The sequence below is a fragment of the Pleurodeles waltl genome, chromosome 6, assembly GCF_031143425.1.
Source record: "Pleurodeles waltl isolate 20211129_DDA chromosome 6, aPleWal1.hap1.20221129, whole genome shotgun sequence".
NCBI classification, from domain to species: Eukaryota; Metazoa; Chordata; class Amphibia; order Caudata; family Salamandridae; genus Pleurodeles; species Pleurodeles waltl.
This window is the reverse complement of record NC_090445.1, coordinates 71,348,492-71,492,670: the sequence shown is the minus strand read 5'-3', so window position 1 is coordinate 71,492,670 and position 144,179 is coordinate 71,348,492. Positions and strand designations below refer to the sequence as shown.

General features: G+C 44.6%; 1 protein-coding gene across 2 annotated transcripts; it reads left to right on the top strand.

The window, feature by feature from the left end:
* Window positions 1-54,048: 54,048 nt before the first annotated feature.
* Window positions 54,049-129,310, top strand: LOC138299213 (carbohydrate sulfotransferase 5-like). 2 transcript variants are annotated; one of them, XM_069237333.1, is made up of 3 exons: window positions 54,072-54,523; window positions 121,897-121,956; window positions 126,666-129,310. In XM_069237333.1, the coding sequence occupies exon 3, from the start codon at window positions 126,679-126,681 to the stop codon at window positions 127,828-127,830; it is 1,152 nt and encodes a 383-aa protein (XP_069093434.1). In that variant the 5' UTR covers window positions 54,072-54,523; window positions 121,897-121,956; window positions 126,666-126,678; the 3' UTR covers window positions 127,831-129,310. The 2 variants fall into 2 exon arrangements, with proteins under 2 accessions (XP_069093436.1, XP_069093434.1); XM_069237335.1 differs by lacking the exon at window positions 121,897-121,956 and having other exon boundaries at window positions 54,049-54,523.
* The last annotated feature ends 14,869 nt before the right edge of the window (window positions 129,311-144,179 follow it).

Sequence of the window (144,179 nt, the reverse complement as noted above, 5' to 3'; positions counted from 1 at the left end):
TGCCTCCACTGTGTCCCCCTCCTCCACGTCCTCCTCTTCCCTACCTGTCTCGTCTCCACTCACACCTGCATGCACTACATCTACAGCCACTACCTCCATCACCAGCACACCCATCACCACACACCGCTCGCGTGCACTTACCACCCCCACTACCATTCACACACCCCCTGTGTCCTCTACCAGTGTGTCTGTGAGCCCTCCTCCCAAAGTACACAAACGCAGGCACACACCCACCCAACAGCCATCCAACTCACAATAGCCTCCAGCCCAAGCACCTTCACCCAAATTCAGCAGACGTACACCTCCTACAGCCACTACCTCTTCCTCCACTCCCAAACCCACTCCATCTACCTGTCCCAGTATGTGTAAAAAAACTTTTCCTGGATAATATTGACCTCTTCCCTACAACTTCCCCCCCCCCGTCCTTCCCTTAGGGTCAGGCTTTCCAGGTCCCAATCCAGCACCTCAACCACCACATCACCAGGCACAGTGGTGCCAGCAACTGCGGGATATTGGAGTGCACCAACCAACAGGGCTGCCAGTGTGCCATGGAGCGAGGCCAAGGACATTCCGCCACCTGCAAAAGTTTAAAAGATGCCCACATCCCGGAGGGAGAAGCAGAAAGCACCTGCCACCAAGGGCTCAGGGAAAACGAAAGGAGATGGTGGCAAGACAGCAACACCACCATCCAAGGTGGGGAAGGGCCAGAAAATAAAGGTCAGGTCAGGAGAGGGCATGGTGGCACCGACAATTGGACCAGTGTCACATCTTCAGCCCACGCCGACACCAACCTGTACGGCGGAGAAGACCGTCACCTGCACCGCCACCAGCACTGCTGTCATTGAGCCCGCCACCAGCACCGCTGTCATTGAGCCCGCCACCAGCACCGCAGTCACTGAGCCCGCCACCAGCACTGCAGTCACTGAGCCCGCCACCAGCACCACAGTCACTGAGGCTGCCGAAAGCAACGATGCCACAGAGGCTGCCACAAGCACCGCCACCACAGAGCCCGCCGCCAGCCACAGAGCCCGCCACAAGCACCGCCGGCAGCCACGATGCCACAGAGGCTGCCGCAAGCACCGCCGCCACAGAGCCTGACGCCAGCACCGCCGCCACAGAGCCCGACGCCAGCACCGCCGCCACAGAGCCCGCCGCCAGCACCGATGCCACAGAGGCCGCCGCCAGCACCGCCGCAACTGGCCCCGTCACAAGCACTGCCAGCGGCCCCGCGACATCCTGAGCCTGTGGCACCACTGCAGACATGACTGCCATCCCCAGTGGTCAGTCGTCCGAGGCTGGTGGTCAGTTCCAGGAGCCTGGCCAGCTTCCATGATGCACGACTTTCAGTGGAGAAAGGCATCCACTACCTCAGACCTTGGCAGGATGAAGCACTCTGGGGAGAAAGCCCCCTCCAGAACCAGTGGAGTATCACATCCACTACCTCAGTCCTTGGCAGGATGAAGCACTCTGGGCACAAAGCCCCCTCCAGAACCAGTGGAGACTGTTATCCACTTGAGAGACTGTGGTTTTGCACTCCCCAGGATAAAGCAGTGGCCAGCCCACCCACTGGAGAGACTGTGGCTTTGCACTCCCCAGGATAAAGCAGTGGGCAACCCACCCACTGGAGAGACTTGAGAGACTGTGGCTTTGCAATCCCCAGGATGCAGCAGTGGGCAAACCACCCACTCGAGATACTTGAGAGACTGTGGCTTTGCACTCCCCAGGATAAAGCAGTGGGCAAACCACCCACTGGAGAGACTTGAGAGACTGTGGCTTTGCACTCCCCAGGATAAAGCAGTGGGCAAACCACCCACTGGAGAGACTTTGGCTCTGCACTCCCCAGGATACATCAATGGGCATGGAGCCCCCTCGTGGAGCAGTGGCGTTGTGCATTCATCAGGCTGAGGAGCCCCCCCCCCTCCCCATCCCCCTGAGGTGCCTGTTTCATTTTGATCTGATGCCCCTGCAGTGTTCTCTCCGTTTGAAGTCTGGTGTCATGTGTGGGCCTCGCCCATGCCTTTAGGGACTCTGATCCACGGACGATGTTCGAGTAATATCCGGACTTGTGTAGTTGGTGTACATATTTGTATTTACTGAATTTTGAAATTTCACTATCTGATTTTTATTGATTACATTAGTTCACATGAATTCCTTTTGTCCTTGCGTTACTGAAGGGGGTGTATATGTAATTTTGCTGCATGTATTTGTGAGTATGGTGTTGGGGGTGAGGGTGGGGGTGGGGGTGTTGCGTGTGTGTGTCACTCTTTTTTCCCTCCCCCCTCCCCTGTGTTGTAGGTGCAGTACTCACTGTGGTAGTCGCTGCCGTCTTTGGTGCTCCTGATAAAGGAGCAGGAATACCATCACATGGAGTATCTGGAGTTCTGGCTCCATGGTGTCCTGGTTCCTCATGGGGTGTGGAGAGGTGAGTGTTTTCCCTTCCAAGTCCTGTTTCCGCCATGTTTTTGTTCGCATTGGTTCCGCCCCGGAAAAGGTGGCAGATTGCCGGGTTGTGATAGGGTGGGCAGTACTTTGTCTTCTGCCTGTCTGTTGGCAGTGACCGCCGCGCTGTTTGTTCGTACCGCTGTGGCGGTTGGAGTGTTAAAGTGGCAGTCTATATTGGCGGTTTCCGCCATGGTCGTGATTCCATTTTTTTTCTGCCGGCCTGTTGGTGGTATTACTGCCGCTTTTCCACCGACCGCCAGGGTTGTAATGAGGGCCAAAGTCAGTAGAGAGGATAAATGATGTGAGGGGGTGTGGTTCTGATTAAAGGCCTACGGAGTTTGGGTCTTTTGAACCTCTGCGACCTGGGTGAGGTGGGTACACATCAGACCCCCACTTTTGTAGGGAGGGGTTTCAGAACAACAATTGATTACATTTTTGTGTCCCCTCCTTTAAAGAACATGCTCAAGGATGGTGAAGTAGTAGTGCAGCATTTCAGTGACCACAATCCCCTGAGGATTTCTTTTAATTTCCCTGACACAATGCGGGAATCAGTGCGGGGAGGGCCAGTCTCGGTGAGACCTAAAGACCAGGGTAGACGACTCCGCTGGAAACAAGTTAATATTCGGTAATTAACAGAGAGGGTAGTGGGCAAAAATTTAAACATGTTCTTAGGAACTCTCCTGGCTGATTCTCCCAGCCCAGGGGAAGTCATGGATGCTATAACCAAAGAAAATAGAGCATTTAAAGAACGTATGACTGCAGCTGCCCAGCCTCTGTGTAAGGTACAGGGGGGTTGGTTCACCAAGCCCTGTTATGAGGCCAAGCAATCTCTGAGGAAGGCCTTAAATGAAAAACCAAGAGATAAAACACTTGTAAGAGATGCGAGGGCCCACTATAAATCAGTCCTGAGAAACAGAAAGCAAAAACTTAAAGAGCAGGCCTGAGAGGAGCTGGCAAGGGCAGCATTACTTAAGAATCCCGGGCTGTTCTGGAAGGTGGTCAACAAGGGCTCTATTGAGATGGAAACTTCTGAGGGTTTGGGTAGCAACATCATCCCTGAGACCTGGGTTGCCCACTTTTGTGGAATTTTCTCTGGGTGCCCTATAGGAGACCTAAGGGGCGATCAGCGGGGACACCCCTCAGATTTAGCTATTAGGTTTAACCTAGAAGAGGTAAAGGAGGCGCTGCAATGCAGTGCTAGCCACAAAGCCCCGGGTCCCGATACTATTCCAATGGACTTATACAAATATTGTCCACAGCTGTGGGCACCCATTTTGCTTAATTTCCTCAATGCAGTGGTTAGCGTAGGAATTCCAGCTACTTGGAGAACGGCATGTATGGTTCCCACGTATAAAAAGGGCAATCCTATTGACCCGAAGTCGCATCGCCCGATCTCACCACTCGATTCCTCAGCAAAAATTCTGGGTCGGATCATCCTAAAATGTATTGAGGAATGGCTGCTTGGAAATACAATCTTGTGTAGGGTTCAGTACGGCTTCAGGGAAGGGTTAGGTACCCTAGAGCAGTGCTTAAATCTGCTTATGCTGATTGGCAAGTATACACAAGCCATGAGGGGCACCCTGTACCTTACCTTTATGGACTTAAGTTGCGCCTTTGATAAGGTTAATCGCAGCAAGCTCTGGGATAGGCTTACCCAGATGGGCATAGATTCTCACATTGTGGAGCTGCTCCGTTATCTCCATTCAGGTACTAATGCAACTCTAACAGATTTCTTTGCGTCATTTATTTGACCGCCCCCTAATGGGGGGATGCACCCTTTGCATATATTATGCCTGGTGCAGGCATAATGTAGCGCAAAAGGTTACAAAAAGTGGCGCCTCTTTGTATATATGGTGCAGCATTTTTGGCCTTCTAACACCCCATTAGTGTAAAAAAATGACACTAATGTGCTGTTAGAGTGGCACTAGGGGCTCTTAAATATACCCCTATGGCAGTGCCTAATTTGTGTTTGCTGTTTCCGATGCAGAGCACAGGCACCTATTTTTGAGGGCCAGTGCTAATTTTTCCTGCCTCAAGCATTTACTGTGAGAAAAAGACACATATAGGAAAGACGGAGGAAGAGAAAAACGAAAAAGCGTCACAATGGGAAAAAGCATAAATCAGCAAGAGTGAGCTGAAGAGGCAGGGAGTGCCTGTAAATGGATTGAAGAGGACAGAGATGGCTTCAGGTTCACGCTGCCTCTGTATTCCGTGTTCACACATTTAATTGCAGCAGCCGTGAGTTTAAGAGGAGTGCTTAGGGCACCGGCACTTTTTTATTTATAAATTAAGCACTGCCCTAAGGGTCATATTTGAAAAAAGTGGCACTTCACATAGTGCTGCGCCACTTTTCTTGTGCCCTTTAGTACCCCCCTAATGCCACTATGTGTGCGTCATATTTAAAGTACGCCGCACCATGGCAGTAGTTTGGAGAGTAGCGTCAGAATGTTTTATGCTAATCCAGCGCTTTGCAGGATTAGCATCAAAAATGTAGATGCTAATCCTGCTAAACACCCAGAGGCCCACTGTAACCAATGGAAGCCTCCTTTTAATGCCTGCTTTGAGCAGGCATTAAAAGTGCTGGAAAAAAATGACGCAAAGATATCTGTCAGATTTCTTTGTACCATTGTTTTGGCCCTGCCCTAATGGGGGGATCCCCCCTTTGCATACATTATGCCTGGCACAGGCATAATGTAGCGCAAAAGGTTACAAAGTGGCGCAATGCATGCATTGTGCCACTTTGTAAATATGGCGCAGCGTTTTTGGCCTTCTAACGCCTCATTAGCATAAAGAAAATTACACTAGTGTAGCGTTAGAATGGCACTAGGGGCTCTTAAGTATGCAGGCACATTTGAAAAAAGTGGCGCTGCACAAAGTGCTGCATCACTTTTCTTGCACCCCTTAGCACTCTTCTTTCGCCACCATGTTTGCGCTGCACTTAAAATATGGCGAAACATGGCGGTAGTTAGGGGACCAGTGTCAGAATTTTTTACATTAGTCCGGCACTTTGCAGATTAGCGTAAAAAATGTTGATGCTAATCCTGCAAAGCACACAGAGGCCCATTGTAACCAACAGACCCCTCCTTTTAACGCCTGCTCTGAGCAGGAGTTAAAAGTGCCAGAAAAAAAACGGTAAAAGAAATCTGTCAGATTTCTTTGCGCCATTTTTTGGCCCTCCCTAACGGGGGAATGCGACCTTTTAATAAATGATGTCTGGCGCAAGCATAATGTAACACAAATGGATACAAAGTGGCGCAATGCATACATTGCTCCACTTTGTAAATATGGCATGGCGTTTGTGGCCTTCTAACGCCACATTAGCATAAAAAAATTACACTAATGTGGTGTTAGAAGGGCGCTAGGGGCTCTTAAATATGCCCCTATATTTTATGTGGCTAGCTGAGTGGATTAGTAAAGCCAGCCTTTACAAGTGCTTTAAAACACATGAATGTATGTGAAAGGGGAGCGATGGAGAGATGAGGGGCACATTTGCCAGGTGATAGTGAGTGAAACAGAGGAGGAGGTCATGGGTTAGGGGCGCCACAATAAACTGTCCCACAGGGCGCCACCAGTCCTAAAGCCGGTCCTGGACCTGTGAGACCATGTTGTGAGGTCTGCACTGCTAACAGTCACCTGATTCCTATTACATTATCTGTCGTCACCACTTGGTGCCAGGGGAAGCATTGTCTTGACTGTCTCTGGTTTTGCTAGTGGTCAGTTCCTGGTCCAGTAGGAACCACGGCACTGTAAAAATCCAACCCTGTCTAGTGGTTGTCAAGATAGGGAACTTAAAATTAATTTTGTGCCAAGTACAGGCATTCTGGAGGATGAGCAGCAAAACCAGCTCTAGACTTTCACAAAGCCATCAGTGAGTAGAGGACTGTTGTGAGGTGTGCCCTGACTGTAGGCAGCGGGCATTGGATGTTGCCTCCATCAACTCGCTTAAGGTCATCGTGTTTGCCATGCTAGGTGCAGGCTCTCCTCTCCCTTTTGGGAGGGTTCTTGGGCATGGGATTGAAAGGTTGCATATCAAGTATCTTAAAACCTCCTAAAAATCACAACCCTTTGAACAGGTACAGGAATCTGTGTAAAGTAGACACCAAGGGAAACATTCTCATTTGAAGCGTAGCAACCTGTTCTGGTGGCGTCAAGAGAGGGGCAGAGATTGTGCTTTTGCTACTAAGTGCCTGTTTTCGCAATCATTTATTGAGAACTGTTCCCATTCAAGGCATTGGTCTTTATGTGCAGCACAGGATTTGTGCTTGCAAAGTCAGTGAAGTTATGTTTTCAAGATGTCAAGAACTTAGCGTGAACACCTCCACAGACCTCTTAGGCACGAACTAAAATAGGGGGCATTCTAGCGCATAGCGAATAAGCCTTATAATACCTTTTGGACTCTCCATAAGAAGGATCTAGAACTATCATGTTTTCTTTCTATTTTTTATGTGTAGTTGTGAGAAGGTAGCCTCTTTCTAGCCTTGTTACCCCCACTTTTGGCCTGTTTGTGAGTGTATGTCAGGGTGTTTGTCACTGTTTTCACTGTCTCACTGGGATCCTGATAGCCAGGCCTCAGTGCTCATAGTGAAAACACTATGTTTTCAGTATGGTTGTTATGTGTCACTGGGATCCTGCTGGTCAGGACCCCAGTGCTCATAGGTTTGTGGCCTATATGTATGTGTCACTGGGACCCTGTCACACAGGGCCCCAGTGCTCATAGGTGTGCATGTATATGTTCCCTGTGTGGTGCCTAACTGTCTCACTGAGGCTCTGCTAACCAGAACCTCAGTGGTTATGCTCTCTCATTACTTTCAAATTGTCACTAACAGGCTAGTGACCATTTTTACCAATTTACATTGGCTTACTGGAACACCCTTATAATTCCCTAGTATATGGTACTGAGGTACCCAGGGTATTGGGGTTCCAGGAGATCCCTATGGGCTGCAGCATTTCTTTTGCCACCCATAGGGAGCTCTGACAATTCTTACACAGGCATGCCACTGCAGCCTGAGTGAAATAACGTCCACGTTATTTCACAACCATTTTACACTGCACTTAAGTAACTTATAAGTCACCTATATGTCTAACCTTTACCTGGTAAAGGTTAGGTGCAAAGTTACTTAGTGTGAGGGCACCCTGGCACTAGCCAAGGTGCCCCCACATTGTTCAGAGCCAATTCACTGAACTTTGTGAGTGCGGGGACACCATTACATGCGTGCACTACATTTAGGTCACTACCTATATGTAGCTTCACCATGGTAACTCCGAATATGGCCATGTAACATGTCTATGATCATGGAATTGCCCCCTCTATGCCATCCTGGCATTGTTGGTACAATTCCATGATCCCAGTGGTCTGTAGCACAGACCCTGGTACTGCCAGACTGCCCTTCCTGGGGTTTCACTGCAGCTGCTGCTGCTGCCAACCCCTCAGACAGGCAGCTGCCCTCCTGGGGTCCAGCCAGGCCTGGCCCAGGATGGCAGAACAAAGAACTTCCTCTGAGAGAGGGTGTGACACCCTCTCCCTTTGGAAAATGGTGTGAAGGCAGGGGAGGAGTAGCCTCCCCCAGCCTCTGGAAATGCTTTGTTGGGCACAGATGTGCCCAATTCTGCATAAGCCAGTCTACACCGGTTCAGGGACCCCTTAGCCCCTGCTCTGGCGCGAAACTGGACAAAGGAAAGGGGAGTGACCACTCCCCTGACCTGCACCTCCCCTGGGAGGTGTCCAGAGCTCCTCCAGTGTGCTCCAGACCTCTGCCATCTTGGAAACAGAGGTGCTGCTGGCACACTGGACTGCTCTGAGTGGCCAGTGCCACCAGGTGACGTCAGAGACTCCTGCTGATAGGCTCCTTCAGGTGTTAGTAGCCTTTCCTCTCTCCTAGGTAGCCAAACCCTCTTTTCTGGCTATTTAGGGTCTCTGTCTCTGGGGAAACTTTAGATAACGAATGCATGAGCTCAGCCGAGTTCCTCTGCATCTCCCTCTTCACCTTCTGATAAGGAAACGACCGCTGACCGCGCTGGAAGCCTGCAAACCTGCAACATAGTAGCAAAGACGACTACTGCAACTCTGTAACGCTGATCCTGCCGCCTTCTCAACTGTTTTCCTGCTTGTGCATGCTGTGGGGGTAGTCTGCCTCCTCTCTGCACCAGAAGCTCTGAAGAAATCTCCCGTGGGTCGACGGAATCTTCCCCCTGCAACCGCAGGCACCAAAAAGCTGCATTACCGGTCCCTTGGGTCTCCTCTCAGCACGACGAGTGAGGTCCCTCGAATCCAGCGACATCGTCCAAGTGACCCCCACAGTCCAGTGACTCTTCAGCCCAAGTTTGGTGGAGGTAAGTCCTTGCCTCACCTCGCTGGGCTGCATTGCTGGGAACCGCGACTTTGCAAGCTACTCCGGCCCCTGTGCACTTCCGGCGGAAATCCTTCGTGCACAGCCAAGCCTGTGTCCACGGCACTCTAACCTGCATTGCACGACTTTCTAAGTTGGTCTCCGGCGACGTGGGACTCCTTTGTGCAACTTCGGCGAGCACCGTTTCACGCATCCTCGTAGTGCCTGTTTCTGGCACTTCTCCGGGTGCTACCTGCTTCAGTGAGGGCTCTTTGTCTTGCTCGACGTCCCCTCTCTCTGCAGGTCCAATTTGCGACCTCCTGGTCCCTCCTGGGCCCCAGCAGCGTCCAAAAACGCCAAACGCACGATTTGCGTGTAGCAAGGCTTGTTGGCGTCCATCCGGCGGGAAAACACTTCTGCACGACTCTCCAAGGCGTGGGGGATCCATCCTCCAAAGGGGAAGTCTCTAGCCCTTGTCGTTCCTGCAGTATTCACAGTTCTTCAGCCTAGTAAGAGCTTCTTTGCACCAACCGCTGGCATTTCTTGGGCATCTGCCCATCTCCGAGTTGCTTGTGACTTTTGGACTTGGTCCCCTTGTTCCACAGGTACCCTCAGTCAGGAATCCATCGTTGTTGCATTGCTGATTTGTGTTTTCCTTGCATTTTCCCTCTAACACGACTATTCTGTCCTTAGGGGAACTTTAGTGCACTTTGCACTCACTTTTCAGGGTCTTGGGGAGGGTTATTTTTCTAACTCTCACTATTTTCTAATAGTCCCAGCGACCCTCTACAAGGTCACATAGGTTTGGGGTCCATTCGTGGTTCGCATTCCACTTCTGGAGTATATGGTTTGTGTTGCCCCTATCCCTATGTTTCCCCATTGCATCCTATTGTAACTATACATTGTTTGCACTGTTTTCTAAGACTATACTGCATATTTTTGCTATTGTGTATATATATCTTGTGTATATTTCTTATCCTCTCACTGAGGGTACACTCTAAGATACTTTGGCATATTGTCATAAAAATAAAGTACCTTTATTTTTAGTATAACTGTGTATTGTGTTTTCTTATGATATTGTGCATATGACACTAAGTGGTACTGTAGTAGCTTCACACGTCTCCTAGTTCAGCCTAAGCTGCTCTGCTAAGCTACCATTATCTATCAGCCTAAGCTGCTAGACACCCTATACACTAATAAGGGATAACTGGGCCTGGTGCAAGGTGCAAGTACCCCTTGGTACTCACTACAAGCCAGTCCAGCCTCCTACAGTAGTATTGAGTTGTATGTTTACTACAGTACTTTCTTTTTTCAAAGTGAAGACTTGACTGGATATTCAACTGTTATACAGTATTATGGTGTTTGCTTTGTTCTGAGTGCCTGACCTTCGTCATCTCCTTGAGTAAGCCTTAGACCCCTCTACCTTGCTATCCTGAGGGCCAAGAGCTAAATGGGAGTAATTGGTAATCCAGTTTGTAATTTAATAGTATGTTGGTCCTAGGATGTCGGTGGTTAATGATGCCAATTGTCAGACTTAGGGCCCAGTAACCTCGATTGACCTCGAACCACTGGACCAGGGCTCACAAGTAATCAAAGAGTACCAGCTGTGTGGAACAAGTGGATTGACGTCATTGATCTTCCAAAGATACAAAGAATAGTATAATCTTTTTGAATAATATATTTCAATTTCTAAAGCTCTAAAGGATCAGGCGAAGATAGGAAGGAAAAGATCCAGTACCAATACCTATGTTCCCTTTGGCACGCTATAGACTTCGGTTGAAAATGTGCTGCCTACACTTATAACGGCTTGTCATTAGCCGGGATAAAAGATTTTGAAGTGAACTGTTACCTTGTTTTATTATTGTATCATTCCACAAAAGTATGACACTTGAGAGGTATCTGAGGCATCTAATGTCCATAAGCTTTAGAGGACTGCCCAGCTACACAGCAAATATGAGTCTACAGAATGTGTAGACAATCTCCACTACAAGACACTGCAGTGCAACAAGAGCCAAAAGTAACTGTCTGACGTCTGCACACACTGCAGTACAGTAGCAAAACCACAGTTCTGCGATCTACAGTTTAAAGGGAGAAGTTCAGCATACCACGTATCAAAGTTGGAAGGTTTTGATGCACCTGCTACAAAATGTCTACCAGATCGTCCAGCCTACCCATGGATCTACCACCTAAAGAAGTAAGAGCCACATGTACAAAACAGTTTTTGGTTGCATATGCTCTGTTTCTGAATTTGCAATAGAAAAATTCCTTTTAGCATTATGCTTACCTCATTTTGAGAATTTATATCTTCTTACCGTCTCCCAAAATGGGTTTTGAAAAGACTATGGGCCTGATTTAGAGTTTGGTGGAGGACTTACTCCGTCACAACGGCGGTGAATATCCTGTCTGCCGAAATATAAATCCCATAGGATATAACGGGATTTATATTTCGGCAGACAGGATATCTATCACCATTGTGACAGAGTAACCCCTCCGCTAAACTCTAAACCAGGCCCTATGTTTGGAAAGGGCATTTTGTATGCATCCCTTCAAATAGCAATTCCTATCCGTATGTATCATGGTTTATTACCAAAGTGGTAGTTGCAAATTATTAAAAATCATTAAAGAGTTACAGACTCGCACTTTGTGTGGTAACTCATTCACAAAAGGGAAGTGATGCCTTCAGGAACCTTTACCCTTTCTGAATGTTAAATAAACGGTTTGCTTGGGAGTAGGCAAACCACCGCAAACTCTCAATGACCTCAAAGTCAACTTTTCTTTTCAAATGCAGCCAATCTGCTTTAAGGAAGTTGGGCTGCATTTAAAAAAAGATTACTTTACTGAAAAGCAAACACAGACATGGAGACTTGCTGACTAACCAGGCCACCATCCCTGTAATGGCATCAATCTTAGTGACTCACAATCTTCAACCTTCTTCATAAGTATTGATGAGACAGTCTGGATTCCAACCCCACTACAATTCGCATTTTTAAGCATCGACCGATTAATAAAGAGGTAAATTCATAAAAATTACCACCAGTGTTTTCCAACGCGTAAATAGTACGTCTGGTCCCTAGTGCCCATGCCAAGCTTGGAAAACAAAACAATCCTTTGTGGCTTTCTTTTAGTAATGCCCAGTGCAGTGAAGTCCCACATCCACTGGAGTCCAAAAGTGCATTAGCCTCAGTGGGGGCAATAGGTAGTCAGGATGCTCACTATAAAACCTCGTAGGTTACTGCCAGTTCAGTAGCCTTCCCCTTTGTGAAAGTGGGTGCAAACATTTTTAAGAGCAGGCAGTGGTCCCACGGATCACTGCCTACTCTTAAAAAATGAAAGGAAAAGTTTAAATTTTTGTTTTTGAAATGCAGCCCATTTTCCTTTAAGGAAAACGGGCTGCATCTTAAACAAGCATTTTCAATGCAACGGGTCTCGCATTAGCTTGAGTTAGAGCTATTAGCGTTGTAAAGAAGAAACAAAACGCAGTGTGATCGCACTATGTAAAATGCAGCACGATCGCTGCAACAGATAAAGTAGTCCAGACACCATGCCTAAAACATCAAGCCTCGTTATGTTTTTAGTAGTTTACTGGTGCTGTGTAGGTGGGCTAAACACCAGAAAAGGCATGTCGCATGTATGCCTTGCACCATTGAAAGCAAGCGGTTTTTAAAAGGCAAGCCCACGAACCAATGTAAGTGACTGACGTAACATGGGTGTGGTTTGAAGCCCAGAGAGATTACAGAATGAGACGGAGCGCTTTGTGCTCGCCCATAAAAAATTGCTTTATTGAAAAAGCAGTCACAGACATAGTGGTCTGCTGACCCCAGAAGGCCACCACCCATGTGACTTTTGCCGTTTCCCAATGGGTCGCAAATTGCGACCTGCCTCATGAAAATTGATGAGGCAGGTCCATTTGCGACCCACTGGGAATGGCAAACAGTGTCATACACGCTGTTGTACATCGCTGTTTGCAATTTCCTAATAGCGAATCGCTAAAATTCGCTATTAGGAAACCGCATACTCGCAATTACCTACATCTGGACTAACTTTGTACTATACACCAAAAAATAAAAGCAGAATTAAGAGGACAGTTAATGATTCAGTTGGATGGTACCAATGCTACACCTAGTTCCAAGTTTTGCTCAGTACACTGCAATAGGCTTGAATGCTCTGCTGGGAGAGAAACTCATCAAAACGTTATGCGGCGGCCCGGGGTGAGTCTCCCGTGCAGGAAAAACTCAAGGTATGTCAGAAAGTATAACCCAAGAGCAAGACAAAACATTGCTATGTACCAGGGGGTTTTAACTGTACAGTGAGTGGCCTAAATGAATGAAAGCGTTCTCGCTAGTTATGTGTTTCTATGACTTAGTGAGGTTTATGTTTCCCTACTATTGCAGAGTGTAAATATGGCATTTACACCCTGGCATAAGAGGCGATGTAACATGTAAATGTGTTCCCCAGTATCCAGACAAGTATATTTGTTGTTGAACTGGAGTGCTGCATGTAAATAAAGTTTCCGAGAACTTGAGAACCAGGTGGGGACACCAAGTAAATATGATTATTATGCTGTATCTCCCAATAATAAATATGTACACCGGACCCGGAATGTGGGCATACCCCAGCCAGTGCTTAGTTTGTTAAAACAAAACTGAGTGTAGGGCTCCTGAGGAGGCCACTGCAGCTTGCACGACCCATTGCCCCTGCCAGCACTGCCCATGTCAGTACCAACACAAATACTAACTATCACACTCCTACAAGTATGACAATTTGGACTATTGCAGGCCGCCCAGATGTACAAGAATGACCTGGGCAGCAAGTATTATGAACTTTTAATGTATGTTAAATTAATAAACACTCTGATGGTGTGCCCACCTCAACTTTAGACAAACAGCACCACCAGCTGGTGGACAGTCATAGGTACTGGTGTTGAGACACTGGCTCAAATTAAACACGGGTTACTGCCAACAGAGAAATGATGAGACGAAGGATGTCACAAACTAAGGAAAGAAGGGCCATAGTTTTGTAAGTGTTCTCCCACATGCCTACATTGACCAAAGACCTTACGCAATTGCTGGCAATCTGAGAACATTTGGTCTTGTGAAGGAGAAGGCAGTAGGGATGAAAAAATACTGGCGTGGTGGTAGGTCAGTGGCCGGTGCAGTGCGCTTCCTCTTAGCACAGCCTCTTAGGCGCCACTCTTCAGGAAGGCATATAGGTACTGGGCTGAAAAATGGCACAAATGTCCGTTATCTGCAGAAATCTAGGCTTTGGGCAGCGATTCTCACAGCAGCCTTCAAAGCTGCTGAGCCTTTGCTCTTGAGCTGATAAGGCAGGTTCTTCACAGGCAGGGAAGCGTACCTTCTATTTGCAGCAACGCAGGCCTTTCCCTCTGTCCTTTGAGTCTGGTCCTGACTCGTGCAAACATATCCAATCTTCATATCCATCTACCCTTCTATTCTGGGTATTTGAAAGTTACAAGTGTTCACTCTTTAAGGAAGGTCATTTGTCCCTGGTGCAGGTGCAGTTCCTTTTCTGGCTAGGTGCAAAGCTTCTGCTGAAAGTCAAAGCTGCAACTGTTGTTCAGGCACACATCCACCTTTTTCTGGCTCGAAGGGCCACCTTATACCACAGCACCGAGTATTTGAGGAGACACAACAAGCTATCCAGAAGGTGTGTAGTACTTCAGTACTTATGGGGTAATTGGTAACTGTCAAAATCCGTTTCAGAGGGCCTCTGGGCAAAGAGGCACCACTAGCTCCATCTGTGAGGTTGAGGCCTTTTACTCCATATTTTTTTTTCAAACAAATGTTATTGAATTTTGCAACAGTATTCTAGCAACAGTTACACAGATAGTCGATAAGTGGTCTATACAGCTGTCCATGTTGCTATATGCTAACTCACATAACACCATCTTGTGCTGCAATACCCATAAGTACAGTTATGACTTAAGTGTTGTACAATGGTGTGTTCTGGTACTCTCATGTAAGTGCGTGGTCGTGTCGTGACAAAGGCCATTGGTGGTGTGTCCATGGCATGGCACATGTGCTAGTCAGCGGTGGTGTTTAGTGATGAGGGGCATTTGGTGGGGCCCCGGGGGTGCTCTCCGGAGATTGTTGGCCAGTGTCCTTCAGGCAGTCTACCAGCTGCTCCCAGGCCCTAACTAATTCATAAGAACCCCTGACCCACCTAGCTTCCTGCATCAGCACCGCCCCTTCGTATCTTACCCATCTTTTTAATTCATTTTTCCAGCAATGGGTTTTTGGACTCCCTGGGGTTTTCTAGTTCCTAGTTATCTCTCTTTTTGCTAAGACATATGCCAGGTCCTGAAATCTGCTTGTGGCTTTATTCTTCGAGGTATGTGGGAACCGGTGTATGAGGCAATCTCCGGGGGTAGAGGGCACGCCCTGTGATGTGATGTCGACTAGTAATGTGGTCATCTCTTCCCAATAGTCCGCCTGGGTTGGGCAAGTCCAAAGCATGTGCAGTAACTCGCTATTATCTTCTCCGCATTGTGGCCAGTCGCATCAGCAACATGAAAGTATTTATGAAGGCAGCCAGGAGTGAGATCGGCCCTGTGCAACATGTAAAAATTAATTAGTTCAAATCGGGCATTTCTGGACACTTTTGGTGTCCTCTCTAGTATTGACTCCCAGTCCCTCTCTGGTATGGGAATTCAAAGATCCTCCTCCCACTTAGTTAGCAGGGTCCCAAGGGACTGTAAAGTGCCAGTCTGTATTGCCCTGTCTAGACACGTCACTGCCTTAAAAGTGCCTGGTGATAGTACCACATAGCGGCAAGCCACATGAGGTTGCGGTTTGAGTTGCCCGATTTGCCAGCGTTTCCGTAATGTCAGGGTTACTGCTCGAAGTAAGAGGAAATGTTCTTGTGGGAGTCTGAACTTCTGCTGAAACTCATCAAATGGGAGGAGCCCCCCCATCTCTATATGAGTCTCCCACCCTCGTTGCACCCACTTCAAACCACTCCACTATGCCCCCCCCATGCCCCCCCCATTCCACTCCGTGAGGTAGAGATGTCAGCATAGTCATAGGTATGTCAGGAGAGTAAGGGATTTTTGTACACGTTTCTTGGAGGCATCTATTCCAACATTTTTGTAGAACCTGTAACTCTTGGGTGTCTGTGGTCACAGGGCAGTTGGTTTTCAGTAAGACTCCCATTGAGGCCTTTTACTCCTGATGTCCTGGACTGCTATGGGCTCTGAGCAACTGGACCAAGTGCCCCTTCTACACTTGAATGTCAGTGATAGTGCGGTCTAGCAGTCCACGGGTTCTTCGGGAGGAGGTAGGCGTTGGGCGAACACAAGCTCATAACTCAAAACATACTGTCGCAATAAATGATTGTCCAGTTCTCAGTTGAAATAGGTTTTTTTCGGTGTGATACCCCATGAAACATATGACAATTCAAAAATACAGACAATTTATACAACAATTATGCAATGTGCAATGCAATGTGCAAATCATGCAAGTAAAGAGAAATTCTGATGAGTTAAATAATATTAAAAACAAGATTTAAAAAGATCAGGATTGTCCAGTCAAATACTTGCTTTTATGTAAAAAGTAGTATTTATATATGACTACAAAGTATTACACGGCACACCACAAATAATATACACAGTCTTCATGAGGCAGGCACTTTGTTTTTTTACTCATTTTATTGTGCATTTTGTCAGTTACAAATCGCAATGTACAACTCAGCTTGCAAGCTGGATACATAGCACGTAATCTGTTGGGTCGCAACCTAGTATATCCAAATCAGCAAGTGGAGAGATAGGTGGTTACAAGCAAGTGGAACAGCAATCTAGGTAGCTTGTGAGAAGGCAATACACAGGAATACATGAACACTAATAAAGAAATAAACAACTATTACAACAACAGTGGTTGAAACCAGCCCGCGCCTGCCTTTGTTAGGAGAGTTAACCATTTAATACCTTTCTCGGCATAGTGGTGCGTGTGAAAAGGATGAACCACTGTGCCTCCGCTTTATGGAAGCTACAAGTGCTTGTGTCTAGCCGTCAGTGAGTAATCGCAGGTTCCCCACTGGGGGGTGAGGTCTGATTCGTGTATGTTAGCGTGTAACTCCGCCAGGAGTCTCTCCTGACTGGTTGCTGTTGGGCATTTGCACAGGCCTTTAGTGTCCTTGCAGTGGAGTGCCCTGTTCTCAGTATGTACCCATGCTTCCATGGTGAGGGCCCAACCCGCAAGAGTGGAGGGCAGTGAGTGACTTCAACCTGTGTGTAATTTGGAACTTGGCTAGAAGAAGAGCCAGATCTATAAATTGCATCTGTGCCTTGGTCTTCTTAGTATGGCATATCAGACCCAGCAGGCATACCGCTCAGGAATAGTGTGGTAAAGCCTGTACAGCTTGTCAGATGGGTTGTTATATCTTGTCAGTACTGGGAGAGTGATAGGCATGACCAAAACATGTGTGAAAGGTCAGGGTCTGGTGCATGGATGTGGGGGCAGGCAGCGTCAGTGCGGTGGGAATAGCGGTTGAGCTTTTGGGGGTTGAGGTAGGCCCTGTGTAGTACGCAATATTGTATTAGTCTAAAACGTGCTTACTGCATACCATTGCAGGTATGCCAGGATATGTTGCTATTCCTTGTCAGTGTGGTGTCAGCCTAAATCAGAGTCCCAGCTGCATCGCGGCTAGGGATATTGCAGCGTGAGCGCACAGAGAGCCGGCTATCCACTGCGTCAGGTGTCGTCCCTATCCCATAACATGCATGCATTGAATTGTGAGATGAATGTCTGGTTCCTGCTGTATGCCTCCCCTATTGTGACCTCACTGATCTAATGTCAGTGATGAGTTCCTCCATGGAGAGAAGCGCACCATCATGATATAAATCGCCTAGTGTATATCCCCTTTTTGTGCCTGTGACCCAGATCTAGCAACAAGGTTGTTACGTCACCTCACTGCATGCCAAGAAGCGGAAAGCATGGGGCAAAAGGTGGTATCAATCTGGTAAGGAAAAGGCTCCTCTTAAAACAGAGATAAGCCACCTGTAACATGAGTGATTAGGGTAGCGGAAACCTTTGTATGTGGGTATAATAAGTATATTGTACCAGATAAATCCCATGGGGAGAGGCTGTTGGTGTATCCTCTAGTTGACGGCCCGCCAGTCACCTGGCCACCCACTTTTGTTGGGAGGCCAGGAAGTAATGATCGACATTTGCCACACCCAGGCCGCCCTGGTTTGCTGGAGGTAGAGTTTAGTAAGGATCACACTGCGACCAAAGCATGCCAAATAAAATCTCTGGTTAGTTACGCAAGGGACCAGAAAAATGGTTTGGTAACATATAGAGGCAAGTTGGCAAAGTACTTATAAACTGTCCCATCATGACTCTGGCTGTTGGGCTGGTATTTAACAGCTTGCCAATCGATAAAGTGTGTACCAAACCCGTAGCAAGGGAGCCCTTCTAATACGTAGTTCCACTCTGGTGTGTCAAAGGCCTTTTCTAGGTCAAGTGGCAGACAGCCTGAATGTGACCACGCAGTTGGGCATATTTAAGAATTCAGAAACAACAGCATAGATTTAGAGAGGGTGCACCAGCTGTGGGACCAGAGGAGCTAGCCTGTCAGACAGTATTTTTACTAGTATCTTATAGTCTGTGTTAAGGAATGCGAACGGCCTGAAGGAAGACAACTCCTCCAGATCCCTGCCTGGCTTGGGTAGTGATATAAGGAGGTCCTTGTGTAGTGTGGTGAGTATTGGCCAGAGTCTCATCACAGAGTGTCTTCACTCTAGGGGCCAATTGTGTAGTGTGTGTTTTGTAGAATTCAAGTGGTAACCCGTCTGGTCCAGGGGTCATGCCCGAGGCAAGGCCACAGATGACTTCCTGGACCTCATGTAGTGTAATATCATCAATGAGTTCCTCTCTGGTCTGGTGTAACACAAGGGAGGACTACACGGGCCAGAAAGGATTCGATGTCTTCTACTGTGGCTATAGACTTCGACTTGTATTGGGAGGTGTAGTAACGTGTGAACACCTCATGTTTGATCATCTGTGAGTATATGTGAGTATCAGGCCCTGAACGTACATAGTGTGTTGTGCCGTGGCTGCTCCGGACATATCAGCCAGACAAGCAGCGCCCCTGTCTCATCAGAGTTGGAGTGCGTCTTTTCAGTGTGGGCTGCATACGTAAGGCAGCCCGGTTGCAACAATAGTTCTGCATGTTTACTCTGTGCAAGCCCAGCTGCTCCTCACCTGCTAAGGACATCTGGGCCCACCTCTCGAGTTGGAGCAATGTTTGTTCCACCCTCAAGACTTCCTTGTCTATCTGATGACGCATTTTCAGGACGTTCCCTAGTCAGTGAACCCTAATGGCTACCTTAAAGGTGTCCCACTCAATTAGGCATGAGGAGGCAGTCTCTGTGTTGATATTGAAGTATTCGGATATGCAACTGACGAGGGAAGCCCTGAATGTTGGGTCTTTTAGTATGGTTCTCTGAAGGTGCATGTGGGGATGGAGGAAGGCCCCAAATAGTTGGTATGTGTGATGTGGAGTATTATATCCGCTGTAGTTACGAGGTGGTCTATTCATACGTGTAAGTCGTGAGAGTAATGTAGACTCTTGTGTGTTGCATCTGCACCAGATATCAGTTAAATGCCATTGTTTTAACCAACTTGCCACTGCCTGAGCTACTGAGGTGGTTCTGCCATGTGGGGGAGAGTCGGGAAGGACCTGTCCAGTTCTACATTACTTAACTATTGAGGTCACCTATATCACCTATGAGAGACTGCTCCATTGCGAAAGAGCTCTGGGCAGTGTGTGCAAAAATGCCACCTGTTCAGAGTTGGGAGGGTAGACTGCACCAATCAGCAGCCAGCGGCCTTCTAATCAGCCCTCAATAAAAAATATGGCTGTCATCAGGGTCCACCACAGTGTTTTCTGCAATAAACAGAACCCCATCTTGAATCCATATCAAGATCCCTCAAGCATAAGTGGAGTAATTGGTGGCTTCTGCAGGTAAGCAGCCTCCAATTGCGTGAGGTGGGACTCCTGAAGAAAGCCTATTTGTGTCTTTTTGTGGCACATGTAAGAGTATACTGCATACCTGCAGGAAGAAGTGTGCATCTCTCGGACATTAAGACGTTGGTGTTGGTTGACATGGCAGTTGTGGATGAAGTGGCCCCTGGTGTATGCCCAGCATGCAGGACCAGGTAGCTACAGGGAGGGGTATTTCAGACAGGTGCAGGCTATAACTTTAATCAAAAACAATACATCAGAAAACATAAAGGACTATAGGGATCAGATCTGCGACCGCATCCTGCCCAAATTTCTAAACTTCATGTGCCAGAATGTGAGACATGGCAGATGGGTAGTGAACATGACGTGCGGCGTGTTGGTGCAACAATCCCTGATGTATTACAACTCTGCCTGTTCCTGTGTCCCTGGCCACCCCCCACATAGGAGACTGCAGGGTAGGGCGCTTTCCCCAAGAGAGCGGGCCGCATGGGCATCTGCCTCCCCGGGAGGGCTATCAGTCTGCTAACTATCCACAAGTTGTTGGGGGTTCTGCCATAGTAGAAAGCAGACGTAAGTCATGGCGTGTCACAGCAATAGCTCCCTCCACTAGGAAGACAGTCCCTCGGATCCTCAGAAGAAAAATGTTACATGATTTGGCACAGCAACAAAGCCTGTCATTTGAACTTTGTGTGTGGGCTGCAAGCGTGAAGTCAGTTAAAGGGTATCATTTGCAGTTATAATGGGTGGCGTGCCGAAACACAGAGGTGGTAGGATAGATGATGCAGAGCCCTCATCACTGGTGGATTTAATATCATCATCTTCTGCGTCTGATGGAAGAACAGGGTCACGAATACCACTGCTGCCTGCAGTGCACTCCTTCCCTCCAGTACAAGCTGTTCTAAGTGAGGGGATCAGGGTGGTTGAGAGGCACTCCGCACTCGCTGCTTCCTGCGTCAAGCTGGCTTTGCACACTAGGGTCATGGATTTGTAAAATGAATTATTTGCAACCATCACCACACATAGAATAAAACATTGTGCACAATTCTCGTTAAACTAATAAGTGGAAAACACTTCAAAACAATACTTTTATTAAAGTAAACTGCCCAGGTGTCCATTCCCTGAGCTGGATAAAGTTCTGAGGGAAATCAGTAAAGCTGGACCTTGTCCAGGGGTATGGAAGTCTCGAAAACAGTTAGGGCCACATGCACAAAAAGTTTAAATAGTGAGTCCCTAGATTAATACATCGTTATTTCAAATGTATGAGACTTTTTTGAGTTTATGTTGCCATTCCCAGATGGTCGCAAATAGACCTATCTCATAAATCTGAATGTGGTAAGACTTGGTTTGCGACCCATTGGAATCGCTAACATCACAGGGATGGTGGCCATCTAGAGGTCAGCATACGGCAATGTCTGTGATTGCTCTTACATAAAGCAATCTTTTTTTAGGTTGAGCATAGCAGCGCACAAGTGCTGCTTTTCCGACGTGTTGATATGCATCTGGGCTTTTAAAAACACACACCTCAAGCCCATCACTACCACTAGTTTGTGGGCTTGCCCTCCAAAAATCCTTTAATGACATCAGTAAATGGTTTACGTTTGTCCCTCCTTGGGGAGGTTTTGTTACCGCCTTGGCCATCGCCCCTGTTAAATGGCTAATTGCACTTTTGCCAAAAAGTCTGACTGCAAGCGAACTTCTTTTTCCTTTTGCATGTCTCTTCACTCTAACGCTCATGGTGGCCATGGCGTTGTGAATCTTCCGCTTGTGTGAAACTGTTTTACTTTTCATTTTCAATTTATGTAGCAAGAAAAGTCTGGTTAGGAGTTTACAACGCTAATAATTCTAATTTGAGCAAATGCGAGACCCATTGCTTTGCAAATGCTTGTTTTTAAATGCAGCCTGTTTTCCCTAATGGAAAACGGGATGTGCTTGGAAAAAAAAGAAAAGTTTTCTTTTCATTTTTCAAAAGCAGGCAGTGGTCCTTAGGACCACTGCCTGCTCTTAAAAAATGCTTTTACAAACATTCACAAAATAGGGAAGGGGTCCCTTTGGGACCCTTTCCAAATTGCGAATGGGTTACCACCAATTTGAAATTGTTGGTAAAATGTGATGTTTTGCGACCGCTGTTTGGTTGCAAAACATTCATACATACCACTGAGATTCGGTATTAGGAAGGGATGCCCTCAACACACCCCTTCCTAATACTGAATCGCAAACCCAAATTGTGAGTTGGGAACAGGTTATAGAATCGCTATTTGGCTTCAGTAAATATCAAAGGGCCACATGTACGATCGCAAAATTTTGCGGGTTCCTAATTTCAACTTTTTGCGAATTGCAATTAGGAACTCACAAAATGCGATGTACTACAGTGTGTTTAACACTGTTGGTGATTCCTAAATGGGTCGCAAGGGACCTGCCTCATCAATATTCATGAGGCAGGTTGCAATTTGCAACCAGTTGGGAATGGCCCGCACTCACAGGGATGGTGACCTGCTGGGGTCAGCAGACCACCACGTCTGTGATTGGTTTTTGAATAAAGCTATTTAAAGGAAAACGGAATAAATTACAAAAACAAAAATTAAAAGTTTTATTTTCATTTTTTAAGAGCAGGCAGTAGTCCGTGGGACCACTACCTGCTATCAAAAAATGTTACCACCCACATTTACAAATGGGAAGGGGTCCATTGGGAACCCCTTCCCGTTTGCAAATGGGTTACCACCTCCTTCATGAAGTCAGTTAAAGATTAATGTTCTGCAACCGCATTCTGGTCGCAAAACATTCATACCTGGCTATGCAACTCGCTATTAGGAATGGACACCCTTTACACACCCCTTCCTAATACCGACTCGCAAACCCTATTTTGTTATTCAGTGGTTGGTTACTGAATCGCAAAATAGGGTTGGTACACGACAAAAGGCCTTTTAGCATTCGCAAACGGCCCAATTCACTGTTTACGAATGCTAAATACTTTTGTACATGTGGCTCCAAATACCTTTTTGTGTTTGCAAATGGGTTGATTCTTTGAATCGTCCCGTTTGCGTGCACAAAAAGGCTTAGTGCATGCAGCAACGATTGTGCAGGGTTTGATATGCATAGCATTATTTTCTAATGTGCTTTCACATACCTCAAAACCGGGACATGTATTCATTTTAATGAAAACTGTCCGGGTTCCAGGACAGACCCTGAAAAACAGACTGTCTGAGCAAATCCAGGATGTCTGGTCAACCTCTCCATAGCCCAAATGGATTAAGTATCCTTAATTAGTTTTTGTGTATTAAGGTTATGTACTCAGTATGAGAACTGTAAATATGTGCAGTGTTTTCGATGGACATAGGGTTTAGCGTAGCCTCCTACTATCTGGAGAGTGTGTTTCCGGTCCTGAGCTCTCATGTGACATCCTGATAGGTTCTGGGAGCTGGGGTTTCTTATCTTCAATGTATGACGGAAGGTTCCCCACTAAAGGTTGCAAAAATATGTCAACAAATTCTGATATCCTTTCAGTAGGAACCCCGATCCTAGAGAAAGACCGATAGTATCGGGGATCGAGGGACCTTCCGTCATACATTAAAGATACACAACATTTACTAAGTATGCTTGGAGACATGAACTGGGAATCAAATATGGTAATGGTGACACTAGATGTGGTGGCCTTGTATACTAGTATTAGACATGAATCGGGAATTCAGGCAGTAAAACATATGTTGTACAGAAGCTCAGCAAGTTTGTTGGAGCATACCGAAATGTTAATAGAGATGATGGACCTTATTCTCAATCATAATTATTTTCTTTTTAATAAAGAATGGCATAGACAAAAACAAGGAGTGGCAATGGGATCGAGATTCTTTCCCTCGTACGCTAACTCATTCATGGGTTGGTTTGAAAAGAGTTGGATTTGGGGACAAGGAGTGGCAGAGGGGCACACATACATCCTTTACTGGGGAAGATGCATAGATGACTGTTTTATGATTTGGACAAGGGGGTCTGGAAAAACTGAAGAGATTTTGTGATTATTTGAACAGTAATGTGGTGAATATAAGATTTACATATCAATACAGTTTGACACGTATAGAGTTCTTAGATGTAGAACTCTATATAGAGAATAATAAGATAGAGAGTAAACTATATCGGAAACCGACATCCTGTAATTCAATACTGCATGCTACGAGTGCACATCCGACATTGCCAGATAGAAGCCATACCATTTGAAGAAATGCTAAGAGCGAGACGGAACTGCAGTTGAGATAAGGACTTTGTTGAATGCATCCAAGACATGGGAAGACGCTTTATAGCGAGAGGATATAAGGTAGAGCAAGTGAAGAAGTCATTGAGCAAGGCAATTTGGATACCCCGACAACAAACCTTAGGGACAAAAACTATGATCAAAGATAGAGAAGAGAAAATCAGAATAATATTAGGCTATACAGAAAACTCTGCCTTACTAATGAAAACTATGAGACAACACTGGGATATTCTATTACAAGATCAGACAGTAAGGAATTATATTAGGTTAAAACCAAAGGCATCTTATTGTAAAGGGAAAACGTTGAATAATATCCTATGTCCCAGTTATCCTATTAGAAGAATAGAAATGAATTGGTTAGACATCCATAATAAAGGTTTCTACAAATGTGGAAGTTGCGGAATGTGCAAATGGACATGGCAAACGAAAAAAGATTGTTATGGCTTTGGAGAGAACAAATATACGATTCAGACATACATCAATTGTAACACAGCATATGTAATATATATGTTGGTTTGCAAGTGTGAACGAATATATGTAGGTAGGACGATTCATCCTCTTAGAATCAGAATCGCAGAACACTGGAGGGCTATTAGATGGTGACCGGTATCCTATTGCCATGCATATGAAAACGTGTACTGCACAAAATGTACATAAGGAATTTTAAAAAATGTTTGGTTTTGAACACGTAGGGATGAACCACCGAGGAGGTAATAGAGAACTAGCACTGAGGAGAAAAGAATCTATTTTGGATTATGCGTTTGAGAGCAGTGGAATGTGAATTGAACTCAGATTACGAATTTGAGTACTTCTTGGGTGAGAGATGAAAGGAGAGTAATCTAGATATGAATATGGAAGTTTTACTATAACAAATGTATGATATTCCTGTATTTGGAAAATTAAGCAATGTACTTATGAGTGAAATTTTTATATATGATATTAATACATATGATAAGATATATGTAAAGACTATTCAGAAAAACCAACATAAAGTACATTTCGATGTGGAATCCGTGTTGTGCAGTTAAACCTAGGTAACTTAGAAATAGACATTGAGAGGATTATATTAACGGTATTACTTCTATATAATAACAACAGGAGGGATTATGACCCTAGATTTGTGCTACTAGAAGATGGGTTTAGTATAATAACGTCTAATCAATAAATACAGAGAGAATTAGATCTAGTAAACAAGGTACACACAAGTCGTATTTTGCCATCAATATGTAAAAGATATGGAACATATATACCATTCGACACTGAGGAGTCGTTTACAAGCAATGGTATTATTAGATACTATAAGGAAGTTATAATAATTATAAGACACTGGTTTACGTAGTAGTATATTAAGCACTTCCTGTGCTATCTCTACTTCTAGTATCAGTGGTTACATGAATAAGAAAATAAAAAACGGACTCCGAGAGTTTACACACTCGTGATGATATAACAACATAGAGTCCCCTTTCTATGGATAGAAAGGGAATATATTTAAATGACAAGACTGAAAACGGACTCCGTTTGGGAGCCATATAGCGTACTCGCGGTCCAAACGGTAACATACCATAAAATACAGGTGAGTGAGAGAATTACGAATAACAGAGAATGGGAGAGCTAAAAATGGAATAGTTATCCCGTGAGGGATGCGCTGACAATAACTGAGTGCCTATTTACATTTAGGATACACTTTGACTTCTTGAACGGGAAGCCTCCATAGAATACAGGGACAAGCTATATAATAGAGGTGAGTGAGAGGGCTATGAGCAACTGAGGAGTGGGAAAGTCGAGGGCAATAACTATCCCACAAGGGGTACACTTACAATAAATACTGTCTAATTTTGTTTAGGATACGTTTAAACTTTTTGGACGGGAAGCCTTAGTTTAACAATAACTATACTTCTAAGAATAGTAAAATAAAAGGAGCAGATTGATAATCACAAATAAGATACTACGGATGAAATAACATCAAATGAGGAATCCCAGAGAGGAAAGGTAATAATTAAAGATAGGTAGAGGGGTTGGTTGTACAACACGGATTCTACATGAATGTTTATAGTAGATCCCCAAATTTGGGATTGTAAGCTTACTTATAATTGCATGCAGCCTACACCAGGGTGAGATAGCTCAAATACATAATAGTAGTTTTGATAAGATAAATATGGGATCGAAATATCACATGTGGTTGGACTGAGGCAATACACATTGAAATAGTTAAATGTTTGTCTCCACCTAATGTACATATAGTGACTCATTTTATTACACAATACTGGTTGGTGGCACATAGAAATAATAATTATTTTGGAAATTATACTAAAGAATATACATTATGTATTGTTTACAACCGTAATAAGCCCTGAAGAAGTCGTGGGGCGACACACCCCAGATGAAACACGTGTTGGCTTGGCTGGAGTGACACCAATAAGAAGAAATAAAGAAGAAACTTTGAATCTGTTGGGACTGAGTTTATTGTATCTATAATATATTTCAGAAGACGTGTGCTTATATTTCACATATATAAGGTTAACAATCTTAGGATTGTCAAATTTACAAGGATTTTAAGGGGAGGGACCTTGCTGGGCACCGTCGGGTGTAAATAAGATTTGACTCAAACGACAATATGCTTTGCAAAGGTGTGCACCATTTCTCCACTTTACCACCCCATTTTTGTTAGGATTAGAGTGGCATAGAGAGCAGTGGCATGGAGTGGAGTGGTGCAGAGTGGAGAAGAGTGGCGTAGAATAGATTGTTTTGCAGTAGAGTGAAGTGTAGAGTGGAGTGGTGCAGGTACAGTGCAGTTGAGTAGAGTGGCATAGAGTGTAATAGTGTAAGGTAAAGTGGTGCAGAGTAGACTAGAGTGATGAACAGTGGATTGGCGTAGAATGCAGGGGCATAGAGTTGAGGGTTACAGAGTAAAGTGCGTTGGCATAGTGTGTATTAGCATAGAGTGAAGTGGCGCAGAGTGCAGTGTTGCAGAGTGGTGTAGAGTACAGTGGTCTAGACTAGAGTTATGCAGAGTATATTCGTGGGGCCTAAACTGGAGCAGTGTAGACTGGAACGGTGTAGAGTGCAGTGGTGTCGAGAAGAGTGGCAAAGAGTGTATTGGCATAAAATAGACTGATACAGGGTAGAGTAGAGAAGCACAGCATGAAATGACATAGAGTGCAGCAGCATAGAGTGGAGTGGTGCAGGTTGCAGTGGATTGGAGTGGTGTAAAGTGGACTGGTGCAGAGTACAGTGCAGTGGTGTGGAGTAGTACAGAGTAAAGTGGAGTGTTCATGGTGTTGTAGCACACTTCCATTACAGACAACCCATTTTCAACTGAAATGACAATTACATTGGCACAGACATACAGTTTTACTAATAAAGCTATACAATGTACAGAAAACAATATGTGGAAAATGCATCACCTAGTTTAATGATTCATTCTGATCATATTAAAGTATTTGTTACTAACACACTTCAGAAATATCTATAAAAGTGCTTCATTCGAGCATTCATAATTCTAATATATTCTGAAATACTTACACAGTTCATTTAAATGTTGTTGTGTGCTAGAAAAAACTCTTTCCTACCCCAAGCATTCAGCAAGATTATTAACATAATTCCTCTCACTTTGAAGTCAGAGAAAGAAAAGTAAACAAGCACCCTTGGAAGACAAAGCCTGACTTTTGACCTCGGTCTTTGAATGCACAGCAAATGTAGCAAGATATGATTTAAAGGCCTGTTAAAAGAAAGCAAGTTTGTGGAAGAATACAGAAAACACGGTTTAGGGAATGGGTGGGACTAACTGAACCTGGAGAGCCTAAAGCAAATAAAGTAAGCAAATGGAAAGCTTACAAATCCAATGGTAATCAAAGACCAGAGTGCATTCCTGGGTAAACTTTGTGGAAGTGTTGCTCAAATGTGGGCTTACCGTAAACAAGCGAAAGATAAGAGAGGATTGGTTATTAAACGCAGCAGCCAGGAGAGCAGTACAGAGTCGGGTCTGATGGCTATCTCTCAAAGTTAGAGTTCTGAGCGCCATTATATACAATTCTCAAAAGACAATTCTATGCATTCTTTGGAGAAAGGAATCCTGGCCAAGTCACGGTGTCGTAAATCTGACCATCGGATAAATTTTACAGGTGGGTCTCAACCTTGCCTGGATATTTTGCGGCACAGTGGGTAACATGTTCAGATGTCCGGCATGGGAAGGGTGTGATCACTGCGAATTGTGTGGGTTGTGTTCTGATTGGCTAATTGTTCCTAACTTCATGTGACATATAACTTTTTTGGTGTTTTGGGAACTCGCACCTCTCTGACCAAATGTGTTTTATTGGGGGTCAATCTCCTACGACTATTGTGGTGTTGCTGCCTATTTGGGGTGGGGGTGGGGTATCAATCTGGGTTTTTCCTGTTTGCACGTTTGTCTACGGGCTACGTGTCACCCCCACCTGTGATCTGTCACTCAGCTGCTTCAGGCCTAGGTCACAGGACTTGCCTGGCCAGGTATTTCTGACTCAGGGTTGATGAAAAGGTCACATTGGGTGGAATTGAGAACAGTGATGCAAGTTCATTGTTATGCGCACACATATCGTGGCATACATTGACATTGTTTTTATCAATATCAACAAAAAATCCCTATGATGTCTTTAAAAAACCAGATAGCTGCGCTGTCTGGTAGGCTACAACCTAAAAATTGGATTAAGGGAACCACAGATATTAATTTAATTTCAAGAGTTTGTACATCAATAAAAATGGAAAAAGTGTATTAGGTGCATTACCTCAAGCAACCAAATGACACTTTTGTACCAAAAATAAAAAAAACTCTGATAAGTTATCAATAGTGATTTTCAGAGGCTGGTGGGCAGCAGAAGGGTCAGTTACCATTCAATCTTCAGTTCGAGCTTCAATTGTTAGAGGGACTTTTCTATCCGTTTCCTGACCAAGAGTCCCAGTTTCATGAAGATTTAGGGATGCCACTCCTGGGCTCTTTTACAACTCCCTCATACCGAAGGAAGGTGCCTAGGGTCCAGATCTCTCTTCAGCCAGGTTTCCCACAGAGTCCATTGCAGTCTCCTCTCAGCTGGCCAGCTGGATTTCTTACACTGGAATGAGCTCTTCTTCAGTCCTTGTGTCGCTGAAGCAGCACAGGGAGCAACCAACTGACCCGTGGAGAACACATCCAGTGTTTAAGTACAATTGAAGTGCAGGTCACACCTCAGTCTTATTCACAGACAGACAACATAGAGCAATCAGACTTCTTTTATTTTGGTCTCTCCAAAGTTCCATAGTGTTCAAATGATCTGGTAGTAAGGTTCCATTTTTATCCAGCACATTAGCCAATCGGTCCTTTTGTTGGGCCCTTCCTCACATCTGTGGTCACCTCGTCTGAGCTTTCTGTCTGAAAGTAAGGACTGGGTCAAGTGATTGATGATAATTCCTGAGGCAATATCTGGAGAACTCCCATAGTGAACCATTTCACTTGTACAGCACATCCTGTCTTGCTTGGCTGCAAACTATCTCAGAGACTTGTGTCCAACATGGTAGAAGGCAGGCTCCATTTCCAGAGCCCTCAGTTCCCTCCTGGGTTCAGCCCTGAGTAAACAAGGAAATACAAATCTCTTCCTGACCTCAGAACAGGTTTCTCTCCTGAGAACAGAGAGAAATGTCAGAGAGGCCTACCCTGCCTAAAGGCTTCTGTTAACTAAGCCTCCTTTTTTCATTGTCCTGTCAAAAGCAAAGCCTCAGCCTGGGTCTTTTGTTTTGCTAGCTCTTCCTGTCCACAGAAGAGGCACATCCCCAGATATGTAATCAGCATTTACCCTTCTTCAGCCTTCCTGCCTGCAGAAGCCGTTCCATTGTTCTACTAGAAGAAGAGGTCTTCTCTGATGGAGAGAGACCTAGCAGAACAGAATTATTTAATAAAGGTGCTACCAGCTGGCACAAAGTATGGTTTTGGAAATGTACCAATCTAATGTAGTAATTAAAATTCTACCTTCGCCATTAATCTAGATTTTGATAAACATTGAACAGAGACTTTGTATCACGTTTTTACCATTTTAGATGGCTAAAATTGCAAAAATTAACCATTATGCACAAACACGCCTCTCCATAGAAAAATGAAGCTTTAAAATGGTACAGCACAAGTAGTACAGTACTTATTCATTTTAGAGAAACATTTTCCTAATTTTTACCATGTCCTCTTTTGCACTTTAATCTTTAAATCCCTTGGCTCCAGTGGCAGTTAGGGGTGACTTATCTAATGTATAAAAATAGTTCTTTCTCCATGCAAGCAGCTTTCTCTGACGTGTTACTGCAGTGTTTTAGCCTGCAGCCAGCAAGCCTACAATTCTACATGTACACTGTAGCACATGTGACACTCAACTTCCACACCACTGGTGCACTTCCTGCACCAACTAACTTTGGCCTTTGTGAAACGTAAAAATAAGCCAAGTGGGTGTAGGCAATGATATACAAGAGTGATTCAGATGATGAGTTCATAAATCAGATCTTGATGAATCGTCCACCTCCTTATCATTCAGTTGAGACAGGAACAAGTGGAGCAGCATAAAATGTAACTCTGAATGTGCCAATGGCCCCAGTTGCACAGACCCCGAATCAGATGATGCCAAGTACGCCTGCAAATCCGGTGACACAGATTCCTCAAATCAAAAACACAAAAGAAAAGGTTCAGAGTGGAGCTCAGCACAAAGGACATAATTAATAGGAGATCTCCTGTAATGGAAACACATATTAAAGAATGGATTACAAATATTCAGAAACGGGGAGTCATAGATAAGTGGGAAGGCAGATGGGCGAAGAACCAAGATCAGAAAAAAGGCAAAGCCAAATGTGCCTCAGGCAGGAGCAAATCAAGCTGAGGACAATGTAAAACTTTTACCCATGAGAGAAATAACAGGTGGAGGTGATTATGTACTCTGAAGTAGGAGTGATATTTTGTCATGCACAAATGATTATCCGAGGTTAAGAGAGAAACCAGTGGAGTGGTACAAGCAGACAAAAAATGCCTGTTGAAGGATTTGAACATTGTGGTACCGACTGATTTGCAGACTGAGTGCAAAGTTAATGTTGATTGGCCTGATTGTGAACCTCAAAGAGATCCAGTTACGAGTGCACCATCTGAAAATGTGATGAAAAAGTTTTACAAGGTAATTGAGTTTTTGAAAAACAAAGTGTCGCTGAAAGATATTAATTGGCAGAAAATTGACAGAACAGGTCAGGAGTCAAAGGGTCGATTCATGTTCACTATAAAAGATTGCTGCAAGCTTTCAAACAGAATAGTGGCATGGTATCAGCTCCTTGGAAGTGTACACATTTGACAGATAAGCCACCAAAAAATGAGCCAGGCCCAGCCAAAACCTAACTAAATAAAATCTCTGGTGCTGCGGCACCTATACTAAGTATGACTCAACTTTAGGGGTTGTACAAAGAGGAAGGTAGGCCACCCCCAATGCCTTACCTCGTTCATTGATCCACCTTTCTTCGCTTATCCAGCTTGCTAGCTCACTCTTGACCACTGAACTGACCTGTTTGTTTAGGTCCCTGGGTTCATAAATAGCTCAGATCTATTAATGATACCAAGAGATTGCTTCACAAACATGAACCATTACACTTATGTGCCCCATCAAGATTTTAAAAGTCTAAAATCAAAGACTGGGTCAGCACAGCTTCGGGCCTAATCCACACTGAGAGCCACAGTGATATTGGGGCCAACCTTACTGTATTTTCCAAAAATGGCAGACCTCATTCTTCGTGAAGTATAGTGGCAGGAATACCACCGGGAAGTGACCCCATTAGGACCTGGGGCTTTGTTCGGGGGAGACCTGTTGATAGTATTTACTCTTGGAGATGTAATTTTGGCTAACTCATCACTATCTCCCAGGCAGGAAACATCAATAGAGCATCCTGAGGATTCGCCCCATTAAAGTCATATAGCTTTGTAAAATGGTATATCAAGACATTCTCTAGAACAGAAACCTCTGTCCCAGTGTTGGAGTTAGGAGAAAAAAAAGGGATGTTAACCACCTTCCAAAACTCGGATTCATCTTTTACCCGAATGGCATGAGCCAATTTCTCTCATCTCTAATTTCACTTTTCCTCGTCCCGATAGCTTCTTTATAAACTGATCTGCATTTCCTTACTTCTACTTGGCTCCTAGGGTTGCTTTTCAAAGCCCACAAAAGATCACCATTGGCATGTGAGCAAGCCTTGTTTAATCAACTGACAGGGTTCTGTGGACGGCATCTTATAGTTGAGATGGGTATACCTTAACCAGTGCACATATATCCAAAAAGGCACCAAGCACCAATACTGGATTGGGGTTAGTACTTAAGCAAAGGTCAAACTTGTCCCTGTTTGTTCTTTACCAGTTGCACCAGGAAATCCTCAGGATAAACATTCTGCCATTTTCTTCGCACGTTCTTATTTCTTATATATTCAACAGGGCACTCCATCTTTTCACCACAGGACTTCACAAGGCCGACGTTAAGGCTAAGCACCAACCAGTTGTGATCACTCAAGACTACTATCAAGAACCTGGGAATCAACAACATTACTAACCCATGAGGTAGATATTGAAACAAAGTCAATTACAGATCCTCTGACCTTCCCTGTATATGTTGCCTGATACAGAGCATGATTTGATGACAAGTCAATGCCAAAAATTAGATCATATATCCTCAACAATCTGTTTAACTTTACACCACACAGATTGTGCACAAAGTGCAAGAAGTTAGAAAATTCATTGTCAGGTACCACACACATCCTATCATCCCCAATAGCACAAGGGTTGAGGTTAAAAATCACCCCCCTCACCCACCCCCAAGACAACTATAGGGTCACTCTACAAGGCTACCACCATATCTTCTAGGGTGTGTGTGAGAGAATCTACAAATTGGACATTGCTCTTAACAAAGTTATTATGACAGAAGTTACCAAGCAACATTAAGGGGCATCCTTCCATTGACAATGCAATCAACTAAAAAAAAAAAGGAGAATCAGCCCGGACTTTGACTACTTTTGCCAACAGGGAGGTACTAATAAGTAGTAAGAGTCCCCCACTACAGCGACCTGCAGGAGACAGTGTCGCTGGAAATGAAATGGACAGGAAGCCATTTATATAAACATTCGTTTTTGCAAGCAGATTATGCTGATTGGATATCAGGAACTCCCAGTTTCTGTCTGTCTCTTTACCTCTGATACCCGCAATACTTCAAAAGAGTACATTCAGATGAGATGTAAGGCCCCCATTAGTATCTGCAGCAGAACATCCTCTGGCTGGCCTACATGAATGATTCCCTTCTCCTTGCCCTTCCGTCAAAGTCATAACAAGAGTTTCCCTCCCAACCTCCTTATCTGTCAACAGGGTACTAAAATGGCCACTAGGAGTAACATCACCTATATGGGAGTCTGCCTTGTCCTCACCACCGTCCCTATCTTTACTTCTGATGCTTGGGAGAACAGTCCCATCCCCCTGGAAGTCAATCAACCTACTTTAATGAGGCATAACGATTGTGAGTTGGCAGGACAAAATTAATGTTTCTAGGTGCATGGGCCCTTTCAAACCATCATCATCATTTTGTGTTCATGTTTGTGCAAAGATTGAAGGCAGGCATTAGGGAGATGATTCAGCAACACCTCATTTGCTGGCAAAATAAATTGATTGATGAAATCCTCGATACGGCAAGTATTGTAGTGATGAATTCGAATTGAAATAGAAAAAGTTAAAAGTGAAGATAATGGTGATGCAGACAGTTAGTCAAAGCCTGCAGATGATGGTGTATATTGGTGGAATGCATAGAGTCCCACAGAAAGTGCAAATGTTGTACAGCCAAAGACAGAGGACGTGGTGTTCATGTAGATCAGAGTGGAGGTGTCGTTGATATTCAGGATTTGAAGAGAACTAATCTAAGCCATGCTTGTGGAAATTTTGGACATTGGCGGAGGGAGTGTCCCTTTAATATTCTGAATAGTTTCTTGGTTATTGCCTATAAAGGAACTCTCTTAATTCAGATATGGGAGGACCAGGATCGGTTTTCTGGGGGGGTCTTCCAACTGATATTGTAGTTCCTCATTCTTATCCCACAGTTCCAATAGTTTTCGTCAATAAGAATAGAGTTCCTCTTCCCAGGAGTCACGAGTTTGTTTGAGTGAGTCCACTTGTTGACCTAAAGTACCTATCTTTCTTTTGAGTGCTTTCAGCTTTGGAGGCTATGTCTTGTTTAAGGGTTGCAAAATGTTTTCTGAGGACTCCAACGAGGTGTTCTAAAAAGGACCACATTACTGGGGCATCATCACCGGTCGGCCCAGCCGTCTCGTCCTCGCGACCCAAGGCAGTGAAGGCATCTTTTGGCGAGTCCACCTTCACTGGAGTTTTGATTAACAATTCTTTAAAGGTGTTGCCCTTCTTGGTGCTGCGATATGAGGCCATTGAGGAGTGAGGTAGTCCGCCTGAGACGTCAAGGGTTTTGCAGATAAGGACGACAAGGCATATGGCAATTCTCTCACTGTTCCGTAGGTAGAAAGGCACAGTTACTCTTTAGACATCTTCAGCCATCACGGAAGCCTCGTTTTAGTCTCTTGATGGTGAGAAAGGATCTTGGTTTGCTGCTTATTTCATTACCCCTTGTGGTGCATGGCACACAGAGCCTTCTTCAAGTTTGGCAATCCCTCACCCAGAGCAGGCGGGTTTTGATATTAGAGATGGCAGAAGCAGGGGGGTTCAGCCAACCAGGTCTGCGTGCAGGGCGAATCTGCAGGGGAGCAATCAGGTCATTCCCAGTACCAAGTCGAGCATAGATTGGGCTGCGCAAGTTCCTCACCTTAAACGCTTCCATGTCACACCACTGTACCTCAGTCCATCCGGTTGCCCCCCAGTATCAGACAGTTATACACAGTGCCAATCTATCGCACTGTTCATCACACTGGCTCTTAGGTCTGTTCCTGATGTAATCAGCCGGTCGGGCAGGTAACAGTCTCATCTGTTAAATATCCTCTGTTTCAGTGAGGCAGTAGTGGCTAGCTGTCTCTGTTCAGGCATCACCAAGTCTCCTTTCAGATGTCACCAGGCCTCCATGCAAACCCCAGGCAGGCTCATCTGAGGTCAGGTCCTGCAGCCTTCCAGCTGATTCCCAATTCAGGCACTGGCACCCTCCATCTGTGGTTATTGGGAGGGGTAAGCCACGCTCCACTCACCTCATCAGGCAACTTGCAGCTTGCTGGGTTTAGTTTCAAGCCGCACGCTGCCTACCTTCCCCCGTATGTATTCAGGCGGGTTATGTAGGTCACCACAGGTAGCTCAGTGGTCTGCTGCCTCAGGGGGGCAATGTCCTTTGGCTCATTCTCGAACACTGCTATCCACTGCCACTGTGCTCATGCTACGTCGCGTTGAAGCTGATGTCTAGCTTCCAATGCTAACAGGCCGACTGGGAGACGTCTAGTTTTGGGCCTGGAGTGCCCGCGATATTGTAAATGCAGCCCTTGCTCTGTCAGGCCACGCGTCTAGTATCTTCCACCATTGAGGTCGAGGGCCTCTCACCATTTGATCCTAACTTTAGGAGAGGTGTGCAGACAGGTCTGGTCCTAAAAAGGCCCTGGGAGAGACCGGATCTTCACCAATGCAGGGTACATGAAGGTGAGCTCCTGAAGGATGCTCCTACTAGGGCTCCATCTTAGACAAGCCCACTTCTACAAGTCTTTTATTGTGCTGGCTGACTGTCTCTACCAGCCTGCCACCACAGATGAGTTTCTGACCCCCTTTATGTTAGAGTCAGAGTTCTCTGGGGTTTGGAAGCAGTGCCTGCTCGGGAGAAGGTGTTATGACCTCCTCCAGCAGGATGGCTAGTAAATCTGCATACCAAGGCCAGAGGCTTCAAATCCTCTACCTCCTTTGATATGTGACCCTCGGCTTCCTCCAAATATGGAGAACGGCATTCCTTGCCCTGAGGCCCATTTGGCACCAGGACAGATGGGAAAGTAACTATGCAGTAGGCGTGTTGCACCACCAGGCTAGACACACCTCTTATGTGAACTGCCTGATGTACTCCACGAAAGAAGGTTTCCACCATCTTATTTTTGGTGGAATAAGTAACGCTTGGAGCGGATTATGCCCACCCACACAGGATGTGGTCATGTATGGGGTGTAGTCAACACAGGGGTAAATAGCCCATTGGCTACTGCCCTACATTCCCCTTAAAGGCCCTAAATTCAGTATTTAGGAGCCCCCCCCCAGACACCAGAAACTTAGATTAGTCTGACAACAAGAGTAGGGACAAAGAAAAGCCAACCAACATAAGAACTGTGGACTAGCTATGCACTTTGTCAGGATAGGAGCAGGCAGGGTTTGGCACCAGTTGCAAAGACACCTCCATTTTGTGAACCTCTGTGCATCTCCCCTGTGTCCTGATACAGCTCAGTGTTCAAGGATTGCAAAAAGACCTAGGTAAGGAGCCCTGAGATTTTTCTGGGTAAATAGTATTATTTGTTCATAAGTGTTTTTTTCAGCTACCTGTGTCTGTTTTACTGTGGACTCTGTGTTTCAGGCAGCCTTGCCTCTTTTAAAGTGGTGTTTTTTTTTTTATTCGTTTTTGCCGTGACTGTGTGAATTGCTTTGTTAGTTTGTGCACCCCTCCCCCCCCTTTTTCTCTTCTAAGTAAAAAGGCTACATACATCTTGCAGAGTGTATTTTTATGAGACTGTTTTAATCTGTTTCTGTGATTTAAATAGTGCTTAAAAACTGTCTGCCCCCCCTGTATTTTTGCCTTTAAAAAAAGCCTGATTTTAGAGTACGCGCCCAGCACTATTCCAGTGTTTGTTTCTTAAACAATCTCTCCCTTCCCTGGAAAGTAGACTCTGCTAGCTTGGAAGTGTGGATTCAGCCTGTCTGTATCCAAGGAGATTCTGAATAGAGCAGCAGTTGCCTTTCCCCCTGACCACAGGGACTGGACTTAGCTGATTGGCTCCCTGAGTCCTTGCTGCACCCGAGACCCGCCCCCCACACCTGCTCTGGCCCCTTAAGTTTGTGGAGGGAAGCCCAAGACAGCCACCTCCATTTTGTGAGCCTCTGTGCATCTCCCCTGTGTCCTGATACAGACCAGTGTTCAAGGATTGCAAAAAGACCTAGGTAAGGAGCCCTGAGATTTTTCTGGGTAAATAGTATTATTTGTTCAAAAGTGTTTGTTTCAGCTACCTGTGTCTGTTTTACTGTGGACTCTCTGTGTTTCAGGCAGCCTGGCCTCTTTTAAAGTGGTGTTTTTTTTTTATTCGTTTTTGCCGTGACTGTGTGAATTGCCTTGCTAGTTTGTGCCCCGCCCCCTCCCTTTTTCTCTTATAAGTAAAAAGGCTACATACTTGAAGAGTGTGTTTTTAGGAGACTGTTTTAATCTGTTTCTGTGATTTAAATTGTGCTTAAAAACTGTCTGCCCCCTGTATTTTTGCCTTTAAAAAAGCCCGATTTTAGAGTGCACGCCTAGCACTATTCCAGTGTTTGTTTCTTAAACAATGTCTCCCTTACCTGGAAAGTAGATTCTGCTAGCTTGGAAGTGTGGATTCAGCCTGTCTGTATCCAAGGAGATTATGAATAGAGCAGCAGTTGCCTTTCCCTCTGACCACAGGGACTGGACTTCAGTTAACTTGCTCCTTATATAAGTTCCTATTTGTTGTTGCATATGTTGTTGTGATAGGTTGTTGGGAGATGGTCTTTCATTGGTTGCTGGCTCCAGGGCTGGGGTTATGATTGGTGGATAGGGCTAGGAATCTGATTGGCTGTTGGTTCTAGGGCTGAGATTCTGATTGGCTGTTGGTTCTAGAGCTGAGATTGGTGGATAGGGCTGAGATTCTGATTGGTTGCTGGTTTTAGGGCTGGGGCTGTGATTAGTGGTCAGGAATAGGGCTATGATTGGTGATTAGGGCTGGGTCTCCCATTAGTTGTTTGAATCAGGGCTTGAAATTGGATTGGCTAGGGTTAGGACCAGCTTCTTATTGGCCAGTAGGGCTATTAAAGGCTAGGACTCAGGGCGTCTCAGCCCGGGCATCGAGGCAAAGGGCGGAGAGGACAAGGGCAGCTGCCTGTTTGAGAGGACAAGGGCAACAGCTGCCTGTTTGAGAGGACAAGGGCGGCAGCTGCCTGTTTGAGAGGACAAGGGCGGCAGCTGCCTGTTTGAGAGGACAAGGGCGGCAGCTGCCTGTTTGAGAGGACAAGGGCGGCAGCTGCCTGTTTGAGAGGACAAGGGCGGCAGCTGCCTGTTTGAGAGGACAAGGGCGGCAGCTGCCTGTTTGGGCCTATTCGGGACAGGTATGGACTAGGGCCAGAAATGCTGCCCAATTCTCAGTGGACCAAGAATGGTTCCAGCCCCTACACATCCCTCAACATGCAAACACATATTCTAAAAAGGCATCCAACTCATATATCACAAACTGACCACAGACAGATTGCATTGCCCCATCACCCAACACAATACCCTTTATACAACACATATACACATATCCCCCACAACTACTACAGTCAAACACCTGCATTCTCACAGCCAACACTACTCTGTCCACTCCCACTAACACAACCTGCCCTCACCCACACAACACAAAACTACAGTATACATTTCTCTCAGTCTCAGCCTTCCAGATACATACTTTCTGCTCATACTAACCAACAACACTATCCGCTGTTTGCTCCACACAGACCACCTGTCATCATAACAATGCCCAAACCCTGCCTTCAAACACACATCTCTTTCCCTCTCTTCAACATTTACACACAACCATACAATCCCATTTCACTCCACCACACATACTACCTCTTCCAGTCACTGCAACTAATACTAACTTCCCTGACACACATCCATCACCTCTTACACACCTCGTACATTCATCTCCAAAACACATCAACACCCCATCTAACACTCAAATTCCACTTACCATCACTAACTCACATACAAATCCCTCACCAAAAACAACTACACCAATTCCCCTCTCACTATTCCACAATACTGACCACAAACATCAGCACATCAAAGCAACACAAACTTACGGTACACTTATCATCATACCCACTCCCACCCTCAGAACTAAACAAAGAATACAAATTCCATCCCATCTCCACCACTAATTTCTCACTCTTCACAAACACCTACCACAAGCACCTCAACCCAGCAACTTTCATTCACTCGCCTCTCCTCCACTGTACAATTTAGAGCCTTACATCATGATCCACATGCTCCTCCACCACCCCTAACCCATACTCCATCCACACTAAACAAACGCAAACAAAATAAAAAAACATGCCACTCAGAGCAACCTTGCATCCCCTTGTCTATTACATAGTAAAACTACCCTACAAAAACAATACACTTCTCGTGGCTCTCTCAGCCACCAAGTCCACCACCCACACACACAGACCAACAAAATGCCTCCTTAACCTGCTGGAAGAGGAACACTATATTGAAAAGCAAGACTATTGTGAGCCTCAAACAGTTATCACAACTAGCAACACTCCTGCTTCAAGCTCACATTATATTACTTACCCTTCTCCTAAACAAAACAACACTACCACTAACACACCTTATCTAAACTGCCAGCTCATAAATGCTCGATCACTCTAAAAAAACAAGCACCACATCTACGACCTGCTCACAGACACACAACCTGACTTACTATTCATAACTGAATCATGGTTGGGAGATTACTTGGCACCAGTGTTGCACGAAGCCGTTCCTCCGGGCTATCAAAGCATCACTCAAAACCGTATAGGCAAGAGAGGAGGTGGACTAGCTATTATATTCAAACAGGCATTGAAAGTCAGTAAAACAGACAACATCTCCATACAAGGTTGTGAAGCCCTTCTTACCAGATGCCACCCTACTCCAACTTCCTCCTGTAACTTTCTCCTCCTTTACAGACCTCCACCTAACAACCCCACATTCCCAGATGCTTTTCTAGACACAGTCTCAAACCTTTTTACACTATACTCCAACCTATGCATTCTTGGGGATCTAAACATTTGGTTTGACAAACCCAATATGCCACATCCAAAAGCTATCATCAATGGCCTAGTCACATTGAACCTACATCAGATTGTAAACAATCCCACACACACACATCGCTGGCCACATCCTAGATGTCATTTTTGCTAAGCCTGAACTAGTTGCTATTCATAGCATCACGCCAATCACTTTGTCAAACCACCATATGATAACTTTCCAACATACAACTCCACAAATCAATACCCCCCACCACTATTTACATACATACACCTATCGACCATGGAGCAAACTCAATTTGGATCACTTAGAAACACAACTAACAGAAAACACAGATCTAGATACAATTAATTCTGTGCCAAAACTTTATGAGTGGCTTCAGGAAGCTTTAAATATCCTAATACCACTCAGAAAAACTAAACACAACAAAAGAAAACCAACACCTTGGAGAAACACAGAACTTAAAAAGATAAAGCAACACATCAGAAAGTTGCAGCGGACCTGGCTCAAAACAAACAGTCAAGACAGACTGCAGCTACACAAACTTAACAGGATATACAAATCATCAATCAAAAAAGCTAAAAAAAAGGTGCTACTCAGACAGAATTCAAAATGCTCAATCTACAACTAAGGAATTTTATAAAATTCTCAATGAATTTCGAAAACCTATATGTATGGAAGGAAGTCATCCCACTACTCAAGCTTTCACAAACAAATTGGCAACTCACTACACAGCCAAGGCAGACACATTGGACTCCTATTTAAAACAGAAGAAAACCATCAGCACCAACCCCTTTCCTAAAATACCCTCTAAGAATAAACCAACCCAACCTCAACAGTCCTTCAAACAAATATCCCAGGATGAATTTATGGATTTGGTCAAAGCAAGCAGACCTTTTGGTTGTCCTTCTGACCCTTGCCCACCACAAATCTTCAAGAACATTCTTCTATCTACTTCTGCTGCCACACCTGTAAGAAGAATCATCAACAACTCTTTAACTTCAGGAACTTTTCCTGTAGACCTGAAAAAGGCTTACATACGACCTTTATTAAAGAAAACAAACCTAGACCCGCAAGACCCCAACAACTACAGACCAATCACAAATGGACCTTTCCTGGGCAAATTGATAGAAAGAGCAGCATTCGCCCAGATTTCACAATTCATTGAAGACAATTCTATACTTTCAGACTTCCAAACTGGATTCCGCCCAGGAAGAAGCACTGAATCGTCACTCATAACAATCTGGGATGATCTTAAAAACACAGTCGACCGAAATGGAGTTGCTGCACTACTTCTCTTGGACCTCTCAGCTGCCTTTTATACGGTTGACCAGGACACCCTAAATCAAAGACTCCACAAAGCCGGTATACAAGGGATTGCTCTCGACTGGATTACTTCCTATCTTCAAAAAAGATCAAATATCATCCACTCACCCCCCTTCTCGTCCGAACCCTACCTCACAAAAGCAGGGGTCCCCCAAGGGTCAATCATCTCACCTTTGCTTTTCAACATCTACATGATATCTTTACCAGAACTGATCAATGATTTCCATCTCACATGCTACAACTATGCAGACGACACACAAATACTACTTAAATTAGAATGCCCCAAAAACATTGAAAACTCACAAATCTTCAGTTGCCTCAGAGCTGTTGATCAGTGGATGACATGGAGCCATCTCAAACTAAATACCTCCAAAACAGAAATACTCATATGTGGTGACTGGAAAAATTATGACCCTCTGTGCGTCTAGCCTGACGATCTCGGACCACCTCCTCAATTATCCAAGGAAGTTAGAAACCTGGGAATCACCATGGATTCAAGGTTAACTATGAATGCCCAAGTGGACAAATTAGCACGAACAAGCTTCATCACCTTGAAGACTTTACGACGCATCTTCCCCACCTCAGATTTCCACACAAGGTGCAAGCTACTATCTCGCTTATACTATCCAAACTGGATTATGCCAATGGCCTCTTCCATGGATCATCTCTACCTGTTTTGAAAAAACTACAACGTATCCAGAATTCCGCAGCCAGGCTACTATTACATGTAAAGCCGCAAGCCCACATCTCCCCTGCCTTGAGAGCACTACACTGGTTACCCGTTACCAGAAGATGCACTTTCAAGCTGCTTTGTATCACCCACAAAGCTATACATGGAACAGGACCGCTTTTTATCAGAAACAAAATTACCAAATACATCCAACAAAGAAACCTCCGCTCAAGATTGGCACCCTGCCTTAGAACACCACCATACAAGAAAAAGACTATAGGTGGTACATCCTTCTCCATTCAAGCAGCCAAACTATGGAATTCATTACCCCCAACTATAAGAGCCACAGATAACTTTCTTGTCTTCAGAAAACTACTCACGAGTTCGCTCTTTCCTTCATAACCACCATATTCAAACAACTATGAACTGCATATGCCTATGTTGATAAATATTTTTTTCAGATTATGTGTATATTTCTAGTTATTTATAGTTTCTTTAGAAAATATGTATCGCTACTATGTCATAACAATAAAATACACACACACTCTTTAAACCTGTTTGACTAGGTATATTTTACCCATGGTTCTAATTATGTATTGTATGTGCATATGTGTGTGTGTATTCATATGTGTGTGTGTGTGCGTGTGTGTGTGTGTATATATATATATATATATATATATATATGTATGTGTATATGTTGTTTCTGTGCTTGGCATGTTCCTGGGTCATTGCATGGCTCCTGGGTGGGTTGTTATACTAGATATCTATGAAATCCTGCTCTCATCTTATCACACTTATCTACCCATCATCATATGTCATGTCTCTATCAAACTATTCTCCATTCTCACTCTGACTCATCCCAAATCCTTTCTACTACTTTTATCTCCTAAATAACTCTGCCTAAGCTCTTCCCTCCGCTTCCACATCTAACTCACCAAACCTCACTCTACTACAGTGACCTCCCACACAACCCTACTAAATTCTCCCGCATTTATCTCACCCTGCTACTATGCTCTCCCTAACCCTTCCACATACTCTTCCCTCCTCCACCCCCCTTTACTCATCCCAAGCCTTTGGGTTGAGTAATTTAAGGATATACTCCCAATTAACACTTCTGGATTTCTTTCCTCCTCCACCCCTCCATTACTCCAGTCAATCTAACTAACCAACTCTCATATCCGCGGCTCAAATTAACTCATAATAATACTAAAACTGTACTCATTATTTCCCGATACTAATCCATCACTAATTCTTGTTGGGTTCCAGAGTAGCGTGCTACTCACCGAAAAGCGCTTCGACGCCTCGTCTGTGGTAGTAAGCGCTATATAAATACGATTACAATACAATACAATAACCAAATGCAAAATATTTGAGTTGCTCATGCACAAGGCAATGATCAAGTTCAAATTCAGGGAGTTCAAAGACCTTGAATATAGAATGCGAATGTGTTCCCAGGGCAGCAGATGCACATACCACAAGCGCCGATGGCTCAACAGCAAATGGTTGTTCCCCAACAGAATCTGAACCAGAACGCAAATGCAAATATGAATCAGATAGCATTACAGTTTCCCCTGATGGACCTGAGTGCTGAAGAATTTTCAGACATTCTTCAAGCAGATAGCTCAGATGATGAGGATTACATGTTAGCTTCATCCTTAGAGCTAGATCAACATGGTCCCCTATGTAAATGCCAACATGATGTGTCATTCTTGGTTGATACAGGAGCTACACGTTCCACTGTCAGGGCAGCATAAGTGACAAATTTACCTCATTTAGGGAAAAAATGCAGGTTGTAAGAGTCACAAATAAGCAGATAACCAATCCAGTAACAGAACATGGCCCTGTGAAAATAAGTTCAAATGAAGACGAGCACCAGTTTGGGGTTTGCAATTCAAGGTAAACTGTTCTATTAGCTGCACACCCCGAGGAACTGAAATTCAAACAAATGAAGCAGATGTGCCCTGTAAAATTGTGAAGCAGTACCCGAGTTGTACCCAATGCTGACATGTAATGATTTGCCTGAAGACTTAAAAGACACAGTGACACCTCAGGTTTGGGATTTTTCGGTAAAGGAAATAGGACTCATTAAAGGAGTTGAGCCTATTACATTAACAGTGAAGCCTAATGCAGTGTATCCAAAAACACCTCCATATAATATCACACACTGGACAATTGCTACAACTACGTCCCTGATTAACAGTTTAATTGAACAAGGTATAGTGAAAGAGATATTAGGAAGTCCATGTACCTGCCCCATTCTAGGATTGCGGAAGACCAATGGAATATTTCAAGACCTGAGAAAAGTGAACAACATTATTGTTCCAGGTTGTCCTGTGGTACCGAATCGTTCAGTGATTTTATTCCAAATTCCATGTAAAGCAAAATGGTTTACTGTAATTAATCTATGTCAGGCTTTCTTCTCCATCCGCTTGCATGAGGAAAGTCAATTCTTCTTCACGTTCAAATTCGTTAGTTGTGTTTCGGCATGGCGCCAAACTCCTCAAGGCTAAACAGAGTCACCATCCATTTTCAACCAGATCTTGAAAAATATCTGGAGTTCCTTAAGATGCCTTATCACTAAGTCGTAGTCCAGTACATTGATGACCTCCTTGTTGCATCAAACAGTGGTGAAGCATGCAGGAGAGATACAACAGCTCTTTTGAATCATTTAGGAGAAAATGGACATGAGGTTTCCCCAGTAAAATAATAGTATTGCAAGAAAGAAGTTCTTTAAGTAGGTCACCACACTGAGAAAGGTGTACGAAAGGTGTCACAAGAAATAATCTCAGCAATCATGCAAATGAATCCCCCTCTCACACAGAAAGAAGTCTGAATGTTTTTGGGAACAATTGGCTACTGTCGACAGTGGATTCCAAACTTTTCTCTTTTGGCCTAGCCTTTACAGAGGCTGACACACAAGGAACTGTCTTATCCAGTACCATTGGATGACAACTTTATGTGTGCCTTCACAGAGCTGAGAGAAAGCCTATGCCGAGCCCCAGCTCTGGGAATGCCTGATTATAATAAATGCTTTTCTTCATTTTGCTGTGAAGTAATAGGTGTGCTGTCTAAGTTTTGACACAGCTGCATGGAAATGTGAGCAAACCTGTAGCTTACTTTTCTGCCACCCTTGTTCCTGTGGCTTCAGTGCCACCTGGTTGTTTAAGGACATCACTGCCTTAAGTCTCAGCATAGAACAGTGCAAAGGCATTGTTATGGGTCATTCCCTGAACGTTTTTACTCCCCACTCAGTGGAAATTTTGTTAACACGTACTAAGACCCAATACTTAACAAGTGCATGTTTGACTTGCAATGAGCAAGTTATACTAGCATCTCCAAATGTTAATCTCAAATGTTATACTGTTTTGAATCATAACTTATTGAAAGGATTGGCAGCGGGTTCGAAAAGAAGATGCACCTATTCCTAGCTCCAACTATTGTATAGTCCTTGTAATGAAACAAGAAGCCGGCATTTGAGAGACAATGTGTGCACAAATCACAGCACCTGCCGCCAAGGTGCTAACTCGAAGAGAGATACAAAAATAGATATTTTTATAGAGCACCACTTAGTGTAGAAAAATAAAGTCCAATTAGTCCATATCATCAAAAGGTCATCTTTTCTTTATTTAGTTTTCCTTGCACATAAAGACATATCAGCCAAATTTGATGATATGGACTAATTGGACTTTATTTTTCTACTCTAAGTGGTGCACTATCAAAATATCTATTACTGTTTTGAATCGTGCCAGGTTGTTGCCACTTCCTGTTGAAAATATTTATGATGGCAAGGATGAGGTTGAGCATGACTGTCTTGATGCGACTGAATTGTGCATCAAACCAAGACCTGACATTCAAGATGTCCCCTTAAATGAAAATGACTATGCATGTTTGTTGGTGGCTCTTGTTTAAGAGATAAAGATGGCACCCTAAGTGCTGGTTATACAGTTTGCATGGTCTCAGATATGATAGAAGCCTCCTGGCTTAAATTAGTCTCTTCTGCCAAAGTAGCCAAATTGGTCGCTCTTACTAGAGCCTGCTGTGTTTCTCAACAGCCTGAAGTGACCATTTTCACTGATAGTATGGTTTTGGTGTTGTTCATGATTTTGGACAGTTGTGGTACCAAAGAGGGTTTATGACCACCTCTGGGTCCCCTATCCAGAGAGGTGATAAGATGTACAATTTGTTGAGTGCATTACAGATGTCTGCAAAAATTGCCGTTGTTAAGTGTACAGCGCACAGAAAATCTACTGACTATGTGACCTTAGGAAATACATATGCTGATGAAGTGGAAAGATATTGCACCCTTAGTTACACCTCCTTTAATGGGGAGTGGAGCAACGAAACAAGTGATGAGACAAGTCAAAGTTTCCTGCTAACCCCTACTGATACTTGGGAAGAAGTTAAGAGATTGCAGGAAGAAGAACAACAGAGTTGGGTTAGAGCATGATGTGTCAAACGAAATGAGGATGATGTTTGGGTTTCAAGTGATGGAAAAGCAGTGTTGGCAAATAGTTGGCTAGATATTATCATGGTCAGGCACAAATAGGTAGGGATGCAGTGATCTGAATGTTCAGACAGACATGGTTTAACCCCAAATTTAGAGTGAATGCAGAAGCTGTGCCACAGATGTGTCACATGCCAGTAGATGAATTTTGGGAAACCCCCACAGTTGTCACACTGAGTCATATAGGTAGATCAGGAGGACCGTTCAACAGAATGCAGATGGATTTTATACCGCTACCTGTGTGCACCGGACTGAGATTCATCTTAGTCAGTGTTTGAGTTTTTTCACACTGGTTTGAAGCTTACCCGACCAGGGAAAATGATAAGTCTCACAGTAGCAAAGCTGTTACTTGGGGTTTCCTGACTTCTTTGGAGTGAGATCCTTAAATTGATGTGCGCTGCATTACAATTTGAACAGAAATTGCATTACAACTACAGACCAGAGGCTTCAGGACTTGTAGAACTGATTAATGGAATCCTGAAGTCCAGCCTGGCAAACGTATGTGATTCCACCACTTTGAAATAGCCAGACACATTTCCTTTTGTCTTGATGAGTATGCACAATACACCCAACAGAAAGACTGGGTTGTCCCCTCATGAGATTATCATAGGGAGGGCCATGAGTTTGCCAGCAAATTGTGGGAACCATCTTAAGACCCCCTATTGATTAAAGCTTTGTGTGCCCCCGTTGCTGTTGCTGTTTACAAATTGATCAAGAAACGGAAAGAGAAGAGAGCAAATAACATACAGAGAAGGGAGGAGACTAAATTGGAGACTAGGAGAAGTATATGCTATAATAACATTAAGCTGTTAGAGGACTACAGAAGACCTTGCCTGAATAAGCCTCTGAAACTTTGAGCTATCTCATTAAGAAGAAAGTTGGAGTATTGTGTGATAGCTCGATTCAACATCAAAGGGGGGACGGACGTAATCAATAATATAGCGCTGTCCCTCACGTCACAGACGTTATGAATAAGTGACAATATATGCATTACGTTAACCAAAGTACTAATAGTTTGAATGTAGAAAGATGCACAGAGAAGACAATTTTGAATGTGCTTTTGTTTAGACTAGCATTGAACACTGGTGGTATCACTTATAACTCAAATGTTTGAAAGATTTAATTGATATTGTGCTACAGTTTAGACCTTAACCCCTTCGCTGCCAGGCCTTTTCCCCCCTCAGGTGCCAAGCCTTTTTTTGGCTGTTTGGGGCAGTTCGTGCTTAGGCCCCCATAACTTTTTGTCCACATAAGATACCCACGCCAAATTTGCATCTTTTGCACCTTCTAGAGGTGCCCAGACATTGTGGGTTCCCCTGAAGGAGACCAAGAAATTAGCGAAAATACAGCAAAAATGTTGCTTTAAAAAAGAAAATGGGGAAAAAGGGCTGCAGAAGAAGGCTTGTGTTTTTTTCCCTGAAAACGGCAACAACAACAGGTTTACAGTGCTGAAATCATCATCTTCCCAGCTTTCAGAAACAGGCAGACTTGAATCAGAAAACCCTATTTTTCAAAACACTTTTGGCATTTTACTGGACATACCCCATTTTTTATATTTTTGTGCTTTCAGCCTCCTTCCAGTTAGTGTCAGACATGGGTGTGAAACCAATGTTGGATCCCAGAAAGCTAAACATTTCTGAAAAGTAGACAAAATTCTGAATTCAGCAAGGGGTAATTTGTGTAGATCCTACAAGGGTCTCCTACAGAAAATAACAGCTGAAATAAAAAAATATTGAAATTGAGGTGAAACAAACAGCCATTTTGCTCAATGTTTTACTCTGTAACTTTTTCCTGCGATGTCAGATTTTTTTAAAGCAGTATACCATTACACTTGCTGGACTTTTCTGGTTGAGGGGATATATAGGGCTTGTAGGTTCATCAAGAACCCTAGGTATCCAGAGCCAATAAATGAGCTGTGCCTTGCAGTGGGTTTTTATTCTATACCGGGTATACAGCAATTCATTTGATGAAATATAAATAGGTATCAAGAAAACCTTTGTATTTCCAAACTGGGCACAAGATAAGGTGTTGAGAAGCAGTGGTTATTTGCACATCTCTGAATTCCGGGGTGCCCACACTATCATGTGAATTACAGGGCATTTCTGAAATGAACACCTTTTTTACACACTGTCTTACATTTGGAAGGAAAAAATGTAGAGAAAGACAAGCGGCAATAACACTTGTTTTGCTATTCTGTGTTTCTCCAAGTCTCCCAATAAAAATGGTACCTCACTTGTGTGGGTAGGCCTAATGCTTGCGACAGGAAACGCAACATGGACACATCACATTTTTACATTGAAATCTGACGTGTTTTTTGCAAAGTGCTTAGCTGTAGATTTTGGCCTCTAGCTCAGACGGAATCTTGGGAACCCTACCAAACCTGCGTTTTGAAAACTAGACACCTAGGGGAATCCAAGATGGGGTGACTTGTGGGGGTCTCACCAGGTTCTCTTACCCAGAATCCTTTGCAAACCTCAAAATGTGGTCAAACAAAAACACTTTGTCCTCAGATTTTGGTGACAGAACGTTCTGGAATCTGAGAAGAGACACAAATTTCCTTCCACCCAGCATTCCCCCAAGTCTCCCGATAAAAATGGTACCTCACTTGTGTAGGTAGGCCTAGTGCCCGTACAAGGAAATGCCCCAAAACACTATCTGGACACATCAAAATCATACAAAAATACCTGTTTTTGCGGGGGGACCTGGGTTTTTGGTCCTGGGCTCAAAAGCCATCTAGGGAAACCTACCAAACCCAGACATTTCTAAAAACCAGACAACCGAGGGAGTCCAGGGAGGTGTGACTTGCGTGGATCCCCCAATGTTTTGTTACCCAGAATCCTCAGCAAACCTCAAATTTAGCAACAAAAAAAAATATCACATTTTTTCCACATTTCTCTGTGGAATCACTGCACCGGGACAAATTTCCTACTACCCAATGTTCCCCTGAGTCTCCCAGTAAAAATGATACCTCATTTGTGTAGGCGGACCAAGTGCCTGTGACAGGGAAGAGCCAAAAACATGTCAAAATTGAGGGGGAACCAAAGTGGGTCCAAAAGGGCAGTTTGAGAAAAAACATTTTTAGCTGACAAGTGCAGCAGAATTTTTATCGGTATAGATGAGACAATGTTGCGTGGTAGGAATTTTGTGGATTCCTGCAGGTTCCAGAAGGTTCCATCACAAAAAAGTGGGAAAAATGTGTGATTTACAGCAAAGTTGGAGGTTTGCAGGGTGTTGTGGGTAAGAAAATGGTGTGGGTGCATGTGAAGCAAACCATCCTGGACTCACCCAGATGTTTTCAAATGTTTCTAGGTCTTGTGGATTTTTCTACATGGCAGCATCCCAAATTCCAAAAAGTGCAGCCCTCACAATTCGAAGTGGGCCGATTTTGAGTTAGACAAGCCAAAACCCAAAATAATTAAATGTCCTCTTGCTTGCCGTAAGATAAGATGTTTTAGTGTGCGGGGGAGAGCTGAAAGATTGTTACCCCCTTCAGTTGGGGTGGGGGCATAACCAGGCCCATACTGGTTGGTAGCCACCATTCCACTATTTTTTTTTCAATTCCCTGGCATCTAGTAGACTTTCTGCCCCCCTCTCTACCCCGGGTTGTGGATCGGGTTAATTATTCACAACTTTGGCCTCATTTATTTGGGGTGGGGATAAGGCCATACCCCCACCCTCTTAAATCTTCCCTGGTCTCTGGTGGGCTTTCTGCCCCCCCCCCCCTATTGGGGGCAGATGGGCCTTCCAAATATAGGCCGATCTGCCCCCATTGGGGACCGATATGGCCAACAGTAATGTGCCCCCATGGGGAGCGGCCCTTGCCCAAGGGGCTGCCCCCAAACAAAACACACACACACACCAATCCCTGGTGCCTAAGTGGTTTCTGCTCCCCCCCCTAATAGAAATAGGCCGATCTGCCCCCAAAGGGAGCAGAAATGGCCTAAAATATATTTGTCCCCAAGGGGGAGCAACCCTTGCCTAAGTGGTTGCTCCCCTTGCGTGAAATTGGCACACAAAAAAAAAATCCTAGTGCCTAGTGGTTTCGGCCTAATAAAAATAGGCTGATTTGCCCCTGAGGGGGGCAGAAATGGACTAAAATAAATCCCGCCCCCCCCCCCGGGAACGACCCTTGTCTAAGGGGTCGCTCCCCTTGCATGAAATTGGCGCAAAAAAAAATAAAAAACCCTGGTGTCTAGTGGTTTCTGCCCAAGGGGGAGCGACCCTTGCCTAAGGGGGTCGCTCCCCATATATTAAAAAAAAATAAACAAAAAAATATATATCCCTCATGTCTAGGGGTTTCTGCCCCCCCCGGGGGCAGATCAGCCTAATTACAATAGGCCGATCTAAAAGGCCTAAAAATATTTCCCCCCCCCCGGGAAGCGGCCCTTGCCCAAGGGGCTGCTCCCCTCATTCAATAATATATATATAAAAAGAAAATCCCTGGTGTCCAGTGGTTTCGGCCTAATAAAAATAGGCTGATCTGCCCCCATGGGGGGGCAGAAATGGCCTAAAAGTAATTTTGTCCCCCAGGGAGCGACCCTTGCCTAAGGGGTCGCTTCCCACATATGAAAAAGAAAATTGCAACAAAAAGTAATCCCTGGTGTCTAGGGGGTTTCAGCCTCCCGGGGGCAAAAATGGCCTAAAAATAATTTGTGTTCCCCCCCCCAATTTCCCTTCCATCCCTGCAGTGGGGTCGCCGAGGCGCCACAGCCCAGGACATAACCATTACATCCTTGGCTGCCAAGGGGTTGAACGAACAGAATGTACTGAAACAATATACAGTTCTGTGTTATACCGATTGAAATAGATTAACGGAGTCTTTTTGTTTAAAGAGAATGTACTCTTTTTATTGAATGTTTAGTTTTATTAATGTAAGTTTGCCTGAAATTATTTTGTTGCATTGGGCAACCCTCGGTGATTCTGTATCTTTATAATTTTGTCTTGAGAGTTGTCTACATGACTAAGCATGAGTTTGTAATAAACCCCTTAACTTTATTTCTGACTGGAGTTGTCCTTATATGGCCAAATTGGTCATACTGTTTAACTTAATTGGTTTGTACTGAAATTGAGTTGTATGGTTCTACCACACCCTGTTGCAGGGTTCAAAGATCCGTTGAGCTAAAGTTGAGCGTTTGATTCCTGCGAAGGATGAAAACGCTCCAACATTTAATTACTCATAGTATTACTCATCATCATCATCACAGTCCCTAAGACCTTTTTGATGTGAATCAGTAGCACTGACAGCATGGCTTTAAGTAGGGATCCTGCCAGGTCTCATATATCTTAGTAAAAAAACTGACTCTGATACGGACCTCTACAGGTCTGTCAAGTTATGTCTGTAACTTAACAGGCAAAACAGAGATCCGTTTCTCTGCAGACTAAAAACCGGTAATGTGTGATCTATGTGATGCAGTTCATGTTTACTTTTCATGTTTTACCTCATCGAACTTTCCTCAAGGACTAGATATTGTGTTCCTGTTTTTTTTTTTTCTCATGCAACACAGGATGTTTTGTTCAAATGCGGATTTTACCTCAGAAAACAAAAGACAAGAGGTGTCAGTCAAAACAGGAACGGTCCGTTTTATTAAACATGAAGGCTGGGAGAGCAGTTACAGAATGGGAGTCTAAGGACTGTCTCTTAAAATACATCAGCAAAATATAGGTTTTATACATTTTTCGGAGTACCATAAAACAATAAAAAATAATTCCCATTTTGGTCAAGAATGTGAACAGTTGTCATGGAGTCATCCATACAGTTCCCGATAATGTAGGCGGGCCTTGCATAGACACAATGTGGGCCAGCGAGTACATGTCCAGATGTCCGGTCTGAAGGGCGCATGGTCGCTGCGTGTACTGTTTGGGGTGTGTTCGGATTGGATTGTGTTCCTAACTACATGCAGCATCTAACTTTATGGTGTTTTGAGAATGCATGCACCCCTCTGACCATGTACGATTCATTTGTCCAATCTTCTGGGACCATTGTGATGTCACTGCGCCTATCTGTGGGATCGGATCTAAGTTTTCCTGTTTGGGCATTTGCCTGCTGGCTAAGTGTTACCCCACCTGTGACCGGTTAGTTATTAACCGCAAGCCTAGGTCTCAAAGCCTGCCTGACCACGTACCTATGTGCTGGGTTTGACCGAGAGTTTACGGTGGAAGAATGTAATAATGGTGATGCTTTAGTTCGTGTAGATTAGGCTTCTCCAATGAGTAGCTTGTGCGCAACTGGTAGCTCTCCAGCTACCTGCAAGTGGCTCTCCTATGTGTAGCCCCAGCCTATTAAATTAGATTTTGCTTGACTGAATTAATATATGTGTACTAAAATTGAAAGGTGTGTATTTTTCATAACGTGTTTGGAGAAAATGGTTGAGGTCCCAAAATATATTTAAAGCTGATATTTAACTAATGAGACTTGGGGCATTGAGGAGACTTATTACTAATATCATTACTTTGGTGTATGAGGCATTGCAGCTATGGCTGATATATATTACACAAGGAGAGGCATTCCACATTGACAAAGCCTTTTTTACATTTCTATGGCAACTCTGCCTGATGTACTGAGGTGATTACTGCTGATAATCCTGCATGGGGTGAGCACTAATTTAATTGAGTCTGATGTGGTAACTATTACAACACTAATTGTATCAGTAGCTGGGGCTGATTTTCAGTGAACATAACCAGCAAAGGTTGGAGATCCCTGGTGTATATGAATGTATCGCCGAGTGGGGTGACAACAATTAATCCAATATTAACAGACTCTTGTATAGTGCGCACGTCAAGTAAGTCAAACAAGGCTGGTTGAAAGCTTCCACACGATAGTTCATTATACATAAGGCTCCCAGTTTTCCGTTTTTACTGATTTTTACAGATACAGACAAAAAACAATGGTTTTCCTGTCTGTATTTATTTTTTAAAGCAGAACAATACTGAAGATGGTGCTTCTAATGAGTGGCATTCCATGCTGCCTGTTGTGAATTCCAAGACAAGAGATGAACAAATAGACAGCATTCGGAGTTACAAAAACAGGTTAAGATATGTTTAAATAAGGGCACATGTTAAAATATATTTGTAGTAAATTGATAATATTTACCTGTGGATATAGTGTTTTGCTACATTTGGCTGCTGAATTTGCTAAAACACCACAGGCATCAACTGGATGACAGCGAAAATGTACCATTTTTGACTCCAGTTATTCGCAATTCCACAAACTAAATATGGATAAATATTAGTATGATGGATAAAAATAAATATGGATAAATACTGACGGTAGTGTTACAAAAAATAAATACCATAAAATCATGAGCTATAATTAAAATAATATTGTTACGTTAACAATAATAATATAAAATAATATTACATAATATAATAATAACAAGTATAATTGAGCTGTAGCCCGCTGGGGTGCAACTACGCCACAAGCCGGGCGAGGGTGACAAGGAAACTTGTGTTGTTTGTACCACTTCACCCAGCCCAGGCTCTTACAGCACGTGCATTCTGGTACCTGTACTTTCTCTCTTTACCATTACGGACCTAAGCTACAGGTCCGCACCTACCCACAGAATTTAAATTGCCACTTGTTAAAAACCGGAACTTGCTGAGGGCGCTGCACCTCACTCGGCAGCTCGGTAAACAACCTCTCTGACGCACTCGGGTGACAACGCAGCGGAGCCGGACTCCTGGCGTCGCGAGGAGGGCCGCTTCCGGTCCAGGCGCTAGCAGGTGGCGAGGGCAAGGCCAAGAGCGAAACACAAACCCAGTGAGGAGTCACTTCCGGCGCGGAGGGGCCGCCGCCAGGGGGAGCGCCCGTGCGGCCCATCCGTTGGGCTACCTGGGCTTGAGGGAGGAGCCGCGCTGTCAGCCCGGAGAAGGGGGTTCCCCCTGCGGGGGCCTGGCGCTGCCTGCCCCCTCCGGAGGAGCTGCCCGGCCCGGGGAGGAGCGGACTGATTCCGGAGGCGGGGCCGCCCGTGGGTCCGTCCGGGAGGGGATGGCGAGGCCAGGCACCTGTTGGACCGGTTCAGAGCTGTGCCGAGGAGGACGGTGAAGCGGCCGCAGGAAGTGAACGAGGTGAGTCCTGCTTCACGTCTTCAGTGCGCTCCCAGTGATACGGATACTTATCGGCCGAAAACCTGTGTCACTACTAGCCTGAAACCCTATAAACCCCCCGCCAGTATTCACTCCGCACTTCATCTGGTGGTTGCTTTCGTTGTTACTAATAAAAAAAGTAGTGTTTAATGCAGGGCGAACCGCATGCTGCTTTATAACCCGGGGGTGTTAAGCTGTAGCTGATGTTATTACATAATTTAGCATTATTCATTTTATCGACACCAGAAGAATAAAAGATTGATATAGACCCTTAATAGTTAAAACATAGAGGGTGCACACTGTTTTTCATTGGATATATTTATTAACTTGTTAGACTGTTATTGGGTGCCAGGCGTGCTTTGCACACGCGTCTTTCTTTTTATACAGGGCTTTGTAATGCGCAGCATCCCCGACGAGCATTGCCAAAAGCGCTCGAACTGCATTAAAAACGTGTGGGAACTATGATGCATGCTATTCTGTAAGTTTTATCTTTCACCATCCGTTAGCTACATATAAAGTAATGCGTAGCTTAAAAGAAAAATAAACAAAAAACGTCGTTAGTGGGAAATGCAGTATTACTTCATGAAACCCCCATTACGCAATGCACTGCCGAAATCAGTGTGTAACCAGAGAGCCACAGAATTGAATGTTGTTGCAGTGAAAAAGTAGTGAGGCCACAGTCTGTGACCGAAAGCACTGTGAATGTTTAAGTCATTATTTTAATTTTGAATTACAGACTGTATAAAATAGACTGCTACGTAATGCGCAAACAATTCTAAAATAAAATGGTGTTTTCAAAATTCAGATTTTAGTAATACCCAGATTGTATGTAATGCATTTTTTTAACATAACTGTCCCTTCAACAGCCATCAGGGGTAGTAAGTGCCATATAAATACAATTAAAACCACGCACTTCACAGCTCAGTTATTAACTCTTTGCACTACCATTCAACAAGAATAAATCTTTATCATCACAAAACTTTAAGTGATTTCATCAATTAAAGCCAGTGCGGACTCTCAAGCATCCTTCACACTTGCAGATTACCTTTAGTAGATTAACTAGTTACACATTTACGTTATTTTCAGGCAAGCAGGCACCCTTGTGGGGGGGAGAGATCTGTTGGCCTTATCAATGTTTTATGACCACACTATACAGCATCCCGATGCTGTGCGGCATAGCTAAATAATAAGAAGAAAAAAGCAATGTGATGTGGCCGACAGCATCATTTTGTAGGAACATATACATCGCATGTGGGCGCCTACAAAATGATGCGCTCACTTTTAAAAATAAAATTTAAGATGAAAATGCACAAAAGTGTTTATTTGAAGTTCAGGTGTGAGTGCAACATGGAGAACGCTGGTAGGGCAACTTGAAGGGCGCAGTTGGCTTGAAGCAGGGAAGGGGAAGCAACAGAAGGAGGCTGCTTGTGTTTGGAGCAACACAGGACAAGGGTAGCAGCAACACAAGGCTCTGTGGGGAGGGGAAGCAGCAGGTGAGGGACAAGGGGGCATACGTAAGGGCGAAGCACACTGGTGAGAAAACAACACTGCGCAACAGGGGGGTTGTAGAAGCACACAGGTGACAGCAATACATGTTGCAGGGGCAGAGAAGTACATAAGGGAGACAGCTGGAAAACACATTTACTCTTGTGGCGTGCTTATCTGAAAAGAAAAAGTAATGTTTGAAAAGCAAGCAACAGTAGCATAAAAGCCTGCCAATTAAGAAATGGTAAGAGGTGGTGCTTCATGGGACGGACAAACACAAGTTTGAGAAGCTGGGACATAAATAAGAGGCAATGCAATTGACGGGAAAGCCAACCAATGGTAAGCATTTTTAGGGCTACAAGCCGCCGGAAAATATTCTTAGTAAACTCACAATATATCTGCAGCCAGATAGCTGCAGTTTAGTAGTCTTGACCTAAAAATCAGAGGCACTCTTTTTGGTTTGAGTCGCAGAATTCTGCAGCAGGTGCATTTACTGTCTGATGAAAATAAGTTACTTACCTGTAACTGTAGTTATTCAGTATTGGAATCTTTCATAGATTCATATGCTTGAATCATCCCCTGTCGTCAAGACAGGAGTTCCTGGTACTCTAGAAAAGTAATGTCATCATAGACATTGCGCTTTCGGTTTAGTACCATATCAGTCATTATTTAAACAAGCATTTTCAATGTAACGGGATGTGCATTTGCTTGAGTTAGAGCTATTAGCGTTGTAAACTCCTAACCGAACTTTTCTTGCCACACAAATTAAAACAAAAAATGCAGCACAATGGCACTATGTAAAATGCACCGTGATCGTGCTGAAATTGAAAACGAAAAACCGAGCGCGGTCACGCTATGTAAACCCCAGCGCGATCGAGCTGCGTGGGAAATAAACAGATAAATTAGTCCGGAAACCATGCTGAAAACACCAAGCTTCATATGTTTTTAGTAGTTTACCGGTGCTGTGTAGGTGGGCTAATCACCGGAAAAGACATGACGTATGCATGCCTTTCACAAATGAAAGCAAGTGGATTTTAAAAGGCAAGCCCGCGAACCAATGAAAGTGACTGACGTGACATGGGCGTAGTTAGAAGCGCAAAGAGAGATTACTACAGGGACGGAGCGCTTTGCACTCGCCCCTAAAAAGGACTAAAATGAAGAGTCCACCAATCAGGTGACACCATCCTGTAGTACCTTCCTTAGAGAAGCTCCAGTCCCTCATATTTGCAGAGCACTAGTGCTTACAAGCAGTACTGTAGTGAGAGAGATAAAGGTGAGCTTCTCAGGGGAGGCGGGTGGGTCGCATGTAAATCTATGAAAGATTCCAATACCAGAGAACTACAGTTACAGGTAAGTAACTTATTTTCTTACTCCAATATTGGTACTTTTTATAGATTCACATGCTTGAATCAGAGTAGAAAGCAGTATTCATAACACATTGCACTACGAAAAGCTAAGATTACAATTCTGTGCAGATATTATATTAGAAACTTAAATCTGAGATGGAATATAATCAATAACATAACTCTGTATGCAACTCATAAGATGTAGATAAACACTTGAGAAAACATTTCAGTATGCAATGTACAGAACTAGAAAAAGGATGGTGGGAAGAAATAGTAAGCTCACCATTATCGGAAAAGATGCCTCAGAACTGCTTGGCCTACAGCAACATCACCTAGAGGGATCGATTTCAAACAGTAGTGTTGCATAAAGGTGTGTTTACTGTTCCAGGTAGTTGCTCTGCAAATGTCCTGAAGTGGTACACCAGCAAACAACGCAGTTGAGGTTGAGACCGATCTTGTGGAATTAGCATGTACTGAAGTCTGTAATGGCTTTCCTACTGCCTGGTGACAAAAATGAATTGCAGCAGCTATCCATCTACCTAGGCTCTGTTTAGAAAAGGGTTGTCCTTTCTGTAGTGTGCTGTAAGCCACAAATGGCTGATTAGATTTATGAAAAGTCTTGGTCTTGTCTATGTAAAATTTGATGCATCTCTTTGCATCCAAAGAATGAAGAGCCCTTTCGGCTGGTGTTGCCGGGTTCGGAAAGAATGTCTTTTAGGATCAAAGGCTCATTCAGATGAAAGTCAGAAGTGACTTTATGGACAAACTCAGGGTTTGTTCAGATGACTACACTGTCATGTTTAAATTGAAGGAAGGGCTCTTGAATAGTAAGAGCTTGCATCTCACTGACGCGTCTGGCAGAAGTCAGGGCTACAAGAAGAGCAACTTTCCAAGATAAGTATTTTACGTCTGCTCTGTGTATAGGCTCAAATGGGTGTTTCATTAGCTATGATAATAATGTGTTCAGATGTCAAGATAGAGGGAACAGTCTGATTGGAGGAAACACCCTAAACAATCCTTTGAGAAACGGTTTGATTAGTCTTGAGGACGTAAACAAGGAGACCTTGGGTAATGTCTGAAATTAGACATGGCCTCCATGTGAACTCTGATGGATGCACAAGCTAATCCTGAACTTGTCACGCTAATAGTATCTGCTCTGGCAATGAGGATTTATCTATTTCCGCTGACACTATAAACAAAATCTTTTTCATTTGTGAGAATAAGTTTTGTTTGGCCTTGGAGAGTATCTCTCTACAGTCGGGAGGGATGTTTAGATGGGTGAATTCATTGTGTTCAAGAGCCAGGCTGATAATTTCAGAGACTTGGGATCCCGGGTGCAAGACTTGGCTGCCCTTCATTGTCAGAAGATAAGGTGTGAAGCCTTCAGTGGAATGTGAGATTTCTGTGACAGAAGGAGAAGTTCTGCAAACCAGTGTTGGCGAGGCCATCTTCGGGCTATCAATATTAGTCTGCAAGGCTCTATTTTCATCTTCATGAGAAGCCTTGGTATCCGAGGAATGGGCGGAAAAAGCTTAGGCAAAGATTCTGCACCATGCAATCGAAAACCCTTTCCCCCAATGTCCCCGATGGTGATGCCAGCTTGCAAAGAATCAGCATTTGGTATTCTGGGGGTTTGCAAAGAGGTTGAGATTGGGTCTGCCCCACTGTGAGAATATCTGGTTGAATGCCTCCTGACTTAATTCCCACTTGTGACACAAGGACCTTATTCTGCTGACCAATATCTCGTTTTGTTTCCCTGGGACTTGCTGTGCACTCAATTTCAAATAGACCAACTCCAGATATCTTGAGACTCGAGCGGGGAAGCAATCTCGTACCCCTTTATTTGTTTAAGTAGTGCACCGTTGTTGTGCTGTCCGTAGGTATGAGAACTATGGAGTTCCTTATCTTGGAGAAGAAAGCCTGTTAAGCGAGATGCACTGCCTTGAGCTCAAGTAGGTTGATGTGACCGTTCTGAAGAGGTTTTTGCCACTTTCCCCTGACTTGTAGGTCCTGGAGGTATGCTCCCCATCTCTCCAGGGAAGTATGGGTGGTAATGACCAACTGAGAGGGTTAAACAAGAAAGGAAAGGCCACTGTGAGGTGTGTCTTTAGCATCCACCAATATACGGCTTCAGTTATGACTGGAGTAGCTTTGATGGTATAGTTGAAGAACCTGTCGTCTGTACCCATTTAAGATCTAATTATTCTAGGAGGGGGTTGCATTCCTGGACGACAGAAAGGAACCAGTTGAATGCATGAAGACATCATCCCCAAGAGTGACTTGTAAAGGCGTGGTGAAAGAGACTCTCTTTTCCGAACAAACTTTACCAAGAATATGATCTTCATTTGTCTTTCCGATGTGGGGCAGGCCTTGCTGTTGACTGTGTCTAGTGTCGCTCCAAAAAGGTTATAGCCCTTGATGGCTGGGGTTTTTGATTTCTTCCAATTCAGAGTAAGACCCAGGTTGTTGAATAGGGCTATGCAGGTCTCCCTTGACCTCTGTGTAGCTCGATCAGACTGTTCCTTGATAAGCCAATTGTCTAAGTACTAAGTATGGGAACACTTTCTGTTTCCTTAAGAATGCTGCTACTAGTGCCAGATACTTTGTGAATATCCTGGGGACTGTCTTCAGGAAAGAACTTTGAACTGGAGGTTGTTGCCGGCAAATGTGAATCAGAGGAATTTCCTGTGAGCAGGATGGATGGGGATGTGAAAATATGCATCCTGTAAATCTAGAGTTGACATATAATCTCTGTGGTTTAGCTGCAGGAGAATATCTTGTAACGTGACCATGTGGAATGATTGCTTTTTGAGGTATTTGTTAAGATCCCGAGGTCAAGGACAGGTAGCCCTTCTTTCTATTTCTTGCATATGAGAAAGAAACAGGAATAGAATCCCTTTCCTTGTTGTGACGAAGGGACTCTCTCTGTCACTCCCTTTCTGAGCATGGTCTTGACCTCCAACTTGAGCAGTTTTATATGTTTGGGAATTGAGGTGTGTGGTGGGTTTGAAGGTGAAATCTGAATAAATTCCAAGGTATGGCCGAATTGAAAAAGGTTTAGTACTCAGTGGTCTGATGTTATCTCCTGCCACTGTTGGGTGAACTGGGATATTTTTCCTCCCAATCTGAGTGGTGAAGACACAGTAGCAGGAGTTGCAACCGGTCATTGGCGACAACTTGTTTCTTTTCCCTGGTGTGTTGCTCTCCCTCTAGGTGGAGGTCTGTTGTAGGCCGCTTGTGGAGGTTGTCTTTGGGGAATATTGCGGGAGACATTGCTGAGAGGTAGATGCATAGGAAGGGTAGCAATATTGCTGGCAGCTTCCTCTATTTGATGGGATCCCTCTTTCTCTGGCACCCCGAAAGGGCAACTTCTTCAACAGGAAGGTCCCCAATGATCTGGCCATATCCGTGTCTGTTTTAATTGCTTGCAGGGCTTCCTCTACATGTTTGTTAAAAGGGCCTCTCTGTCAAATGGAAGATCTAAAATCTTGTGTTGCACCTCTGGTCTGAAAGTGGTATCCTCAAGCCAACCTTGTCTTCTAAGTACCGCTGAACCTGCCAGTTGTCTAAATGCAGTGGTGGTGCTATCCATTGCATGGTCTACGATTTCCGCTGATGCGCACTTTCCTTCTTGTAATATAGGTTCTCAGATTGTCTCTGTGCTGTCTGTGTAATCCCTGAATCAGACTTTGGATGGTCAGACAAGTTACTACCCAAGTTAGACAACCTGGGTAGTCCTCTGGGGCTCTGTATTTTTTTTTTTAATTTAAGTGCAGAAGGACAGTTGTTAATGTTGTCTGATTTTTCATCACTTTTAAGCCCCCTGCCCAGATATGATTGACAATGGGCATGGAACTTACACTGTTTTGAAATGGTTCTTTAAAGTCATACAAAAAACAGTCCATCTCTTTAGTGGGCATGGGGAGTGTGAATCTTTTAGCTGCTCTTTCCAGTAAATTGTGGAAACCCCCAATGTCTTCTGGTGGTGAGTCTACTGGAGTGGGTGACAAAGATGATAGTTTAGTTTTAGTTTTAAGGATTTATAAAGCGCGTAGTGACCCGAAGGCATCCCAGCGCTAAACCTAACCTGACCAGTGCTAGCAATAGGAGAATTCAGAGCGCTACCTACAGAAAAGAATGGTCTTAAGTTTTTTTCTAAAAAGCAGTTCTGAGTGTTCATGACGGAGTTCAGAGGGGAGATCATTCCAGAGACGAGCGGCCTTGGTGGAGAAGGAGTTGGCCCCCCAGGCTCTCTTAGACCGCAAGATGGTCACAAGTCGAGAGGAGGAGGACCTTAGACTTCGAGAGGGGACATAAAGATATAGCCGCTTTCTGAAGAACATTGGACCCTTATCTTGCAGGGCTCTGTGAACAATGCATAGGGTCTTGAAATAAATACGCTGCTTAATAGGGAGCCAGTGAAGTATGGAAAAAGCAGGCTTAGCGGATAAATGTCTGGGAAGATTGACAAGAAGCCTGGCAGCTGCGTTCTGGACTGTTTGCAGCCTTTTTATGACATAAGCCGGGGCGCTGAGAAAAAGTGAGTTCCCATAGTCCAGACGGGAAAGGATCAGAGTTTGAACAAGGATTCTTCTGGCCATAGGGGGAAGAAGATTAAAGATTTTCCTAAGGACTCTTAAAATGCCAAAGCATGTAGAGGAAACTCTTTTTGCTTGATAATCCATGGTCAGGCGAGAATCCACCCAAAAACCAAGGCTTTTTACCTGGTCCTTGGGAGGAGGAAGATTGTTGAAGGCCTCAGAGTAAGTATAGTGAAAGGGGAGGGGCTGGGGGGGCATTGCCTAGTACAATGACTTCTGACTTTCCATCATTAAATTTAAGCTTAGACTGGATCATCCAAACTCCAATGTCTTTCATACAACACAAAAGGTTGGCCGCCGACGAATCCCCAGAACTAGATAGTGACACCACAAGTTGAGTATCGTCGGCATAGGTGACCAAAGACAGATTGTAGGGAGCGATCACTTTAGCCAGCGGGGATAGATAAACATTAAAAAGAGTTGGACTCAGGGAGGAGCCCTGAGGAACTCCACAAGTCAATGGAAAGATATCAGAGAAGTAGGCTCGGTCCAGGACTTGAAAAGATCTACCTTTGACGAAAGCGGACAGCCAGGACAATGCTAGGCCTCCTATCCCTAATTCAGAGAGCCTACAGCAGAGAAGGTTGTGATCCACCGTATCAAAAGCTGCGCTGAGATCAAGTAGAATCACGGCTACATGAGACCCTTGGTCCAGAAGTTGCCGGGCTGACTCCGTCACTGTAAGGAGGGCTGACTCCGTGCTATGATGGGCTCTGAAACCCATTTGAGTGGGGTGAAGGAGTTCATGGCTCTCTAAGTAGCTGGTTAATTGGTGGTTAACATGTTTCTCCAGAATTTTTGTTGAAATGGGAAGGAGAGCAATGGGTCTATAATTCTCTAACAGAGATGGGTTCAATTTCGTTTTTTTTAAAAAGAGGCTTAATGATGGCATGCTTAAAAAGAGGGGGGAGGAAACCTAAGGATAGGGAATGATTCAGTATTTTTGTAAGGGGAGGTACAATAATATCTGAAACTCGCGAGAGGATGGAAGGAGGGGCGGGGTCTAGGGGGGAGCCCGATTTAATTTGAAGAAGAAGGTTGGTAGTAGCGGTGTCAGTGAGAGGTACAAAAGCGGTTAATGTGCTTCCGGAGAGGGAGGGATCCATCGTTTGGTACTCTACTGTACCTGGGGGAGGAGAAGAAGGGAACCCAGAGTATATCTTGATGACTTTGTCATTGAAGTGAGATGCCAGAAGATTACTGTATTCAGTGGAGGGCTCTGTGGGAGGAGAGGGCATAGGGGTCATGGTTAATTCCTTAAAAATCTGAAAAATTTCCTTTTGTGAACAGGAGGAGTTTTCTATTCTTATTCCGTAGTAAGAGGACTGGGCGGCTTTAATGTTTTGGTGGTAGAGTCTGACAGATTGCCTAAATATTTCTCTTTCGGTGGGACTGTAATTCTTTCTCCAAGATCTTTCTAACCTTTTGCACTTTTTTCTTAATTCTAACAGACAAGGTGAGAACCAAGGTTTAGCCTTATGGGGGGGCTTGTTAGATCTTAATTTGATGGGCAGAATACTATCCAAAGAGGAGGAGATCCACTCATTAAATAAATCTGCGGAGGTGGAGGGGCTGCTGACCCCAAAGGAGGTCTGGAGAGCAGCGCGCCATTCCCCAAGAGCCAATTTTGACCAAATGCGACCAAAGGTTAAGGAGGTAGACGGCACATCTGGAGTAACCTTATAAGGGAAAGAGAAAGATAAAAGGCAATGATCCGTCCAGGTTAGGGGCTGGGACGGCAGGGTGGTAAGAACAGGGAGATTACTGAATAGGAGGTCCAGCGTATGGCCTTTGGTATGGGTAGGTCCTATTACGTGTTGAGTTAAATCAAGCGCAGAGAGGGACGCAAGTAGAGACCTGGCGTGCGGACAGTTTTCATTATCAAGGTGGATGTTAAAATCCCCAAGAATAGTAAAGTTAGGGGATTTACAGATAAGACTAGCTGCGACTTCCGGCAAGGAATCTAAAAAACGAGTGCAAGGTCCTGGGGGTCGGTAGAGAAGCATACCGGAAAAGGTAAAAGTGGGGGAGAGAGAGAGAGAGAAAATTAAGCTTTCACACTCCGGGATATCAGAGGGGAAGGTGGTACACCGAAAGGTATTTTTGTAGATAATGGCTATACCACCACCTCTTCCATGGAGTCGATCTACATGCGCCATAGAGTAGGTGGAGGGTAGAGAATTGCAGATATCTACTGCTGAGTCATTGCCCAACCAGGTTTCGGTAAGAAACAAGGCGTCAGGGGAAAGATCTTCTATGAGGGTATATATGTGAAGGGAGTGCGCTGGTAAAGAACGACAGTTGAGGTGCAATATGTTGCTCGTTTGGGATGGGGGGGAGAAGGGGGGGTGAAACAGCCTTAGAGGAACTAGGGCAGGCCGGGCAGAAAGAAGAGGCATAGGACCCAGGGGGTACTGAGAGAGGTGGGCCAGATCCTGCCCCTCTGAGTGCGTAAAGCTGCAAGGGAGAGTAGACTAACCTGTCTGTAGTAAAAAGAGCAGCATTTCTGGGCTCTGGGCGCTTCAGGGCGCGGACGGGCGCAGACGGGCTTGCCTTTGGCGCGCCCGCTGCGCGCGGCCGCTACGCGGCCGGCGTCCTTCCGGCATTAAATGAGCCGGGGGAGCCGAACGAGGCTCAGGAGCCTAAAAACAACTAGACCGCTAACAAAAATGGCGGTCTAGTCGGTCCCAACCAGGAAGTAGGGAGGAGAGAAAAAAACAAGCAACCGGGGACCACTGAACACGGGCCCCGAGGTTGCTATGAGGTAGAAAACCAAGTTATACCCCCAGAGACACACACAGAAACAAGGATGTGCCCCCAATACATGTGAATCCAGCAAAGAAGGAAATATTCGTTTTTTCCAGTCCCTTATATTTTAAAAAGAATTTCCCCCCAAAAAAAGAGTGAAAGCCAAAAAATGACCTTCAGTGTGGGGATAAGGTATTCATCCCATTCCGAATGGGTGTCCTTGTGCTCCCCTTCTTCTCTCTCTTTCTCAGAGGTATCTGAGTTGTGGAGAAGTGCTGTCTGTGGAGTAGGTCTTGCAGAAGTAGGGAGTGAGATAGGTCTTTGTGGTAGAGTGGAAGGCTGAGCTGTGGGAGATGGAAAAACCGTGAAAGTTTGTTCTGCAGGAGTTGTTGTAGAAGGAAAACGCTTCCTATAGTCCGAGAGCATAAGTTGCAGGTCTGAAATGAAAGAACTGGGAAGACAGACCATTTCCTCCTGGAATGGTTGTTGATACTGTCCATGTGAAGGATAATACTCTTGTTCATGTTCCTGATCATAATCTTGATACTTCAAGATCTGTGGGACTATGTGTGACTCCAAAGGGTCCCTCATCTGAGTCGTCTTCCTCTAAGAGATTAAGAGATAGACTGGCATCAGGGGTGTTACTTTGCTAGGAGCTGTGTGTTCTGGTGTCACCAGCTTGCTCTTACGCTATTCTTGATTTTTTTTCTTTTTTTTTTTTTAAATGTCGTGGACTGTGCCTTCGAGGTTATTGACGGAGGTGTTAGTTTCTTCTTGCTTGTTTTCGATGGAGAGGTCGATGATGGTGTTATTATGGTAAGCAAGGTAATCGGCGTCGACGGTGGAGCCATTGACAATGGCTTCATGGAGATTTTCAGTGTCAGCGGTCAGGTCATAGACGCGGTCGTAGACTAATATGTTTTTGAAGAGAAGGAGGTGGTGGTGGACAATGTTACAACTACTGACATCGTCCCTGATGCTGCTGTATACGTATTCTTTGATGTTCTTCTTGTCGATGGTGGGATATTTGTTGACGATGTATCCATCGGTGGAGCTGAAGAAGGCTTTTTGAACGAATGTCCAATTTTAGGAGGAGGTGTAGGCAGCTCAAAAGATAATTTTCTGGCCTTTTCTGAGGAGATAAAGTTTTCTCATTTTTAGTAGAAAATGTCTCTTTCTGAAGGGATTTTGAAGTACTACGGCCCTTGTAAGTCCCATGGGTGGTCTTTTTTGTGGCTTTCTTTGGCTGCTCTGATGAAGATCTGGAATGGAGTGATCTTTCTCTCTTATAGGAATTTTATTGAGGTGACAGAGGAGTCCTCGCTATCAGAGTCAGATACTGGTTCCTTTCTGGTCTTGAGCTTCTGAAGCCAAATTAGCAGCCTTCCTTCCCTGTCCTTCAAGTTCTTAGTTAAAAAGGTACTACACACCTTACAGTCTTTAGCAGAATGGTCCGGATAAAGGCAATAAATGCAGTCTTTGTGAGGCTCTTCCGAGTGAAGCCTCTTTTTACCACAGTAACTGCAAGCCCTGAAGAGACTTTTCTTTTCCTTGTCTGACATGAACAGAATTCCTCTCATCCTTTCTGAAGAAAAGAATGCTGTGTACCCAAGGAAAAATACTTTCAAGTAGAAAATAGAGAAAATCTTTTTTGAAATTATCCAAGAAGGAAAAAAACTGAGCAGAGCTCAGTGGAGACTCCCTATCACGACATGCGGTAGAAAATCTGAGAGACTGGAGCTTCTCTCCGTAAGGTTCTACAGGGCAGTGTCACCTGATTGGTTGACGCTTCAGTTTAGTCCTTTTTTTAAATAATGACTCTGATATGGTACTAAACCGAAAGGCTTAAGGGGACTCGACGACGGGGAATGATTCAAGCATGTGAATCTATGAAAGTTCCAATAATGGAGTAACTGTTGTCCGCCTGAGTTACCTACCCAGTTCTGAAAACATAGTTCTATTACATTGTGCGAACTAGTGAAATTTTCTAAGGAAACAAACATTAATTTCAAAATGTATCCAAGACAAAAACTGTGTAAAAGGAAGCTTAGATTGGAGACAGTTAAAAAGGATCCACAAATTGTTGGTGATGTTAGCAGGTAGCACTTTTAAATACAATTGGTTAAGCAAGCAAATGACAAAGAATTGCTTCAGATATGTGCTTCAGTTATGTGCACTATAACTATTGTAACATAAAGATACATGCTGAAAAAATAGTGCCTTGTGATTTTTGGAGTGCATTAAGGCGCATTACAATTTGAATCAACATTCACTGCAGAAGTTTCGAAATGTTGTCAATTATAAGAGCGTAAATCAATTGCAGGTTAAGTAGCGCTGTGCTTTGCGAACCTACGTGCCTTTCTTTATGAAGCATGTCAGTTGTAAATATTAGCAAATTAAAATAAAGTTCTGTTTGAACTTTGCTGTGGCTAAAGTGGCTGCAGCTTTGCTGGAAGGGATGAAAGTGTACATGCCAGATTTACTGGCACATTAGTTAATTGTGAGGTAGTTTATTTGTGAGGTATTAATTGTGCCAGAGGTGCCCAGTTCAAACCAATTCTCTGTTCTCCCCCTGCAGTGGCAGACACCTGCAGTAAAGCCTCTCACATTTGTGTTAAAAAAGAAATGTTAATGGGTATGGGTCATCTCCAGATTTATCGATTCTAGTTTCCTGCAGAGTTCTACTTTTCCTAGCCAAGAACTACAGGGAGTTCAGCCCAGTGTGACTGTTGTGCACAGATGTGAAGTGTTTAGCCTTGACTTCCACCAGTTGTTTTGAGCCTTCTCTGTCCTTTAAGTATATACAACATATGTGAAGCCTTGTTTTCTTTTTCGTACACTATATTCAAAGAAGGAGGTAGTGAGAAGTGATACAAGGTTTGCTCACCTACCCAAACATCTAACCATTCAAGAACAGCCAGGAACCTCCACCATGCTTAGCTTCTCTGTACCCGTCCAAGTTGTTAAAAGGACTCTCACCCACTGGAGTTCCCAGTGGCATGCTTCATCACACACTGAGCACGATAGGGGTCCCTTCCTGTTGGTTATGAATACTTGTTTGTGCATTCCTAATTCCAGTGTCCGATTATGTATTTGTTGGCGTCCAAAAATGTGAAACCATGAACGAATCATCACTTACAACCTTTCTAAAGAGAACAGAAATACAGGGTAATTATTAAGACTTTAATCACGGAAATAGCATGTTTTATTTTTCACCATAATATGTGAAAAATGCATCTAGAACAGCCAAATATTAGGAACATCTCCTACTTCTCTGAAACACTTGAGAGCCCGCAGGATGGTAGAAATAATGGAAACAGTTGAATACTATTCACACTTTCCTGGACCTTTGAACTCTTTTTACGTTATAAAATGAATCACTTGCTCCTTGGACGTAACAGCAAGATTTTTGGAAAACTAGTCCTTACTCAAGCTAATGTCTTGGAAGATCGTTTCTCCCTTAGTAATATGTTGCTATTACACCTTAGTTGCTTCACACATAACCTACACTTATTTTAACCATCTCCACATTGGTACTGATTTGATCCACATCTCCGTGGCGCTGGAACAATGCTTAGGTCGGGGTGCTGATCGGTTACTTCACCTCACTAAAGGCATAAGGGATATGGGAAAGTCTGTCTTTGAATATATAACATAAACTGCCATAAATAAACCCTTTGAAGGGCCCATTTCTTGCTCATTCTGTAGTTAAATCTTTCCTGTTCTATGGGGGTGCTGCGGCACCTCCCATGCCCCTAATTCCAACGCCAATCCCACTTCTTTTTGCTCAGCATGTGTTTATTAGGTTTTCAACAAACAATATATTTCCAATAATCTGGAGAAAATCTGTACGACAACGGCATTGCATTGACAAGCTTTGTTTATACATTCACATCACATTAACAACTGGCGGGGGGGGGGGGGGGGGTTAATGTCTTTGTTGGTAAGGATGCCAAAGCCGATTCCATGAGAAAGTGTGTGCCCACCCCAAAAGACCATCAGCGTTTTTTTAGGGCTCGTCTGCAAGCACTCGAAGCAGGTCTTGCCCAGCCGTGCCCAGACAGAGGGGACAGGAGGGTTAATGGGCCCAACTAGATGGAGAGGGGGAAGAAACTAGAACCAACACAAAGCACTGCCACTTCTGAAGAATGAAACGCCCAGTGAACTTTGCGGGGATTCGATCTTGCAAATTGCACACATTTAAGAAGCAAGTGCACAATCCAATGAGCTATCCCTGCACTTGCTTTACGTACACGTCTTGTCGATACATATTTTTTCAGATTGGTAAAGTTTGAGCTCTCATTCCTACATTATCTAGAAAGAGCGATGGTTGATGGCTATATGTATTTTGTGAAGGTTTTGTAATCCGGCAGTATCGGCTCATCTGACGTGTCCCTGAGGTTTTTAGTGTGTTAAAGCACACACGCTTCTTGGCACTGCACTCACAGTTCTACGCCTCGGAAAGCTTTTGGTTTTCATGTCAGCCACTCTGCTTCCGTATGCCCCTCCTTACGTCACAATTGGCACCCTGGCTAGGAAAACTTGGACCTTTGGATCTGTCTTTGTCCTAAGGTATCGGCTCGCAGCCTAGCACCAAGTTTCACAAATGGCCAGGTTTTTCAAGATGGGCAGCCTTCTGACAATACTGGGCGCGGTGCGCCTCGAGGAACTGTGACTCTATTGTAGTAGGGTCGGGAGATTAGATGCCACCGTCTGATAGCGGGCGAGGTTTCACGAGCTTTGACAAAGGGATAGGATATACTAAAATGTGTGTGCGGGGGCACAGACAGCCTTGGTAGAGCCGAACCAAGGGTCTGAGCCAAAGCACGAGCCGGTTCATCAAAAGATGTAAAAATGAGGCAACAAATGTCATGAAAACATATGACTGTCTTTTAAATGAAAAAAAAATATATATATATAAATCTATCTAAGTGCCTCAATGAATTACATAGACTTATATCACTGAATTGAATACCTCCATGCTCTAACAACGTTGCCGCGAGTTACACAAAACATACCAGTTTATATCGTCTATTTAAATAGCCTATATTATTATTATTAAATGTGAAGGAAGATTTTATATTAAATACGGCAGGAGAGGATTTGTTACAGCGCTGAATTACTTCAATGTGCTCCCAAACTGGATAATTAAAGGAAAATAATGGAAAGTCAAGTAAAGTGATGGGTCTAGATGACACAATTTGGTTTAGTGGGGCATCCAAGAGCGACTTTCTCAAGTCGGCCGAGCCAGTGGTAACATTAACATAAAATAGCTTCTCTTTCCTGCCTTCCCAGCTCTGCTCTCTGGCTCTCAAGCACTAGGCTCCTTCATGTGTCACACTGTTGAAGCACCGCCTGCCTTTTGAGTCCTATTCCACCTTCAGGACGAGTCCAGGCATAGGATAATTCTTAGTCCTCCGCCACACCCTCGCCCTCCCACAGCTCCAAGGGAGCCACAGCCTCCGACTGTGCTTCAGACAATCATCAGCAACAAACATGTCACCATTTCACTTGAGCTGCGAGTCCATATTCCTGATAATACCTGTTTACTTCCCTAGTTGTTTCAGTTCGTTTCCAGCATCTGACTTCTTGCCTACGTAGATCGGCACTCACATGGTGTCCATCTTGGAAGCGGTCGCGCGGCTTCCCGAGCTCCAATTCCAGAGTGAGCTCAAGCAAGAGTCTGCTATGAGGACCTCACTGCTCTCCACACCGCTCACTGGGCCCCTCCATTATACTTTGATTCAAGTTGGCTGGCTTCCAGCAGCATCACGGGTCTCGTAGGAAGGCCCTTGGGGAATAAGGAAAGGGGATGATTTAAATTGTATTTTTTTTTTACGGGGTCTCTCTTACAAGTTCGAAATATAGCCATCAAAAGTAATTGCCCTGGCTTGATCTCACTACGTAGAAAGACTCCTGTGCTCCCAGGAGAACAGATGTATTTGATTTATTACTTTTTTTTTTTGTTTTACTCTTTATTCTGCTAAAGGGCACTATCTAGATACTATACCCCTTTCTAGCCTGAATACAGTCCTATTCATAATACAAGCACTAATGCTAGCCTGGGGGACTGTGACGTGATCTGGCAAAGTTTTAGATTAGAGCAGTGGTTCTTAACCTGTGATCAGGGGAAGCCCACTCAGGGGATCTTCAACAAAATTAAACAATATTAAAATTAATAAAGTACATATAAATAAAGAAGCAAAGTTGAACATTTGAAAACCTTTTCTCTTTGGTGAAACAAAGAAAATATTTCAGCATCTGTTTGGTGTATATCTGTTTCTATATTTTGGATATTGTTTTGAGGTTCAAATCATAGAAATTGATGTTGTCTCTAGCTTTCCATAGTGATCCAACAGGAGTCCCCGAATTCCAGCAATTTGGGTGGGGGGGGGGCTGGCTGGCTAAGTCAAAAGATAATGAACCCTCTAATATAGAGGTTCTTTGAACTATGACCATTATTGTATAAAAATAATGCAAGAGCCTATACATTTTCTTGAGCGCACCTCCAGCACTGCTTATTGCCAGGGTAGACAAATACCATGGCTGCCTAGGATGTTTCCAAATCGAACCTTTCTCTTCCTCCTCTTTCATTTCCTGTCTTTTTATCTCGTTTTCAGATTCCTTTTCATCCCTGCTTTCTTCCTTTGTCACTGTTTTCATCCTTTGTCTCCTTTATTTCTCTCAGTCGTTTATTTGAAAAAACAAGGCCAAGTCATGGAAATCGAGTTACAAGGTCTTCTCTTATGTGGCGCTTGTAGGAAAGTACCATCTTGCCTGGCATGTTACCCCCATATTTCACTGTATATATGTTGTTTTAGTTGTATGTGTCACTGGGACCCTGCCAGCCAGGGCCCCAGTGCTCATAACTGTGCCCTGTATGTGTTACCTGTGTTATGACTGTCTCACTGAGGCTCTGCTAAACAGAACCTCAGTGGTTATGCTCTCTCATTTCTTTCCAAATTGTCACTAACAGGCTAGTGACCAATTTCACCAATTTACATTGGCATATTGGAACACCCTTATAATTCCCTAGTATATGGTACTGAGGTACCCAGGGTATTGGGGTTCCAGGAAATCCCTATGGGCTGCAGCATTTCTTTTGCCACCCATAGGGAGCTCTGACAATTCTTACACAGGCCTGCCACTGCAGCCTGAGTGAAATAACGTCCACGTTATTTCACAGCCATTTACCACTGCACTTAAGTAACTTATAAGTCACCTATATGTCTAACCTTTACCTGGTAAAGGTTGGGTGCTAAGTTACTTAGTGTGTGGGCACCCTGGCACTAGCCAAGGTGCTCCCACATTGTTCAGGGCAAATTCCCCGGACTTTGTGAGTGCGGGGACACCATTACACGCATGCACTACACATGGGTCACTACCTATGTGTAGCTTCACAATGGTAACTCCGAACATGGCCATGTAACATGTCTAAGATCATGGAATTGCCCCCCCAATGCCATCCTGGTATTGGGAAGAGAATCCCATGATTCCCCGGGTCTCTAGCACAGACCCGGGTACTGCCAAACTGCCTTTTCAGGGGTTTCACTGCAGCTGCTGCCAACCCCTCAGACAGGTTTCTGCACTCCTGGGGTCCAGCCAGGCTTGGCCCAGGAAGGCAGAACAATGGACTTCCTCAGAGAGAGGGTGTTACACCCTCTCCCTTTGGAAAAAGGTGTTAAGGCAGGGGAGGAGTAGCCTCCCCCAGCCTCTGGAAATGCATTGATGGGCACAGATGGTGCCCATCTCTGCAAAGCCAGTCTACACCGGTTCAGGGATCCCCCAGCCCTGCTCTGGCGCGAAACTGGACAAAGGAAAAGGGGAGTGACCACTCCCCTGACCTGCACCTCCCCTGGGAGGTGCCCAGAGCTCCTCCAGTGTGCTCCAGACCTCTGCCATCTTGGAAACAGAGGTGCTGCTGGCACACTGGACTGCTCTGAGTGGCCAGGGCCAGCAGGTGACGTCAGAGACTCCTTCTGATAGGCTCCTTCGGGTGTTGCTAGCCTATCCTCTCTCCTAAGTAGCCAAACCTCCTTTTCTGGCTATTTAGGGTCTCTGCTTTGGGGAATTCTTTAGATAACGAATACAAGAGCTCATCAGAGTTCCTCTGCATCTCTCTCTTCACCTTCTGCCAAGGAATCGAATGCTGACAGCGCTGGAAGCCTGCAAAACTGCAACAAAGTAGCAAAGACGACTACTGCGACAATTTAATGCTGATCCTGCCGCCTTCTCGACTGTTTTCCTGGTGGTGCATGCTGTGGGGGTAGTCTGCCTCCTCTCTGCACTAGAAGCTCCGAAGAAATCTCCTGTGGGTCGACGGAATCTTCCCCCTGCAACCGCAGGCACCAAAGAACTGCATCACCGGTCCTCTGGGTCTCCTCTCAGCACGACGAGCAAGGTCCCTTGAACTCAGCAACTCTGTCCAAGTGACTCCCACAGTCCAGTGACTCTTCAGTCCAAGTTTGGTGGAGGTAAGTCCTTGCCTCCCCACGCTAGACTGCATTGCTGGGAACCGCGTGTTTTGCAGCTACTCCCGCTCCTGTGCACTCACCAAGGTTTTCCTTCGTGCACAGCCAAGCCTGGGTCCCCGGCACTCTAACCTGCATTGCACGACCTCCTGAGTTGTCCTCCGGCGGCGTGGGACTCTCTTGTACAACTTCGGGTGAGCACCGATTCACTCCACTTCGTAGTGCCTGTTCCGCACTTCTGCGGGTGCTGCTTGCTTCTGAGTGTGCTCCTTGTCTTGCTGGGCGCCCCCTCTGTCCCCTCACGCAATTGGTGACATCCTGGTCCCTCCTGGGCCACAGCAGCATCCAAAAACCCTAACCGCAACCCTTGCAGCTAGCAAGGCTTGTTTGCGGTCTTTCTGCAGGAAAACACTTCTGCACGACTCTTCACGACGTGGGACATCCATCCTCCAAAGGGGACGTTTCTAGCCCTTGTCGTTCTTGCAGAATCCTCAGCTTCTACCATCCGGTGGCAGCTTCTTTGCACCCACAGCTGGCATTTCCTGGGCATCTGCCCACTCCTGACTTGATCGTGACTTTTGGACTTGGTCCCCTTGTTCCACAGGTACTCTCGCCTGGAAATCCATCGTTGTTGCATTGCTGGTGTTGGTCTTTCCTGCAGAATTCCCCTATCATGACTTCTATGCTCTTTGGGGAACTTAGGTGCACTTTGCACCCACTTTTCAGGGTCTTGGGGTGGGCTATTTTTCTAACCCTCACTGTTTTCTTACAGTCCCAGCGACCCTCTACAAGGTCACATAGGTTTGGGGTCCATTCGTGGTTCGCATTCCACTTCTAGAGTATATGGTTTGTGTTGCCCCTATCCCTATGTGCCCCCATTGCATTCTATTGTGACTATACATTGTTTGCACTGTTTTCTTTTGCTATTACTGCATATTTTGGTATTGTGTACATATATCTTGTGTATATTTGCTATCCTCATACTGAGGGTACTCACTGAGATACTTTTGGCATATTGTCATAAAAATAAAGTACCTTTTATTTTTAGTATATCTGTGTATTGTGTTTTCTTATGATATTGTGCATATGACACTAGTGGTACTGTAGGAGCTTCACTCGTCTCCTAGTTCAGCCTAAGCTGCTCTGCTAAGCTACCTTTTCTATCAGCCTAAGCTGCTAGACACCCCTCTACACTAATAAGGGATACCTGGGCCTGGTGCAAGGTGTAAGTACCCCTTGGTACTCACTACAAGCCAGTCCAGCCTCCTACAGCGCTCAGAAGTGTTTAGGAACGGGCTTTACCTTTCTCACAGGAGGAGAGCGGGCAGGGAAAGTCCAATAGGAAGCTTTTCTTGTGAAGAGACCGGGGGATCCTTAGTTTTATTTATACACATCTACCAACCTAGACTCTGTGTACACAAGTTAAAGCTTATATATACAAATTTAATACACAGAGTTTTTTTTATCTGGAGAATTTGAGTGCATTGTTGCATAGTAAGTAGACAGGTGTCATAGTCTGTTCCACGTTGACATACAATTTGAAAAGGGTGAAGGGCTAGATGCAGTTATATGCTAAATAAATTAATGCCAAGGAAGGGGATTGCTATTTAAAGTCAAAATATATTATTACATAGGTTATGTTGATAATAGTATATAAAAAGGTGGGAGCAAGACATTTTGGAAGAATTTGGGGGTATCCTCTAAGTGGCCCCTCGTTTCAGAGATTTCTTTAACCTCCTAAAGTAAGTTATTACCCTCCTTCAATAAGTGCATTATGCTGTATTTATGGGTCTATCGTGAGTCAATGGCTCTTTTTTCTTAGAGAGTAATAATATTTCAACGAGGGGGACCCAACAATCACTGGGGTTTTGGGGGTAATAACTATAACAAAAAACACACTGGTCTCTAGTAACAATACCTTGGATGCAAACAACCAATGGCGAATAAACTTTATTTACAGGAGTCTAAAAAATAATTTCAAAACCCATGGTGGCAGAGTGAATATTGGTGCGGCTGGAGCAGCATCCTAAAACAAAAGGTCTGCTGAGGGAGATTGGGAGCACTATCAAGATTTTTATGAACTTTAGAAAGAGTGTACTATTTTTGCTGAGAAAATCCATCTATTTAGCTTCATTTTCAAGTCTGAATATTTCACTTTGTATCTCACTTTTTGGATCTTTAGTAAGTTTTGCATAATGGTCAGGGTTGTTTAGTTGGCATAGAATCTGCAGTGTGAATGAGTCTGTCCTGTAGAACAAAGCCTCCACCAGTGGTTTATTTGCAGGTTGGACAATAATGATGCTATCCATTTTGAGAGTGAGGAGGGCTTCATGTTCTTGTTATGAGATGTTATATGGGGCAAAAGTTTTTATTTTTTTAATTTTGTAATCCTTTGAGGTCTCTGAGTACTAGTTTTTCAAAAGAGATAATCTCCACAGGTAGGCTGACTGTGGGCATAGAAAATTTGGAGGGAGGTCGTAATTGTAGGAGGCTGGCCTGGTTTGTAGTGGGTACCAAAGGTACTTACACCTTATACCAGGTCCAGTTATCCCTTATTAGTGAAATGTAGTCCGTGTCTAGAAGCCAGGCTCTCTAGGGGTAGTGTGGATGAGCAGCCAAGGCCTAACTGGGAGTCATGCAAAGCTCATGCAATACCACTGTAGTCACACAGTACTCACCCACATGAAAGAAAATACTCAGTGTTACAAAAATAAAGGTACTTTATTTTGGTGACACAAATGCCAAAAATACAATAGAGACTAGACTCCCTTAGGAGGTAAGTAATATACACAGTATATATACCAGAATGCCGAAATAGCTGTAAAAAAACAGTTAGAAAACAGTGAAAATCACAATAGGTAGAAATGGGCCTAGGGGGAAACACAAACCATATACTAAAATAGTGGAATGCGAAAGTCTGTTTCCCACCTAGGCAAGATTAGTGTGTAGAGGGGCGCTGGAAGTGTTAGAAAACACCCAAGGTAAGTAATAGAACCCACCCCAGAGCCCAGGAAAGCAGAAGTAAACCACAGTAACTTTCCTAGAAGACCCAAGAACACATGATAGAAGATTATGCAAGAACCAGAAGAGACTGCAAGACACCAACAATGGATTCCTGGACCTGAAGACCTGTGGAAGGAGGGGGACCAAATCCAAGAAGCACTGAAGAGTTCAAGGATAACAGGAGCCTCCGCTAACCCGGATGAAGGTGCAAAAGAAGAACCACCGGTGAAGAACAGTCAATACTGCACCCAAGAAGACTGATGCGGGTTCCTGGTTGGTGGATGATTGCAGTCTGGTTTGCGTTGCTGGATTCTGCCAACAAGCCTTGGCACACGCAAAGTTAGCGGAAAATGGCGCTGCCCGGACCAGGAGGGACCTGGTGGCCTCTACCCAGGAGAGGGAGGCAGAGAGGGCTCTCAGCAACTCAGAGAGCCCTCAGAAGACCAGGCAGCATGCACAGGAGTCCTACAGCACGGGGACAAAAAAGGTGCAAAAGGAGGTCCACGCAGCACTTCAGCGGCATGGGATCCCTTTGTGGAGAACCACGCAGGAAGCTGTGCGTCGCAGGATAGAGTGCTGGGGGTCGGGGCTGCATGGTGCACAAAGAACTTTGTGGAAGGATGTCAACAAGCCTTGCCAACTGCAAAACACACAGTGCAAGGGGGTACTGCCTTGCGTGGGGAGGACAGTGTGACGTCAGGACTGTCAGGACCACTTCAGTCCACCACCCGTGATGCTGGATCCACGCATTTCTTCAGGAGAGGGGATCTAAGCCACTGGTCGTCGCTGCAGAGGGGTGCCTGCTGAAGCAGGGAAGTGACTCCTTCACTTCAAGGGAGATTCCTTCGTTCTTCTGGTGCAGGCTGAAGACAGACAGTCCTGGGAGGATGCTCAACCTGGAAACAGTTGCAGTTGCTGGCAGGAGCTGAAGATACAATGTTGCAGAAGTCGTCTTTGCTTCTTTGTTGCAGTTCGTAGAGTTCCTGGAGGGTCCAGATGCAGTTTCTTCCGTAGAAGGTGAAGTAAAGGATGCAGAGGATCCTGCTGGAGTCTTGGAATCCGAATCTGAAGAACCACCCAAGAGAGAGACCCTAAATAGCCATGAAAGGGGGATTTGTCAGCTACACAGGTATGCACTTATCTGGGGAGGGCTCTGACGTCACCTGCTGGCACTGGCCACTCAGATGCTCCCAGAGTGCCCTGCCAACTTGGAATCCAAGATGGCAAAACCCAGGGACACTCTGGAGGAGCTCTGAGCCCCATCCCTGGGGTGGTGATGGATAGTGGAGTGGTCACTCCCCTTTACTTTGTCCAGTTTCGCACCAGAGTAGGGACTGGGGGTCCCTGAGCCGGTGTAAACTGGAGTATGCAAGGAGGGCACCATCTGTGCCCTTCAAAGCATATCCAGAGGCTCTGGGAGGCTACCCCTCCCATGCCTGTAACACCTATTTCCAAAGGGAGAGGGTGTAACACCCCTCTCCCAAAGGAATTGCTTTGTTCTGCCTTCCTGAGCTCGAGCTGCTTGAGCAACAGGAGGGCAGAAACCTATCTGTGAGGTGGCAGCAGCTGAGGCTGCCTGGAAAGTCTCAGAAAGCAGTAATGGCAGTACTGGGGATCCTCTAAGCAGCCCCCAGAGTACATGGAATCATACAACCAATGCTTGCAAAAGCCTTGGGGTATGATTCCAACATGTTTGATACCAAACATGGCCGTATTCGGTGTTACCATTGTGAAGCTGTACTTAGGTAGTGACCTATGTACAGTGTGCGCGTAAAATGGCGTCCCGCACTCACGAAGTCCTGGAAAATGGTCCTGGAGGCCATAGGGGTGCCCTCACACACAGGTACTTTGCACCCAGCCTTCAGGGTTGGAAGGCCTGACACATAGGTGAATTGTGGCCTGGTGCAGTGTAAATGGCAGTGAATGGGCGCATGCACCATTTCACACAAGCTGCAATGGCAGTCCTGTAGAAGCCTTTGCATGGGCGCCCTGTGGGTGGAAAACGTAATTCTGCAGCCCATAGGGATCCCCTGGAGCTCCAATGCCCTGGGTGCCTAGGTACCATATACTAGGGACTTATAAATGGCACCAGTATGCCAATTTGGGATGAAATACTGGGTTACCTGTATGCAGTGACAACATTTAGAGGACAGAGCGCATAAGCACTAGGGTCCTGGTTAGTAGGATCCCAGTGACTGTCAAACACGCTGACATCGGGCAGAAAATGGGGGTAACATGCCAAAAAGAGGGTGCTTTCCTACAGTAAGCCAGTTACATCAGAACTAGAATAGGAGTTGTCATCTCCAAAATATGCTTTCAGGCGGATTTTTCTTTAAAAAAAAAAAAAAAAAAAAATCTCAAAAATTCACTGCAGATTCCCCAAAAAATCATTGTGTTCTGTAGGGGCAAATGACAAACCTTTTTTCAGGTGATTTCTGTACTTGTGAGTGAGATAATACGTTAAAGATAGGTATTATTTCCATACTGTCTATTCTGGAAAGGGGGCCTCACTGATATTTCTGACGGCTATGTCGGTCCCCTCTGGTATTGCTGACCCATCTCTGGTATTTGCCTCTTCGTGGTGGGTGGGGCTGACCCCTCTGTAAAAAAAATAAAAAAAATAATAATAATATATATATATATATATATATATATATATATATATATTATATTAGATTATATTTAGAGTTTGAGCCGAAACTTGTACCTTTTCCAGGATCCGCCACTGTATGTCTTGAATTGTTTTTCCATCAACTCCTTTGAACACATTTTATTTGCCATTTGGTTCTACGCATGTAAAGAATTGTTACCAGGGATTAGTGTTTTTTTGTTATAATCTTTCTTAGAGAGTGGCATTTGAGGACCCTTCTTTTTAAGCTTTGATGGGGTGAATTTTGTGGTTCCTCTGTTCCATTAGGATGACCACCACTTTGGAGTATACAGATATTGGTCTTCTAATAGGAAAGAGGCTGTTGCCTTCTGCTCCTTTAATGATAATTCTATGATCCTTCCCAAGAAATGATTCCTCGATAGCTTCCATCTCTGGCATGCCTGAATAATATAGAGTCACTGCCCTATTGGTTCCGATGGAGGAACAGCAAGAGTTAACCAGAAAGTAGTACTTCTCCTCTGATGAGATAGTGGAGTGCAGGAAGTGGCGAGCAGAGGAGTCAAGGGTAGTCTAGCAGGAAACAACTCGTCTGCTATTGTGAGCAAACAGGGAGAGGTCACGGGAAGTGGCTTAGGTCACGGGAAGTGGCTTCGCTCACCATGTGAGGGACAGGGAGAGTGAAACCAAGAGGGCATCTCTTGTGAGGACCCTGCAAAAGCCTCTTATAAAGAGACAGAGTGAGTTTTCTAGGAGTTGGCAGCACTCTTCTTGCGAGGGTTGTGGAATTGTACTGGAAGCAGCTAGACTTCTCAAGTAAAGTGTGGGGAAGGATGCCGGATACAAAGGGATTCCGCTAGTGAGGGAGGAGAGCCCTGCCATCAGGACTTGTGCTGTTGAAAGAAGATTCTGATGGCTTGTAGTGTGTGGCTCCTAGAGCCTTGGTGCTCTGGCCCATTAGTGGTTTTGGTGAAGGGCTGGCTCTAAAGAGGCTGGCATCTATAGTGACAGAAAGATGTAATATGATTGACATCCAGCTCTCCTGTGGGAAGATGCAGAACACTGGGATGTGTGGGCTCTGTGGCAACAGGGAGATGTGCAGTAAGCAGCAGGACTCTGCCTGCAAGGTCTTATGGTAGACCTTGTGTAGGAAATGGCGTGGGTTGTTTTCTGAGTGGGCAGAGAAATGGTGTTGTGAAGGGTGTACAAATAGAGGAAGTTACAGGGTTTCCTTTTGTGAGGGCGTGAAGAAATGGACTGAGGGAGTGGCAGGGGGACGAGAGTATGGAATATGTTACCATCTTTTCCTGAAACCAGGTCTGAACAATGCTATATAAAGTATTGTCCATGTCTGAACACTGACTAGACTCCAGCCAGGCACAACACAAGTCTCTAAAAGGTAGTTGTTGACTGTTGACTTGGAGTCGCACCTGGGCAGGAAGTCGTGCAACAAGTGGCTGGGATCTTAGTGAGATGGGATGGCTATTCATACAGGTAGCAGCCTCGTATCTTGCTACCTACATGCAATGCTCCGTTAAGGGTAAGGAATTTGCTGCTGTATTATGCAACAGTAGGAGGCACTTTGGGAGACCTGGGCACTCAGAACTGTGCACCCCTTGAAACTATGATGGTGACACATCAGAGGATTCATCATTTAGCTGAGAGACACATCAGCTGTTGCCATCTAACCTTTTTTACCCTCACTAATATTATTCTACAGTTCTTTGCTACTACACAAATACATATATTTCCCATGCTATGTATTTGTAATGCTTTACATTACCATACAACTTTCCTTTAAAGCCAAACCTATTGGCATTGCCAGTAGTTAAAACATTGATGTTGCTGTCACCTACTTTTTTCACCTCGAAAGAAGGAAACGTTGAGTGTGCCCCACTGGTGTTCAACTATTGAACTGCAGATCACTGTATTTGTCATTCAGCTCATTGGCATACTTTTCATCAAATGCCTTCTGTTTTATTTTGCCAAGTTCAGTTTTCCAGACTCATTGCTGGACCTTTAGGGCACTGTGATGGGAAAAGAATACCCTGGTGGATGGGTTTTTGCACCAGACACTGCTTCTAGCCTGACACTGGAACCAGAAATACAGGCTCCTCTTTTGTCACACTTACTTTTTTGATTGTGCCCAGAACAATGACCATGTATTTGCTAGAGCCTTGTGAATCCTGTAAGTGAGCCGAGCATTCCCAAGAGTTAGTTCAAGGAGTGCAATCCATAAACCTGCCAAGAGAGAGCTGTAATTGTTCTGAAGGTATAGTTGTAAAACTTTGTTCAGTTCCTTTTAATTTAGTGTAACACGTAAAGTATGAGGTATGAAAGGGCTTGTAATCATTGGTGTCTTGGTCAGATATCTGTGTGAATCAAACTTATTTTCTTCTCCTCCAAGAGAGTACTGTAGTTATTCTGCAGGTTTAATTTATGGCATCATGGTTGTATTCTATATTATTTTGTCACATTAATGCCAAGCGTTTAAGGTAACCAAGTGCTTGTAGTTGGTCGTGTCAGGACTGGATGTGAGTCTTTCCCTTTTTTCCCTATAGTTGGTGTTATATGTTTGTCTGGTGCTAATAATGTGGGGTCTTTTGCTGGTATTTTTTTCTGCTCAAATCTGTGGTTCATTTTTGTTTCTCGATGTGGGCTAGATGTGTTTCTACTTGAAGATAGCAATGCAGCATTCTGGACTTTTGGAATGGCTGTGGTTAAGTTGAACCTTCAAAGGTTCATATTTGACAGCATATCTCCTTAAAGAGAGATCCTAGGTAATGTTGTCATGTGAACGAAATTGGTCATCACTCCTTCTACACTGAAAAAAATCTCTCACTCAGTCTCTCTCTCTCTCTGATCTTTGTGTGTCTAACTTAATTTCCTTCATGAGAAGCAACCATGAGTTCTTTTGTTCCTTAGTCTATTTTAGTTCTTTGTTAAAACATATGTTAAAATGATCTCCTTTCCGATTAACACAACTTAAATTTTGGTTGTTCTTTGTATTTCAAATGCCCTCCAGGAATAATTCATGATCAGCAAGTTCTTCAAATGGAAGCACATATCCAAGCTCAAGGTCCCGGCTACAGCAACATTGTAGCACGACTGCTGTAGAAGGACTGGTGGAATATTAGGAGAGTTATACCCAGTGATCCAATATGTATGCTGCCTTTCCAAACAATGGGAGAGTTTGAAGATTCCAAGGAAATCTAGTTTCATTGTTGAGCACCATTTGATAGTGCATTCTCTGCAGATACATAACCTTACCCTAGTCTGTGCCAACATTCAGTGACCACCGCAGGCCTTTCCTTCCTTGAAATGAACTTTGTGTGACTGGGTTTGGAGTAGTACACCCCTGTGCCCACTGAACCCTGACTGGTAGGGCAGACAGCTTGTCCATGTCAGGACTTCTGGAAGATGCTGGACCTGCCTGTTTCACTAGCACTGCTAGGGCAGAGGCAAAAAGACCAATATTCAAGACCTGAACCGTATGAATAGCACAACAAAGGGAGAGCGTAAAGTGCAAATCTAGCTGGGACACAGTGAGTGCTGCAGCCTAACTTGCAGTACAACACACTACCAGCCAATTCGTATTGACAGGTAAGCCAGACATGTCTTCTTATAGTGGCTAGATAAAGAACTGCCAATTCCTGATTTTTTTCCAATTATATTCTTCTTGTTTAGTGATATGTAAACCCTACTCTCCCACTAACAAATGTTTCGCCTATATCTTGCATTTTGTTCCTACATACAAACATTTTTGTATTCAAAGTGCTGTGCAGCTTCAGCCCCAGCCCACCTCCACAAGCACTGTGTTAAAGTTACCATAGTTTTATCAAGCAAATCTGGGACACCCTAATGTTTTTTGTCACTGAACAAGAATGCACAGCAGGGGAGCAAAGCCAAAGAAGGGGAGCTTTAGGATCGGGAGCATTTAAGAATCACTATTTTGAAAAAGTGTTGAATGCTGCATTTCTGAGAACATTTACCAGTGGCTATCAATTTGTGGTTCTGGTCACCTAGTTTGTAGTCTCAACCATGGTTTCTGTTCTGGGAGCAGGTCTTCCTAAATACATAAAAGATGTTAACTATTTTTACATTTTATACCACAGAGAGAGCCACCAAACACTCATAGGTACTACTCTGTATCCTGGCTTTGATTTTAGAATATTGAGAAGATTAGAAATTTGAAACCTACATTTTCACATCTGATGTATTGAGTTGGTGATTGTTAGGTAAAATTGTGGTAGCAAGCCACTATATGTACTTTGTAAACTTGATCTGCAGGATGTGCCCTATCTAGCCAGCTACCAATATAATCTATTCATGAGGCTGCTACATTCAGTAAATATGGTCGAAATTTAGCTTTTAAAATAAATAACAGTAAGTCTAATGGATTATATAAATTGAGGTAACTTTTTGGGGGGGGAATATTTAAAAACAGAGGCATTAATTTAAAGTCTTTTGAGATAGTCTTGGGCAATAATACAACACTGCTTTTTTAAATCGTTAGCTCATGCTTTTCCTTTTTGCAGCAATGTGTCTTTCACACAGGTTTCAAAAGATTTGTTTTCAGAAAATTAACTGGAAGGTTGGTATTTGTGTTTTAAAAATCATGCTCTCTAATTCTTCAGGGTTCTAGCCAGGATGACGGTGTCACTTGCATATTGAAGCAGGGGTATTCTAGCCGCCAAGTTTAGGGGGATAAGTTTCAAATTCCCCACAAACCATCCTCACAGCTGCAGTAATCTAGATGAAATAACATTGGCACTAGGAAACAGGAATAACGTTGAGGAGAGTGAATTAATGAGGCGATGTTAGCAAGTTGGAACTTTTAGCATTGGAAAATTCTCTTTGAATCCCTGCTTTCCAGGTTGACCATATTGTGTGATCCTAGGCAACTCACTTTGTCGTAGTGATCCTTATTTTGTTGGAAGCATCTAGAGGTGGCTTTGTTTGTGCTATAAAAGAAAACAAATAATATTTTAATTAAGCAGCAGCAAGCAAGATAAAACAGCATTTACAGACAGAAAGCCTGAAGGACACAGTAGTGAATGTTTTGTAGTTGTCTTGTTGATCTTATTTCAAGTTTTGTTTTTTTTAATCACTTTTTTTTTTGTTTTACATTCTATCAAAATAACCAGAAGAGTGAGAGAAAGATTTGTGACTGTGGTTCTGATATTTAAACTTTCTTGTAACGTTTTTTTGGCATGGTGCATTCCAAGGTAGAGTTCAGAGTGAATTCTGCTTAGGGTGAATTTGTGTATTTCGCCTCTTCTATTGATGTCGAAATAACATTGGAGTCAAAACGTTGTTCGTTATACAGATGCAGTTTTCAATTGGTGTGTTTTTAGTTTTTTCAGTTTATAGGGAACCATTTTTCATTGAATTTAGGGCTCTGTTGCAAATTTGTTTGCTCCTAGTTTGTAGTGGCAACAAGGTGATGCATGCTTTTGATTGGGACTGCAGTACGAGCTCCCTATAAGACTTAAACAGCACCCTTTGCCAGCCCGATACTAATTTCAGCTCCATTTTTCTGCTTCAATCACGCTGGCGCCTCTTGTAGGAAGATCAACTTGTCAGATGAATAGTGCCAAAGCCTGAGACCATCTTCAAAAATTGGGAACGCAGGTCTGTCCGGGACAAGACACTGGAATCTAAGACTGTCCCTGAGAGTCCTGTACATATAGTAACCTTCGAGAGTGGAAAAGGAGTTTGTTTTGCAGGGACATGGTGGAAGGAGAAAGGATGGTCTGAGCTGTGCTGGTGCCTTTGTTCAAAGCAGTGTTTCGTTGTCATTGTGAAATGATATACCAGGCAGGGTGGGGCATGCATACATCTAAGTAGGTGTCACTGGGAAGATGAGTACTACTGGCAGACTGGGGAATACCCTAGCACCAAATACTGGTCAGTACTCTGCAGAAGATATTCAGAAGACAAGTGGACCACTCAACAGAAACCTCTGTTTTCGCTCTAAGGTAGTAAGTAGAGGGGATTCTGGACATGTTGCGGCACAAACCAGACTGACTGGGGCTGAGTCAGGTGCAAGAAGGCGTTTATGGAAACAGGGAGGCTGTTGTGAGGCTAGTGTTGTCCAGTGGGTTAGGGCAGGGTCAGGCACGTGTAGGTCGGCAGAGAGGGGAGATTTCAGGACATAATTGGGATCACGAAAGGTGGAGGCACTAATGGAGAGGTCGGATAACTCGTGTTATGCTGAATATGTGTGTAGGTCGTGTCACATTGGCTGGCACCTTTTAAAGTCGTTAAGGAATTTCATGTGGTGACTGTACCAGTGGGGCTGGGCCAGGCCTTTCTATGAAGAAATTATGCAGGATTTTAATTGAATTATTATGAGGACGAGACTGGTGTCTACCCTGTGTTGGAATGTTTCTGCATTCTTAAAACTGCTCTGTGAATGGAACTATCAGTCCCATGACGTAAGGAAGGCGAGGTGGAGTGTTCCTCTGGTGAGGATGGCTTAGAAGGGCAGTAACCCGTCGGTGCAGAATGACGACTCCAACATGGGTGCAGGTTTTTCAAGATTTAACCACAGCTTTCCATGGGCAAATGGTTCACAGAATTTACACTCTAGAACCCTGAGCAGAAAGCTACAGAGAGGGTTGGACTGGGCTTTAGGGCAGTCTAGTAGTGCCTGAAGGGCTGCTCTGGCAGCTCAGTGTGTGACCTTTTTTTTTTTTTTTTTTTTTTTTTTCAGTTTGGGGCCTGTTTTACAGCTTATTTCCCTGATATTTCCACATGCATTACCAGTAGCAAGCACAAAAGCACGCAGTCTCCCATATCTTGCAAAACACCAGTACAGCATGTCTTTACAAGTTTAGTACTGCCCTGATTTGCAGTTGAGGGCCAAATTTGGTAGGGTCGAGCCTGCGTATTGCTTGCGAGACGCTTTAGTAGTTAGAAAAGGGCTTGGAGCCCCGCCCATGTCACGTCAGTGTCTTTCATTGGTTCGTGGGCTTGCCTTTTAAAATCTGCTTGCTTTCATTTGTGGAAGGCATGCATACGTCATGCCTTTTCCGGTGGTTAGCCCTCCTCGAGCACAGCGACCAAGTACTGAAAACATATGAGGCTCGCTGCTTTCAGTCCGGTTTGTGGATTACTTTTTCTCATTTTTCGCAGTGCGATCTCGCTTGTTTAGCAGCGCGATTGCGCTCGTTTTTGTTGTTGTTTTTTTTCTTTCCATTTAATGAGGCAAGAAAAGTCTGGTTGGGAGTTTACAACTGCTGATAGCTCTAACCCAGAGAAATGCGAGACGCGTTGCACTGCAAATTCTTGTTTTAAATCTGATGGACTCAAACATCCATTGACAGTTCCGGATGACCAAATAGGCAATCTAGGCACCGGCCTACGGGCTACACTCCTTTTAGGGGCCCCGTGACAACAGATCAAAATAATATTGATCAACATATTAGGAGATAATTTGCAAGGGGAGCCCCGAAATTTCGACTGTCTAGGGGCCTCCACAGGGTTTAATCTGGCACTGAGTGATATCACAAGATATTGCGTTTCTTCCTTACAAAAGCAAGCAGCCTTTCACCAACACTCACATTGCATCAAGATCTAGTGCCTGATTTAGAGTTCAGAGTACCTGTTTTTCGAATTTAGAATTGACTGCCGGCCTAGCACACAACCCTAGTCATTGGCTTCTGTCAATGAGTTACAAGCTAGCCATACGCCTGTTTAACATGTTTTCGTTTCTTCAGTACAAAATCCCAAAGCAGGATTTTGTTTTGGAAAAAACAGAACTAATGGCGTCTACACCAAGGGAGACTTCATCCGTGATCTGGGGATCATTTAAACGTTTTTACTGTTCCTTTTTTCACAGCGGTAAGGAATAGTAAAAACTGGCCATTTGACTGCCCATTCTAAATCAGGCAGACAGGCGGGTGTTTGAATGGTCACACCTCAACGGCCCTTAGTCTGTCAGGCCATCAGAGGAGTATGTCAGACTGAGATGGAATAGACTTTGACACTGACATACTTAAGGTCTGTCAAACTGAAGGTCCACCCACCTGATTTACTGTCTGGCAGAGAGAGTACTCCGTTGCGACACAGTACCCTCACCACCAAACTCTGAATGAACCCCATAATAATAGCATTGTGCTGGTAAATGTGACTCATGCAACCTTACCCGCACTTTGAGTATAATCTCATGACCACTGTGCCATTTGATGCCTCCGTCATAGGCACATGTTACTTCTTACCTAGACTTGACACCCTAAAAGACGTCGGACTCCACAACTCAACTCCAGCTATACGTTCAACATCAGTATTCACATGCTTGATGAAATACTCACATCAGACATGGCCATTTCTCCTATGTTTAAATTATCTGTCACTTCACTCAATTTAGATTATACACCACAACGTCCTGCCAGCAGCTGAGATACCACGGTCTCTAAGTTACACCTTGACAACTGCTTCGGATTTACCACCTGATAATAGAATTGCTGTTTCTTTATCTGTTAAAACATTGCAGGCAGGAAGGTAGGATTCGATATGCCTACAAAAAAATGGTTTCCCAAAGCGCACACACAATTACCATCCACAAACTGTGACTTCATGACACACTTTCTTTGATCTAATTATACCTGGCAAAGTTCTGTACTTTCTTTCACATCCTTAGCACCTGTTCTGCTAAAATCATTGATAAACTGTTGACCAACCCTTTAAGCTATCCTGCTATTTGTAGAGTCCATCCTTAACCGAACAATCTGAATTAAGACCTTTGCATAGACTAACGTGCAGTGTGATAAGACTACAAACTAGGTGACCAGAACCACAAATTGATAGCCACTGGGCAATCTATACAAGGGTGCCATGAAGTCAGGCTTTTGGCATAGTCCCTCAATCAAAGGAATTGAAGTTAAGAATATCTGCAAGTGCTTCTCAGTCAAGTGACAAATGTCACAAGATTGTACTGCTAACGTCGCGTCCGGATCCAGTAACACTCTGACTTCATGCTATTGACTGTTTAGTGTATTATTCCTCCTTCAAAGAAGTGCATTAAGGACTCTTTTACATCTCAGTCATCCTTCTAGTTGTCCCATCCAATTCTTTATACCATATATGAATACTAGACAGAAAGCAATCCTCTTTGCTACTTTGGATGTAAGGTTTAAGCTGGGTGGCTGGCTCTGGGACCTCTATCTGGAATGGATTGCAGTGCCACCCGCTTATATTGTTGTTCCCACCTTCTGCAGCATACTGTTCGGCTTCATGATCTCTTACACCTACCTCTCAGTTACACATGGGATCGACATTGCCGCATCTGGTAGAGACACCATAGCTTCATCTGTTTGGCATCTGCAGTGATAATACTAGGGGACTGCGGTTATATGCCTGCAAAGGAGCATGAATAATACCAGATTTACTTAATCCTCATATTCTTGGCTTATGACATTCCATTCCATGACTGGCCTTTCTTCTCAAACTAACTTCTCAGTTGATACATGCATCTCTGATGGCTTCAACAAACCAGGCTTACTGTTGATACCTTCACTTATCCAAATGAAAAGATGCATATTTGTACCTTGGTAAAGTCATACTAAGTATTTAGAGAAAGCTGAAGATGAATTTTAGAATTCCATTGTGTTCCATCAACTGGTATGCAATCATTACAATATTGTTTGGAATATCAAAATGCACTGCCCTTTGCCAAGGTTGTGCATGACTGAATAGTTGGACTGCGCAAATGGTTTTGTGATTCTGGCCCCTGAGTTACACATGGAGGTAGATTTCACTTAAATCAAGAGGAAGCAAAAGTGAGATCATGCACACCTTTAGCCTGATGGCATCACTGGGTTGACCTTCTATCACAACTTCACTGGTTTGTTTGGTGCTGAGGAGGTAAAGAACATACAAAGAATGTGGACTTCAGAAAGTAGACACTGCATTTAGGCCTATGTTCTCCTTCTGAGACCATGGATAGCAGTCGCGGGACTGGGGTACAAGAGGGAATGCAAGGGGTAAAAGCTACCAGCCCTGGCTACTGAGGTATCACAAGTTTGCCGGTCTAACTATCTTGGAGGCATTCTTGTTTCCTTTCCATGCATCCTTCTATAACTGAGAATCTTTTTTTCATTCATCTGCCAAGAGACACCTTCAGTTGTCTATCTGCTCCCTTTTTAATTCATAACATCTGTGTAAGGTATCTCAGGGATGTGGAATTCCTATCGCCGACGCCCGGGACATCTTGTTTGGGGTCAAGGGCAACAAGTTTTTATGTTTACTTTGTCCTTGGGACAAGTAGGCCCAACCCCCTGCAGCACAAACCCTTTGGCTGCCTGTTTACAGAGAGTTGAACTCTCTGCAGTTGAGGTAATGTGTTTCCAAAAGATAATGCTGTTCGAACTTGTATTTATGGTTCATTATTTGAAAGCCTTCATTATTAGGGTGCGTGCTGTAAATAAATGTTTTAAGGTCACACTTCACTACTGACGTTGGTTCCAGTACAAAAAAAAAAAAACGTGTACACACGTTTGAAAAGTTTAGGCTAAGAGCCTAAGTATAATGCTCCCAGATTGCTCTCTGATTAAATGCAAATGAAGTGTCATTTAGTAAAATGTGTTGATGCATGCTAGTATTTCCCAAAAATATTTCTAATGTAAAATCAGTGTAACCATTTTCAACACGATTATGGGAAGCATGAAAATAAACAAACACTGACAAAGCCAACTGATCTGACATATTTTTATAAGTCTTTTAGTTTCATCAATGCGTGTCTTGTTTTGACATGGCTTTTGTAACACTTTATTGTTGTGGGAGCTACCAGGCCCTCAACATTGTAACAAACATTGGCAAAACCCCCCCAAAAAGTTTTTGAACTCTTAAAGCACACGTTGCCACCAGCGGCATAACAAAGGCCCCGCAGCCGCCCTCCAGGGGGCCCCGTCGGCACAGCACCTGCCCTGAGTGAGTCTGGAGAGGGGGCTCCTCCATGTTCTTTGCAAAGGGGCACCCTCCAGTTTCGTTACGTCACTGATTGCCACTGTAGTTCCTGACACTGAACAAAACTACTTTGTGTGGCAATATGCTCCTTGTGGAAGAGCAGAATGCGATCACTCACAGTAAAGCCCGCCGAAAGAGAGAGAAATAGAAGTTTAATAAAAACAAAATGTCTTTGTTAACACCAGACCTAATTAGGGACCAAGACCCACATGTAGGTAGCGTTTGTGTATGTCGCAAACAGCGACTTTCGCTGTTTGCGACGTGCAAAAAGCACATTGCGATGCACAAACCCAGTTTTGCGATTCAGTAACCTGGTTACCGAATCACAAAACGGGTTTGCGACTCGCAATTAGTAAGGGGTGTTCCCTTCCTAATTGCAACTTGCAGTGCAATGTAGGATTGTTTTGTGACCGCGGGCGCAAACCAATCGCAGTTTGCACCCATTTCAAATGGGTGCTAACACTTTCGCAAAAGGGAAGGGATCCCCATGGGACCCCTTTCCCATTGTGAATGTCACTGTAAACATTTTTTCAGAGCAAGCAGCGGTCCTGCGGACCACTGCCTGCTCTGAAAAAATGAAACGAAAACGTTTCATTTTTCGTTTTTGTTATGCATCTCGTTTTCCTTTAAGGAAAACAGGCTGCATTACAAAAAAAACCAAAAAAACTGTTTTATTGAAAAGCAGTCACAGACATGGTGGTCTGCTGTCTCCAGCAGGCCACCATTCGTGAGGGGGTCGCAAATTGCGACCCACCTCATGATTATTCATGATGTGGGCATTTGCGAAGCCCTTGGGAATCACAGATGGTGTCAAGGACACCATCCTACATTCGGATTTGCGACTCGCAATTTGCAGGTCACAAATCTGAACCTACCTACTTGTGGCCCCAAATTCTTAAAGAAAGTCACAAAAGTGCACCCATGGTATATGTCGTACCCCTATAAAATATTTGTGAACTGTATTTTAGCGTGGGTAAATACGATGTGTAGATTTGCTCATGTGAAAATCTATTGAGCATTTGCAAGTTCATTTTCCCTCCAGCCACTTTCTTCCCAACCCTGGAAGAAGTTCTAATTCTGCCATTGTCAGGAGTAAATGTCCAACCTTTCTTATTATGGGAAAATATTAGAGAGAAGCTGGTAAAAATCTTTAAAACATGCAGGTTAGTAGGTTTGCAGACTCAAAAGCATTCCAGCCCTGGAACTATTGCTTACTGCTTCCTCCAGCCCCAGTATGCAGATCTGCAGAAAGGTGGCAAAATAAGGAAATTGCTACAGTAGGGATTGAAACTCCAAGTATTCAAGCCCTACTATGGTAGTAGCCCTGGCATAATCAGAGAGGCTATTAATTGCTGCCATAATTTGTCGCCACACTACATGGCACCAAAGGGACAAGTAGATCTTTTTACAGGACAAGTAGATTTGAGAAGCAACCTGTCCCCTGGACAAGTAGATATTTTAATAAATTCCACACCCCTGTATCTTGAAAGTTCCATCTCTTTTTCTTCCCAAATCTTCCTCCTTACTTTTATCAGTAAGTTTTAGTTTGTCATTCTGGTTGTCCTTCCTGCCAGCATTCAGCACAGGAGAAAGCATACAGACGCGACCTCTAGCACACTCACACAGTACTGGCCAGAGCTTTGTGACCATGCATTTAGACCTACCTTTAAAATTCACTCTGTTTTAAATTATCCCATAAACCAAAAGCTGTTATGCCTGGTGTCCACTATTGATCTTTCCTTTGTGTTCTGGTAATTGTAGTGCTGAAATGTCTCTTTTGGCATGGGATTAGGGTTCATATAGGTTCCTCTCCCATTCAAAGGGGCCTCTGTAAATCTCACTTTCAGGCATGGGTAAAGTAAACCTTAGGGTTCATGCGCTGGCAGGAGCCGCATGACTCGACCTCATGGTCGGAGCTAAGGCACCAAAGGCAATTCTCATGGGGATTGGTAACTGAGATCCGACCCCTGCACTGGTTACATGGTTTAAAGCCGGATTTCCTTGGCTGCGACATTGTAACCTTCGTTTGAAACAGTAGCTCCCGGTGAGCCTCGAAGAAATAACTGTTACTCGGAGGCACGGAAAAAAGGGAACTGACGTCTGCACGTCGACGAGGGCTTCTTATTGCCTGGATGACGTCATAAGGTGTCGCGTGGAGTAGGGCGATTGTGACGTCATCGTTGACGTCCAGAGCTAGAAGAAATTTCCATTGAGGCTGGCGTGAGGGGAGAATTCTTTTGGTGAGGAATCCACAGGTAGTTACTGTATCCACCAGAAAAAGCGTTACCGAAGGTAAGTAACTTATTCTTCAGGCATGGGTAGGGGCACTCTTCAACCAAATTAATGAAAAGACCCTACATGAAGTTGCATATCTGGTAAAAAGAAAGAGGTTTTCAGTGGGTTGCAAGATAAATCTCTTTGTGGAGTTGAGCTGAGCTGAAGATGAGTTGCAAGGCACAAGTGAAGGTCGGAATGCACGCAGACGCATTAGATCTTAATGTAATGACAACACTTTGTCCTCACCCTGATATGCAAGTGAAAAGGAATCTGAGAAAAGATTTGCGCTCTCTAATTAGAAAGAGCTGAAGAATAAGCAATCTTAAGTGCAAAATAAGTATTCCATTATTCAAGGGAAATCTTAAAGTTCAGAGTATATGTCAATGACAGATACGTGGTGAGCAAGTTGAAAATCAATGGACGAACCCACTTGATCACAAGATGGGTCTATGCTTAGCGAAGCCACCCTCACCTACCTTCAAGACCTATTTCAAACTCAGGGGGGGTCACGGAGAGTAGATGGAAGTGGCCACCAAATGTTTGTAGCTGAATCACTTCAGTTAATCTGCTTTGCACCAAGTGTGCAAACATGTGAACTCTAGGACGTTGTAGAAAACCACAACAAAATCTTCAAAGATACGGGCTTTCTGTGAATAAGTAAATAGAGTAGAAATAGACCTCAGCAAACGGGTGTAGCCAATGGTTCTGCACCACCATCTGATTCTATTTAATCTATTCCCCTAAATGGAGAAAGTACAGACACTAAAAGTGGCAAACATAATTAAGAATATTGTGCCCCCCGCGGTTACCTCTTCTAATGGTCATTATGAAGCCAAAACACTTTAGTGAATTAGGAATATATGTGCACATGAGACATCAAAGCAAAGAAAATATTATTTTATTCATCCACATAATCGTCACAAATGTCAAGTGAATGAATTTGTTTGATCTAGTGTACCAAACATATATACTTTAGATTGAATTTAATAGATCAGAGTAATTCGTTATTCAGAAACTAGTTCCTTTTCTCATTCTTACCTGAAGCCTCCATGGGGTTATAGCTAGCATTTTGTCACTCCAGATGAACTTATAGGTTTAGCTTTCGCTACATTTAGAGACCATCTCAAATACAGCTAATGGAGGCACTCTACATGGATACATTGCCATAGAATAGATGCTGCAACATTGTTCATCTGCATTCCTTTATTCACCATCTTTAGTCAAAAATTCCCAAGTTTGGCAAGGAGGTTATTTCTGTGCCTTTGGCTTTTTCCTTCCTAAGTGGGACCCCTAAAAAGGCACCTGATGCCTTTCACATGTACACATAAGTCCAGCAAGGTACCTTTGGTACAGGGAGGAGTCTCCTTTTTCTTGGATAGTCAAGGGGGAAATGATGGCTAAGTTTGTATTTATGGAGTTGCTTACACCTAGTTTGTGTGGGAATATATTTTGGATTCTTATACACAATGGATGGGAGTGGTTACCCCATTTAGGACATCTATATCATTGTTGCTGTGGCAGGTTGGGGAAAATAAGGGGTATGTCTTTAGGCAGGCTGGTGTGCAGACACACACACACACACACACACACACACACACACCATGTGTAGTGACTGTGTATGGTATGCAAGAGTATGGATACCAGTTTGGAAAAATGTACACATCTGTGCGTCATTTTGGAACTAGGCACTTAGGCGTACATAGTATGTGATTGTGGGCAAGAAGACTACCTTGTCACATTTTGCAATTTTGGTGCTGCTAAGGTGGTCGCATGGAGTCCCTGTTTGGTGTGTAATGAGGGTGAAGTGCAGCAGTACCCTAGCCTTTGGGTGTTGTGATGGTGGGGATGAGGTGTACCCTGTCACAAGAGAATAGACTGAATATTTGGGGAAAGTTTAATGAATTTGTGTATGACAATGTAAAACTGGGGAGAAGAACTAAGCTGTAGTGAGGTTTTTGCATACTGTGTTGCAAAGTTAAGGAAGAGGAGTACCCTTTTGCGAGAAAAAACAAGGCAAAGTGTGGTACCCTATGTTGTTGTGACTTTTAGGCACAGGTTCCACCTAAATGTGCTTTGGATATTAAAAGTGGATTACTTAAGAGTGAGGTGTGTTGTGTGTCTTTGTTTCACCTGTATGTCCTCGGGACCAGTCGTCATTTTGTATATTGGGAGCATTTGACAGGTGCAGGTTACTGTAGGCAGAGTAAATTGAAGATTGTCCTTGTTGCTTCATGTGCTTCGGTGTGCATGTACTGCAATCAGTTATCGATGTGCATGGGTGGGAGGATCTGACCTGCTTGCCTGTCCTGGCACTTCATACCTTTGTTCTGGTGTACTGATGTGGACTGGCGTTGGGGTGGTAGCACTGGTTAGCAATAGTTGTTTCAATATTGTGTTTTCAGATGTATCAGTCTGGGCATACTGAAGGCTGTCATTGTGTGTGATGAGGGCGTGGTTTAACCTCGGTCGAGGAGCTTGCGGATGTAGTCTGTTGCGGTGAAGAGAGCGGTTTCAGTGAATGTGTGCCCAAAGAACTTAAGTTTGGTTTTGTGAAGCTCACATTTTGAGCATTCAGAGTGAGACCTTCATCAGCGAGTAGCTGGCACACTTGGGTCAGGGTTTTGTCATGTTGCTTTTGCGTTTTCCCGAAAACCATTGTGTCATCACTGTAATTTAAAGCATGTGTCCGGATTGTATTACTTGGCCCATAACATCCTGAAATCTTTCAACAGACAATGACACTCCAAAGCTCCCATCTTTTATATCTGAGAAAACATGAGTTGAAAAGTTAATAACGTACATGCAGTTCTCCTCCAGCTCAAGTTGATGGTATCCTTTATTCAGGTTAAGACTGGAAAACACGTTGGCTTGGTTTAATTGCATGATCATGTTGTAGGAGGCTGGCCCTCTATGTAGTGTGCAGAGCTAGACACACTGCAGGGGGTCCAGGCAACCACAGAGGGACGGAGGTAAAAACTAGATGACCTAATGCTCTAATTTTTACGGTAGCTTGGTTGAGCAGTTAGGCAAAATCTTGGAGAAGTGCAAAGTATTTGTCGTACTCACAGTATCAATATAGCCCACCACACGCTGAAAGGAATAACTTGAGACCTATCTATAAAAATACTTCAGATTTTTATGAAAATATCAAGATCATCAAGATTGGTTAAGTTCTTTTTGAGATATGAATTTTAAAAATGTAATAAGTCTTTTTGTGCATAATTACGCACCATAGGAATCAATAGTGGATTACCTTTAAAAATATGTATAAAATCAGGCAGTGCAATTAATAAGTTCTCCTTTTACAGGTAAGTCGAAGTGGTTGATGGCCACTTTGGGTCAGCTGCAGATGTTCAGAGGGCTCCAAGTTCTGGCGGGAGCAGCAGGAAAGAGCCTCTGGAGCTGCTGTTTGGCCACTGAGGGAGGACCACTTAGAAAAGGGCTGCAGAGACGGTTTTAAAGATGGGCCCTGGGGGACCCCTTGGAGTATCAAGGTCGCAAGGGGTAGGGGGACCCTTGGCACAGAGCTGGATCTTCGGTGCAAGCCACAGGGTGGCCGGGTGCAGAGCGAATCGGTGAGCCAAGAGCTGTGCACAAAAATGCCCTAGGAAGCAGGAGGTAGGTCTGTTCAAGGGTTGCTTTTATGTCAGGAGGGGCACTTTGCCGGCGGGTACTGGTCGTTTCTGAAGTCCCTCGACTGTGGCTTCCTCCTGGTCCTTTTACAGTCCCGGGTGGGCTGTTTTTCTTGGTTTCCAACATGAAGTGACCAATACCCAGGCTATTGCTGAAGTTCAGCTGCTGGAGGGCGCAGTGCCACCAAACTTGGCACACGTGTAGGTTTTGTCCTCGCGGCCTGTGGTGTGGAGTTTGGTCTGGAGGAGTGGAGGACCTCTGGAGATTTTTTGAGTTCTTCCAGTGTCCAAGCAACTCCTCAGCGGCGATTGTCGGTTCCTGGTTGAAGCAGGCAGTGTTTGGCGCCTTTTTCTTGTGCAGCAGGTTCACAGTTCTCATGCCTTGGGTCTTCTTTGTTGCTGGTCTTCTTGTGTCCGTAGAATCTGACTACTTGGTCTAGGAATTCCCACTAAATACTATATTTAGTAGGGGAGCCTGGTAGTGGCCGATTGTCCATCTACCGTACATTGGCTACACTCACTAAGTGACCACTTCGGGTGGTCAGAGGTCACGTCCCTTCACCTGAATGGCTATTTTCCTCCCATCCAAGATGGAGGAAAATGAAAGGGAAAGGTCATCTCACATACAACAACTTGGGGGTGGTGCAAGCTAGGTGGGACTACTCCTCCTGTCCTTTGTTTGGTTTTCCCGCTGTTGCTCCTGCAAGTGGGGGTTTGCAACAGGGCGGCCATCTGCTGCTAGCAGCAATCCTGGGATTAGAGTTTCCATGGCGGTAAGCCCTTAGAAACTCACCGGCAGGGCAGTGCACATTCCTGAGGGAGGGCGAGTTAGCACCTCCACCCAGGAAGGGCATTGTTCTGAATCCCAGAGAGCAGGATTTTTCACCCCAGGGGTTCAGATTTGTGTCTGGTGGTGGCAGGTTATTTACGACCGGCCAGCAACCATGCCAGAGCAGTTAGCTTTTGAAGGGGGCACCTCTAAGATGAACCCTGTGTAAAAATGTTTAATAAAACCAATACTGGTAACAGTTTGGATTTATCATTCACAGTTGGTTGATACCAAACTATCCAGGGTTCAGAGTGGCCATCATGTAGCTGTGAAACTTGTACTGACCAGTGTCCAGCACATGCATTTAAAATGGCAGCTCTGTTCACTTACTGTGTCCCAGGTTTGGCAAGGACACAGTAGGAGCATATTGTTCTTGCAGCTATGCCCTCACATACAGTATAGTGCACCCTGCCCTAGGGGTGGAAGGCCTGCCAGAGGTGCGACGTACCTATATTGCATGCAGTGTGTAGTGAACAGGGCACACAGGCAGTGTGCCATATCTAGTTGTCTTTTAGGTTTGCACCAGGGCACTCAGCCTGCAATGGCAGTGCTGGGTGCATCTGGATGCATGGCCATAGAGGGTGGCACAATCGGTGCTGCTGCCCTCAGGGGCCGACCCTTATTACCTCATGCCTGGGTACCTAAGTACCATTTACTAGTGACTTCTAGTGGCAGCTAAAGGTGTCTCCAATTGTGGCAATGCATCACAACAGTTTTGGGGAAAGAGATCTGGCCCAGGGAACCTGGTTAGCAGGGGCCCCAGCCACTAACAACTTTGAGGCTACATCATTTACCAGGCAAAAAATGGGTTTCTAACCATGTCAAAAGAGGCTTTTTCCCACACATGTCCACTATGCGTGGACCAGGATGTCTTTTTCACTCAATTGCTTTGTTTACCTGCTGCATATCAATGCAAATGTGCACCACTTCTGTCCTTTTTTGGTACTACTATTATGGGTGAAACCCATGGCATGTGGTTGTAGAGCGCTCAATGATGTAATGTTTTAAGGGTTTCCAACTATTTCTCTACAATTTCCTATAGGTGAAAAGCAATTCTGCAGTGTTGCTGAGCATCGGGGCCAATGTCCTCATTCATGTGAAGCTGTACTTTAATTTTCTTGAGTTTTCCCAGGCCATGAAATAATGATGGGATTCAGTTTGTGATTTCAGACAGAGCACAGAGATTGTAGTTCAGGCATATCAATCCCATGTCAGTAGCAATGGCAAAACTGAGTAAACAGGCACTTTATGAAGTCCCTTGTAGAACATGAATGGTGGCTCGCATGGATGTCTTTTTGTGTTGCATTGTCGCTGTGAACTACCCATTTCTTTCTACACCTAAGCTGCCTCTAAGCCATGACATTTTTATGCCGGATGGAGTGAAGCGAGGCACAGGAGATAGGCTGTTAAACTTGTCTACTGGCATCATGTTAATTGAGGCACCACTATCTATGATGAAGGTTATTGAATGGTCGTACACTTTCAACTTGACTTAGGGACACTGTCCAAATGATGTTTGTTGCTCTGTTTGATTAACCTTTTTTGACGTATGATCTTAGGAGGTAGCCAACCAAAAATGTCCATGCAGATTTAGTGACCTCAATCACTACTTCTTTGTTATACGATTCTCAAATTTCCACAATGGATCAAATGATAAATTATCTAAAATGAAGAATGAAAAGACCAGTGTGTGATGCATCGATTCTACTTCAAGCCCATACAACTAGTAAATTGGCACCCCCAGGATGATGGTGGCCCTTGTGGCATATCTACAACTACAGGATGGGTCCCGGGTGGTGGGTTGCGAGCATATGGCCAGGACCTTTGCTGCCTACTATCGGAATCTATACAGTGCAGACCCATTGAAACCGCATGCAGACTTACAGCAATTCGTTCACAACTTGCCAGTCCCCAGATTATCTCCGGAAGATAGGGAATCCTTAAGCCAATGTTAATGGTGATGAACTGTGGGTGTCTGTGGCTCAGATACAGTTAGACAGGGGCACCTGGACTGAATGGATTTCTGCCTGAATATTGCCGTCTGGTGTGGCCTCGGGCTGGTTAGCCAATGCTGGCTATGTTCCAGGAAGCGCTAGAGAAGGGTATGCTGCCCCCAGGCCTTAGGGCCGTGGATATCTTCATCAGCTATATTTGCCTCTTAAATAAGGATCTTACAACCCAGGGTATGTGTGTTTGGTCTCCGAGTGGTTTCCGGCGAGGAGGTGAACACATTAGGGGTGTCTCTTGTCCCCGTTACTATTTGCCGTTGCAGTTGAGCCACTGGGAGCCTGGGCACACATTGATGCTTTGTTTCAGGGCTTTCAATGGGGGTGGGTGACAAGGTGAGTGACAGGATCTCCCTATATGCGTATGACTTGCTTCTGTCCCTTTGGGATCCTGCCTCGTCTGGTCCTAGGACGCTGCAAATGCTAGAAGTGTTCAATATGTACTTTGGGCCTCCGGATCAATTCCTGGAAGTCAGTGATCTAGCCCATAGCCTCATTCCCAGTTAATATACCATGGGTGTCGGGACTGACGATACAACCAGATGGGTTTAGATACATGGGGGTGTTTATTACGGGAAATGCACAAGACTCATTAGATAGGAACTTGACACCACAGTTGGAGCGGTTAGTGAAAGATGTCGGGTTCTGGGGGGAGGTGGTTGGGGGTCTACGGGCTACCATGCATCTCCCTGGAAAAGTGCTGTTGATTGGTGTTTGAGGGAGGCAAAGCTATACCAGATGGTTGCCTATACTACTGGGCGGCCCATCTTCTCATTGTCAACGATTGGTGATTTGGGGGGTTGGCAGATCCGACTTATGCCCTTGAATGGAGGGCCATGGGGCAGAACGGCCTGTCACACCTGTTGTATGGGGACAACGTGCAGGAGTATTTATCACTGGCTAATCGGCTGGTGCTGGAGGTTTGGGAGACAGCCAAAAAAGGCCTTGGTTGGGTGAGGTAAGTTGACGCTGGAAACCGTGCTCTGCAAAGGAACTCCCCGTGTGTGGCAGCCCTGAGGGGCTTTGCAGCATTGGACATTATTGGCATAGCGACCCTAGGTGATATTGTACTAACTGGAATATTGAAATCATTGCAGGAGGAGTACAATCGCTATGGTATGCAATTTTTCCAGTACCTGCAATTCTGACATGTTGTGACCCTGGTGCTCCGGGAGAATACTGAGATTCTGGAATTCTCTCCTTTAGAGGCTAAGCTTCTTCTGACAAACATTAGCAAACATAAACTGTCACAGACATAAAGATGCTTCTGCGAAACATGCGTGACCAAATGGTGGCGATACGTAAGGTTTGAGAGACGGAACTCAGAGAATTCGAGAATGAGGATTGGAAAGAGGCAGAAGAGGCACCCAGGGAGGCAGTCATAGCTTCACAATTCAGACATGTACAACTTAAAATACTTAACTGAATATATTAAAATAGGGTCCGACTTTATCGAATGGGATTGGTTTCTAATGATGGGTGCTTGCTGTGCGGATGTTTGCCTGGGAACTTGTCCCACATGTTTTGGCGGCACTGTTCATGTCTCTCCAATTTTTGGGCGGGAGTTCTGGGGAGACTGGAGAAAGTGTTAGGATCGAATATACCGAGGGAACCTAAGCTGGTGCTGTTGCATGTCACAAACGACTTGGGGGAACACGTTATCAACAAGCACTGTTATAGTTGGGCCTTGTGGTAGCAAAAAGGGAAATTGCAAAAGCGTGGAAGGATGTCACTGTGCCTTCAGTTGAGGGGTGGGCTAAGAGCATAGATCATTGTATGGGTTTGGAGCTCCCCATCTACAAGGTCCTGGAAACATTCTAAGGTATGGGAATAATGGGCGGAGGCATGGGGAATAATCTTGGAACCCTGCTCAGATGTACTGTGGATACCGGAAAGACCTAGGGGGACCGAATGGGGGTTCCTGAAGCCATTAGGAATGAGGGGCATCACAACGCTGAGTGTGGAGGGAGATTGGGATAAGGATTTGGTATTTATTCTGAGTTTCGCTTACTGGATTCAAATGGTTGAAATGTTGATATGTACTGCCAATGTGCACACTGTCGTATTTTATATCTGTAACAAGAGATACTGCCACACAATGGTTGGAAAGCGAATCAAAAAGTTTATTAAAAAACTGATAAACTGGGTTGCGAAATGGTACCCATGGCGAAGCCCTATTGCTGTCACAGACTGATATCATTCTTGCCCTAGATTAGAAATCTTTGAACCTTTCATAGGAGTGACTCATTCTTCTTAGATAACGGAGCTGAGACATATTATTACGGTAAGGAAGTCATTCTCCAGCCTGTTAGAAGACAGAACACTGAGCTCAGTGGTCATTTAGATCATCCTCAAATTTAGGAACATCTTGATAGGAATCTTGGCTTTGTCGTGAAAGACGCCATGACTGCCAGCCACCTTCCGCTCAACCCAGGGAAAACCTCAAATGTGGAAACTGGCCACCTGAACAAAGTGAAACCAGCCTAGCATGCACATAGCTGGCAGGCTTGTAGATTTCTCATGTGTTACATTTCCATGGTTTCAGTGTACTTATGAGGGACATTTAACTGTGAAATGTGTGACACTTGGAGTGAAACATTCTTGTGAGTAAAATCAAGGAATGAAAGGCATGGAAACGGATAAGTATAAGCAATTACACCAGTTTGAGCACTCGGAATCTATAAAATATGTTGAAACTGCTGCAAAACCTGTGAAATGCAAGATCACTGGCATTTTTGTGTGTCTGAGATTTAAACTTAAAGGTGGGTCTAGTACGCCTAATGCACATGCTACAGAGAGATCAGATGAGTGAAAAGACTACTAATAAAAACAGGTAATGTAAAGCATTTCAATTAGTCTGCACAGCAAAATGTAGGATGCTTTGTATTAGTTAAAAATGATTTTTGGGGGCATTTCACTAATTTACTGATAGCACAAGTAAAATAATTATAAACGTGTACAGCGGAATCGCGATTCTGTTGAGATGAAAGTGAACCATTTTCTGATAAATTAACATATATCGCTATTACTTTGGAGTTTAAAAATACAGGTAAGTAATGTGATGTAGAAAAAAACAAGAACATGTCATGTAAGACTCCTGCTATGGAACCATAAACATTTTATTGTTGCTCAGAGAGAACCTCTTCTAAGATTTAGTCACAGTAAAGTGAAGCTTTTGATGTTTGTGTATTAGAAGGCCATCCTCAAACGTCTTCTGTATTCAACTACTACTAACAACACTATAAATCTGCAAAAGAAAGATCTATGTTTGCTAAACTATAATAATTCAAAACTGAAACTAGTCAGTTCCTTTGTGTAACAGCTTTTTTGTTATTAGAATTAAGGAAATGGTCAAGGAAAGTCCATTTTGTGTGAATTACCTTATGAACGTTTGCTTTAAACATTTTCAGTCTCCAAGTCCGGATGGCAGAGGAGAATCAGAATGGCATTTTGGCACACTCTGTGCAAAAGATCAAATACTCACGTTGGAGGTTAACAATAAATTGCCTAAGGAACTTCACTGGAAAAGGAGAGGTTGCCAGTCCAGGGCTGCCCGGGGAGTGTGCCTGTCAGGCTGAGCTCTTTGGTGGAGTGCCTTCCAAGTTCTTGTGCATATATTGACCAAGCTGTAGGAGCAGGCGGTGGTTCATGGAGGGCTGAGGCTGTCACGGATGCTGAGTCACAGAGGTTCAGATTCCTCACTCGGGTGTGACTGGCTGGCAGGTGTGGCTGGCACTCTCCATATTGCTGTGTCCCTTCGCCTGGCCCTTCATACTAGTGAAGAAAAGCAGCTCTTTCACTGCAGGTCAAGGGTTGACCCAGTGAGGGACTGCAGCGCTTGTCTTGTTCTTCTTGCCTTCTTAAAAAGCAAAAAGTAAATAGCTTGAATCTTGCTTGAAAGGAATCTCATCAGACATGTTGCCTGACCTTGGGCATGGATACAGGGTTCCTGGTAAAGGTCACACTGTGTTCCTTCTCATGTTTGTTTACCCATATGTCCTGGCCTCAGAGGAGTGACCATATTCTCATGCTTCCCCTGGAACTCCAAAATGGGATGTGGGGTGGGGTGTTGAAATACACCCAGATATTTTAGGACTAGCTCATTTACTATTCTAATAATTTTTCTTCAAATATTTTGTAAAAGTGTATTTTCCAGTGCCTTACAGTAGCCCCGGCAAGCAGTTGTGAGTGAAAATACTGGCATGTCGGTGCAAATGCATGCAAACTGTTCGTGGATGAGGCAGTGAAAGACCAGTATGTTAGACATAGTGAACGCTGTCACTGGGGGGAAGGGAGGGCTCCCTCCCATGGGCCTCCACCAACTGCTGAGTGCCCAGCCCAAATGTAAATGGCATCCAAGTCATATATAGTGCAAGAGCTGCAACCTGACCTTTCACCTTCACTAGCTTTGGAACTTCCAACGGCTAGGTGCACTATGTCCACACTTTAGGAAACGTCCTTTTTCTAAACCCTTGCATAACCTAACCCTCCGAGCAGAGCACAAACACAGCCTCTACTCCTGGCTGGTGCTGTGATACATATGCTGCTTTGTGAGGGTACATGTTTCCACCCTCTCCCTTGCAGTGGTGCATAGTTCATGTCTCTGGGGAGAAATTTAGCTTCCTGCGGTCGTGGCACACTTAGCTGCTGCCTAGCACCCATGATGTCGCTGGCCCACACTTTTCATATACAACTGCACTTGTGCCACCCTGTATTCTATTGTCTTTACTTTGTACCTATGGCACTGCACAGAAACAGCTAACCATGATCAACTAGTGAGAAGGAAATGGAGGGGTCAGCTATGTCACCTCGTATTCTACATATGCCAGAGGAGAACTTTGCGGGTTAGCCCCTGGGGTACTTTTTAGACTTGCATATAGAAAATCAGATGTGGAGGGGAGTTACGTCCTACTTGAGGTACGTCCTACTGCAGGGTTTGCTGAATGGGATGGATCTTACACTCCTGAATTCATATGCCCCGAACACTGATGATAGAGGGTTGTTTGTGAGACTACAGTACCTCTTAATGGGCAGCGAGGGGACGCTCATGATATGGGCTGGGGATTTTAATTGTGTGCTCGATGGAGACCGGGATCGTCACCCTCCCAGGGCTGGCACCAAACCTCATATGAGTGGAACGTTACAAGGTGCTATGGACAGTCTGGGACTGATAGATGGGTGGCGCCTGCTACACCCGGAGAGCAGGGAATACACATGCAGATCAGATATGCATAATACATTTAGCAGATTGGATCGTTTCCTATGGGGGGTGGGGTTGGCCAATGATCAAATAGAAACCCTGGCGTATGCCATCGGACCTGCTGAGCGACACAGCCTGCAGAGCAGGATTGGGAGAGGCTACAATGCTCTACATGGCCACAAACTGGGGAACGATGATACTAGGACGGTCGAGTGGGAGGCCCTTATGGCGGTTGTAAGAGGGAATGCATTGGCAAAATTGGTGGGGGGCACCGAACACTTCTGGCAGACCTGACAAAACAAGAGGACGATTTAGCGGAGCTACAGGGAACAGTACCCCACACACAGCGGAAATACATGAGGCGATATTAGCCGCCCCCAGGGCGATTCACATGCACTAGGACACACTAGGGGAAAACTGGGCTTAAGGCATATCGTCAGAATCTCCATAGAGAAGGAGATAAATCAGGCAGACTGTTGGCATGGTTGCTTTGCAGGGAGGGGAAGGTGACCCCCATTTTAGCTATCCGTAGTGGGCAGGGACAGCTCCTGTTCCGGAGGTGTGACATTTTAATGGCGATGCAAGAATACTGTAGCTTGCAGACGCTCGGTTGGAGGGATTTCTGGCAGAGGCAAACCTGCCTCGTCTGAATGGGGAAGTGGCTCAGGGCCTTGAAGTGGACATATCCCTGGAAGAGGTGACTGACACAATAAAAGCACTCACAGATTCCAGAGCGCCGGGAAGCAACGGCTTCCCGGCAGAGCTCTACAAAGCCTTTGCGGTCACATTGGGAGGCAAACTGTTGGAGGTCTTCCGTGAGGTGCGCTGGATCGGGGTCCTCCTGCAGATTGAGGGAAGGGATGATATGCCTGATACCAAAGCCAGAGGGAAATGTACTGGATCCTTCTGCATATAGACCTCTCACCATGTTAAACACAAATCTTAAAATACTCTGAAAACTACTAGCAACACACCTGACCGGGGTGATCCAGGGCTTAGTGCATGAGGACCAATATGGTTTCATGCCGGCACGCAGCACCATGCACAGTCTTCGTAGGCTGATGCATATATACTTCATGAGACGATAGAATGGGCTGGAGAGTATGCGCTGGTATCTCTGGACCTTGAAAAGGCATTTGATACGGTTGAGTGGGCCTTTCTGGGGGTGGTGCTGTGAGATATGGGGTTTGGTCCCATTTTCTGCTCCTGGATAAGCCTCTTATACACGGACCCCTCAGTTCGCATTAAAGTGAGGGGAGGAGACCTCTGATGCCTGGTGGGTGGAGAGAGGCACTAGACAGGGTGCCCTCTGTTGTTTGCATTGGCGATAGAGCCACTTGCATTGTTGCTGAGGGCAGAATTGGCACTGTGGGGTATTGAAATAGGAGGTACAACCCATCCCTCTATGCTGATGACGCACTGGTCTACATACGGGCGCCTGAGGTGTCGATGCCTATCTTGGCGCAGTTATTGTAAGACTTTGGCAAGGTTTCGGGTCTCCGAATTAACAAACATAAGTCTCTGCTCTTCCGTTTAGGAGACCTGGTGGGTAGACCAAGATCGCAACTGCGGAATGTGGGGCTTCGATGGGAACTGGATAGCTTTCGATATTTTTGGGATCAAAGTAACGCGCAGCGTAGACCAGCATAGGCTACAAAATGTGGACAGGGTGTTTCAGGGATTAGAAAACTCTGTTAAATTCTGGAATGGTCTACCGCTTTCAGTGATGGGAAGGGTGGCGCTAGCTAAGATGGTCCTCTTTCCCCATTAATTCCTTATATACCCTGAAAGACTGGTTCTGTTGCAAATTGAACAGTATATTAATTGCATTGATTTGGGTGGGTAAATGTAGCAGAGTATTGCTAGCAATCTTGCAGAGAGACGTTAAGGAGGGGGGATTGGCAGTCTCAGATATGCACTTTTATTACTACGCGGCGCACCTGCAGCATGCTGCTAGATGGCTGGCCCCAACGGATAACATAGGGTTATACACGCAGCTCTGTTTAGCAGAAAGCTGAATATATGGGATTTGAAACTTTTTCGAGTCCGACTCTATCATGTCCAATGCACAGTGGCAGAGGGTGGATGCTTGGAGGCTGGTTACTTATACCCAGGAGACACATTTATTATCTTTCAGGAGGCCCAGAATACCTTTGAGGTAGGTCCACATCATTTTTTGCACCACGCTAAATTGGAGAGTGCAAAGGAGATCTGGATGGGATTTCCGGCTGCTCCTAAGATTTCTGCTGTATAAAAAGTTTAACTAATTGATAAAGGCCAGAAGTAGTGTCACTGCAACATAAGGCAGCTGACAAATCACGCAAAATGAATAAACGGGGCTCACCTGGTAGGTTGCTTGTGGTGACGCTGTAGGTGTTTTAGGGTTCGAAACAGTGGTGTTACACTAGACCCCACTGTGCAGAGGTGGTGGGGTGCCCAGAGCTTCAGGGGGTCCTCAGCACAGTACACTGTGCAGAGCTCCTGACTCTGTCTTGAGGGGGCCTCCATGTACTTTGCGGGGGGGGCGCTCACGATTTATTACGTCACTGGTTCAAAAGAGCCTCGTCAGACAATGATGAAAAACTCTGCTGAACCTCCCAAACGATAGTTAATGCAACAGACCATATTTGTACGTGGTATTAGTCTAGCCCAAACCTAGCCAGAGGGCAGCAGAGTTCTCTACAAAGTCGAGGGCAAAGACAGAGTGGAGAGACAATTGGAACGGCAGCGGGGTTCTGGGAGTGGAAGTGGTGTGTTACAATGTTGTAACGTAGTGTCCCATTGAGCTGTGTGCTTTCAGGTCTTTTTTGATTTGGAGTGAGGTTGTGGTGGTCTTGATGGTTTCAAGAATATTGTTCCAGACCTTCGTTGCATAGATGTAGAAGCCTCTTGCCTTGTTTATTTCTTTTTGCTCTTCATCTCAGTCTGATGGTGTCCTGACTGCGGGCATTCCTAGTGCCACCAGACATTGTGAGCTCACCTGCAAGTTAAGCGGCGGTGCTCGTTGTGATGGCTTTGTAAATGATGCACCAGGTTGTGAAAGTGGTGAAGGCCAACAAGGGAAACTATTTTATTTCCACCATGATGAGAGTAATTTGTTCCTATTTCTTCTGGCTCGTTATGATCTCTGCTGCAGAATGGTAGATGCCATTAAGAGGGGTCAAGTGGAGTCTAGGAGGAAGGGCAGCAGGGTATTGCCACCACCCAGATGCGAGAGTACATGGACTTCAATAGCGATGGTGGCTCCACAGAGGTGCAAAGTGGAGATGTCTTGACATGTTCATTAGGTCAGAGAACCAATACGAGAAGATTGGTAGGAAAACTACCATGAGTTCAACCCAGAAGTAGTGGTGCGGGGAAAGGCTGGATCTCAGTTCTGCTGTAGCAGTGTAGTCTGTGTCCCTGGCAGGACACCGTGATTAAACAATACTGTTGTGATACAATCTACCTGCACATATGTCACTTAAAAATGTTTCACAATTTTTTATTTTTTTTACATTTTGTATGGGTTCATTCCACACATCCTGGAACAGAAGCCAAGCTCAAGCCTTATTTAAAGGTTGCACGAAAGAACATAGATAAAATGTGTTCCTGTTCAGGTGGCTCCCTAGATAGCTCTTACTATTATAAGTTTTATCTTTCAGTTCATTCTGCGTCGTGTGGTCCATATTTGCTCCTACCCCACAGTGCAGTTCGCATTCACATAGAGAACTAGATGTTGGAGATATGCGCACAAGAGGCTGTTTGAGTACAGATGTGTTTGTGCAGGGTGGAATTTTGATCAGTTCAGAATTCCTGTATGTTTCAGGTAGACCTCCATAGCCAGAACCCATAGCCAGGAAGTCTCAAGGTAAAAAACTCCATAGTTGTAGAATGTAGAGATTTCTCTTCTGAGCCAATACCATCTTTGGCCTGCCACATACAACACATTTAATTTCTGCAAGTACTGGGCTGTCTGGAGCTGAAGGCAAAGGGTCATAGAACACCCTTGAAGGACTTGTGTATCTCTACTACTGCTATTGTGGGAACTTTTAATACATTTGGACTGGGCCAGCGATTTATTTTGATAATAGACCAATAGTATGTTTTACTGTGAGTAAGTGAAAAATATTGTTGAACATCAATCAAATAAAACCACACAAAGACTTGGTGAATATCCAATCAGTTAATCAAGGAATCTTTACCCGGCTAAAACTAGTCACAAAGGTTTATGGAACGCATTTATTACTTTTGCTTAAAGTTGAGCACACATACCTATAAAAAGTATCCAATCAAATAACTAGGTTTTGCCAGAATTTGGGAGCATTTGGTCTCCCTGCTGTCCAGCTATCAGAGTCACCAGATCCTCGGGGTCTGCGCACGTTCCCAACACGTCCACCACTGAACAGCTCCAAGACTCTGATAGATGAATCACAGAGGCTAAGAGAGTTCAAGAGGGGATTAGGAAGGGGAAAGCTGGGAAGGAGACCTGTAGGAAGCAAAAAGTTAAAACAAAACAACATCAGATTCAAAACTACATTTAGATTCATAAAAACTCTCTGTTGGATCTAGGGTTCAATAATACTTGGAACATGAAATAATACTCTATTGAGTCCAGAGTTCTATGACACTCGGAACATGAAATAACACTCTGTTGAACCTAAAGTTCAGTGATACTTGAAACATGAAATAATCACACTGTTGAGCCTAGAGTTCAGTGATACTCGGAACATGAAATAACACTCCGTTGAGTCTAGAGTTCAGTGATACTTGAAACATGAAATAATACCTAAAACTAAGGAAACATGAATGGCCTAGTACTAGATTCTAATAATTAGGTCTCACTAAATCTAGGTACCTGGAAAAAGAAGTAAAAATGGTTAGTACAATGTTTCCTATGTAATTTTCATGAATTGAAAACATACTGTTCTAAGAATACGAGAACCTTCCAGAACAATGTCCCAGAACAAACACGGCCTCATTCCATGAGGATAAAGGCTATCCGAACGTTCCTTGGAAAATAATAGGAATTGTATTAAAGACCTTACATGCACATAGAATATAACATCCAGAATTGTAGAACCTTAGATCTTTGGAATGTAGGAACACAAATTGCACACATCGCAGATTTCCACAAGAGTTTTGGAAATGTCATGAAATAGTTGCGCACAACGAATAACATGAATTAGCACAGGAAAAGGAATTGCGCGTCTTGCCAATTCGAAGGCACCATGTGAATGCCAAGAAATGATAGCACGCACAATGAGTAACATGAATTAAGCACAGGAAACAAATCGAGCGTCTTGCTGATTTGATTGCAACCTTGTAGATGTCAGAAAATGGTTGCGCACAATGAATATTGTGATTTGTACACGAGTAAAGAATAGCGTGTCTTGCCAATTCGAAAGCAACCTTGTAAATGTCAGAAAATGGTTGCACACACTGAATATCGTGATTTGTACACGAGTAAAGAATTGCGCGTCTTGCCGATTTCGAAAGCAACCTTGAAAATGGTTGCGCACAATGAATATCGTGATTTGTACACGAGTAAAGAATTGCGCGTCTTGCCGATTCGAATGCCACCATGTAACTGCCAAGAAATGGTAGCCCACAATGAATATCAAGGGTTAAAGCACGCACAATGAGTAACATGAATTAAGCACAGGAAACAAATCGTGCGTCTTGCTGATTTGATTGCAACCTTGTAGATGTCAGAAAATGGTTGCGCACAATGAATATCGTGATTTGTACACGAGTAAAGAATAGCGTGTCTTGCCGATTCGAAAGCAACCTTGTAAATGTCAGAAAATGGTTGCACACACTGAATATCGTGATTTGTACACAAGTAAAGAATCGCGCGTCTTGCCGATTCGAAAGCAACCTTGTAAATGACAGAATATGGTTGCGCACAATGAATACCAAGGGTTAAAGCACGAAAAGCGAATTGCGTGTCTTGCCGATTCGAATGCCACCATGTAACTGCCAAGAAATGGTAGCCCACAATGAACATCAAGGGTTAAAGCACAAAAAGCAAATTGCGCGTCTTGCCGATTCAAATGCCACCATGTAACTGCCAAAGAATGATAACGCACAATGAATAACATGTATTAAGCACGAGAAAAGAATTGCGCGTCTTGCCGATTTGAATATCCACACGTAAATGCCATGAAACGCTCAAGCGCACATTCACACGCACAAGAGTCCAATCACTTATCATGCAAAGATAAGGCCCAAGAATTCGAGCGTCTTTGATAATGGAGTCGGGGGCCCAGCCCGACCTCCGTCTTACCGCCATGATCAAGAATCACCCAGCCAAGTGAAAGGGCGAGGCCTGGAAGATCAAAGTAGGACACCGGAACAGGAGCTCAAGAAGTTGCTGCTGCTCTGCACCAGGACCTCTGAATAGTGAGCACGTGGAGCTGGGCTGGCTCCCTTTTATAGAGTCTTAGCCCAACCCACAAACCACACCCAGGCATGCTGCAGAGGAAGTTTCTAGAAGGCCCTGGAAAGGGACCACACCCTGACACACTCTGAAAACCTGCAGAAACACATTGCAAATTAACAGTATTTAGAAGCACCTTAAATATAAGTATTCAGAATTAAACTCTGCAATGCAAAAGGTTAAACAATAGCATATCTACATAATGCATGAATTACGTCATCTCATACGTGCTGGGTTTTTGCATTCCAGTCGCCCATAGAGCGCACACTGCCCAGATGTTGACACCAGCTGCCTCTTTTGAGTCTGCGTGAGGATAAACCACATGACCTCCTACCAGTCTGTAAGGCTACTGATTTAGCTGACATTAGAGGCCATGAATATACTTTCAGAAAATATAAAGGGGATATATTTTGTGAATTTGTAAATTACAACGGGAAAGCTGGTAATATACACAATGTAGTATTATACAAAATGCTATCTGGTGTTTGGGCTAAGAATGTATTTACGGAAATGATAATCTAGTTTTTTAGAGACTGTTGGATCTGGCCTTTTTTGCAGTGTCATCCTCAAACTTTTTGCCTCCTTCCTCCTTGCCCTTGGAGAAACTTCATAAGCAGAATACACAGCAAAGTCCAGTATTTGTCCTCTCTAAAGCAGAAGCAGTAACTGCAGGCCAATCCAACAAAGCACACACAGTAAATGGGCAGTTCCCCTCCTCAAAGCACTTCAGCTCTTCTCCTTCGGATAGTCTCCTCTTAATCCAGAAGTATCTTCATGTTGTAGGGACAGCAGCCAATACTTATACTCATTCTGCCTTTGAAGTAGGCAAACTTCAAAAGAAAGTCTTTGCCTGTGTGACAATCTAGAGTGAATTCACAATCAGCCCAACTGTCATTCTGACCCAGACATGTGGTCCACCTCCAGGCAGAGAATGGTTAAGCAAGAAAATGCCCACTTTCTAAAAGTACAATTTTCAGACACGCAATTTAAAAACCACCTTTACTAAAAGATATATTTTTAAATTGTGAATTCAGAGACTCCAAATTCCATAGCTCCATCTGCTCCCAATGGGAAACTGCACCTAAAATATATTTCAAAGCAATCCCCATGTTATCAATGGGAGAGATAGGCCTTGTAATAGTGAAAACCGAATTTGGCAGTATTTCACTATCAGGACATGTAAAACACAACAGTACATCTCCTATCTTCTAAATACACTGCACCCTGCCTACGGGGCTACTTTGCGCCTACCATAGGGGTGCCTTACAAGTACTAGAAAGGAAGGTGTGGGCCTGGCAAGTGTCCCCACTTGCCAGGTCGACATGGCAGTGTAAAACTGCAAACACAGACACTGCAGTGGCAGGTCTGAGACATGTGGGTAGCACAATAAATGCTGCAGGCCCACTAGTAGCATTTGATTTAAAAGGCCCTGGGCACACATGCTCACTATACTATGGCCTATTTAATTTACTAATAAGTCCAATCATGGATAACTAATCCTAATCGCAATTTACACCAGGAGCACTAGCACTTTAGACCTGATCAGCAGTGATAAAGAGCCCAGGGTACCAAAACCATCAAAAACGAAATCCAACACAGAGTAAAAAATACAGGTGGCAGAGGCAAAAAGACAGGGGAAATCACACGAAAGAGGCCCGGTCTAACACCATGTCTGTGGCTCCTTCTTCGGACAAAACCTTTAATGCAGGTAACTCCTCACTGGCATAGTCTGCTTAGCTGGTGTGAGCTGCCTTTAGGAAAGTCGGCCGCAGGGTGTTGTGTACAGGTTTAACCACATACCTTGCAAGGTTTCAGGATAGTTACAGAAGAGTCTGTTTTATGAGGTCAGCGTGGGAGTAATGGGAATGCCTCTCTGGCAGTTACCCCACTGTAGGTTATTCAAGAGAATCATGGGTGTCTGTGTTCTGCTCATGAGTAATAAGGTTGTCTCTCGGAGGATGACAAACCATAAGAAGTTTCACAGTACACTTATGTTTCTGATGGATACAACTACCTGTGGATTCCTCACCTAATGAATACTCCCATGGCGCCAGCATTCGACGGAAATCTTCTTACTAGTCTCTGCACGTCGACGAGGACGTCACTCTAGCCCACGCGACGCCGTCTGACGTCATACAGGCAATAAGAGGTCCTCGACGACGTGCGGACGTCAGTTCCCTTTTTTCCGTGCATTCGAAACGGTTATCTTCGAGGGAGCAACTGTTACTTTTTTGGTTACAGTGTATTTTTGCTGCGTAGTCTTTCGCTGTGGTAATAATGTCGCAGAGAAAGTCTGGATTTAAGCCTTGTCGTGAGTGTGGAGGCAAGATGTCGGTGACGGATCCTCATTCCGATTGCCTTTGGTGTTTGACCTCCGACCACGACGTCTCGACTTGTGATTCATGCCAGCACATGAATCCAAAGGCCCTCAAGGAACGTGAGGCGAAGCTGTTTATGGCTAAATCGAAGGAGAAGCATCACAAGAAGTCTTCTTCTCCAAGACATCGGCGTCATCGAGACTCCCGGCGCCGTAGAGAATCTCGGCGTCATTCGAAGGAGACTCGTTCCAGGTCTTCGGATCGGCGCCGAAGGACATGGGAGATCAGTCCCACGGTTACGCCGCATCCTTCAACGCCGTTGCCCTCTCCGGCATCTCCGACTTCACCTGGACAGGCGTCGGTGATTGAGGTATTGGAGCCTCAGGTGTTTTCTCCGGCGCAGACGCCGAGGCCGGCGTCGGGGTCGCCTCCGAGACAGGCACCTCAGTATCCGGCTTTTCCCACCCCTGGAGCCGATAGTTCCGCATTCTTGAATGCGATGTATGCCATCTTCCAGCAGATGGCTCCAGGGGGTGCTCCGGCTGGGCCTTTGGCCTTTTCTTTGGGTGATCCTGCGCCTCTTCGGCCGGCACCCTTTATGCCCTTTCTCCCTTTTGGGAACGTGGGCTCGGCGCCAGTGTCGGCGCCGGTGGCCGCTCCGGTGGCTTCAGAAGGATTGGCCCCGGGGATTTCCATCCCGTCGAAGTCGGGATTTCGGCCTGTGACTCCGGTGGGTCCATCTGCTTCAGCTTCTCTTTTGTCGGCGCCGAAGTTACCTGTGGCGCCGGACGCGGCGTCGGTGGCTTCTGAAGATCGGCGCCGATCTTCGACTTCGGCGGAGGCATTGTCGACTCCGCGTATTGAACAGCGACTTCATTCCAGGAGACGTGCTCTCCGTGTATTAGAAGAGCAGGAGTACCAACGAGCCCTGGAGGAAGGAGAGCTAGAGGACTCGGGTGATGGGCTGCGTGGACTGGAGTCGGCCAGTGGGCTGGACACTTCCCCTGAGTGGGATCTTTCGTCCCCGGGGGAGTATACTGAGGAGGCTGCTTCCTTTCATGCAGTGGTACGATAGGCAGCTAGTTTTTTTGACCTGCCTTTGCCGGTGGTGGAGGCTAAACAAAACCTTTTAACAGAGGTGCTACATCCGGCCTCAGCTGCGGCGGAGCCTCTGTTGCCATTTAATGACGCTCTGCTGGATCCGGTGATAGAGGTGTGGAAGAGGCCGGCATCTTCCCCAGCAGTTCAGAGCCGTGGCCAGGAGGTATCGGGCGGCTCCGACTGACCCTGGGTTTCTATCTAGGCACCCTACGCCGGAGAGCTTGGTGGTGCAGGCCTCCTGTTCAGCCAAGTCAGCGCCTGGTTCTTTCCCGACGGTGCCTGGGGACAGAGATTCAAAGAAGCTAGAGGCGCAGTAGAAGAAACATTTTTCGTCCTGCAGTCTGGCGTTAAAAGCCACCAATGCAACCTGTATCCTGGGGAGGTATATTCATGCTCTGATGGATGACATTTCCTCATCGTTTACAGAGCTTCCCCAGGGTCTTTTGGATCTTGTCTCAAATGCCCAGGCTGCTGCGACCCAGATTATCCAGACGGGACTGGATACCACCGACTCGGTAGCCAGAGCAATGGGCACAACTGTGGTGGCAAGGAGACGGGCCTGGCTCCGTAACTCGGGCTTTTCTGCAGATGTACAGTCCACATTGTTGGATCTCCCGTTTGATGGGGACAAACTGTTTGGAGCCAAGGCTGATTCGGCCTTGGAACGTTTTAAGGAAAGCAGGGCCACGGCTAAGTCGTTAGGGCTCCAAGCTCCTTCTTCCACGGCCTCTTCCAGATTTTTCAGGAGGTTTCGTGGATTTGGGCGTGGCTCTTCCTCCTCTTCCTTTCGGGGAAGATATCAGCAACCTGCCTCTTCCCATCCCTATAGATCTTTCAGGGGGAGAGGTAGGGTCCGCACCAGAGGAGCCTCTCAGCAGCACTCTGCCTCTTCCTCATCCTCTGGCGGGGTGCAGCAGGGGAAGCAGCCTTAGGCTTCCACCATTTCCCACTCACTCCTCTCCTGTAGGGGGAAGATTACAGCATTTTCTCACCAAATGGAAGACTGTTACAACGGACACTTGGGTTCTCAGTATTGTGGGAAAAGGCTACACACTTCCCTTTCGGGAGTTCCCGCCCCTCATCCCGCCCCGCCCTTCTTATTGTTCAGAAGAACACCTCCTGTTGCTAGAACAGGAGGTACAAGCCCTCCTTTCCAAGGGCGCGGTGGAGTTGGTCCCAGAGCAGGAAAGGGGTCGAGGATGTTACTCAAGGTATTTCCTGATTCCCAAGAAGGATGGTCGTTTGAGACCAATTCTGGACCTGAGGATCTTGAATTGGTTCCTCAAGCAGGAAAAATTCAAGATGCTGACCCTAGCACAGGTGCTTTTGGCGTTGAACAAGGAAGACTGGATGGTGTCTGTCGACTTGCAGGATGCTTACTTTCATATCCCGATACTCAAGTCACACAGGAAGTATCTCCGGTTTGTGGTGGGATCGCAACACTATCAGTTTGCGGTCCTTCCGTTTGGTCTTACTTCAGCACCTCGAGTCTTCACGAAGGTGATGTCGGTGGTTGCGGCAGAACTCAGAAGGAAGGGGATAGCAGTATTCCCTTACTTGGACGACTGGTTGATCAAAGCCAAGTCGCCGGAGCTTGTGTCGCATCATCTGCAGTCAACAACCCAGTTGTTGTTCGACCTGGGTTTTTCGGTGAACGAGCCCAAATCTCACCTAGAGCCCTCTCAGCGCCTCCTGTTCATAGGGGCAGTACTGGATACAACATTGGGTCGGGCCTTTCCTCCGCCTCAGCGGATTCAAGATATTCAGGATTTGGTTCCAATGTTTCGAAATGGAGCGGTAGTTCCAGTCCTCAAGGTCCTTCGTCTGCTCGGTCTGTTTGCCTCCTGCATTCTGTTGGTCACGCATGCTCGCTGGCACATGAGGGCTCTTCAGTGGTGCCTCCGAAGGCAGTGGTCTCAACACAAAGGGGATCTAGAGAGTACTGTCAAGATCTCCAGAGATGCTGCTGTGGATTTGAAGTGGTGGATTGCAAGCAACAATCTTTCACAAGGAAAGCCGTTCCAGCAGTCGCCACCAGTGGCCACAGTCATAACGGATGCTTCCACTCTAGGGTGGGGAGCTCATCTGGGGGATCTGGAGATCAAAGGTCTTTGGTCTCCAGAGGAACAGATGTTTCACATCAATCTGTTAGAGTTACGGGCTGTACGTCTGGCTCTCAAGGCCTTCCTCCCTTCCCTTCGTGGTCAGTCGGTACAGGTCCCAACGGACAATACTACCACGATGTGGTACATAAACAAGCAGGGAGGAGTGGGGTCGTACCTTCTCTGCAGAGAAGCTCTTCGACTATGGTCCTGGGCAAAGGACCATCAGATTTGCTTGATAGCAAACCATCTGGCCGGAGTCTTGAACGTGCGTGCGGACAGTCTGTCGCCAATTCTCGGCAGACCACGAGTGGCGTCTCCATCCAGATCAAGTCCGTTTAATCTTCCAGAGATGGGGGTTTCCTCGGGTAGATCTGTTTGCCACTCGAGAGAACGCGCATTGTCCGTTATTCTGCAGCCTCCAGTATCCGATGCAGGGAGCGTTGGGGGACGCGTTTCAAATAACCTGGTGCAGCCAGTTGCTTTACGCGTTTCCTCCCATACCCTTGATTCCTCGAGTATTGAGGAAGATTCGCCAGGACCGGGCTCTAGTCATCCTAATAGCTCCGGATTGGCCAAGGAGAGTATGGTACTCCGACCTTCTCCAACTCTCAATGTGCCCTCCGCTCCGTCTCCCTTTCAGGGCAGACCTCCTCTCGCAGTCGCAGGGGCAGGTTCTACACCCCAACCTCCAGAGTCTGCACCTACATGCCTGGAGATTGAACGGGGCAACCTGAGTTCCTTCTCTCTCCCGCTTGAGGTAGTGGATGTTATATTAGCGGCCAGACGACACTCCACTAAATCTATCTACGCCAATAGATGGTCTAAATTTGTTGCGTGGTGTGGAGAGAGGCAGATTGATCCTTTGCATGCTCATCTATCGGACGTTTTGTCTTTTGCTCTGTCTCTAGCGCAGAAAGGTTGTGCAGTGGCTACCATTAAGGGTTATTTATCGGCCTTGTCAGCCTTCATATGTCTTCCAGACCAACCATCTTTATTTAAATCCCCTATTGTTATCAGATTCCTGAAAGGTCTTCTAAATAAATATCCTCCAAAACCATTCGTTATGCCGCAATGGGATTTGTCCTTGGTCCTGACTTTCCTTATGGGGTCCCCTTTTGAACCTATGCATTCTTGCCCCTTAAGGTATTTGGTTTTAAAAACAGTCTTCCTGATAGCTATAACATCAGCAAGGAGAGTGAGTGAGTTGCAGGCCTTATCAGTAAAGCCCCCTTATACAACTTTTTATGGGGATAAGGTGGTGTTGAGGACCAAGGCTGCTTTCCTCCCGAAGGTTGTTTCACCCTTCCATTTGGCTCAGGCAATTACTTTGTCCACGTTCTATCCTCCGCCTCATCCTTCCAAAGAGGAAGAAAGACTGCACCGTCTGGACCCAAAGAGGGCGTTGAGCTTCTTTATTGATAGAACAAAGGATTTCAGGCTGGAGGATCAGCTGTTTATTGGATACGTGGGCAAGAGGAGAGGAAAGGCAGTCCACAAGAGAACACTATCCAGGTGGGTTGTTCTTTGCATTAAAATCTGTTACTCTTTGGCAAAGAAGGATCCTCCTGAGGGCATTAGAGCTCATTCCACCAGAGCTAAGTCGGCCACTTCGGCCTTGGCCAGGGGTGTTCCTGTGGTTGACATCTGCAAGGCCGCAACTTGGTCGTCCCTTCACACTTTTGCAAAACATTACTGTTTGGATTCTGAGGTTAGAAGAGACGGCCATTTTGCACGGTCAGTGCTGCAGGATTTCTTGGTTTGACCATTTAGGCACCCACCGCCGGGCGTGGTACTGCTTTGGGACTCTATTCATTAGGTGAGGAATCCACAGGTAGTTGTATCCATCAGAAGAACGAGTTACTTACCTTCGGTAACGACTTTTCTGGTGGATACATTAGCTACCTGTGGATTCCTCACGGTCCCACCCGCCTCCCCGTTGCCTTTCTGGTCTTTCCAAGTAATCCTTGAGTGCGCTCCTCTTGGTTTTTGAGGGTGCAATAGATGTTGTATATAATATATTTATATATATGTATATATGTATATATCTTTGTGTATATACTTGATGTGTGTATATATTTTTTTAAAAAGAGAGAGTTATATATATATATATAAAAGATTTACAGTTATTCATGCAATGTTGTGTATTTTTACAATATAATGGGATGTTGCCTTGCTCTTTCATTGCATTGCCTGGTTGTTATGCACGTAAAAAATGATTGGTACTGACGTCCGCACGTCGTCGAGGACCTCTTATTGCCTGTATGACGTCAGACGGCGTCGCGTGGGCTAGAGTGACGTCCTCGTCGACGTGCAGAGACTAGTAAGAAGATTTCCGTCGAATGCTGGCGCCATGGGAGTATTCATTAGGTGAGGAATCCACAGGTAGCTAATGTATCCACCAGAAAAGTCGTTACCGAAGGTAAGTAACTCGTTCTTCTTGCACTTGCCCAAATGGAATTTGCTTGTTTTTTTGTTGAACGGATTTGATCTCCTCCATGTGTAAAAATGGCACAAGAATTATATGGTAAGAAAATAGAATTCAGATTATTTCAACTTCCCATATAGGGCCTGATGTGGTACGAGTCCATGCAAAATATGTGACTACTTTTTGTGAACTGACTTTTTGCGACCGGGCTCTGATTTTATGAAACCACCTCTGTACTAGCTTGTCACAAAATCGCCATTGGCGCACACCTATCTTTCGCTAGAAACACAAAGATGGTGGTCTACAAGGGCCAGCTGGCCAGCAGACTACCGTCCTGTGTGATTGTTTTCCCAAATAAGGATTCTGTTTTTTATGGAACCCGTGTTCCTTTGAGGACCAGGCACTTCTTTTAAAAACACTTAAGCTTCCCATTTAAAAACATCAGAATAAGCTGCCAGTGGTCCACCACTGCTTACTCAACCCCCACACTCCCACTCCCCTGAGACTGCAAACACATTTCTTAAAGGGAAGGGTTCCCAGTGGGACTTCTTCCCCATTGCAAATCTGTTACAGCCTACTTTGAGGTGTTTGTAAACTGTTCAGTGGTTTTCAAGCTGAACTGTGTCCACAAATTATTGATACATTGCACATCAAACTGCAATTTGGAAGGAAGACCCTTTAACATGCATTACAATGCATATATATATACATATATATATGCATTGTAATGTAAACAATGTGCTCCAACAAAATGGCGCAGTGAATAGTGACGTGGGCACCTCTTCGGGATCAGGAACTCACTCCAGAAGAAGCCAGCAGGGCCTTTGGTGCTTATGTCCCTATAGCTCACAACAAGAGGTCAGTCTGCTGACCCTTGGAGTCATGTCCACCTGAGATGAAGGGTGCAGGTCCAGGCTTCTTTCTCAGGTTGCTGGGTGTCCTTCTTTACAGGTCCAGCTGTGTACTGAAGAGTTGAGTTTGACGGTCCATTATTTATACCTGGTGCCAGCTTTGAAATAAGAGAAGCTTCTGGAGGTTTCCACTGCCAGAGGTGTTTGGAGTATTCTGCCTCCCTGCCCTGGCCCCGCCTTGTCTTCGGACACAAAAGACTAGTCTGAAAACCTTTGTGAGTCTGCTGAGGCAGAGTCTTTGTGACATTCAAGTGTGGTAAGTGACAGCGATGCTCCCCTATCAAGCAAAATATGGCCCAACCTGCTAACACCAATTCCCCTTTTTCTCACTGTCAGGGAGTATTACACAAGGACCAGCTACACCTAGTCGTATGACACAGGTAACCAGCTACAGGCGCCATATGGTTGGAACAAGAAAATGCCAACTTGTGGCATTTTAAAAATTATGACTTAAAATATGTCATCATTAAAGAGGGTTTTTTAAATTCAATTCTTTAGATGTCAAACTCAATATTCCTACCTGCTCCGAATTGAGCTTATGGATTGTAATAAGGGAACAGAATGTTATCCTATGTGAGAGGCTGTCCTTGCAGTAATGAAAGACAAATGTAATAGTTTTTCACTTCCAGTACCAGTGTTCCCAGTAGAACAAATATGGGTCCAGCAGTGTAAAAACCTTGGAACAAAAGTTATTTCACATTACTTTCCTAATTTCAGTACATTCCACATTGACAGAACCATTCCCTGTCCAGAAATCACAGCTTGGGTACAGCCTCCTGACACAAATAAGCTGCTTGCATGTATTTGTTGAGTTTGTTCAGCCATGGACCCAACTCCAGCTTATGGTTGTGGTGTCTACCTACAGGAAAACTATCAGCAGAACTGTGGTTTTAAAGTGTTATTTTGGGACTTCTGACAATCCCACCTAGCTCCATTATAATAAAGATAATCAACAACCAGCTAGAATCCCAAGCGCAGTAGAACCTGGCTGCCACCTAACACATGCTCAGTCAGTTGCAGGTTATAAGATATAAAGGGACATATATGCAAACTGAGATTCTATATTTCTTTCACACTCACTTTCATGCATTTGCGCTGCGAAAAGGTAACTGCAACATGATTGGAGCACAACTTCAAATCATATGCACAACACTAAACACACTACACATAGGCTACACTGTAAACTAACACCAATTATACACCACTACTAAGTTATTCAACCAAGAAAGTGCTTTACAGTCCTCATGATGATCATGTAGCACTTGGTAAATGCTATGATACAATACTATCTAATACTATGTAATACTTATAGTACATATGGCCTACTCTGTTAAACTCAAACCCTTTGCTACACTGGAGGCATTGGCATGGTCATTGAGTTCTCCCAATTTAGTGAGATCACTTGACATTAAAGTACATTTCTGAGGACTCAATCAATCACCATTCTTATAAGACATCTAAGAGCATGCCTAACCACCCATGAGGGTCTCAAAGTGCTGGGGGGAAGAATGGGTTGAGCTGAAGAGCCAGGTCTTGAGGTCCTTCTTGAATCAAGGTTGCTTGAGATGTAGCGGAAGAGTGGTCTAGGTTTTTGTGGCGAGGTCAGAGAAGGATCTTCCTCCAGCTGAGTTATTGCATATTCTTGGGTCGTGGCGAGGGCAGTTTAGCGGACCGGAGGTGTCTGGTAGGCGTGTGGAAGGTCAGGTGGTGGTTGAGGACTATGATGGGGGTAGGGAATTTAACATTCATGACTGCATTACATAAGTAGACACAGCTTCAGACAATAAACATGGGTAAAACCCTTAACAGGGAGACAGTGGATGGCTCCACATGTTGTTGAGACATGATCCTCCTTCATCAGCCTTTGAATTATGTTCTTTTTGCGTTATGTCCCAAATGTCCAAAATTAAGACATAAGTGTTGAAAAAGAATAAGTCTGTTATTTGGTTAGAATGAAATAGTGTCTTAGGCCATCAGACACCAATAGTAAACAAAAGTATTAACCACAGAGTTGGCCAGTAACCACTGACTTGGTCCACCCCCCTGCGGTGTTCCACATAAATATAATTTTCAAATATGTTGTGCTACCATAGCGTTATGGAATAAAATCCTTACTTGGAGCCCCCTGGATCCGAACACCTAGATGCCACTAAAATGGAAAGAAACAAAGGTGCACAACTTGGTCCCACTTCACAAGTGCTTAAGAGAAACTATTGGAGGCAGGTTTTTAGCTCTGTTAAACTCCCAATGCAAGATGTGCTTGCACTGTAAGAATGCAGGATTTACTAGTCTGTATGAGTAATTATACAAACATTTATTTGAATTCCACTTACCTTTTTTAATTCTTCTAAGGTAATCCTCATAACCGAGTAGAGGGTACATCGCACAGAGGCACAGTCAGTCATTCAAGTGTGAAAACAATTTACAGGAAATGTTACATAAGAGAATGAGGATTATACGGCGTAGGGATAACATATCCATACTTGTAAACATTATATGTTGAATCATAACACAGCAATTGTAGTCTGTACTAACCAGACTATTATTTCACAACTGAACCCTTCTTTGCAATTTTAGAATAATGCAGTTTCCATGCAGCTCCTTGATGTCGATTCATCACTGTGCTATATATGAGCACTCGCAACTTATGAACTGGAATTAACAAAAAGGTCTCGGTGTCAAAAGCAGTAGCCACTTACCTCTAAATAACATACCAATGTGCGATCTGCATGTTCTACAATGTTTAAATTGTATTTCTATAGCAAATACTTTCCCATACAAGGTGTTTTTTCGTGCAGGTACATTAACCCTCTATGCTACTTTGTGAGTCAAAACTGTGAATGGACAGAACTCTCCAAGAACTGTGCTAACCACTAGCTATATCTTACCTCTTACAGTCCCTTCCAAATTGCTGGGCACACAAAGATCTCTGCAGCAGGTGTCTTGTGACCAGTTAGGTAAGCTAGAAGAGATTTACTATTACATTTGTCCTTGTTGCCAATTTCTTGTTAGCAGATTTTTCCGAATAAGTCGACTTTCAGGCTGTTTTTCAAGCTCTGCTTCTCATGATTCCACCCCCTTTCCTCTGCCTGCCACATTGTGACCCCCAGTGTATAAGTTCCTATAATAAATGTTTTCCAGTTATAGCACTGGATTCTGTGCAAATATTTTATTTCACTGAGCCTCCTTTTTCTGCATTACAACACATGAAAGCAACTTCAAATACATGAGTTCAGTATGTGACTTACACAATCCTCTTAAGTGTTGATTGAATAGACTATAATAATGTTGCTCCATGTATAATTAGAGTCTAAGCTACATACTGGATGCAGAAGAAAGCAGGCTTGCCTCTTGATTTGATGTCAGAGCGAGAGGCCTGAATGTGTCTTGGTTCATTAACAAAAAACGATTACATCAAGGCGAAATGTTTATTAAAAGTAATCTGCTGTACTAAGCTGAAAAGTTAAAGAAATACAATCTCTTCAATTTTGAAAAGGCATTATCGCATTTTTACATAGTGTTTTATTGTATGGATTTACATTTACCCCTAATGTTTTCAAGGTGGGTTCTTTCAGTGGAGAGCATAAACCTGTTTTTGCTCTACTTAATTTATTGGCTCTTCACATCTTATTGTTAGTCAAAGGCAGGGCCGCCTTTCTTTTCTCTCAGAAGCACGCTCACCCACCCACTGCATCTTTGTCACCTTCAGGCTAATGTCACAGCATGATCCCATGGCAGTGCCAGGGCACTTCTCACCTGCTTCCCAGCTGGATTCCTTTATCTTTAGTTTTCCAAGTGCTGTGATTGGAAATTCTATTGTATTTAATATAAATCTTAAAAGGGACTTGCATCCCGCCTGGCTTTTCAATGCAATGCTTTTCCCTCTGTGTATGCTCTTATCAGTGTCCCGAGGACCCAGTACTGTGTTCATCCGCTTTGGTTTCCTAACCTCTTGCCTTAATTTTTTTGCTACTTTACACATAGCGCGACACGTAGCAGGAACCCCAAAGAAGGTCTAAAAGCACTTTGTAGACATGGAGAGATTAAGTGATTTGCTCAGAAACAGTGTTGTGCCTCACACCGAGATGCTGTCAACGGCACTCACCAGTCCCCCCCGGCAATACGTACTCAACAGCCCAGCAAGGATAAGTTGCAACGTGTACTGGATGAGTTATTCAAGCACGAATCTAGAAAACTTCAGAGCCGAGAGATTCGGCTTAACAGTGCCTACTTCCTTTTGCCAAACATTCAGTACATTGTTTAGAACTGCAGTTGAAATATTCTTAAAGTCATTATGATCCCTTTAGGAAATGCCAGTACTCTGCTGCTTTTAGAAACAAATGTATTATTTAGAGCAGTGGTCCCTACCTGTGGTCCGGGGACCCCTGGGAGTCCGCAAAGTGTCCTCTGGGGGTCCGCAACTTCTTAAAAAATTAAATATTATTAACAATTGGGTGCCTTTCACTAATGAGTGAATAGGGGGTCCCCAGATTCCAATAATGATTCAGTGAAGGGTCCTCGGGTTCCAGTATTGATAAAGTGGGGGTCCACAGAAGTCAAAAGGTTGGGAACCGCTGATTTGGAGCATGGCTGCACTTATTTACGTCCTGCAGTTAGCACAACATGCTCAATGCATGGAACCTGATTTGGTTGCGTTTTGTTTTCAGCATGAAATCTGATCTTGGTATTTGTATGCCGTTTTGAGTTCCACGCTGATTTCCATACCCAGCCTGTGTTGGGCTCTTAGTTGTCGAGCTCATTAACTGCAAATGCTTGTAGCAAGGAGTTCGCCTTTGCACTCCTGCTCTGAGGGGCACGGAGGGCGTCTTCTGGGGAGCGCACTCAAGGCAGGGGCTCCGCACAGCCTCACCGAGATCCTTCTCGTGATATCCCACTCCATGAGGGGGAGTCAAAGAAGTCCCGTGCCCCGCCAAGACAGTCGGCTACAGAAACATGAAATCAAATCAAATCATTAACATTTATAAAGCGCGCTACTCACCTGTGCGGGTCTCAAGGCGCTAGGGGGAAGGGGATACTGCTGCTCGAAAAGCCAGGTCTTGAGGAGTCTCCTGAATGCGGAGTGGTCCTGGGTGGTCCTGAGGATGGTGGGGAGGGTGTTCCATGTCTTGGCCGCCAGCTAGGAGAAGGACCTCCCACCCGCCGTGGAGCGGCGGATGCGAGGGACGGCGGCGAGAGCGAGGCTGGTGGAGCGGAGAAGACGGGTGGGAGCGTAGAAGCTGAGGCGACGGTTGAGGTATTCTGGTCCCTTGTTGTGGAGGGCTTTGTGTGTGTGGGTGAGGAGACGGAAGGTGATCCTTTTGCTGACGGGAAGCCAGTGCAGGTGTCTCAGGTGGGCGGGGATGTGGCTGTTGCTGGGTATGTCGAGGATGAGGCGGGCGGAGGCGTTTTGAATTTGTTGCAGACGTTTCTGGAGTTTTGCGGTGGTCCCAGCGTAAAGGGTGTTGCCGTAGTCCAGGCGGCTCGTGACGAGGGCGTGGGTCACGTTCTTTCTGGTGTCGGCGGGGATCCAGCGGAAGATCTTCCGGAGCATGCGGAGGGTGAGGAAGCAGGAGGAGCATACGGCGTTGACTTGTTTGGTTATGGTGAGAAGTGGGTCCAAGATGAAGCCGAGGTTGCGTGCGTGGTCTGAGGGGGTCGGTGCGGTGCCAAGGGCCGTGGGCCACCAGGAGTCGTCCCAGGCGGTCGGGGTTTTAGCGAGGATGAGGACTTCCGTTTTGTCTATGTTCAGTATCAGACGGCTGAGTTAAAGTTTCAGTTTCAGACGGCTGAGTGAAAGGAATGTAGGAAGGTTTTACAAGACAATGTCTGGGTCATTAACCTTGCAGCACTGTTTGCACTGATGATCAACGCAGAAACAAGCTTTACGATCCCCTCCGAATGCAATAGCAGATTTTGAATTACTCTGTTGGAGGGAATTACATTTCTGCAGAGGACAGATGCCGTACATTTCTTTAAATGTGTTATAATTTTACAAAGATGTTTTCACCAGCAACCTGTCACAAAAATAACATTAGCAAAGGCAGAAGAATGTAAAAAATAGTTTGAACTGGCACTTGAATTGGCACTGCCCGCAGTTGTACTTTTAATACTAAGGCACACCCGTGCCTTGTGATTGTATGCATAGCTAATAACTGTGACAAATTATAAGCTTTACAGTTTGGCTGATCTCCAGAGCAGTAAAACTTCAGACTGTTTTGTTGTATCTATCAACATCTTGTCAGCAGCTGATCTTCAAACGTGCCCTTTGTAAATGCTCTTAAATGGTTTCTGGAGCGGCCTGCACACTCCCCAAAAGATTCTGGGTGCTTCAAGGAAGCAGGGTGCACTCTGGAGGGAACATAGAACAGGACATGTAAAAGCATGTGTCCAACCTTTTAAATACACTGCGCCAGTCCCTAACGGTTGTTTAGGGCCTACCCAGCGATGTCTTATATGTATTAAAAAGGAAGGTTTAGGCCGTGCTACTTAAGTGGGTGGCACAATCAGTGCTGCAAGCCCACTGGTAGCATTTAGTTTACATGCCCTGGGCACCTGTAGTACCACTTTATTAATTGTGCCAGTTTGGTGTACGCCCAATCTACCATGTTTACCCGAGAGAGCACAAGTACTTTAGAACTGGTTAGCAGTGGTAAAGTGCACCGAGTTCTAAAAGACAGCAAAAATGGATTCAGAAAACTGGAGGGTTAATGCGAAAGGTTTGTGGATGACCCTGCACCAGACCTCTCACTTACAAATGTAATCTATGACATGTAACACCATGAAAGGCTTCAGGGAGGTCAGGAAGGAGTACGACAGTCAAAATATTCTACCAGCAGGCTTATGGCAGAGTAAGTGATGAAACCAAGACCTGGGCCTACTATAGTAATCATTGAGATTCCATGTAACAAAATATCAGTCCACTGCCAGAAACACATACACTAACAATCCATCCCCAAGGGCCTCTCAGCTTTAATAGCTGCAACAGCGAGACATTCTGCCTTTAGCCTAGCTTTCTAATAAGCAGTTCAAACATATGCCATCAGGCATAACATTTTCCAACCGATCAGACTACTACCCTTTCACTGGCTTATCACAATAAAAAACTTAGGCTTACTGTGTTGAGAATAATCTTTCCCATAAGGTGACCATCAGGCATATAGACATAAACATATAAAAATCTATAGTGCTTAATGGGTACAAGATGCCTGGCATATTTCCAAGGAGGTAGATATTTAAGAGTAAAAGCAGAGAGCAAATGTTGCATACTCTTTTGCTTTTTGGGAAAAACCCACCAGGAATAGTTATCTACTGACTTGAACTCCTAGGATTATCCTATCATATACTAGTGCCATCTACAATCTCAATTATCCAGTTGCTGATGCCTTAGCTTTTAATATTCTAATATTGTTGAAACTGGATCCACAAGCACTATAGTAATCCTGAATTCCGCGTAATCTACCAAACTATTAGCCTTTCAGCACCAGCAGGAAAGTCCGTAGTTGTAATGCCCTTTGATGGCGGTGTGCCAGTCTGCATACATTTAAGGTAGTGTCCCCTTTAATGCTAGGTATGTGATGTCCTGTACCAATGCAGGGGTGATGCACTCCTGTATGTTAAAAGCACCTATTAAATAACTTTGTCTCTTTTTGTCCTTTGTCCCTCACAGGTGTTGGGAAGAGATGATTGGACGATGCTTCGTGTGCAAACTCTACATACTGGTTCTGGCTATTGTGCTTCTCTTCAGCCTGTATTCGAGCTGGCAGGTACAACAGCTCCCGATGCCTATCCTCCAGGAAACCCCAACTGTGCCAGAAAGGACACACCTCCTCATCATCTCCACCTGGAGGTCCGGTTCCTCCTTTCTGGGACAGCTCTTCAACCATAACCCTGATGTCTTCTACATGCTTGAGCCCACACGAGCCGTGTGGTTCAGCATGGCTAACCAGAGCCCATATTTCCTTCACACTCCTATCCGAGAGTTAATCAGGTCAATCTTTCGGTGTGACATGGGGGCTTTCCTGCCTTATATGCCAGAGGGAAAGTTTTTCTCTGAGATATTCGCCTGGCATGAGAGTCGAGCGCTCTGCTCTCACTCCACCTGCAGCAGTATGCCGCCTTCCAAAGTTATCGACCGGCCCGAGTGCAACCGGACCTGCCGCCAAGTCCCTTTCGAGAAGATGGAGGAGGCCTGCAAAGCCCACAGCCACGTGGTCGTGAAAGAAGTGCGCTTCTTTGACCTTGAGGTGCTGTATCCACTTTTAACAGACCCCCATCTAAACCTGAAGATCATTCACTTGGTGCGTGATCCCAGGGCCGTCGTCTCATCACGAGAACACTTCCTTCAGTTGGAGGTGGACGATGCCATCATTAGCAATGCACAGAATGTCACTGCCAACATCGGTGTGGTGATGGAGGAAATATGTGGGGCTCAAATGCGAATGTACCAGACTGCACTACTCGATCCACCACCGTTTCTTAAGGACCGCTACATTATGGTACGCTATGAAGACATGGTAAAAGACCCACTGGGATATCTGAAGACCTGGTATGATTACATAGGGCTCAGCCTTTCTCCTACTATGGAATCCTGGATCTACAACATCACGCACGGGTCTGGCCCCAAGGACAAGGGCTTCATGCCCTTCACAGGGGACTCGCTAAAGTTAGCCCAGCACTGGAGGGACAAACTCTCATTCGAGAAGGTACAGTTGATCCAAGATGTTTGCAAGAAAGAGATGGCTATGTTTGGGTATCGCCTAGTGAAATCCAAAGCTGAGCAAAAGGACAAGTCATTGGACCTTATCTTATCAATGAAGACTGATTCACTTTGATACCTTTAGTTGCTTCTCAGGTGCTTTATTGCATAATGTGGTTTTGCAAGTGAAGCTGAGATTTTGCTGGAGCCACTATGAGTTTGTTTGGGACTGTCGGTTTCTTTCCTGTATGTTCCAGGCGGTCTTTTGGACCAAAGCAAAGGATTGACTTCAAGTTGCAGAAAAGACAAAGGTGCCATTGATAGTGAAAGATCAGTTGCAACCTGTTAAAAGAAACATAAGAACAGAGTCGCACCAGACATCAGCAAGGAAAAGGCGAAGAAAGTAGTATATTATACACACACCACCTATTCTTATTCACACTAAGCACATCCTTTCTTTCACCTGCTCTTATTTAGTTTCCTTTTGCTTCATCCTTTTTTCTTGATATTTCTTTCCTTTTCTTTATCTCTTGTTCTCTCATTCTTTGCCTTTATTGTTTACTTTACTTCCCCTGCCTCCTTTTGTGTTATATTTGGTTCTTATGCTTTTCTAAACCTTGATCCATTTATTTTGAAAAAGCAAGCCCAGGACTGGAATATGCGGTACCTGGTGAAATGGAACATCCTTTAAACCCATGTCTCTTAACCATCTTTCCCTCTTTCATTTTCCCCTTTCCTTTGCTCTTCCTACCTTTCCGTCTGTTACACCTGTTAATTTTCCTTCCTGTATTCCTAAACTCTCATCTCTAGAGTACTTTGTCTCTAACTCTCTCTCATTCAGTCTGTTTATTGTTCGTGACTTCCCACTCACCCTTCCAAATCTATATGCATTCCTGTACATCGCTTTTTCACCTTCATACTTTGTCGATCCCTTTCTCCATCGCTACTTACCACTCATCGTGCTGCTCCATTCTCTCTTGTAATGTTTTGCTCACTCACCTTCCCCTGTCTTCTGTCCTGCAGGGCAGGACGATTTCTGATATTGCACATAAATTAATAGGGATTAGCAATGGAAATGGCTTCGCCCACAAAGATTAAAATAAAAACCACATTCAGATTCTAAAGGTTTTGGAGAGGACAGAGGGGGACTAACCTGGAGGCAATTCATGCAATTTTGCCACAAGTCTGTGTATCCCACTGACGTTCTGCCATACATTCACAGACATCAGCCTGTTGCAAAATAAAGACATTCCCTAATAGGGACACAGTGCTTACCAAGAATATTGAGGGCAGGGCAGGTGGAGGTGCAAGCAGGTTGACCCTTCACTGTAACCTACCTAGGAATATGTTCTTTGCAATGTGACTCGAAATCAGGAGTAATATCCTTACTTTTATTTAATGTCACAGTTTGGCAATATTTATTTTAAGTTATTTTTGTGTGTCTTCAGGGAAAGCCACATGGGTCCGCTGCAATGGATCTCTACATAGACCTTTTTTTTTTTTTTTTTTAGCATAGATGCTTTTGAATACATTTTCTTTTCATTAGTACTGGAGACAATGTGAAGTTTATTATAACAATTCAGTAAATTACATGAATGTCATTTCACCATGTTGAGAAGATAATTGTTGCAATCTCTTTTGTTTCAGTTTAATGTATAACACATAATTGACAAACAAGGATACTCGGAACATTACAGTAACAACTGAACTCTTGTATGGGAATTGAGCACGAGTGGAATGACTGTTCTGAGAAAAAATATTAAGAGGGGGTGAGGAAGGGTGCAAACAGGAGTATAACATTCCGAATTATGTGTACATTTGTTTAGTACAATTAATTTTCTAAAATGACAGGGAGCAACTGGGAGAGAGGCCGAGTAGAACTGGAACGATCTCCTTTGCACCAGAATTTCAGGAATCTATCAAGGAAGAGCTAAGGGGATGAGTACAGTCCATCATGGGGAGTAAAGTTATGAGGGATTTAGTACCTGGTTTTATTGAGGATTTATTTCAATGATTCGGAGGGTGATCAAGCTCATTTGTTGACATATTCGTGAGGAAGGGACTGTGACACTGTGAACCAGTCCATTTATAATATAAGTTTAGATCTATGCAGACTGGTGTTCCTCCAAGTGGAGGATATTTGCTGCAAATCACAAGCTATAATCAAGTCAAGAATTTTAGTCGCTAATGTGTCAGACGAGTTTGATTACTAGCCATAGTTACAGTAACTGGATGAGAGTCTGGCTAGCTATTAATAGGGTCTCCAATGTTTACAAGTAGCTTTTTATGTGCTGGTGGTTATATGATATTGAGGAAACCTAACTTACATATTTCTTGGAGACAAAATTATACTGACATTGCATTCTAGGTAAACAATACATGTGGCCAGAGGAGAATTCCATTTTCTGTTCGAGGGTGCCATTTTCTGTCCCCTTTATGCAGGCATTGCTGAGAGATGACCTGCCTCAATTTATACGTCAAGTATGCTCGACACCCTGAAAGACTCATAAAGCAATTTGACCAATCTGTATCCACTGCATTGATGAATGACCAACTGGAGTATTATACCGGTCTACTTTGCTTCCAAAAGCTTATTCTTTATTGTTATAAAAACACTAATTATATGCTCACTTTTGTAAAGGCCACCAAACATCTGCAACCCGCAGATTATGCCACATAATCCTGTGTTCTTTGTAAATTGATCCTGTCCTCCAGGCCAGAGCAATGCTATACAAATGTCCGAGGACCATAACAATACTGGTTGACCTATAAGGGGTTCACAGTGTGTTTGAAGATTTGATAAGTTAATCTTTTGAGGCTGTTTCAAAGCAATCCTTATAATTTACCTAGCCTTCGGAATTCTTTTTTAAGGTTCTGTTCATCCCTTTGGAGAAAAAAGGCAGAGAAGGCATTGGTGACCTGGTTGTAAGATGAGCTTGTTGCAGCATTTTCCACCTCACTGTCTCGCTTCGTAGTCCTTCTGGCTTCCTTCATCTACTATATTACAGACGCCTGACTATTGTAGTCTGCTTACTCCAAAGCTGGTCCATAAGCACTTGAAGTTACCAGCGTTACCTGGTAGAAGTACTCAGAGCACTACCGATTGAGACGACAAATCCACCTAGGGTGGGAATCCGGTCTTGGATTTCTCTTACCCTTTTTTCCTGTTTTCCCCTGGTTCCGCCAACAGACATCTTAGGCAATACACCAGTCAAGGATTTAGGAACGTCACGGGTTCTCAAGGGTTTTGACTTCTTGTCATCTGCTTACAGCCAGGATGTCTCCACTCTCTGCAGGTGGGGGCCCCTGCTGAGATCAAGGGTTGTTGTTTATGGGTATTTCCTTCTTATCAAAGGGCAGTCCCAGGGTGGGGGATTCAGAGCTCTGCCCACTCGCACAAGTATTGTGCCACATAACAAGACCCCCATAGTAGGGTTTTGTGTGATTGTGTGCAGACAGGAGCTACACCAAATGAGCTGGGTGAAGTGTAGCAATTTTCATTGGATTGGGTTAGAGTGTTTAACCAATCACTGACGAGGTGATCACTGTAAAAAGTGTCTTGCCGCCAGCTCCTCAGAACACAACTGTACCTCTTGGCGAAAAGAAGGGAAGTTCCTGCTGTCTGTCAGAGGTGAAGACTAATGTTTTGGTTACTACCCACTTGTACCCAACGACTGCAGCATCTTAATGAGATCTTACAGGTGACAAATTCACAGCTCCCGATAACAAACATAGGTCGAGCAAGCCATAGGAACAGCCAACAATTTCTGTGTGCGCTGATTTTCAGATGCCTGTAAATTTGCCTTGACATGGCCCCCTACTCCCGCTCCATAGTTGATCAATGCAAGACATTTAGCCTTATATATTTGAATCATTTCTATAAGCAGCTTCTCTCCTAATTTGGTAAAGAATCTGATAATGGGAGGTATGGCTTTCTCTGTTTGGTATCTCCTAGCTGTTATTAGATGTGTGCACATGCCCAAAGAAGCAAATAGAAGCCCTAAATAAGAAAAGGAGGCTGACAAGAATACGTGAACATCCCTAATTGTGACGGGGCAATGTTCACTCTGGCAACAGCCACAATTCATGATAAATGATGTATGGAGATTCACTTTAAGGACTAAGTCTGCCATAAAACCCACAAACGAATTTACTAGTGCTTTTTCGATATTGGATGTACGTACCATTGGGAAGGGATTTTTGCGTAGAGTACGGTTGAGACGGGGCGGTGTCTGATCTGTGTAGATCCTTGCACCTCTTGGTCGGCATCCTCTATAAATTATATATAATGTAAATAAGAAGGGTTCAAGGACACAGCCCTACCTCAAGTCTCCCCGTTCACGCTAAAAGCCTCCAAACTCTCCACGATCTTTCCGTACCTAGCCTTTATTGTGGTATCTGTCTTAGTAAGTTTCAAATTGCAGGCTCCACACCCATCTTTACCAAAGGAGGTCAACTGGGAATCCCGTCTGGTAGGCACTCTCCTGGTTCAACTTTTGGTAATTGCCGTGCACACTTTGTCTAGTGTGAAAACTAATGGCATGGAGGTATTTACCATCTCCGCAGGAGTAGGAATATATGGTTGTGTAATGTCACCCTGTTTTCCCCTATTTCGAGTCTCAAATAAACTTCTCAACTTATTCATGCGGTGGTACCATGACCTTCATCGTTGGTGACCCCTGTTCCCAAAATAGGGTTGGTTGATCAGCATCCAGAAAGCAGCATTGCGCTTCATCTCACTTGCCTCTGAGTGCAGCTCAGGCCTTTCACTTAATAATTTTCTTTCTCTAGTGAAAGTGTGGCTTCAGGGCCCAAATCCAAGAAGTTGGAGGGGCAGAAAGCCAGTAGCTCCACTCAGAGGCATTGTGTGATTTATCTTTAGTAGCAGCCTCCTGGATCTCCCAAGAGGGTGCCCCCTCCTTATTTTTTATGCTACTGTGCCAACTATGCTCACCCTTCATCATCAGGTGGATATTTCCCCTTATTTCTGCTTCTTAAGAGCAGGTTTATATACCCTCCTACATTCTTTAACCACCATATAGTTACTATTGTCATTACTAAGGCCCAGCTGTAAATTTCCGTATGCCATAGTACACCTGTTATCAAACCAGACTTCCTGTTTAGTTTGTCTATCTCAAGACGTTAATGTTAAACCCTTCTTTGTACCTTTTATTATCATCACAAAGGTTCCCTTAATTTCAACAAAACGCGTAGTGGTGTTTGAAGTGCTGCTCTGTGAATAAATGGAATCTGCTGATCTTTACCTCTGGGAGTGCAGCAATTCTTGTTGGCATATATATGTATGTTATAGTCCAGCTTAGATTTTAACCATACCAAACCATAGAAATTCACCAGTTCTAGTTAGTTACCTCAAGTAACTGTAACTCGCTAGATGATTTCTTTAAAGCTTGAAATTACACAGGGGGTGTTTTGGGATTGCCCATTGTGTGAAGATATACCATAATGGCCCAGATGTGGCCAACATTAGTGTTGTCCAGCACATTTCCCACACTGTATTATGCCCTGGGCTCAGGCTTGAAAAAGATTGTGCTCACATTATCAACAGATTTTTGTTATGGATTCAAAGTAACACTGTGAAGCTACTATCAATGTTGTCATCATTCAGGATTGGTCACATCCCATCTCTCTTGAAATTTGCCTATGTTTTTCCACCTGGCTTTCCCTTCTGAGTTGTTAAATACTGAGGTAAGTGAACCCCTCAGTTAGGTGAGCTGTTTGAAAGTGGACAGGTGATAAATGTTGATACCTGCATAGATCGGTTTGAATTGACTCCATAAGATAGTTTAAGACTAATGCAGCTGTTGACTAGGGTGGGCAAAGTAGCCAGACAGTGGTTTGAGAGAAAACACAAGTGTAACATTTGTGCTCTCAAAATGAGGCAGTTAGACTTGGCCCGCTCTGCAGGGGCATCCCCAGCCTCTTGCCTTTACCCTTCTGTGTTCTCAGCCCGTTTTTGTTGACCTTTACATCTCTGCGCACTTTACCACTGCTAACCAGTAGTAAAGTGAATGTGCTCTCTTCCTTAAACATGGCAAGATTGGCTTACACCCAATTGGCACATTTAATGTACTCGTAGGTCGCTAGTAAAGTAGTACTACATGTTCCCAGGGCCTATAAATTAAATGTTTCTACTGAGCCTGTAGCACTTGTGCCACCTATTTAAGTATCCCTTTAAATGTGTCTCAGGCCTGCCATTACAGTCTGTGTGTGCAATTTAAAGTGACAATTCAACCTGGCAAAATATACCTTTTGCCTGGCCTAAACCTTCCTTTAAATACACATAAGCAACCCCTAATGTAGGCCCTAGAAAGCCTAGAGGACAGGGTGCAGTATGTCTGAAAAGTTGGACATGTACGTTTAAGTTTTGCATGCCCTGGAAGAGAAAAACTCTTACATTTGTTTTTCACTATTGCAAGTCCTACCTCTCCTATAGGATAACAGAGGGATACCTTATTACATTTTAGTAAGTGGTAACTTTCAATTGGGAGCAAGTTGCAATGTCATGTTTGGTGTCTAAAGAATTGTAAATTAAACCCTCTTTAATGGCAATGCCACTTTCTAAGTCACAATTCTGAAAAAGGCACCTTTAGAAAATCGGCAGTTTCATGTCCTAATCATTTGGGCTAGTTGTCTGGCCTCCTGACCAGAGCTTTGGGGACAGAAAGGTCTTCAACCCAGCACCTTAACTGTGTCTGCTGTGAGTCCTACCTCCCCTCCCCCAACTTGGTGCCATCCCATTCTTAGACCAGTGGAAGTGGGCCTGAAAGTGCTCTGCCAGCCCAGTTGTGGTCCTGTGAACAGAACCGATGCAGCACATCACATCTATGCACAGCCGCATAGGAACTGCACCTGCATGACACAGCCCCACAGCTTCCTCTGAACTGCTGCTGTGCTTCCTATCCTTGATGCAGGACTTCAGATCGCCAGCCCCTTGTCAATGGTATCCTCGTCAACTGCATCCTCAAAGATGACGCAAGACTTCACATTGCAGTACCCCGCTTCCTTGGAACTGCTGCTGCGTGGCGCATTCTCAACGCAGGATCTCACAACGCTCTGCAAATGAGGATTTAATGTGCTTTGTTTAGCAACCTAACTTGGTCCTTGTATCCGTCCCGTGCTCGTCCTGAACTTGTGACTTTGTTCTGGTCTGACACGTTTAGACAACCACGGTTGGCATTTTGTAATTCTAGGCACTATTGTCACTTAAATCTTTAAAATTGCATATCTCTGGTTCTAATGATTGGATTCTTGTTCTCAAATAATTTAGTACATTTTACTGTATTTTTTATAATTTTGTGTGGGATTGTTCTAGTGTTTTCACTTTCTTATTGTTTGAAGTGCTGCATAAATACTTTATACATTACCTCTAAGTTCAGCCTGATTGCTTTGTGCCATGCTACCAGAGGGTTAAGCACCAGTTAATTTGGGGTTTGCTTGTGACTTCATCCTGACAGGAATTGTAGTTGCTGCTTGAGTAGGGTTTCACCCCCCTCAACCATTATCCCAATTTCCTACACAGACTAAAAAAGGTGTAACAGAATTGTGTGTTTCATTGGGAGGGTTCCCAGTATTGAGAAAATGCTTATGCTACTTGTAGCACAACACTGTATTATACCCCTGTTAGATTGAAAGCCATGTTTCGCTATTCTGATGTGTTGGAAGTGCTGTAACGTCTGATATGGTGTTGCCTATTTGGCGATTCTGCTCTGATGTCATATTAGGAAGAAATTCTGCCACATATTAAGGGATTCATGAACACTGAATTAGAACTGTACACCCCCAGCGCTTCTTTTGTGTGGCACAGGTGAGGGAGATTTCATGTCATCTTCCATGGGTGTGGAACCTATTATCATACCTACCTTGGCTAGCCAGACCTGTTCTAGCTATATGTTGATCGGAGAGGTGGAATGTGTATATGCAATGGAGAAATTAACGCAATAGGTAGAGACAAAATTGATGAACATGAAACAATTTGGCCTGCAGTTCACACTTACATTAAGAAAGATAGAAGTGCCTTGTGGAATTGTAGATAGGGCCACATTGATTCATCATTGAGGCACATATATTGCATCTTCCTCTAGTGGTTCCTCTGATAATGTAGATCTCTCTTACCCTCAAGATAGAGGACTTCACGTTTAAATGCATTATACGTTCTTTAACAAACCTTGTCAAATGTACCAATGTTGTTTTTCATAATATGATGTCTCTGTGCCTGAGAAATCCCCTTTTCACATGTTTCCCCTTGTTTTTCCCCTGCCAGATACTGCTGATATTTTGACGCAACTAATAATTAACTTGTTTCTCATTAATGTTTCTTTTATGGTATATAAGTACATTTTATTTAGTTTCTCAGGTGCAGGCATGAAATCAGCCTCTTCTTTGCATGTGGATTTCAAAAGGCGATGTGCCTCCTTCTCTTTGCATAAACACAATAGGATCTGTCATAACCCCAGAGAAGGGGAGAAGGCCCAGAAGAAGAAGATAAATGGTGACCACTGCTGCAGCGAAGCTTCAAAAGATAACGGGGAGCGAACAGTGGTGGCTGGTAAAAGGAAAGTATGGTGGAAAACCTAAAACAAAAACACTAATAAAATAAATTACCAATGTGATGGCTAAAACACATCATTATAGAGCCGGCATTTTGGAAAATGGCGGAAGGGTTGCTCCGAGGAGTTACTTTCTGTCTCTATAAGACTACTTGACCCACAAAACTTATGTTTTGACACCAAAATGAAGTATATAGGTTTCGTGGTCCATGAAATATTACATCATCACTGCAACACATCTGCCATTTTAAAAATGTCGTCCAGAAACAATCAGCCCGGATTAGCAATGTCTACCCAAACTACATTACTTATCTAGTGATACAAAAACACAAATAAAAACGAAAAACTTCTGAACAATTTGATTATGGAGGTATATCACGGGCCACAACTAAATTATTCAGGGAGACAATAGCAAGAACCACTATCCGAACACATTTAGACTATTGCAGTGCTATGCTTTTGGGACCTCAAAGAATGACATTGGTCTCAATGGCACTTACCACATGATTTGCAACGATAATTGCTGTCATAAACCATTGACTAGCTACAACACCTCAGGGACATGGTAACTGATTCGGAAAGGTAGCAGGGTGAATCCTGTCATGAAAGCTCTTGGGCACATCTGATCCACGCCATGTATTCCCAAATGGGAAACTTTTTTAAAAATAAAAGAGAACCAATTCCTTTAAACAACACATGCTGCTTTACAAAAAACAAAAAAAAGGTTTCCAATTTGAGAGTGCAAACACTGGTATGGTGTTCTGCTGTTTCTTACAGACCACATCCTCTGTTTGTAGCCAGTAGCAATCTGCCTAATTAGTATTTATTAGGCAGGTCATCCTACGAATCGATATTTTGTGACATGACTTCTTAGTACATGGGTTATATTGCAAAATCGGAGGCAGGTCAGAAAAAGTGGGTGAACGATATGAGACCACTTTTTGCAACCTACATTGTAGTTCATGGGTCCCAGGATGTCACCTGCTTTAAAAAGAGGCTGTAAAACTTGATTGTTTAATTAACCACCCCTCCCAAGGTAACTCTGGAGCCTGGTTACCTGTTCTCACATATATAAAGTAATGATGGACTATACAATGCCCTCCTAATGTTATGAGGCCCTCCTTTGAACTCCATCACATTCTTCTGATAATGCTTGGCTAGTGATAGAACAGATGCCCTTTTGTTACTGCCAATGTTGCCATGCGAAGTATCCTCACTGAGACCAACCTTTGCTCTGTAACCTGTTTGTCACCTGAAAACAGGGAAGTGGATTGTGATGCCTGTAAATCCTTCTGCTTGAAGAAAACTCTTCGGGACCGTGGAGCATGTTGCCTGGAAATGTCCAGACATCTTCGATCAGCAACTTGCCAAAAAAGAGAAGAGCCACTGTGGGGGAACCCCCTCCCTGACTTCCGCACCTCCCTGGTGTAGATGCCGGAATCCTCCCTTATTGCTCCATAAGCGCTGTCCAAACCTACAAAAGGACACCAGGCTAGCAAAGGGGCTGCATTGGAAAACAGCACCACCAAAATTGTACCTTTCAGGTCCTGGGGGTGGGGCGATTCTGGCAAAAGGAAGGATAGACAAGAAGATAGTGGTGCAGCAGGATACTGAGACAGACCTTGGGATGGAGAAGGACAGCGCAGGAAGCCGGCTACTGGAGAACAAAGGGAGCCGGTTGGAGTTTGTGGACAGCGGAGGAGATTACGCAACAGGAGAGCAGGGAACAAATGCCCCAGTAGCTGATGATTTCCAGGAAACGTGGACCGAGGACTAGAGGGTGCCGACCATTGCCAACAACGTCTGCAGCAAATGTCTGCCGCCTCAACGCCCTTCTGAGTTTGATGCCTAAGCTGAAACCTGGTTCAGAGATGAAACCTTTGAAGAAGAGCTCCAAGTCGGTTCTGACCCATCTGTGGAGCTAATTCTTCATAGACTCTTAAGTACAGCTTGATGTTAAACAAAAACAGATCAACAGCCAGCTCCACACTGGCCGTTTCCTTGCTAAAGCTCCTGCTCTGATGCCTCCACCACAATTTAAAAGGAAGCTAACTTTTCAAGAGGCTCTGTACATGCCAGAAAAAGAGAGTGGGCAAGCCCCAGATACCAGCCCTTTGCCCCTTCCACCAGCCTCGCTACCTCCACCAACACCACCTCCACCGCTAGCTTCACCTTTGCCACTGCAGAATACGGAAGGCCCATTAGACATCTCACCATAAGGGTCTCCTCAGTCGGATACTGCTGGGTGTGGTGGGACACAAGATACCTGTGGGACACAAGATACCTTTGGGACACCACCACATGATGACCCCTGGGATGCCTATGATGCTGATCCCACAGCAGACACAGATTCAGACTTATATCCTGCCCACCCCTCTCCTCATGATGCTACTTCTTATCAGGAGCTCATAGCCAGAGCTGCTGCGTTACACAATGTGGAACTATATAAAGAACCACTAGAGAAGGACTTCTCTTTTGATAGACTTTCAAACGCACAAATGGCTACTCAGTAGCCCTCTATGTTAAAGGGCATTTTATGACACACAGATATTTTTAAGGATCCTATTAGGGCTAAGGTCATAACATGCATAGTTCGTAAAAAATACAAGCCCTCCCCATCTGATCCCATATACATTAGGATCCAGTTACCACAAGACTCCCTCATCACTATCACTGCTTCCAAATGCACCAACTCGCAAGCAAGTGGGGATATCCCCCCACCCCCATCCTAAGGACAGCAAGCTTATCAATGCTACGGGGAAGAGAATTGGGGCGCAAGTTGCTAATCATTTTCGCATCACCAGCTCTCAGTGCCTTTTGGTGTGTTACCACCGTGCCTAATGGGATGAAATGGAAGATCTTTTCCAATATCTCCCAGATGAGCATAAGAAACATGGGCAACAACTTGTGGCAGAGGGAAAACCTATCTACAGTACCACTAATCGTTGTGCATTAGACGGTGCTGACACCGCTGCTAGGAGAATTAATATGAGCATCTTGCTCAGGCACCATGCATGGCTTAGAATTCCTGGTTTTAAACCAGAAGTACAACCAAACATACTTAATATGCCCTTTGACAAGGAACATCTCTATGGGCCTCAAATAGATGCCACAATAGAGATGATCAAAAAAGATGCAGAGACAGCAAAAGCAATGGGGGCCATTTAGATACCAGCTCCTCGGGGCACCTTTCACCATCCTGGTTAATGTGGGAGCTCAAAAGCGACCTCCACAGATGCCTCCACCTCTTATCAACTCCAGCAAGGCCAAAGTACCTTCTCAAAGGGCTACTACCATGGCTCCTTCAAAGGCAACAATGCCAAAGGTAGAGGTAAGAGTGCCTCCCCGCCTGAAGCAACACCCTCCACCAAATAATGACTTCCCTTTCCTGGCCCGATCCTATAACACCTGTTGGGGGCCGATTACAAGATTTTCTACCCACATGGCAAACAATGACATCAGATCAGTGGGTGTTAGCCTTTATCCAACATGGCTATTGTACAGAGTTCACTACCACACCTCCCAACTTTCCACCTCACTCTCACAGGCTATCACTGAAACATCAAAATAAGCTCAAACAAATAGTTTAAGCTCTTGTTCTCAAAGAAGCTGTAGAACCTGTCCCTCTTCGACACCAGGGCTCCGGGGTATACTCTCTGTAGTTCCTAATCCCCAAAAGAAATGGGTCTTTACCGCCAATCCTAGATCTCAGGACACTAAATGAGTGCATCCTATCAGAGCACTTCCACATGGTCACTTTGCAAGATGTGATTCCACTTTTCCAACAGGGCGAATTTATGGCTACACTAGACCTTAAGGACACCTGTTTTCACATACCAATACACCCAGCTCATCACAAATATCTCAGGTTAGTGGTGGGTGTCAAACATTACCAATTCAAAGTCCTCTCTTTTGGGGTGACTACTGCACCCTTAGTATTCACCCAGTGTCTAGTGGCGGTAGCAGCCCATCTATGCAGATAAAAAGTCCATGTGTCTCCATATCTAGATGACTAGCTTATCAAAGCCTACACTTGCTAACAGTGTCAACAACACAATCAGATTATAATAGATCTGCTCCACCATTTGGGATTCACCATCAACATTCCCAAGTCTCACCTACATCCTCTGCAGGTTCAGCCATATCCAGGGGATATTCTAAACACACAATTAGGATTAGCCTAATCCAATTCTATAAGAATCCAGAATTTATAGACACTATTACCCCAATTTCAGGTGAATTAACCCATATTGAGGACAGTCATGGGACTCCTAGGGATGATGGCCTCCTGCATTGCCATAGTACCCCATGCCTGACTACACATGCGTCATTACAGGAATGTTTGGCTTGACAGTGGTCTCAGTCACAGGGTCAGTTAGAGGATCTAGTGTTGATAGACTGCCAAACTCATCACTCTCTACAATGGTGGAATACCAACAACATGTTGAAAGGGCAGCCTTTTCATGACCCTGTTCCCCACATCACTGTCACAACGGATGCATCATTCACAGGATGAGGTGCACATTTAAAGAATCTTATAGTACAGGGTCACTGGGAAACCAAGCACTGGGGTCTCCAAAGCAATTGCCTAGAGTTTCAAGCTGTTCACCTAGCATTGAAAGCATTCCTACCTCTTGTCATATAAAAGGTTGTCCTAGTCTGGATGGACAATATTACAGCCATGTACTATCTACAAAAGCAGGAGGGACACATCTCCTCAATTATCTCATCTATCACAGACCATTTGGAGATAGGCTCTACATCACAACATTCACCTGTTAGGGGAATATCTCCTGGGCACAAACAATGATTTTGCAGACCACCTCAGCAGGATGCTGCAACAAATCCATGAATAGGAACTTTACCCACAAGTCCTCCTCTCGTACTTACACATATGGTGGTTCCCTCAAATAGACTTCTTCGCAACTGCAGAATTTGCAAAATGTCCTAACTTCACCTCCAGGTTCCCACACCCACTATCCAAGGGCAACACACAATGGATGAGTTGGTCAGGGATATTTGCCTATGCTTTTCCTCCGCTCCCTCTCTTTTCACTTCTGGTTTGGAATTCAGGCAAACCTCTCTCTCAATGATACTAGTGGCTCCCGCTTGGGCCCCTCAGCCCTGTTTGACAACCTTACTGATCCTTTCTGTGATTTCCCACAAGAAGATACCCAACAGGCCGAACCTTCTCACTCAGAACCATGGAAAAATAAGACACCAGCTCTCAACTTGAAGATCTGACACCTGAAGTCATAGATCTGGTTACCTTGACCTACCGCCTGAGTGTATGACCATACTTAAAGAAGCTTGTGGGCCTGCCACCTGAGCATGCTATGGGGCAAAATGGAAAGGGGTTGTCTGTTATTGTCATTCAAAACAAATTGATCTTTTCAAAGCCACTATACAGGACATTGTCTGCTGCTTGCTTCATTTACAAAAATCTGGACTGGCATTCACATCTATAAAATGACATCTTGCTGCAATGTCTGCCTATCTACAAAATAGACAACACATCTCTTTATTCAAAATACCAGTCATTAAAGCCTTCATGGAGGGGCTCAAAATAGTTATTCCACCACAGGTCCCACCTGAACCCTCATGTAACTTTAACATTGTTCTTAGATGACTTATGGGCCCTCCATTTGAGCCCCTACATACATGCCCCACTGTTTGTTCCTTTCTCCCCTCGCCAGGAAGGAAAAACCTATATCTAAATAAAGCATTGCCAGATGGATAGTGAAGTACAGCCAAAAGAACTCTACCTACACCGCCTAAAGCACACTCTGAGGAAGAAAAGGGCATCAATGGCTTTCCTAGGAAACAGTCCAATATCTGACATATGCAAAGAGGCTATATGGCCTCCTCCCCGTTGTGCCCCTGTGCCCGTTGCAGTTTTCTGTGATTATCACAGAGAGGAGGAGTCAATCTATCTCGAGACTCGAAATACTTTTTTGAATAAAAATAACTTGCACACATCCGGACCCAACGCTAGATGGCAGGAGTATGCAAAGCATGTAAATCTACAACATTACGTGCCGCAAGCCGATGCTTACAAGGTAACATATTCCTTTCCAGTTGTAAGGAAATGCCTCTTCTTGCATGATCAAACCAAAAGTTGTAGACTAATGCTGCTGTTTTTTTTTTACTCTTATAGTGCCTGATAACCAGAACTCAGTGCCAGTGTTCTGACCCCTTACATAGTGTATGCTGAGTTGGCTACCCACAGTTGGAATAAGCTGACTTAATTGTAAGTCCCTAGTATATCGTACCTAGGGTATACAAGGCGTGTAAGACAGAGTGGTCCCCCTGGGCTGCAGCACTGGTCGTGCCACTTTGTGTTTGACAAAGTACAAAATGGCTCCCTGCCTGCCACTACAGCCTGACAAAGCAGTTTTAAACTGCTAATTCGACTTTGTCATTTAAACCAATGGCAAAGCCTCCACTTCCTTAACAATATAGGTAAGTCTCTCTTAAGGAAGGGCTATAGAGCCCTGAGACAGGAAGCTCTGCATTGTTAAATAGGACATACACTTTTAATGTGACCTAACAGCAAAATTCTAAATTGTCGTTTTTCTACGGAAAAGTTACTAACCCTATTGACTAACACAGAGTTATCGGCTGACCACTCTGCCTGACTAGGTTGTGAATGACAAAACTAAAATAGGTACGTCAAGGTATCAAATTAATAGTGGCATTAAACCTGACTTGATGCCCAAGTCCAATTTAATGTCGCTTTTAAGGAAAGGCAACATTTAGAAAGTTGCCACTTTGTAGCGCAGTTTCTCAGGTGGCTTCACACAGTTGCTGTTCACTAGACAGCTCTCTGCCGTCCTGGGGAGTCGGGTAAATGACGGGCAAAGAAGTTCAACAATCACTGGTCAGTTATGCCCCTCATCGTTGTTATGAGCCTGGCCTAACTTGTATTTAATGAAGCAGTAGAACTGGCTGAAACTGAATAACTTCCCAGGCATGTCCCCTTCTTCTGTTCACTGTTTTCTCCTCGTTGGGCTGCAGAGTCATTCATCCCAAGAAAAGCCCATGTGCACAAAGTTTTATCTTTTTCTCCTACTGCAGCACCAATACTTCAGTCTTAGGCTTCGCGGCCAGGAGTGTCATTGCTGTACTCTTGAGGAAGCGTGTGATATGTTAATTATCGTAGATGCTCATCAGATGCGTAGCTTGGTCAGTAAGATTGGGGGGGGGTTGAGCTTCAGATTTTCCGACAATCAGGCTGGCATGTAATGTTTAAACATTGTACGACAAGCAGGGTGCATGGGAGGGGCCTAAGGGGCAGTGGAAAATGAAAGGAATGCGGATTTGTAGGGGTACTAGGTGAGGAAAAACACAATCTTTTGTAAAATTACCAATACTTTTAACGACTTTAAAAACTGAGAGGGAGAGTGTGTGCCTTTTTGTCTGAATGAATGTAAAATTCCTAGTGAAATCTGGCAGACATCTCACCATACCCAACTAAAAGCATCTGTACCCAACTATTTATCAGAAAATGAATTTATTGGGGTGGGTGTAGCACCGCCACCTCTCCCCAAAGGTACACCCCTGGCGCTCAGGGTGAATGGGTGGTGCTCTGTGTTGGATCCTGGTGAAAGGTATGTGGATTGTCCAATGAAAGACATGCAAAGTTGCTTTCCACAAACGTTTATTTTTTGTAACAGAACAACTGGAAACTGGTGATTTACCAATGTTTAAAGCCCTGCTAGGGTCCTAGCATTATTGCACATTATCACCATTTTGTTATCCCCTGTTGTAGTTTGCCTGTTCAAGTAAGCGTAATCTCTTTCTGAAGTTGGCATAGCCAAGCAAGAAGTTCAGATTTCGGGACATCAGCTTCTTAGGGCTTGCCTGTGTGAGCATGAGCTATTATATGCGCTACTGTTTTCAAGAGAGATCGTGTTGA

Excerpts from the sequence above, each read along its gene's own strand:
- LOC138299213 (XM_069237335.1), top strand. The coding sequence starts at position 126,679 with ATGATTGGACGATGCTTCGTGTGCAAACTCTACATACTGGTTCTGGCT.